General features: G+C 39.5%; 3 protein-coding genes and 1 long non-coding RNA gene across 7 annotated transcripts; 3 read left to right on the top strand and 1 right to left on the bottom strand.

Moving 5' to 3' along the window:
• Positions 1–533: 533 nt before the first annotated feature.
• PRPF38B (pre-mRNA processing factor 38B) lies at positions 534–10,435 on the top strand. The gene is made up of 6 exons (XM_025996328.2): positions 534–1,603; positions 4,396–4,464; positions 4,750–4,901; positions 4,982–5,042; positions 7,242–7,465; positions 7,738–10,435. Exons 1-6 carry the CDS (start codon positions 1,322–1,324, stop codon positions 8,597–8,599), a joined length of 1,650 nt encoding a protein of 549 aa, XP_025852113.1. The 5' UTR covers positions 534–1,321; the 3' UTR covers positions 8,600–10,435.
• A 12,625-nt stretch (positions 10,436–23,060) lies between these two features.
• Positions 23,061–50,208, top strand: FNDC7 (fibronectin type III domain containing 7). The gene is made up of 13 exons (XM_025996329.2): positions 23,061–23,196; positions 23,712–23,730; positions 28,532–28,786; positions 29,528–29,788; positions 33,684–33,941; positions 36,372–36,626; positions 38,354–38,611; positions 39,569–39,823; positions 41,362–41,616; positions 43,720–43,980; positions 47,887–47,916; positions 49,205–49,266; positions 49,347–50,208. The coding sequence occupies exons 1-12, from the start codon at positions 23,122–23,124 to the stop codon at positions 49,234–49,236; spliced, it is 2,214 nt and encodes a 737-aa protein (XP_025852114.2). The 5' UTR covers positions 23,061–23,121; the 3' UTR covers positions 49,237–49,266; positions 49,347–50,208.
• On the bottom strand, positions 48,205–53,921 carry LOC140598356 (uncharacterized). 2 transcript variants are annotated; one of them, XR_012000734.1, is made up of 3 exons: positions 53,785–53,921; positions 49,914–50,115; positions 48,205–49,832 (listed from the first exon to the last, which is right to left on the bottom strand). It is a non-coding gene; the product is annotated as an uncharacterized lncRNA (long non-coding RNA). The 2 variants fall into 2 exon arrangements; XR_012000735.1 differs by having other exon boundaries at positions 53,104–53,834.
• Positions 53,922–54,029: 108 nt separating this feature from the next.
• Positions 54,030–103,695, top strand: STXBP3 (syntaxin binding protein 3). 3 transcript variants are annotated; one of them, XM_072754455.1, is made up of 20 exons: positions 54,119–54,193; positions 63,586–63,635; positions 64,237–64,318; positions 65,296–65,485; positions 68,219–68,295; positions 70,922–71,000; positions 72,292–72,392; positions 76,858–77,012; positions 79,633–79,723; positions 82,398–82,522; positions 85,680–85,775; positions 85,909–85,966; positions 92,350–92,415; positions 93,118–93,198; positions 95,342–95,480; positions 95,887–95,993; positions 96,971–97,063; positions 98,715–98,800; positions 102,077–102,225; positions 103,178–103,695. In XM_072754455.1, exons 5-20 carry the CDS (start codon positions 68,260–68,262, stop codon positions 103,270–103,272), a joined length of 1,557 nt encoding a protein of 518 aa, XP_072610556.1. In that variant the 5' UTR covers positions 54,119–54,193; positions 63,586–63,635; positions 64,237–64,318; positions 65,296–65,485; positions 68,219–68,259; the 3' UTR covers positions 103,273–103,695. The 3 variants fall into 3 exon arrangements, with proteins under 3 accessions (XP_025852118.1, XP_072610556.1, XP_072610555.1); XM_025996333.2 differs by lacking the exon at positions 65,296–65,485 and having other exon boundaries at positions 54,030–54,193; XM_072754454.1 differs by lacking the exons at positions 54,119–54,193; positions 64,237–64,318; positions 65,296–65,485.
• Positions 103,696–104,207: the final 512 nt, after the last annotated feature.

Here is a 104,207-nt window from a genome sequence, read left to right as displayed (position 1 = left end):
TCTGGGTTAACAACAGCTTTTGAGCGACAAGAGCTACGCGTCCTCCCGCCCGCCTCTCCTCCCCGCGCCCAGAACGGGCCGCAGAGCCGACGGACTCGAGCGGGGACGAGCGGCGAGGACAGACAGCCCTAGCCCACGCCCCCACGAGCCCGCGACGCTCCACACGGCAGCTGCACGAAGCTTCCCAATCTTTTTTTTTTTAATTTTTTTTAAATTTTTATTTATTTATGATAGTCAGAGAGAGAGAGAGAGAGAGGCAGAGACACAGGCGGAGGGAGAAGCAGGCTCCATGCACCGGGAGCCCGATGTGGGATTCGATCCCAGGTCTCCAGGATCGCGCCCTGGGCCAAAGGCAGGCGCCAAACCGCTGCGCCACCCAGGGATCCCCCCAATCTTTTTTTTTAAGATTTTATTTACCCATGATGGACACACACAGAGACAGAGGCAGAGACACAGGCAGAGGGAGCAGCAGGCTCCACGCAGGAGCCCGACGCGGGCCTCGATCCCCGGTCCCCAGGGTCACGCCCCGGGCCGAAGGCGGCGCTAAGCCGCTGGGCCGCCCGGGCTGCCCAAGGTTTCCCAATCTTACAACCGAATAAATCTGAGGACGCAAACAAGTGTCAGTGCCGCCGGCGGACAGAAGGCTGTAACCACTGCGTCGGAACCACACGGCGGCACGAAGTCCGGGTCACCCTCCCTTTCAGGGAATCCAGAATCGGTAACTCGAGAGCCTGGAGCGCTCGGTAGGCGTCGAGTCACGCATTCGCGAGCATCTATCCCTGCGGCTCGCTTCCTGCCCGGCTTTCGAGAGGAGGAGGCGGGCCCCTAATCCAGACACTAAGACACACGAGGTGGGCGCCCGAGCTCCCAGGGGAACCCTCCTAGGAGCCGCGCGCGGGAGACCCTGCAGGGACCGCGGCGCGCACGGAACGCGCGGAACCAGGAAGAGGAAGGGCCCGCCCAGCCGGGCGTCCCTGATTGGCTGCCGGCCCGCTTGGAACTCTGGGGCGGGCGGCGTCACATCCGCCGGGCCCGCCATCTTGTTCCCAGGGGCAGTTGGCGGAAGAGATCGCGCTCCGTGGCCGCCGGCTCGCCTTCTGCCGGGAGTTCTCGCGGCCCGCGCTTCGGCGTCTGCGTTCGGCTCAGGGTCCTTCTGTTGGCGTCCCCGTTGCCCTCCCTCACCCAGCTGGGGGACAGCGAGGCGGCCCCCTCTCCCGACGGCGTTCCATGGAGTAGGGTCCCGGACCGTTGTCCCGAAGAGCGAGATCGAGCTTGGCCCCCTCCCCCTCCCTCCTCCCTCCCTCCTTCCTTCCGCCGCAACATGGCTAACAACAGCCCCGCGCTGACAGGCAACTCGCAGCCGCAGCACCAGGCGGCGGCGGCCGCGGCCCAGCAGCAGCAGCAGCAGTGCGGCGGCGGCGGCGGCGCCACCAAGCCGGCGGTCTCGGGCAAGCAGGGGAATGTGCTGCCGCTGTGGGGCAACGAGAAGACGATGAACCTCAACCCCATGATCTTGACCAATATCCTGTCGTCGCCTTACTTCAAAGTGCAGCTCTACGAGCTCAAGACCTACCACGAGGTGGTGGACGAGATCTACTTTAAGGTACGAAGCGTCTAGGCCTGGGGGGCCGGGGCGGGCGGGTCAGTTCCGTGGAGGGGTGTGGAGGAGCCGGGCGGAGGCGGCCCTTGAGGTCTGAGCGTCCGTAGGCTCGGGGGGTTGGGTGGGGGAGCGGTGCTCCATAGTCGGCCAGGGAGGGGTCAGACGGGCCGCCCGCCCTCTCATTTCTTTTTCAGATTTTTAGGGCTGGGAGAGCCCGCCACCATTGAAGTCTCTCCTCCCCCAACCTCCTGCCCACCCCTGGGGGGAGTTGGGCGGGAGGGGTGGGGGAGGGGAGAAGAGGGTGACTGAATCCTCTCCAGTTCACAGCTTTAAAATTATTCCTTTTGATGTGGATCTACTCAGCGCCAACTTGTTGGTGCTTCTCCCGCTCACCCCGGGCCAGGGCGTGTATTGACTTCGATGTTGGCCTCGTGTTGTTGATATTCTTTATCCGATCCAGACAGGGAAGTGGTCAGTGCGAGTGTCGGGTGGGGGTGGGAGGGTTGAGGGTGGAGAGGTGCCAGGGCAGGAGGTGTACAGAAGGCCTGGAAAATTTCCCAGCAGGAAGTCAGGAGTAAGTGGTCTCAGTTACTTGTGCATTGGGCTTGTTTAGAATTATCTGGGCCCTGGGCTTCTGCGGCAGGGTCGGTGCTGGCTTGGCTGTGCTGGGGAGCTCACCTGGCGCCTCCTCACTGCACTCTTGTCTCAGTTCTTGTTTCGTTAGCAGGATTGACTCAGTCTTGCAGCGAGGCTCGGAGCAGCCCAGGGTCGCAGGTAGAGGTATGCACTATTAATCATGCTCAATCGCCATAAATGCATTTCCCTGGTTAAATGAACGGCTAATTAGGTACTTTTTGGCCATTGGTTTTGGGCTTTTCTTCACCAACTAGATAGGTTTTCTCCACTTCCCTGCAAATTCTGTAGTTTTAAAAATATCTTCCAGGCCTCGTAAGGTTAATTCATATTTTAAGGAATGTTAATAGTCTTAATGATCTTTAAATATTTTAGCTAGAACATGTAACAAAACATCATCCATTTTGAGTATTTAATTCTTGGAACATTTGACAGACCACAAAGTATTTTCTGTGATCTGAACATACCTGTAGAAGTGTTAGCAGAAGGAAATTATCTTTATTTGCTTTTAGGTTATATTTTGTCCACAATCCTCCCCCCACCCCACCTCTTTAAGCGATTAGGGTATTAAAGGATTTTTTTTTTTTTTTGAGATACTAGTTTTTGATAGAAAATGATACTTTGAGAGTACAGTTCAACTTTGGGTATGTAAACTACACTGAAATTTTGTTATCCTTTTATAAGAGTATATTGTAAGTAATTGTAGTACTTTGAACTAGCTTTATTAGCTTTTAAAAGGTAAGACCTTTTTCAGCATGAATACAGTATGGTGGATATTCTTAGTTTTGTGTAGTAAACTTAAAAAAAATATGGAAAATTGGGTTCCTGCTCTTTCTGTAGCAGGTTCTGTTTAGTAACACAGGCAGATGTTAATGTGATAGAGGAAAAGCTTGTTTTCAAATTTCAAATACTGTGTTTTGAAACCATTTAAGATTGTACTAGAAATTATTTAAATATAGTTAAAAAATTAAAGATGGAGGCTTTGTTATCAGGATGTCCAGATTAAATAATCATTGAAATATGTAGGCTTCTAATTTTAAGTCAGTTTTGTGTTGCATCCCCCCTTTGGCTGGCCTTTAAGGAATTGAAACATCTTTCATAGGAAACTGGGGGAAGGAAATGAAACCTTAAAGCAGTGCTGAGCCTAACAGTGTAATGCTTACATTCAAATGCATGCTTTTCTGTCTGAAGCCACTGAAAAAGGCTATAAAAATGTAACCATGGGTGGGGGAAGCTACACTTTTAGGAATGCGTAGTGAAAGAACAGGATTTTACTTTGATTTTGTTTTAAATTAAGAAAAAAACATCTTTCTAAAAGACCTTGAGTTCTGTGTTACCAAATAAATATTCTTTCTTTGCTATTTGTAGGTAAAGTATGTGGTTTTTATAGGGTATTCATCTCAACAAAGATACTGTATCAATTATACTTAATATAATGACTAGTCACACTCAGTTTTTAACAGTTTATATTCTGGGGAAAAACTGAATTGGTTTACATAATTAGGCTGAAAATAAACCAACAAGAATGATCTTTGTAGGTGTGGCCCTTGTAATTTCATCTTTAATCAGGAACGAACATAATGCCTATTCATGGTAAAAAAAAATGTACAGTTTCATAATTTTGCATTAGAAGTAACTTGTTGCTGTCTAACATACTTAAGTCATTTTTCTTTATTTGATGTAGAATTTTAAATCATAAAATTAAGAGCATTTTTTTGAAATTACTAAAACTTCATTGATGCTTCAAGTTGAAGACTTAAATCCATTTTAAAATGAGAATCTTTATTTTTTTTAAACAACTCATAGTAAGATATAAAATTTTAATATATTATCACGTTTTTTACAATTATATGAGATTCCTAGAAATCTCTTGGCTCAACAAGAATCAGCTCTCTACAGAGCTGTTTTAATGGAATTTCTGCTCATGAAACTGTTGAGGTTTTTGCCAAACTCTGGCAGTTTTATTGGTGCTTTTAAAAAAACTAAGCAGTTTTTCAAAGATGGTTTATATAATGTATGTAAGCAAAATATATAATGTCAATACGCCCAGCTTCCAAACTTTTGGAAGAATCTGCTCTATTATGGACTTGGGTTTACTTTAATCATAGCTTTAAAAAAATTCAAAGTATGAATGTTTGTTGTGTTCCTCTTTTCTATTTCAGGTCACGCATGTTGAGCCGTGGGAGAAAGGAAGCAGGAAAACAGCAGGCCAAACGGGGATGTGCGGAGGGGTAAGTAGAAGTACGTGCATTTTTCAGTTTTTCTGTGTCTGATAACTAAGTTTATATTTGGGAAACTAAAAGTGACAGTTACTCAAATGACAGTTGGCAAAGCTTAGAAGTTTTGCTTTTATCTAAATCCAGGTGGCTCGTGAATGGGGTTAAAACATGCTGTTTAATAATGCTCTAATCTTAGTTTTTGATCATATCTTGTTATTACTACCTAATGGAATTAATCAATTGGTGTTAAATATCTCTGTTATTTTACTACCTTTTTTTTTTAACTTTCCCTTAAAGGTTCGAGGTGTTGGAACAGGAGGAATTGTTTCTACAGCTTTCTGCCTGTTATACAAATTATTTACTCTGAAGCTAACTCGTAAGCAAGTAATGGGTCTCATAACGCACACAGACTCTCCATATATTAGAGCCCTTGGATTTATGTATATAAGGTAAGCATGCATTTATCTACGTTTCTATTAGGTATATCATTTTAATTCATATAAACCTAATCAATCTTTTGTAATTCTAGGTACACACAGCCCCCTACAGATTTATGGGACTGGTTTGAATCCTTCCTTGATGATGAAGAGGTATGTCAACAAGGGTAATAATTAGTTTTCTTCTCATTACTCTCATGTTTTTAGTATCTTTTATTGGAGGCTTAATGTTTTTCACAATCTCCTGTAGTTAGGTTTACTTCACTCTTTTGGAATTGCTGTCCTTTTACTAAGACATAGTGGATTTTATATATCATAGATTAAGTTTTTTAAATTTTCTTATTTCTTAATTGTTTAAATGGTTTTGGTAGCTATTAAATTTTTTCTTCCTGATTACATTTTGTGTATTGCATTGATCTTGACTTGTACAGTTGATAGTGATTTTTTTAAGTGGGCCATTCTCAGGATTGAGGTGTTAAGACATGCCCATACAATACTAATTATAGTGCTTTATTCTTTTGGAACTTTTCAGCTCTCTACACTCTAACTTCTTCCATGTATCTTAATACTCCCACTTGCATGGAAGTGCAGAATTGAAGAGCTGGGTGGGATTTCAATAGGGTGAGAGTTTAGATGATATATCCAAAATGATCAAAGTATTTCAATTCTAGCTTTCTGACTCATAATGTACTGTACATATTTTTAAGCCAGAAGAAAACCTTAAAATTAGTACTTTAGTTCTTGCTTTTTTAATTGATTTGTTTTTTTTAAAGTAAGCTCTATACCCAGTGTGGGGTTTGAACTCAGGACCAGGAGATCAACAGTCAGATGCTCTAAGACTGAGCCAGCCAGGTGCCCCTTTTTGTTTTTTAATTATAAATATAGTTTGCTGCTGAGCTTTAATAAGGTTGAGCTTGTTACATATGTTTAGGAGACAAAAGTTACTTTTGGAAACATTGCTGTGTCATATTTAAATCGCAGTTATGTATTAATATGCTTACACAGTGATGTCCAAGATCTCAAAAAGGTACTTAATACATACCTGTATTATCCATACATATGCCCCCCACCACTTTGTATTTTAAGGTTCATAGCGTAAACTTTGAGTCCCATGCTTCAATAGTACTATTTAAAACATTTGTCCAAAGAATTTGTTGAATTAAAGGATAGTTCTAATAGGTCTTCCTAGTGTGTTTTTATATTATTATGTGCACATCTAAAACTCTCTTGTAGACATGGAGAATTTTAGTCTGCTTTTTTTTTTTTTTTTTTTTTTTGGCAGGGGATATTTACTGAATTACTCATTTTCCCGAAGAAGCAAAAAATGTATTAGGTGATAAATCACAATCTTTAAAGTAGTTTTTCTTTTTAGATGAGATTTTTCAGGCCAAAACACTTCTCCCTTCTATATTTAAAAAGCATGTCCCTCTTCGTAATTGGTATTGTATTAGGTTTGTTTCTGAATGCTTCTATTTAATCTGTTTTTTATTGTATTTACAAACCTTAGGATCTCTATTTAAGCTAACTTATTGTTTTCTTCCTTAGATATCTGCAGCGATTATATTTGGAAATACTGTATATCTGAACACTTAAATGTGTGTGAGTGCAAGCAGTTTTACCTTTAGCTCTTGTTTTCCTGTTTAGATAACAAATCTCACTTTCCTTGTGTGCTTGCACTATAGGTTTGGGACTGACAATAGCTGACTAACATGTCCTGAGCTGTGAGAGGGCATAGCAAGAAGGCCTTCATGCGGTAATGACCCTTTTCAGAGACAATGGTCATCATGGATTATGCGTTTCCAATTATTTGTTCATTTATTTATTTTCTACATAACTCTAAATTAGAAACCTCACTGCTTCATGGCAGTTGGTTTGCTATTGCTTCCAGTTTTATGAGGGCTTCATTTTATATTAGAGCTGTTAAAAGATAATCTTTAGAGAGGATTGTCTGAAGTAGTTCATATGCAGTTAGGCTACAGTGCTAGGAATGTGTGCAAATGTGTCCACAGAAAGAAATACATACTTAGTAGGTATGTGGAATATTAATTTAAGTTTATGTTCCACAGAGTTTAGTAATGTAAGGGGCTGTTTCATGTTCCTGTTAACTGAGTGAGATCAATGCTCTTTATGCCCACGAGGCTGCAGGATTTGTTCGCACCTGCATGCACACACTTAAGCCCAAGTATTTCTCTGTATCATTCATTACCAGATTAGTAGGGTACACAAATTAAAATTTTCGTTAGAATTTTTTTGTATTTGAGATTCCAAAGATGGTAATATTTTTATAGTATTCACATATATATTGAAATTACTATTTTTTTGACGGCTAGGGTATCTTTTGTGTTTTTGTAGGACCTAGATGTGAAGGCTGGTGGAGGCTGTGTAATGACCATTGGAGAAATGCTGCGGTCTTTTCTCACAAAATTGGAGTGGTTTTCTACCCTGTTTCCAAGAATTCCAGTTCCAGTTCAGAAGAATATTGATCAACAGATTAAAACCCGCCCCAGAAAAATCAAGAAGGATGGGAAGGAAGGTCCTGAGGAAATAGACAGACATGTTGAACGCAGGCGTTCCAGGTAATGTACCTCTTGGAATTACTTGAAAGATAGGCTTTATAAAAGGTCCTTGGAGATCAGCAGCAAATTCTTAGAAAATTCTCTGTATGCTGTTCATTTTATGAGTTTGTCGCTTTTAACCCTGAAAGGTCATTTTCTGCCTTTTGGGGCCTTTAATCGTTCCTAACATGTCTATGTAAGTTGGGGGCCTAAATAACACTCTCAAAAGTTAAATTTTTAGGATATGTTTTATTTGTTGAAATTTTCTTTTTCCTTCCTTTATTAAATATTAGGTCTCCGAGGAGATCACTGAGTCCACGGAGGTCCCCAAGAAGATCAAGAAGTAGAAGCCATCATCGGGAGGGCCATGGGTCTTCTAGTTTTGATCGAGAATTAGAAAGAGAGAAAGAACGCCAGCGACTAGAGCGTGAAGCCAAAGAAAGGGAGAAAGAAAGGCGAAGATCCCGAAGTATTGATCGGGGGTTGGAACGCAGGCGGAGTAGCAGGAGTAGGGAAAGGCATAGAAGTCGTAGTCGAAGTCGGGATAGGAAAGGGGACCGAAGAGACAGGGATCGGGAAAGAGAAAAAGAAAATGAGAGAGGTAGAAGACGAGATCGTGACTATGATAAGGAAAGAGGTAATGACCGAGAAAAGGAGCGAGAGCGATCAAGAGAACGGTCCAAGGAACGGAGAAGTAGGGGTGAGGTAGAAGAGAAGAAACACAAAGAAGATAAAGATGATAGGCGGCATAGAGATGACAAAAAAGATTCCAAGAAGGAGAAAAAACACAGTAGGAGTAGAAGCAGAGAAAGGAAACACAGAAGTAGGAGTAGAAGTAGAAATGCGGGGAAACGAAGCAGAAGCAGGAGCAAAGAGAAATCAAGTAAACATAAAAATGAAAGTAAAGAAAAATCAAATAAACGAAGTAGAAGTGGCAGTCAAGGAAGAACTGACAGTGTTGAAAAATCAAGAAAACGGGAGCATAGCCCCAGCAAAGAAAAATCTAGAAAGCGTAGCAGAAGCAAAGAACGTTCCCACAAACGAGATCACAGTGATAGTAAGGACCAGTCTGACAAACATGATCGTCGAAGGAGCCAAAGTATAGAACCAGAGAGCCAAGAAAGGCAACATAAAAACAAAGATGAGACTGTGTGAAGTTTTTTTTTTTTGTAAAAGTGGATCACATTGAATCCTATAAATGTTTGATTAAATCTGCTTTCTTTTTCTTCCTCCCAAGTTGAGATTGTGCCGTAGTTAAGCACTCTTCAAGCTCCCTGTAGGCTGCATTTTCATTTCCTCTTTTGTGTAGGGAAGTGCCTTTGTAATCCCATTTATTGCATTGATGTTTTCACCCAATTGTTGAGTTTGATACATGATGCACAGATTGTTCTTGCATTTTTATTGTTTAATTGTTTTTGAGATGTACAGTCTGTACATATGTCCTGAAAATGTTTTAATTCCTTTGGCATGGTTGCCATGTTGGTTAAATTTGTATAAGGCAATAAACTGCCGCTAATTCTATTTTTGTTTTGTAGGTGTGGGATTATGGTTTGTGTACTGAAGTTAGCATGGCTGTGCTTTTCATAATAGAATGCTAAAGACTTTGAGAATGGATCTTGGATGTCTATTCTGGGAGAATTGTGTGCTTTCAGTGTACACGAGGGCAGCAGTTGTAGGATTAACATTGTCCACTGTATATTCTCTTGGAAGGCTCTTGTTTAATATGTTACACTTAATATTCTCCACAGTTAACTTTTAGATTCATGACAAGGTAGTTTCTGAGGCAGAAGTTTCATTTAGGCTGTGATTTGATCAAAAGTCCTTTTAGCATTCTACCTCAAAGGGACACTTACTATGCCTAAAATATATTCACTTAGTTTTCCTTTTTTATTTGAAAAAATACATGTCATGTAATCTTTTTTTCTCGAATTTCTCAGATTTTAAAGTACTATATTAAAGGAAAAAATTAATGTCTAAAGCCTAGCATTCTTGCAGCAACCCTATACTAACGTGAAATTGGGAGAGGGTGGGGCAGATGAGTAGAGAAATAGATTCAAGCCTCAAGCTTCCAAAGGATTTTTATAAATGGAAAAAACTTAAATTATGAAACAGCTTGGTAATAGTCTCCTTTTTTTAAAATTCAAAACTTTTTTTATTGATAATGAAGATTGCTGTTTTGAGTTTTTAAACTTAATCTAGGACAGAGAAATATTAAAAGTAATGCTATGCTGCATTATTTAAGATTATCAGCAGATTATTTGAAAGATTGTTCTTATGACTTGTATTCTGATTACAGAGAACGATCATGAGTGTGGAATAAATACTGGATTAAATCCTTTATTCTGGGTGTTGGCTTCCCCTCCCCCCTTTGTCAACATTTTAAATATTTTTATTGTGGAAATTTATACAGTGTTAGAGTCACACTTTGTGTAGAGGGTTGGATATCTCAGTGCCCAGATGACCAGTGAATTTTAAATGGGTAGACTAGAATTGAATTGGATATGTGATAGTCAATAATATTTACTAGAGTTCTTAATATCAGCAATTCCTTTTGTCAGTGGGTATTCTGTGTGTCACTAGGTTCTTTTCAATTGGGTGATTACTTAATTTTCACATCAAAGGTGCTTAATGAGATACTTTTCACTTGGATTACATACTAGAATCATTTAAAATTTGGACCTGAGGTGACTTTTATATAAGACCACTCCTCCAGTTTTTTTAGAACAAGAAATTGAGGTCCGAGGTGATTTGTTCAGTCAACAGCAAGACTAAAAGGGAGTGTTCCAGACAGTGTATGTAGACCATCTATCTTAACATGTCTGATCTCACTTTATATTGGCCAACTCTATGGGCACTTGGAAACCACCTTGCAAAGTGTTATATGGGGCAAACAAGTACATTTGGAAGAGTCCTTCATATGTGGGCTTAACATTTGTACCTACCTAACTCCAGAAAAATCTCATTAAATGAAGGAATTCCTCACTGAAAAAATGCTACGCTTTTTTTTTTAATAAGTAGAAGATTCAGTCATCTTGCCTTTTAAATTGAGCATCAAGTAAATTGACAAATTAGAAAAGCATTATTTTTTTTTTTTTTAGAAAAGCATTTTAAAGTAACGAAAGATTAATCTTAAATATTTTTAGCCTACCTGAATTATGGTGCTATTCCTAAATATAGTTCCACCTGAAATGTTCATTTCACAGTGTATTTTACGTAAAATGTGGAAAGAATTTCAGATAGAGATGAAAATATTATAAGCTGTATTTGATTTCCTCTGGTTTTTAATGTTTAAGTTTACCCTTGAACATTTTGATAAGTAGAATATGTTAATAATACTAATTGTTGCCAAATACATATGCATGGTTTAATTTGAAGAGCAGCTTCCTGAAAGACCAGGAAAACAAGTGGCTGCAAAAGACCTCAGAATTATTTCTTACAACATGAGCAAACTTGAAAAGCTTTTGACAGAACGTTATAAATAGCCTCTTTCGGTGTGTTCTCGGCTTACTGAAATGACTTCGCCTTTTTGTGTACTAATATCTTTCATCTGTTTTCTAATGTTCCATTTGCAATTAAATACTATACATGGGCTAGTTTATTATTAATCTTGAAATTTTAATATAAAAGTTTCGTTTTAATGCCCAATTTATAATCAGTTGAGGTTTAGTGCTGCTTAACCTTTGAGTTACAGGCTCCTTTTTAGGAATCTAATGAAAGCTACAAATCATGTCTAGAAAAATAAAAAGTACTCTAAAACTTGAATGCAATTTCAAAAGCACTAAACTGCCCTAGGGCTTTTGTACTGTTTACGTTTTTTTAAAGCTATGATTAGATGAACAGTAGGGAATGAATAGGAAGTTTGTTTCTGAGAGTACTAAAGGTAATATAGCTTTTAGGGTTTTTTTTGTTTTTTAGTTAAAAGGGGAAGATGGGGGGGGGGCGTGAAGCTTAATGATACTAAGATCTTCCCCAAAAGAGTTGTCCTTTATGAATAGAAAGGGTTTTTTTTAACTTAATCAGATATGAGGCCCAGACAGGCAGTTTATACATCTTTCCACTGATTTCCAATGCACAACCTGGATTATAGGACTGGTTGATCAGTTCTCTCTGGTTATATTGGCCAACTAACAGACTTTAAATTGGTTCTGGTCCTAATCTGATTATATCACATCCTTGAGCAATTCATCCAATTACAGGGAGACTTATTTTTATGGAAAGGAAACCCTTCTGATTGTCTTTGAATTCCTTTGTTCTGTCCCGTGGGATCTCTTAGCACTTGGCAAATACTACTGAAGTGGCATTTTTCATTTTAGGATCACTGGCTATCAACATTTGTTACTGTAGGAAACATGACAGTGAATAAAAACAATGTTACTCTCAGCCGATTTAAAATCCATTCTGTTTCTCCGACCATTAATAGTCAAATTTCTATTACATAATCTTGGCCCATAATGTATCACACAGGTAGGGTGTCGGGGAGGTTGTCTTCAGCATGTTACAAAAACGAGTTCCAGTTGTTCAAATTGATCAGTTGGCCTTACAGTGTTTCATAGAATACCCAAGCCATGAGGTTTTTGGTTTTGTTCTTTATCAGAAGGATCAGGAAAAGAAAAGCCATCATAAGTCACTTAAACTTCCCTGACGTGCGAAGTGCACTCATCTACAGCTAGCTCTCTGGTCAGTACTGCTCTGGCCATTCTGAAGCTGAATTCTTTCTCCATCGGGTCCTTGGATTTTGTCACTCCCTGCAAGTCCTGCCAGGCCTCACCTCCTAACATCCTCAGTAAATGTACAATCTCCGAGAGAAAAGTGCTTGCTGAGCAAACACAAGAGCAGTCCTTTTGCCTGCCCAACTTCCCTCTTACTTAGAAATTCTGAAGTTACCAGTGTCCTTCATAGTATCAATAAGGTGAAGTTTCTCAAGTGCTGGGCTCAGGCAGCCAGTCCAGGTATTGGTTCAGTGACGTTCCTCCCCGGATAAAATGCGCTCCTCTCTGGTTTCCATTCTGGGAAGTTATGATGACCTTGTGCCGGGACTGCCACTGATTGTGGATGTGCCATTTATTGGGGGATTTCTTCTCAGTTCCCAAATCCCTCTTTGTGAGCCTGAGCCCTCCAAGCCTTTGCCTGCTAGCACGTATTCAACTTGTCAGTAGAGGATACTGGAGGGATGCTGAAGAAAGCTGCTCATCCTGGTTCTAGTGGGTTTTTTTCCTTCTGTAGTGTGTAGGGGCTGGTGGCTCCTGGGAGAGTGCTTTCCAGCAAGTGCACCGGTCCCCCTGCCAGCTTCCCAGCAGGGTTCTTTGGCAGCCCTTGGGCGGGGAGGGGGGGGGGGGGTGGGGGGGGGGTGCTTCCAAGCTAGTTCTGTTGACACCCTCTCCTCCAGCCCTGGGCTTCAGTAGCAAACCTCACAACCATGCCCTCGCCAACAGTCTGACTCAGTCTTGCAAAGGAACCTCTTCCAATTGGTTTCCTACGTGGGTCACTTGGCTTAGCTGTAGGCACAGTGGCTGCTCCTGTAGCCACTACTGCTGTGTTCTTGAGTTCTCTCCACCCTTAGTAACTAATCCCGTTCCTGGGTACTAGTTCTCTACATCACTCTTCCCCTGTTCAAGTTGCCGTGTCTCCGGTTTGGACTGGACCCTGCCTGGTACAGTGGATTGAGATACCGGCCGCAAGGGTGCCCACCGCGGCAAGCTGGGTGATAGCCCCCAGTGGAGTGGAGTATACAGGGCTCAGCCCGTTAAGATTGCTGAGAAGCATCTAAGTGAATCACTGGCTCCCTAGCAGAATTTTGGCTGAGAGCTAGAAGTGGTCGAGCCCCTAGAAGAGTGGATAAGGCTTGTGTCGTCTTAGGATGCCCACGTGAAAGCAATGGCACAATGAATAACCTGAAGCTGCCTTGCTTCCTGCTTTCTCATTTCTGTTTTGTTTGTTTGTTTGTTTGTTTGTTTGTTTGTCTGGTCCCTGAATGTGCTTGGGGCTTCTGTCTTCCTTCAAATGGCCTGACTTTCTCCTCCTGGGAACCCACAAGCCTCATTGGTTTCTCTAATCCTAACCATCAGAGATCTCTGATGAGTGGTCTGTCTTCCTGACATTTCCTTGACATTTAATCTTATCTGTGCTCGACACCAGTGAGAAAATGTCATCTGCTTGATTGGACCTGGCAAAGAAGTCCACGAAGAAGCCCCAAATGCAGTTGCTTTTCCTTGACAGAAATTGCCCAGGGGCAGAAGGGGGATATACAGGTATGGAAGAAAAATGGAGTAGGGATTAGGGCAACTGTAAATCTCAGTGTCTGCTTCTTCCCTGGACGATCAGGCTTTCTCCCATGTTCCTTCTCTGTCACTAAAGAACTTGCTTATTTCCTATTTCAACCCTCGCTAGTTTCTTACGTCCCTCCTGCACCTCCATACTCATTCTCCCGTCACAGACACTATCCCTCAACTTGCTGTCCCCTCTCCCCCAAACGACACTAGCTGCAGTCACATCTGTCCTGTTTTCCTCCTTAGCTCTGTCACTTTTGATCCGTTGTTACATGTTGTCAACTCTGCCCTACACTTAATTCTACGTTCATGTGGCCAAGGCTGCCAACTGTCCACTATCCATCCTTCCCTCCTTCTATAACAATAGCATTTTTTGACTGTGTGTGCCTTATTTTCTTTCAGCTTGGCATAGCCATGAGACCAACTTCTGCCTACTGGGATGGAACTGGCAGCAGGAACCTCCCTTAAGAGCCTCTTGGCATAAAGTTCAGCTCCCCCCCCCCCCCCCCCCCGCACTGCCTTCCTGAACTCTGCTGCTTAGAACCTTCATAGGGTAACTGGCACTTTATTTTGGACTAGAAGAAGAGAGCTTCGCTTACACACTGGCAGACTTAAATATTGAAGGGAGCCTAGGTCTCTGCAGACTCCCATGGAACAGAACTGCTCTCCCAGCCCTAGACGCTCTGCCTCCACTATTTTACACCCGAAAGACTCTTCTGTTTAAGCCACCACGTTTTTTTTGTCAGTCTCAGAAAAGCATAATCCTAACATTATAGTTTTTTTTAAGCTAAGTTTTAATTTATTTTTTTCTTAAGATTTTATTTATTTATTCATGAGAGACAGAGAGAGGCAGAGACACAGGCAGATGGAGAAGCAGGCTCCCCACGGGAACCCCGAAGCAGGACTTGATCCCTAACCGGGATCACGCCCTGGGCCTAAGGCAGACGCTCAACCACTGAGCCAGCCAGGTGCCCCCTAACATTATAGTTATATCTGTAATTCTATACCAGGTAACAAAGCCTAAAATGTTTAATGTTAGCTTAGTAAAGGACGTTGGATGTCAGGAAGCACAGACACAGGTATCGTGAACTAGAAAGCTCATGCCTCTTGACAGGCAGCAGCCTAACATTTTTCTCTCTCTCATTCTAGACTTTTGTCTTTATCTTTTCAGCTCCTCTCCAGGCCTTTGGGTTCTTTTTTTTCGGGGGGGGGGGTTCTTGACTAATTTAATTTCCCTGGCATTACCCTATTAGCACACTAAGAATGTTTAAACAGACTCGCTCTTGCAGCCACTTCCCCTTCTAGTTGCCTTAGCTCCACGCTCCTCAGGACCTAAACTCTGGCACTTACTGCTCTGCAGAATTCTAGTCCCGAGAGAATTACAGACAGCTGGCAAATTTAGAAACGCAAAGTTTTAAAGTAAATTTATGTTATGAAACAACTGCTTTATTTGCATCATTTACCATTGGAACTGCTCAGCAGTAACACTTTTTTTTTTTTTTTTTTTAAGCAGTAACACTCACTCAGAACCTATTTGACAACAACCAAGGAGTTGATGCTGGCCCAACCCCGTTGGTCGCATAAAATCACTGTACCTCCAGACACAGCTTCTCCCTCTCCTCTGAACCTCCCAGCTCCTCTAAATTTTTTTTTAAATTATTTATTTATGATAGTCATACAGAGAGAGAGAGAGGCAGAGACACAGGCAGAGGGAGAAGCAGGCTCCATGCAGGGAACCTGATGCCGGACTCTATCCTGGGTCTCCAGGGTCACACCCTGGGCTGAAGGTGGCGCTAAACCACTGAGCCACCCAGGGATCCCCAACTTTCACATTTTCTGTTTGCTTTCCTCTAATATCCTTTCCACCACTTTTTTAAATTTTATTTTTATTTTTTAATTTTTATTTATTTATTTTTACCACTTTTTTTAAAATAAAGATTTTATTTATTCATGAGAGACCCAGCAAGAGAGGCAGAGACACAGCAGAGGGAGAAGCAATCTCCCTGTGGGGAGCCCGATGCGGTACTCGATCCCAGGACCTCGGGATCATGACCTGAGCCAAAGGTCAGGCTCAACCACTGAGCCCCCCAGGGGCCCCTCCCGGGTCCTCACTGAACACTCCACATGGCCTCCTCTGTGCCTGAGCACGAGTGGCCAAACATGCCTGGAGACCATTCACAGTCTTGCTAACTAGCAGTCTCTTAAACTCATGACCATAAACCTCCGGGACTCTGGGCTCCTATGAACCTGAGAGTGAACCAACCTCTCTGTGAACCAACCTCTCCCTCCTCACTGTCACCCAGCCCTGGTGGATGCCCAAGTGCCCCATTCCCCTCGCCCCTCCAGAGTTGTCCTGGATTCAGGCCATGGGCACTTCCTTCACCTCCCAGCGCATCAGGTGGAAGAGGCATCACCTGGAAGAGGGTGTGACTTAGGCCAGGTGGCTTTGAGCTGAGGGCAAGCGTGAGGGGCTCCCTGGGGCTGTCCACCAGGGCATTCCCCCACTTAGGAAGCGCTCACCTGGCTCTCGCCAAGCCCTCCTGCTCCTCAGGGCCTGCCTCTTCCCTCGGCCTGCCAAGCTCTTTTCTGAGGGCTCTTCCTCACTTCCCTGGAGCCTTTGCTCAAGCACCTCATTGCTAGAGAAATCTCCCCTGACCACAGTAAATAAACTCCGTCCCTCAATATTCTTTCCTTCTGCTCTGCTTTATTTTTCTTCACCACAGTTAGCAATGCCTGAAATATTAGATATTTATTACTTTAGCTGCTTATTTTGTCCTTTTATTTAAAGATTATTTATTTTTATTTATTTATTCATGAGATAGAGAGAAAGAGAGGCCGAGACATAGACAGAGGGAGAAACAGGCTCCATGCAGGGAGCCCGACGTGGGACCTGATCCCAGGTCTCCGGGATCACGCCCTGGGCTGAAGGTGGCGCTAAACCGCTGAGCACCCCCCCCCCCCCCCCCCCCCCCCCCCCCCCCGGGCTGCCCATTTTGTCCTTTTTCTACTAGAGTGCATGCTCCATCAGTGCAGGGCTTTGGTTTGTTTCTGTTTATGTCCCCAGTGCCCAGAATAGATCTTGGTATACAGTAAGTGCTCAACATATACTTGTTGAGGGCACAAACAAAAATGCCTTGAATGCACAGTAGTTCACTGGCAGAAAGCAGAGTTGTTTTTGTTTTCTTTTGTTTTGTTTTTAAGATTTTATTTAAGGTGGGATGCCTGGGTGGCTCAGTGGTTGAGCATCTACCTGCTTTCGGCTCAGGTCGTGACCCCAGGGTCCTGGGATCGAGTCCTACATCAGGCTCCCCGCAGGGAGTCTGGTTCTCCCTCTGCCTGGGTCTCTGCCTCTCTCTCTGTGTCTCTCATGAATAAATAATTTTTAAAAATATTTTATTTGATAGAGAGAGCACATGAGCAGGACAGAGAGAAGGAGAAGTAGACTCACCACTGAGCAGGGAGCCCAATGTGTGGCTCAATCCTGGGACTCTGGAATCATGATCTGAACCCAAGGCAGATACCTAACTGACTAAGCCCCTCAGGTGCCACCCTTGAATGGTTTAGGGGAAGGATCTCAGAGTGTTGGAATTAGACTGATTTTTTAAAGCAACCTTTTTTAAAAGATTTTATTATTTATTTATTTATTTATTTATTTATTTATTTATTTATTTATTTATTTATTTGACAGAGAAAGCACACAAGCAGGGGGAGCGGCTGGCAGAGGCAGAGGGAGAGGAAGAAGCAGCCTTCTCACCAGCAGGGTGTCCGATGTGGGGCTCCATCGCAGGACCCTGGGATCATGACCTGAGCCGAAGGCAGACACTTACCCAACTGAGCCACTGAGGCGCCCTTCAACCAACTTTATTGAGATATAACTGAAGTACATATATATTTGTGGTTCATCAATGGGCTTGTAGACTTCTATATAAAAAAGGAGCACTCTAATCTCACCAGCACACACACACTTCTCTACATGTATTTCTTAGCAGTAAAACATGGAAAAGAATCTTATATTTAGGTATTTAGTTTTCACTCTTCCTAGTCAGAGAAGTTTCTGTTTGATCCACTTCTCATTTATAAATGATATAAAGCAAAGTCCTCTCCTCTCCCACGTTATTGAACTTGACCCTATTTTATTACTCGTATGGGGAAATGGAGTTTGAATGTAAGTCTCAACATAGCTCAACCCAGAATTCTGTTAGAAATATGCTAAATACCTCCATCCCCTGTTATAACCAAGAACTCATTTTGTAGCTACTTTGTAGCTTACTTTTAAAAGTTATTCATGGGAAAAAAAAAAAAAGTTATTCATGGGGAGGCACCCGGGTAGCTCAGTCGGTTAAGCATCCAACTCTTGATTTCGGCTCAGATCATGACCTCAGGGTTTTGAGATTGAACCCCACGGTCAGACTCTACTAGGCATGGAACCTGCTCAGGATTCTCTCTCTCCCTTACCCTCTGCATACCCCCCTCCTTTCTTCCTCTCAAAAAAATTTTTTTATTTTAATAGGAATTGCCATATGGTTAGAGAAACACTTGGCTTCTAGTTCTAATGGTACCTTTCTTTCAGAGACTTCCAATGCTATTCTTTTCTTTTTTCTTCACTCCCTTCTTAGGAATATTGAGCCTGCCTAGATCAGGAGTGCAGTCAAGTAATTTTCTTTCTGAAAAGCTCCCCCTCCACTGTGTAGTCTCTTCTTAGTCCTTAGTCCACTTGGGAAAGGTTTGTTTTTCTTTTTCAAATGTTTTATTTTGAAGTAGTTATATACTCACAGGAGGTTGTAAAGAAAGTACAGAGAAAGAAGTACCATAAACTTCTTCCAGTTTCTGTCAATCGTAGTAACATCTTATACAAGGATGGTACGGCATCATAGCCAAGCAACTGACATTGCTACAGGCTGTAGCTCTTATTCAGATGTCACCAGTTATCCACACACACGCACATCCCCGTGAGTGAGTGACTCTGGGCAATTTTATCACATTCGTAGCCTTGCATAACCACCACCACAAGATGCTCAACTGGGTGTGCCTGAGTGGCTCGGTCAGTTGAGCGTCCCCTCTTGATTTCAGCTTGGTTTGTAGTCTCGGGGTCCTGGGATCCAGGCCCAAGTAGGGCTCTGCACTCAGTGGGGAGACTGCTTGTCTCCCTCTCCCTCTGCCCCTCCCCCTGCCCTCTCTCTCTCTCTCTCTCTCTTTAATAAATACATCTTTTTTTAAAAAGATGCACAATTATACAATCACCATGAGGCTCCATTTATATCCAGACCACCTCCTCCCCCCATCCCTAATTCCTGACAACTGTTAATCTGTTCCCTATCTTTATAATTATGTTATTTCACAAATGTTACACCAGCAGAATCATGAGGTGTGTATCCTTTTGAGATTGGCTCCTCGGCATAATTTTTTTTTCACTCAGCATAATTTTGTTGAGGTTCACCCAAGTTGCTGTGTGTATCAACAGTTTAGTTATTATCCCTTCTTATTGGTGAGTAGTATTCCATGTTTAACCACTCATGGAAAAGGATTTTTTATGTTTCAATATGAAGCAATACCCATGGCCTTTGTCCTATTCAGGGAAAACCTGTATTTTTATAGCTGCTTATGGTATACATCAAATAACTACAAAGGGACATACTTTTCCTAACTAATCTCTGAACATTGGAAACGTTTTCAACTATCAAGTTTTTCTAGTGGCGAAAACATGGGTTTATTTATGCCACAGCCAGATTCATTTTTTTATTTATTAATTTTTTTTCACAGCCAGATTCATTAAAACACACAAACACACACACATACACATACACAACAACTGAAAACTTTCAAAATTAAGATTCCTATTTCCCTTTAATATTTCACTGGCCTCTTTAAGAAAAAAAAATGTTGGTATCTGTGAAATTAAATTTACAAAAAAGAGAAATAAAATTTCTGGTAACTCCAGGAGAACTTATACCTGTTGGAAAATTATGAGCTATCTTGTAATAAAAGCTTTCTGCTTGATATATAAATTCACTGAAATAAAAATTAGAACAATCCCAGGTTTCTGGTAAAATGGGCCACATATACAAAGATCCACTCCCAGGTTAATAGAACTGGATGGCAATTGTCACAAAAAAACAAAAAACACAACAAAGCTTTGCATGCATCATTGTTAGAGGAGCTATTGTTTCGTAAATAAAAAGGAATCATGCTGTTTCCCTCTCATGAAATGTTCTTCCTTTACATTCAAACAAAACAAACCCCAGCTATCTCCTAGGCTCAGCTCCAGACCCTTCTCTACAATTCTTCCAAACACACAGCCCTCTGTTCTTTCTCCAACTCCTGACGTCTGTGAGGTGGCGCGTCTCGTGTACTGCTGTGTGCACATTCTATTTGAGATTCTTATAACTGAGCATCTTACTGGGTTCCAGGCTTCTGTCTGTTGTTTTTTGAGAGCTTACTTATAAGAGCAAAATAAACCTGGAAACATCCTACAGTCCTACAATGTGGTACTGGTTCCATATATGATAATTAGAATTAAAGAATGATAAATATAGGCATGTATTTAGTGTTGTGGAAAGATGTTCACAGAACACACGGATGTCTGTTATTTTACTGTCATCATCAAACTCAAACTACTAGCATTTTCTATATATGTAACCATGACAATGATAAAGTGTACATAAAGAAGGAGAGAGACTAAAACATTAATAATCCAGGGTTACGTATTTTTCCCTTTCATTTTCTGTTTGTTTTTTTTTTTCAAAAGTTTAATGATAAACATGAGCAATAAAAAATATTCAAAAGTTAATGCTACTGGGGATCCCTGGGTGGCTCAGCAGTTTAGCGCCGCCTTCAGCCCAGGGCATGATCCTGGAGACCCCGGGTTGGGTCCCATGTTGGGCTTCCTGCGTGGAGCCTGCTTCTCCCTCTGCCTGTGTCTCTGCCTCTCTCTCTCTCTCTGTGTCTCTCATGAATAAATAAAAAAAAATTTTAAAAAAAGATTTTATGAATAAATAAATAAAATATTTTAAAAAAGATTTTATGAATAAATAAAATATTTTTAAAAAAGATTTTATGAATAAATAAATAAAATATTTAAAAAAGATTTTATTTATTCATGAGAGACACAGAGATAGAGATTGAGAGACAGAGACACAGGCAGAGGGAGAAGCAGGCTCCACGCAGGAAGCCCAACATGGGACCCGACCCCGGGTCTCCAGGATCATACCCTGGGCCGAAGGTGGCTCTAAACCGCTGAGCCACCCGGGCTGCCCGAAATAAATAAAATCTTTAAAAAAAAAAAGTTAATGCTACTATGAATACTTGTATATAAGTTTTTGAGTTTTTTTAATTTAATTTTTTATTTAAATTCAATTGATAAATATATAGTGTATTATTAGTCCTCAGAGGCAGAGTTCAATGATTCATCAGTCTCATATGATACCCAGTGCTCATTACAACCTGTGCCTTCCTTAATGCCCTCACCCAGTTACTCCATCACCCCACCCCCTTCCTTCCAGTAACGTTCAGTTTATTTCCTATCATTAAGAGTCTCTTATGGGGGATGCCTGGGTAGCTCAGCACTTGAACCTCTGCCTTCAGCTCAGGGTGTGATCCTGGAATTCTGGGATCGAGTCCCACATCAGGACCCTGCATGGAGCCTGCTTCTCCCTCTGCCTGTCTCTGCCTCTCTATGTCTCTCATGAATAAATAAATCTTAAAAAAAAAAAAAGAGTCTCTTATGGTTTGTCTCCCTCTCTGATTTCATCTTATTTTTCCCTCCTTTCTCCTATCATCCTCTGTCTTGTTTCTTAAATTCCACATATGAGTGAGACCATATGATAATTGCCTTTCCCTGTGTATATAAATTTTTGTATGGACATATACTTTCATTTCTCTCCGATAAATACCTAGGGGTGAAATGGTTGGGCCATATGCTAGGTGTATGTTGTACACACAAATATGTCCAGGTATATATCTTATATGAAGTGTTTGTTCAAATCTTTTGCTCATTTTTTATTAAGTTTTCTTCTTTTTTTAAAAGATTTTATTTATTTATTCATGAGAGACATAAAGAGAGGCAGAGACATAGGCAGAGGGAGAAGCAGGCTCCATGCAAGGAGCCCAATGCAGGACTCCATCCCAGATCCTGGGATCATGCCCTGAGGTAAAGGCAGACACTCAACCACCGAGCCACCCAGGCATCCCTTAAGTCGTTTTCTTATTAGGTTTTGAGAGAATATACATATTTTTAAAATTCCTAATTAAAAATTAAATATGTGATCTGCAAATATTTCCCCCCAATGTGTGGTTTGTTTTTTCATTCCCTTAATAGTGCAAAAGTTTTTGATTTTGATGAAGTTCAAAGTATCAATTTTTTAAATGGATCATGCTTTCAGTGTGGTATCTAAGAAATCTTTGACTAATCTAACATCACAGCGATTTTTTTCTGGAAGTTTTACAGTTTTAGGTGTTACATTTAGGTCTATAATCCATTTTGAATTAATTTTTTATGTAGGGTAAGATATGGATCAAAGCTCATGTTCTTTGCATCTGATTATTTAATCATTCCAGTACCATTTGTTGAAAAGACTATCCTTTTTCTACTGGATTGCCTTTGTACGTTTGTTGAAAATCAATTGTCTATATATGTTTCGGTCTATTTCTGGACTATCTATGCTGTTCTATTGATCTATTTTATTCCGTTGATTTATCCGTCTTCATGCCAATCCTTATAACCAATTAATCCTGTCTTAATTACTGTAGTTTTATAATAAGTCGAAGTCATAGGTGGTAAATCCATTCCCTTTTGCCCTATTTCGGTTGGAAACAGAAGTCTGATGAATTTTAATCCCAGCTCCACCATGTAATACTTGTGTGATTCCATAAAAGTCAGTTAATACTGTTTATTACTAATTTACATACTTGCTTATTACTAGAATTGTTTATAGTGTTTGGATTAAATGCTTATAAAGAGCTCAAATGGGCACCTGGGTGGCTCAGTGGTTGGGCGTCTGCCTTCAGTTCAGGGTGTGATCCTGGAGACCCGGGATGGAGTCCCATGTCGGGCCCCCACAGGGAGACTGCTTCTCCCTCTGGTTGTGTCTCTGCCTCTCTCTCTGTGTCTCTCATGAATAAATAAAATCTTTGAAAAAAAATTTTTTAAAGAAGAGAGCATTCTACATATTACCTTGAAACCCAGGTTACAGTACCTTTATGGCCAATTTGGGGTGGTTTTCTTCAACTCTTCTTTTTTTCAGCCTTGGCAATATCTGTCCCTGCCAATCTCCGAGTGCCCCCAGGAACAGGTCAGTTCCACACTGAAGAGGAGGAGCTACTTCCCAGGATCGCAGCCCTAGCAATCCACAGTGCTGCCCTCCTGGGGACCGAAGAGGACCCGGATCACTCTGTTGCGTGTGCCATGTGAGTGCTATGTCCAACAGGATGGCTGGTGGGCACAAGAAATGTTTGCCTTTGATTGGATTCACTCTTATCTGTCTTAAATTGGTGAGTTCACCATTCCGACCAACCTGCAACTAGTTAGAAAAAAAGAGAGAGAGAGACATTTGTTACCTTTTTATTTTTTTTGAGAGAGACTAGGGGGTAGGGAGATAGAAAACAAATACTTTTGGACCATACCAAGATTGCATATGTTTGCATGTTTGAAATTTAATGCAATTTACTAGAGAAAGAAAACAAGATTATCATTATGTTTTAAGAACAAAGATTTTTGAGAAATCTGTCAGCAGCTGCTGACTTAGTTCAATAGGCAGACTCAGGGAGAAAAATGAAATAGTAATGTGATCTGCCTCCAGCCTCTAAATTCTATTTGGATTTCTTTGTGGCAGATTTGAGTTTGGGAAATGATTTGTGCAAATAACTACTCTGTATGGATTCAAATATTGCTCACATAACATATTAAAATGTTGTAATAAATTTATTGCTGCTCTGACTTATGTTTTATGTTTCCCCAAATGGTATTTTTCTCCATGGTTCTAATTTTTGTAAACTTTCCTTTTCAGGTTGCTTCAGCAAAAACAGGTAAAATTTTTTGAAATGCAAGTTTTTCCTCACCATGTTTTATGTTAATTTCCATTGTTAATTCTTGAGCTGTCCTGAAATAGAAAAGCTCTACCAGGAAAAATATTCAGCATCTCCTGAGCACTCACACTGTGAGTGTAACTGATAAGACAGATACATGGATCAAACTTATGAGTCCTCATAAGATACTCCTATCAAAAAAAAAAAAAAAAGATACTCCTATCAAGTGCTGAGATATATAGAAAGTCATGTAGTCATGGATTTTCTCAAATACATTTAGCCATTAGTAAAATACTATGATTATCGTTCTAGTTAAAGAAATAAAGTTTTAAGCATAAATAGCAGAGTCTAATTTATATAATTTTTCTTTAAGATTTTATTTATTGGGATCCCTGGGTGGCGCAGCGGTTTGGCGCCTGCCTTTGGCCCAGGGCGCGATCCTGGAGACCGGGGATCAAATCCCACATCGGGCTCCCGGTGCATGGAGCCTGCTTCTCCCTCTGCCTGTGTCTCTGCCTCTCTCTCTCTCTCTCTGTGTGACTATCATAAATAAATAAATAAAAATTAAAAAAAAAAGATTGTATTTATTTATTCATGATAGAGAGAGAAAGGCAGAGACACAGGCAGAGGGAGAAGCAGGCTCCCTGCAGGGGGCTGGACTCTATCCCTGGACCCCTGGGACCTTGACCTGAGCTGAAGGCAGACACTTAACCACTGAGCCACCCAGGCGTCTCAAGACTCTTTAATAGGAAAGGATTTTATACTTCTAATAGTGCATCCCTAAAATACAGGAAATGATACCTCAGAGCTAGAAAAAGTCTTTCTTTTAAAAAGATTTTATCATCATTTTTCCTGAATAATGACTGAAGGCAAAAATAATATCTCTAGAGACCTCACCTAGCTCCTTCATTCTAGAAATCTATGTCCTCAGAAAGGAAGTGTATATTCAATGAGATTTTGATTATCTGGAGGACTCATGTAGTATTGATTATATCTCTAATAAAGTCTCACATAAATGAGAACAATTTTTATTTATTATTTTGTTTGTACCACAGAAACAGGAAGTGTAAATAAGGCAATTTTAAAAAATATCTTATTTATTCATGAGAGACACAAAGAGAGAGGCAGAGGACCAGGCAGAGGGAGAAGCAGGCTCCCTGCAGGGAGCCTGATGTGGGGCTCGATGTGGGGCTCGATCCCAGGACCCAGGATCATGCCCTGAGCCACAGGCAGAGGTTCAACCGCTAAGCCACTCGTGCCCCAACCTTTCCCACCTTTCAAAGTGCCCTTGAACACACTATTTTACTTAATCATTACAACAATCCCAAGATGTAGATATTTCTCATTTCTTTTTTTTTTTTAATATTTTACATTTCAAAGTAAATCCTAAAATGCAGACAAGATCAATATTCTGGATGCTCAGGGGAGAAAACAGAGGCTGGAAGAGGCTGAATGACTTGGACACAATCACATGCAAAAGTAAATGTCAGAGCCAGGCCTCCAACCCGGAGCCGCTGGATCCAAACGCTATGCTGTTTCCACTGGGCAACCCTTGTTCCACCCCGCGGACACTGGGGTCACACGCTACTCCTCTGACCTTGCTCACTTCACAGCGGTCGATGTGGTGGCGCTGTCAGGCCCCTTGGCAGGCCTGGGAGGAGACAGTCTAGACTTTCCGGTGCCTCTCCAACCACTCCATGAACGCACTGCCAGGCCTTGTCTGCCGATGGCTAGTTTGGGTGTCATTTTTCCAGGAAGCTGGTCCACTCCAACGAGAATGAGTAGCTAACCCAGGAGATAAGATACACTGCGGGGACAAAGGAAGACAGAGTTGAGAGACGTCACAAAGTTTGTTAGAGGAAAGAAGGCAAATAACTGAGAGCACAGGCCCCTGGGTGGCTCAGTGGTTCAGCGTCTGCCTCCAGCTCAGGGAGTGATCCCAGGGTCCTGGGATCGAGCCCCGCATCAGGTTCCCCGCAGGGAGCCTGCCTCTCCCTCTGCCTGGGTCTCTGCCTCTCTCTCTGTGTCTCTCATGAATAAATAAAATCTTAAAAGAAAAAAAAAAAACTGGGAGTAGAAAAGTGATGAGTGTGTGGGAGGGATAAAAGTGGAGGCCCTTGCTGGGGCTTTCTTTTAAAATATATATATATATGTATACACACACATATATATATCTTAAGATTTTATTTATTTATTCATGAAAGGCAGAGAGAGAGAAAGAGAGAGAGAGAGGCAGAGACACAGGCAGAGGGAGAAGCAGGCTCCATGCAGGGAGCCTGATGTGGGACTTGATCCCAGGACTCCAGGATCACACCCTGGGGCTGAAGGCAGGCGCTAAACCGCTGAGCCACCCAGGGATCCCCTTAACATATATATTTTAAAGATTCATTATTTATTATTTGAGAGAGAGAGCTTGAGTAGCAGGGAGGGGGAAGGGAGAGGGAAAGATCACTTTGAGCAGACTCTGCACTGAGCAAGGAGCTGGACACAGGGCTTGATCTCACGACCCTGAGACTGTGACCTGAGCCAAAACCAAGAGTCAGATGCCTAACTAGCTGCGCCAGCCAGGTGCCCCTTGCCGGACCTTTCTGTCCTGCCGTGGGTGGGAGGGGACATGGATGCTTCCCGTGGAGTCACCTTCTGCAGGCCAACGGCTATGATGAGCAGGTCTGTAACATCTCCCCAGCAGATATAAGTCTCAGTTTTCTTTTGATGGCAAAGGAGACAGTCCTGGGTGATGTTCAAGGAATGTCTGGCCAGAGCACAGTGGCGACTTTGTTCCGTCTTGCAGCATGGTCGTTTCGGAGCTAGTGCCAGAGCCAAGTCTCTAGGCTGTTGGTACAGAAGGAGGTTGTCTGTGTCACGCACGCAGGGATTTGGCTGGCAGGGGACTGCTGGGGGCCTGCTGGGGGCGGGGCGTTGATACTGCTAAGCCACACATGGGTCTGTATTTACTTTCTCCTCTTTGCCCTAGAGTTTAGTTTGGAATTTGGTATAAGGGGATTTTACCTAGCAAATGCAATATATTGAACATAAAAGTCCAAGTGCCAGTCGCAGACTTAAGCCCAGCTGTTTTTGTTTGACCTTTTCTTCTGCATGGACCTCCTACACCGAGGGCATTTTAGGTGTCTGTGGATTTTTGCAATGTAGTAAATCTTGTCACCATGCTGTATCTCCTGCCCCTTACACGAAGTGTGGGAATGCCTTATATACACTCCTGACGTCGGCATTCAGGTCCCCGAGACAAACCACAGCCTGGCCCGGGTGAGGAGGGACCACAGCATCTCATTCTCATGCTGGGGCCGACGTTTTGATGGAGAAGGGGAGAAAAAAGTTTATTTTTATTTTATATAGCAAAATCTAAAAAATGGTTCTACTCTGATAATATGGAAGTATGATAGAACAATCCCCAAACAACTCATTTCTTCCTCTTCTTCCATTTAGATTAAAAACCACGTGGGAAATGTGCAAGTGCATGAGGTGGAGACACAGGCTTGGCAGAGGTGGGCCCCTCTCTGTCAGGCAGAGGCAGCGGAACAGGAGTCAGGGGCAGGGTGGGTGGGAGTTCACAGGTGCCGAACCAGAGGAGAAGCTTCCAGAATGAAGCTCTCAGAGTTTTTCCCCACAATCACACCCCACTCTTTTTTTTTTTTTTTTAAGATTGTATTTATTTATTCATGAGAGACACAGAGAGAGAGGCAGAGACACAGGCAGAGGGAGAAGCAGGCTCCCTACGGGGGGCCCGATGTGGGGCTCGATCCCGGGACCCCAGGATTACGCTCTGGGCCAAAGGCAGGCGCCTGACCACTGAGCCACCCAGGCATCCCCCCACCCTTTTTTTTTTTTTTTTTTTGAGTAGGCTCTGTGCATAATGTGGGGCTTAAGCTCACAATCCTAAGATCAAGGGTTGCATGCTCCACGGACTGAGCCAGGCAGGGCCTGCCCTCCCCATTCTGATTTAACTCTTTGAAAAGTACAAAAAACGTAAATTATCCCAGAGGCAACTGGGAAAAATGTCTCTGAAATCCTGTTACTGAATGAGAGGCTTGAGCTTTCTGGCTCTCTTCTGGAGAGTAGCTTTGCCTTTCTTTTTCTCTATTTCTGTCTTATTCCTGAAAACGAGGGCAGGGGCGCCTGGCTGGCTCAGTCAGTAGAGAATGTGACTCTTGATCTTGAGGTTATGAGTTCGAGCTCCATGTTGTGTGTGGAGATTACTTATACATAAAATCTTAGAAGACAAAAGAAAAGAAAGGGCACTTGGGTGGTTCCGTCGGTTAAGCGTCTGCCTTTGGTTTGGCTCATGATCCCAGGATCCTGGTAACAAGCCCGGGTCCCCTGCTCTGCAGGAGTCTGCTTCTCCCTTTCCCTCTGCCTGCCACTCCCCCTGCTCTCTCTCTCCATCAAATAAATGAATAAATAAGAAAAGAAAATAAGGGCAAAGTTTATGTCTAAAGGATGGCAGGAAAATGATTTCGTTTGAAAAGTAAAATGATGAAAGAAATAATCTTCATAGGTATCCAAGCTAATGTAACCTCAAAATCTCTCCCAAGGGGCCTGGGTGGCTCAGCTGGTTATGCATCTAACTCTTGATTTCAACTCAGGTCATGATCTCAGGGTGGTGGGATCAAGGCCCTTGCAGGGCTCACGCTCAGCATGGAGTCTGCTTGGGATTCTTTCCCTCCCTCTGTGCCACCGCCTCCGGCTTGTGCACTCTCTCTCTCCATCCCCCACCCCACCCCCGCTCTAAAACAAACAAACAAACAAACAAATAAATAAATAAAATCTTTAAAATCTCTTTCAGCTCCTGACATACCCACTATTGATCAGGCATACTCAAAAATCAGCAACAGCATCACTGTGGAGTGGGCCACCGTGCCAGGGGCCACCAGTTATCTCCTTACGGCTGAAGATGGAGACACTGTCATTGAAACCACAGTGGCCAATTCCCCGGGCACTGTGACAGGCCTGAAGGCTGCGACCTTGTACCAAATCACCGTCAGATCCATCAGTGCCACCGGGAGAAGCCAAGCATCACCTCCGAAGCAAGCAAAGACAGGTAGCTGGATGCTCGGCCTCTGTTGAGCTAGTGTTTATGACCTAGGTCGGTCATACTGAGGCTTCAAGTACATGATATAATTGTGAAAGTGTCGTGTGAGTGCCTACAATTCAGGGCCCAGGGGTAATAGCCACCAAATGATGTTTTTGGCTGATTCAGATATCTGGGGAGCAGGTGGTATTTAAATTTCAGATGCTTTGGAAAACAAAACCCATTTCTGGCCATCTTTGAGAACATTCTTGCTTTTAAATCTCTGAAAAAGAGAATTTCTGTTTTAACCTCAGTTATCCATAAAGACCATGCTAAATCAAGAACAGGTAGAAAGGATTTTGCTACATTTTGACTTGCTTAAAATAAAAGTACTTAGCTTGTCATCAACATGACTTAAATGGAGTTGATAAAGTTGTACTGAGGCTATTTCCAAAAGGTTGTTACACATTAAAATATTATAAACCACCGTTTCCCCCACTGAGTTATAATTATAGGGATGTTTTATATAATTTCTTACAAACATCCAGTTGAAAGTAATGCCTAATATTAGACCTTTTCTGTTCCTCATTCCTCTGCCAAGTCATTTATGATTAATACACACTTAGTCACTAATTATTTCATGAAACTCTGCTGTAAATCCTTTCACAAAGCAAATAATTGTCTCATAATATGAATGATCAACTTCAAATTACTTGTTCCTAAATTTGAATTATCCTCTATTTGCAAACACATGTGTTTTTGTCCTTCTAGTATTGGCTGCACCAATTCTAGAAGTGAGCTCTCCGAGTCCAGATTCTATTCTTGTGCAGTGGGAAGCCGTATATATGGCGATTGGATTCTCCGTTTCCATTATGCGAGCTAATGGTTTGGGTAGAGTATGGAAAGAGAATACCACAAACAACTCGTTGACATTCACCAGTTTAGATGCTGGGACTCTCTACACCATAAAGGCCTACGCGTGGAATGCCAATGGAACCCCTGGGGATGACTCCACCTGTAATCAGAGAACAAGTAAGGACTTCCCAGCTCAGCCCCAAGCAATCTCCATCTTGATTAATGAGAGGGGCGATGCATTGTAGCCATCAGGCGGTGTGTTAACTGATAAGTACAGAACAGCTGGCAGCAGATATTTAGATTTATTAGTTTATTTATAGTGCCTTGGCTCTTCATTCTTGGTAATTTAGATGCTTACTACATGTATAAAGAAACGCTGCTCGGAATACACAGAGTATGGCTTCCCCCTCACTGACACCAATTTATTTTCAAGCACACACATTCAATATCACACAGCAGGACATGATTTATGTTAGGTTTACCAGCCTCCCATACCCTGCCTAGGTTCAGACCAATGGCATAAACAAAAAAAAAAATGGGACAAACAGGAATTCATTTACTCAGTAGACATTTAGTGAGTGTATGCCAACTCTGGGCATTGTTCTAGAGGTCCAGCCGCCAACAAAACAAAGTTCCTGTTGTTACAGTACTTTATGCTGTGGTGGGAATCAGAGTTTCAGATATATTTTCTTTCTTTTTGTTTAAATATTTTATTTATTTATTTATTTGATAGAGAGAGAGCACAAGCAGGGGGAGTGGCAGGCAGAAGGAGAGGGAGAAGCAGGCTCTCTGCATAGCAGGATGCCTGATGTGGGGCTTGACGGTAGGACCTTGGGATTATGACCTGGGCCAAAGGTAGACACTCAATTGACTGAGCCACCCAGGCACCCCTCAATTATATTTTCTAAAACTTCAGTTTAGGCCTGAGGTCAACATGGGGCTTCCTATCACCTCTTCTCCAGTTATAGGCTGAGAAGCTAGAGCATGGCGTGTGTCTCACCAACCCCATTGCAGGGGTACCCTGACCACAGGGTCAGGTGCATGATAAATGAAAGCCCAAACTGAGTTGCTGGAGCAAGCCAGAAGAATGAGAAGGAGAGAGAGGGAAGGAGAGAGATTTTTTTCTTCTCTTGAGCCAAAGTAAGCCATCCACTGATAATATGGCCTAACAGACACCAGATTCTCACCAAGCAAATGAGCTATTTCATCCCTTGGAGAAGACCAAGGAAAGGATGCAAAGAAACCAGAAATGTTCTCCCCAACATTCCCTAAGTTTGGAGGGGAGTGGAAGCCCTGTTGTCTATGTGTCAAGACAGAAATTCAGGGAGAAAAGGATTTGTCTTTTATAATTCTTCTCTCAGGTGAAATCAAGTTGGCACAAAGATAATTCATGACGGGCTTGGTGCGTCAGGATGTCTGTGATAAACTAGTGTCCCCGGGGTTTTTTCCTAGATATTCATTCATTCTTTCTTTCCACAAACATTGACAATGCCCCATTATGTGCTGAACATAGTTTACCTGATGGGGATAGAAAATCAATTAAGGCATAATCCCTACACACTCAGAGAAATGACTGTGTCTTGGGAGAGACCAAAGTGTCAATCAGTGGTTATAGTTCTATGTGACAAGTGCTTTGAGAGAAGGTTTTGCAGGCATGGAGTTGTGGGGGAGGAATCTTCTACATTAGGCTGGGGACAGCAATCTCCTACAAGTGACTGTTTTCTTAAAGCCTTCCTCTTCTTTTGTTTCCCGTATTTTAAAATTTTGTAGAGTTTAGATTTAGCCTCTCTATAGTTTGCTAAGGCTGTCATAACAAACTACCACAAACTAACTCAAACAACAAAAAATTATCATCTCCCAGTTTTGGAAGCTGGAAGTCTGAAATCAAAATGTCAGCATAGTTGGTTTCTTCTCCGGGCTGTGACAGAAGGATCTGTTCCAGGACTTTCTCCTTGGCTTGTATAGGGCACCTTCTATAGTCCATGGCATTCTCCCTGGAAGCATATGCCTGTGTCCAGATTTCCTCTCTTTATTATTTTATTTTTATTTATTTTTAAATGAAATTTGCATGTTACCCCTGTGACATGCAAATTAGTATGGCCCATGCCATACTAATTTCAATTTTAGTATATGTGCTACTGAAGCCAGTACAAAATTGACTGTCTTTATAAGGACACCCATAGTATCGGATTAGGGCCTATACTAATGATCTCATCTTAACTGATTGCATCTCTTATGACCCTGTTTTCAAATAAGATGACATTTTGAGGTACTAGAGGTTAGGACTTCAACATATGAAATTTGAGAGGACCGACTACTCATTTTTCCAGGTTTTCTCACCCCCCATGAGGGAAGGACAGGTTGTCCTAAAATACTGCAGGCTACCCTTACTAGCTTTGAGCCTAGAATTACCCCAGAGTAGATCTGCCTCTGCAGATGAGCTGACCATGAAACAGGGGAGGGGTCCTGTGAAGATGGCCTATAGGAGAAACATGGCAGGTGCCTGCCTTGCAGAGGATGAGTTGAGTACCTGTTTCCTCAGCCTTCCTTGTACAACCATCTGTGCCCAGAAGGTGGTTTCTGCTCACATGCTGTGCAACAGGTCTCTAATGCTTACCATATGGGCTTCATCACAGCACAGATTCTGGAGTATGAGGCCAATTTCTCCTCTCTCAGCACAAGAGGATACTCCTCAAGCTTTTTCAAGAGGATAACCCTGAAAAAAAGGAAGGCATAGTTCTAAGAATGTAGACGGAAGTGTTTTTGGAGACACCAAAATGTGTGCCTTAATGTGTGATCATCATACTTGATATTTTCCTTCCTTCCCTTTGATTTGGAATGGAATGAAAGTCTGCTTTTTTTGTCCCCTAGAAACAGCTATGACCCAAAAGCTCTTACATAAAAAAGGTGTCAAAAGTAAAGAAGGGAGGGATGTCTGGCTGGCTCAGTTGGTAGAGCACATGATTCTTGATCATGTACATTTGAGCCCCAATTTGGGTATAGAGACTGCTTGACAATTGGTTAAGCATCTGACTCTTGACCCCAGGGCCATGGGATCGAGCCCCACATCAGGCTCCGCACTCAGCAGGGAATCTGTTTGAGATTCTCTCCTTCTCTTTCTGCCCCTTTCCCCACTCAAGCTCTTTCTCTCTCTAAAATACATAAATAGGGATGCCTGGGTGGCTCAGCGGTTGAGTGTCTGCCTTCGGCTCAGGGCGTGGTCCTGGGGTTCTGGGATCAAGTCCCACATTGGGCTCCCTGCACAGAGCCTGCTTCTCCCTCTGCCTGTGTCTCTGCCTCTCTCTCTCTCTCTCTCTCTCTCTCTCTGTGTCTCTCATGAGTGAATGAATGAACAAATAAAATAAATTTAAAAACATAAATCTTTTAAAAAATAAGTAAAAAATAAAAGGTAAAGAAGGGATATTGTTGAAGCCTAATCTATTCAGCTTCATCAATCAATAATAGAATATTTGACCTCCCACTTAATAGTAACATACCCACATGGTCCTTTTAGCCCTTCATGTATACAATTTCATTTAATTATTCGATCACTTATTGTGTTGTGCATTCACTGATTCATTCATTCAAAATATGCTTATTACCAACTATGTATGTTAGGGACTCGATCTTATTAGATACATTTTAATTTTTATTTATGATAGTCACACACAGAGAGAGAGGGAGAGAGGCAGAGACACAGGCAGAGGGAGAAGCAGGCTCCATGCACCGAGAGCCCGACGTGGGATTCGATCCCGGGTCTCCAGGATCACGCCCTGGGCCAAAGGCAGGCGCCAAACCGCTGCACCACCCAGGGATCCCTAGATCCATTTTACAGTTGATAAAAAAAATTAAATAACAGACTAAATAACATGGCCAAAGTCACATAGCTAGCTAGAGTTTTCATAGTCAATGGCAGATGTGTTATCCTAAATTCCAATGTTATGCTCTAAATACTAGCAATTATCCTACTATGGTGGCACCCCATCCCCCAAGCTTTAGGATATCGTTAGGTCAAATCTTACTTGGGTTCTTAAAGCTACTGCAAAATCTTAATTGTTTCTCAAAAATCTAGGTCCTCAAGCTCCTGCCAACATTCAAGTCTCTTTTGACAGTGGGGCTCTGAAGGCCTCTGTTTCATGGGCCCCAACGGAAGGAGCTTTCAACTATACTGTGATGGCTTCGAGTGATTCTTCAAAGCTGAGCTGTAGTACAACTCTCAGTACCTGTACCATCTCCTCCCTCCAGTGTGGGACTGAGTACCTCATTTCAGTTTTAGCGAGTAATGATGCTGGTTCTAGCCAATCAACTTCAGCAGAGGCCCTAAAAACTGGTATGTAAACAAGAGTGAGATCACTCTGGGGCCTGTGAACCAGAGTGACTGCCAGAAGGGAAACATAATCACCTGATAATGTTCCAGAACATTCTGGAAGCGGTGAAAATGAAAGCCTGACTAGGCTTTCCAATGAAAGCGTGGAATTGGACAATCTAATGAGTTTTAATAATGTGATACTGAAACCAGATATCATACACTGGAAAAAGCACTTCTTTGAAAATTGATTGAAGTCCTGGCTCCTATTCTAGTCTACCATTAATTAATCTTCTTTATCCTTTGTAAAGTTGTACAAATTCTAAGATCCAGTTGGAGTGGGCAGCCCCGGTGGCGCAGCGGTTTAGCGCCGCCTGCAGCCCAGGGTGTGATCCTGGGGACCCGGGATGGAGTCCCACGTCAGGCCTCCTGCACGGAGCCTGCTTCTCCCTCTGCATGGAGCCTGCTTCTCCCTCTGCCTGTGTCTCTGCCTCTCTCTCGTTCTCACTGAATAAATAAATAAATTAAAAAAAAAAAAAGGTTAAAAAAAAATCCAGTTGGAGTGATACACAGCTCTAACCATGCGGTACAGATAGCAGCCTCTTCCTTACATCATGCTTCACAGACCTAGACCTGGTGGGAGCTATTTTTTAAAGATAAAGATGGGCAGTCTATAATTCTTAGTATGTGTCTGTGTTTGTTTGTTTTTTATTTTAAAGATTTTATTTATTCATGAGAGAGAGAGAGAGGCAGAGGGAGAAGCAGGCTCCACGCAGGGAGCCCGACGTGGGACTCGATCCTGGGTCTCCAGGATCACGCCCTAGGCTGAAGGCGGCGCTAAACCACTAGGCCATCCAGGCTGCCCGTGTGTGTGTGTGTGTGTGTGTGTGTGTGTAAAGATTTTATTTATTTATTTATTTATTTATTTATTTATTTATTTATTTATTTATTTGAGAGGGAGAGAGAGAACAGGGAGAGAGAGAGAGAGCATGAGCAGAGAGAGCAGATTCCCCAGTGATCAGGGACTCAGATATGGAGATTGATCCCAGGACCCCAGGATCATGACCTGAGCTAAAGGCAGTTGCTTCACCAATTGAGCCACCCAGGCATCCCAGTATGTGTTTAAATATCTTCATTTTCATCTTATCAAGAAATAATGACTCACAAATATGGAGTTTTACTCCTCTAGAAATATTTGTACATTTTGGTGATGGGAACTAAAATTTAGTGAAGACCTGCTATGTACCAGGCACTATAAATACATGATTTTATTTAATTTTCATGACCACTCAACGAGGTAGGCTCTATTACCTCCTTTTTCAGACAGGAAAGTTTTAGGTCTGAGAAGTGAAATAATTTTTCCAAAGGCACACCAACAGTGAGTGCTAGAGCTAGATTCAAGCCTAGGATTGCCTGATTTTAGTCCTCTAAGCCAAAGAAAATGTAGATAATCACAATAATGTCCACTTTACCCAACAGTCAGAACTACATCACTCGAAGTATAAAAGGCTTCTGAACAGGGAGGAAAAGAGCTATCACCAAGTTGATGCACTGTTATTTCACAGGGAAACAGTACAGCCAAGCCCTCAGCTCCACAGTTTCTTATAGTTGTGTTAAATTAAGGTCACTGATAGCAAACCTGGTGATTTGGTTTCCCTTCTGACAGTTGTAATTTACTCTGGTTGGCACATTAGGAAGGGTCATGAGGTCGGGATAGCTGAGAGTGAAGGAAGAGATAAGAATACACTTTCAAAAGCACAGCAGATCCAAGTTAGTCATTTAATGCAGAAGAGAACCTTCCAGTGTTTCCCAGTCTTGGATGCACATTAAGAGAATCTGGGGAGCTTTTCACAAATCCACCTAAGACCAATTAAATCAGAGTTGCTGGGCATGGAGTCTGGGTATGACTGGTTTATAAAAGCTCCTCCGTGAATTCTAATGTGCAGCCAGGGTAAAGTGGCAGGGAAGCAATCCTGCACATTTACAGTAGGGAGGCACCACTGCACTTTGGGCATAAAACAGTTAGTCATGATCATGGGAACGGCCCACAGTTATCAATAAAAGAACTATGTTTAGAAGATGCTATGTGTTTCCCAGGTTCCAGAATTGTGAAATATATTTTAGAAAGATTCCCACTAGAGATGGCTAAAATTTTAAAAGCTTAGAGTTTTAAAGAATAAACTTCATTTGAATTCTGTGCTGATCCTGGCGTTGCCTTAACACAGAAATGCAGGCAGTAGCAACAAAGGGGATCCATGCCTCTTTGACATGGTCTAACTAGCAGGTATTGTGTAAGATAAATTTTACGACATGTGAGAATGTCTTGTTGGCCTGCACATACTATCTGATGCATTCCTTGTCCATGGCGTGTGAACAATCCTGGACAATTGCAAAGATGCAAAGAAAAATCTCTTGCAAGACACTCATAGCTGTTCATTATTTACTGTTTCCTAGTTGCTTGTGCACCTGGCAGAGTGACCATCCGAGAAGATCCTCCTGGCCACCTATCTGTGGCTTGGTCCAGTGTAGATCTGGGCGATTACTATGTGGCCTTTGTGAAGAGTGACGATGGCTTGGAAGTCCACTGCAACACATCCCTCACCCAGTGCAATTTCTTATCTGAATGTGGCTTCACTTACTTTATCAGTGTTTTTGCCTATAACAAGGCAGGCCAGAGTCCTCTGGGCGATGTGGTCAATTATACCACAGGTAAGTTGCACTTGATGCTTATAAAGGGAGTCTGGAGTTCACTTAACAGCAGCGTAGATCACCCAGTTGATTTACCTAGAATACCTGAGAGTCATGCTATGGCCTAGAACAGAAAGAGAAGCTCTCCTCTCACATTCTTTCCAGATCAGGAAATTTTGGCTTCATGGACTCAAGCTTGAGGATAACACAAGGCTTAGGAAGAAAGCAAAGAATATGGTCGTTCACACCTGCTCTGAAAAGCCAACCCCCCCCACCAAGATCTACTCAGTGCTCAGCACCCTATGTAAGGTGCCGAAGGGGTTGCAGTCCTCCTGTCTCAGGAGTTCACTCTTTCCCCAAGACCCAAAACCAGAGATGCAATTGTAGAGTTGTGGCATCGCGCAAAAGGCTCTGCAGCAGGACACCTGTGTTTAAGTCCTGTTGTGACCACTAACCCATTACAGAATAAGGATAGATAATGATGTTTGCCTTTCTAGTTCCTTAGTATCCTCCACAGCAAAATCGGACAAATAATGAGAGCATGAGTATGAAAGGTATTTGTATGTGGTAAAGCACAATGCAAAGTATTTTTATTAGCATCATTACTACTATTATTCTCCACCCCTAGGCTTGGATCTTCCACAGACAGAGCAGGGATTGTTTTATTTACCTCTTCATCCTCAATGCTTATCATAGTGTGATCAGCCTATAGGAGAGGCTTGATTTCTGAAGAATGAATGGAGTGACTTGAAATTAGTGAACCATGCTTACAAATAAGAACATTAGAATATCATTACATAATAACACTACTAGCTGGATTACAATAAATTTTACCAAGATGAAAGAATCAAATAATTGGTGCCTTTAGAATATGGAATTAAGGGGCTACCAATCAAGTCTCAAAAGCATAGGAGGGCTTTCCAGAAGGAGTGGCCTTGACTTGGATGTTTAAGGGTGGATGGAATGTAGGTGGGACAAGGGCATCCCAGAGAAAGTCAAGCTGAGCTAGACATTTGTCAGAATTGTCAGAATTCATCCACGACATGATATAGGGTCTCTTCTAAGATCTACTAATACAATGATATTTGCCCCTCCTGCAGCCCTCAGTTTTATCTGGTGTTTGTAAAGACTGATGGGATCTAGCTGTTAGACAAGGTATGATTTTTCTCAGGCAGAAGAGGGGAATAGCATTCCAGTAGAGGGTTAACAGTCCTTGAGGCATAGAGAAATGAGAACATATGTGGGCTGGGGAATTGAGAAGACTGGTGTGGCTGGTGATGGGGGAGGCACAACTGAACATGTAGACTGGATGCAGCTTTTAATGACCTTTAGACGTCATGCGTCGAGGAATTATCCTCTATGTAGTGGGTGTTAGGCCAAGATTGGAGCTGGAGAGAATTGTAGGAGAATTTATTTATTTATTTATTTATTTATTTATTTATTTATTTACTTATTTGGGAGAGGGAGGGGAGGGATAGAAGGAGAGGGAAAGGGAAAGAGAAACTCAAGCAGGCTCCACACCCAGCACGGAGCACAATGCCAGGCTCAATCTAGAGACCCTGAGATCATGACCTGAATGGAAATCAAGTCAGACACTTAACCGACTCGGCCACTCAGGCTCCCCATGGAGATTCTTGCAGCAATTTAGGAGACCAGTGGCAGAGGCTCTGGGCACCAGAAAGTCAGGTCCCTCTGATATCACTGCTCCTTCACTGACCTCCATTCTCTCTCTCTGCTCCTGCTTTCAGCTCCCTGTTGTCCTACTGACATTAACCCGGTGTTAGTGTCCAGTGATAGAGTAGAGATCGTCTGGTCTCCTGTCCGTGGTGCCGAACTTTATGAAACCAAGGCTGTAGATGGGTTCAATGTGGTTGAGTGCAATGACACGGCTCCTGCTTGCACCCTCTCAGCTCTAGAGTGTGACACCAAGTACAACATCACAGTGTATTCCTTTAGTGAAGTCCGGGGCAGCAACATGTCGTGTACTTCCCGATTCATAACCACAGGTATGATACAACATGGTTTCCTTCACTGACTTTGAACAATTCACCCCAGCTATGTCCCTCGGAATGGACGTTTAGCAAGAACTATAAAACAGCTCTTTGTGGGGACCATTAGAGCCCCTGTCTTTCTACGGAGAGGCCGAAGGGAAGGTAGAACAGGGGAAGTGGGAAGACAAGAAAACAAAAAAAGGAGGTAATGGAAGAGTGGAAGGTTTCCCCAGGGATTACTTCAGCCATTCGGTTCCTCTGACTTTTGGGGGCTTGTCTATATTCACACCATGAAAGTCAAGCCCACATCTTTTGTCTTTCTTTCTTTTTTTTTTGGAGGGGGAGAGAGAGAGAGAGAGAGAGAGAGAGAGAGAGAGAGAGAGAGAGTGTTATAGTAGGGAGGCAGAGGGAGAGGGAGAGAGTCTTAAGTGGGCTCCACACCCAGCTTAGAGCCTGACGTGGGGCTTGATCTCAGGACCCTGAGATCCTGACATGAGCCAAAATCAAGAGTTGGATGATGGGTGCCTGGGTGGCTCAGTCAGTTAAGCATCTCCAGGGTGCTGGGATTGAGCCCCTGCATCAGGTTCCTTGCTCAGCAGGGAGCCTGCTTCTCCCTCTCTCCTGCCCTGCCCCCAGCTTGTGCTTTCTTTCTCTCTCAAATAAATAAAATCATAAAAAAAAAGATTGGATGCTTAGCTCACAGAGCCACCCAGGCACCCCAAGTCCCTAAATGTTTGTCTTAATTGCTTTTGCTTTTGGAGTTCAAAATGCCTCAATGTTTTCCAGTGAGTCTGATGCTATAGGAATCTAACACCATGTTTCCACCCAAAAGCTCTGTGAATCTGGCCTATGTGCTTTGTCAGGTTGAAAGTAGTGATGATCTCATTTGGGAAAAAAATCGGTTTAAAACAAATGGCACACCTGATATTTTTTGACTCAGCCGTTCCCATTAATAACCTAAAAATCTCTTAGCTCCTTGCAGGCCTGAAATAAAAAATGTTTCAAAGGATGATTTCTCCACAATTAACGTGCACTGGCGATCCACTAATGATGATGCCACTTACACAGTGACTGCCCAGGGGGAGAAAGGGCGGTATCTGTGTAGCAGCAGAGGAGAGTCCTGCACCATGGGGGGCTTGCCCTGTGGCTCCATGTTCTCCATCACTGCAGTGGCCGAAACACAGGCAGGACGGAGCCTGCCCAGCTACATTGTGCCCCTAGAAACAGGTAGGTAGGGGATCCCTGGGTGGCGCAGTGGTTTGGCGCCTGCCTTTGGCCCAGGGCGCGATCCTGGAGACCCGGGATCGAATCCCACATCGGGCTCCCGGTGCATGGAGCCTGCTCCTCCCTCTGCCTGTGTCTCTGCCTCTCTCTATCTCTCTGTGACTATCATAAATAAATAAAAATTAAAAAAAAAAAAAAAAGAAACAGGTAGGTAGCAACCACCAGCCTGAACATTGACTTCAGCTCGTCCTTAGATATTGTTATAAGACATGAACTTTCTCATCTGATCTACCCGAAGTGTGGTAGAAATACATTGAACTCATGAACAGCCCTGGTCTTAGAAAATAAAACTTGCAATATTTGGACACAGTTTCTGTAAAAATATCATCAGAAGACTCTAATATGCTGACATCAAAGGAGGAAAGCATTGACTCTACAAAACATTTATTTGAATTCATATTCCTCTGTGACTTCCTCTCCCAAAACAACTAGCAAGTGACCAAATGATCTGGCTCATTTTTTATTTCTTGGGCTCAGCCCTTTCAAATCTTTCTGTATAAAATGCTTTCGGAATTTCAGTTTTCTAATTGGTGAGAGGGGGATCGTAGATTCCTTGGGTGGTTGTGAATGTTAATGCTGCAAGCACTTGGCATGGTGCCTCACACATAGTGAGAGCTGCATAAGAGAACGCTGCTCCTGCTTCATAGCGCCAGGTGTGAGGGGAATTTAGCAAATTACTTAAAGCCTTTGGACATTATTTTCTCTTATATACAATATATGGAGCTTTGAACTATGAGTTGAAACATGAAAAGCAACAGATCAGGGGATCCTTGGGTGGCGCAGCGGTTTGGCGCCTGCCTTTGGCCCAGGGCGCGATCCTGGAGACCCGGGATCGAATCCCACGTCGGGCTCCCAGTGCATGGAGCCTGCTTCTCCCTCTGCCTGTGTCTCTGCCTCTCTCTCTCTCTCTGTGACTATCATTAAAAAAAAAAAAAAAAGAAAAAAAAAAAGAAAAGCAACAGATCAGAGACAATGCCCAATATTCAGGAAGATTCTAGATATCCTATATCCTGAATAATGGGCCCCTGAAAAACTGAGAATTGTCTGTGGAATTCTTAAGTGGCTAAAAATATTGTGAGCTTTTATATCAATTATGTACTATGAAATACATGAAAAAGGCAAAACACATTGAATTGTAAAGGCTATGAAATGTTATTTTGAGAGAAGAGGTGAATGCAGCCATTGCTTTGAAATTTGCAACTGGAATGGTTAAAGTTGGGAAACAACCAAGGATTTCTTTCTTAATCTGAAAAAAAAAAACCTAGAACTCACATTACCCACAGCTAGTTAGTACACCGTTCTTGGGGGAAAGCACCCCCTATGTACACTTGATGTTAAATAATGTATCAGAGGGAATGAGATTTTGCTTAACAATTGAAGGTTTGAGAACTTTAGGATATTGAATGAAATATAGACAAAATACCATTCTTGGTTATTGTCCACAATAAATCCCCAATTCTTTCTCTTTTTCTCCATCTAAGTGCCATGCTGTCCAGCTGGTCTGACAGTAACTCAGGTCACCCAGTCAGTAATCAATGTGAGCTGGACTGCTGGGACCGGGGCCCAAACTTATGTGACGGTTCTGGAGTCACACACTGGACAGTCTAAGTGTCTCACCCATCAAAACCAGTGCCTCCTGGGATGCATCGCATGTGGCATCAATTATACAGTGGCATTAAAAGCGATTAGTGCCACTGGGTTGACGGCAGACTGCACCTACCAAGCTTATTCCTCTAGTAAGTGAATTCTAAACTCCAGCTATGGCGTACCAATAAGGATTTTGGCTATTATAAATCCAGACACAAGCCCCTCCTTCTCATTTAAAAAGATGCTGCATCTCCATCAGGTTAGCATTATACATTCATAGTACTTTCTAAAATGTTTACAGTTTTCCTCTTAATTTAGAACCTCAAAGCTTCAGGGATGCCTGGGTGGCTCAGCGGTTGAACGTCTGCCTTCATCTCAGGATGTGATCCCAGGTCTGGGGATCGAGCCCTGCATCAGGCTCCTGCGTGGAACCTGCTTCTCCCTCTGTCCGTGTCTCTGCCTCTCTCTGTGTCTCTCATGAATAGATAAATAAAATCTTAGAAAAAAAAAAAAAAAAAGAACCTCAAAGCTTCAGAGGCTCCTCTTGGTGGTTGCTGAATTAGTTCCCTGGGTGACATGGCTCAGATGTACTTTTTTTGAAGGGAGGACAGATTTTTCTATGACACAGCTACCTGCAGCACAGAGTAAATCAGTCTGTAAGAGTTCTCGGAAAGCATTGAGGTCACACATTCTATTTGGCTTGAATTCTTTTCTTCTCATTATATTACACTATTACCTCTCTCGTCTAAACCACTCCAGCTCCTTCTATGGTTTCTTATTTCAACAGGCTAAAAAGGAGCACTGTCTACTGACAGTTTTGTATCTTGTTCTTCACAAAGACCAAATCAATAGGAATAGCAGGGGAGGGTAGAAGTGGTACAGGGTTAGCAAAGAAGATTCTCTTGATGATTCTAGTCCACTGAAGTGGCTGCTTTGGAGCACTGTTTTGAAAAAGGAAAGGAAGGAAGAAAAAAGAAACAAAACTCCTTAAAACACCTTTTGTTTTTAATAAATTAATTTTTATTGGTCTTCAATTTACCAACATAAGAGTACAATGATCAGTTTATTGTGTCTACCCCAGGACATGGGATGGGAGAGCTGAAATTTTGCCACCCCAGGGACAATAGAATCTTCAGCCAGGAGCCTAAGGACATGGCGTTTTTGCTGTGCGTGTGTGTGTTTTAAGATTTTATTTATTGATTGATGAGAGACACAAAGAGAGAGGCAGAGACACAGACAGAGGGAGAAGCAGGCTCCCTGCAATGTGGGGCTTGATCCCAGGACCCCAGGATCATGACCTGAGCCAAAGGCAGGCGCTAAATCGCTGATCCACCCAGGCGTCCTGAGACGTGGCTTCTTATAAGCTGTGTTGCCTTATCTTCCCTGATTTTGCTTCCTCATTGGTAAGAGAAATAGTAATAACTATAATGTGAAAGCATTTATAACATGCTATACATATGTAAGGGGTTTCATATTTTCTTTGGGCCCATTGTTTTCCATCAGATTTGCTGCCTAAATTCTAACCCTGATATCCAGTTCTGGGAATATGGCCTGCTGCTTATCTTCCCATGTAAAAAGCTGCTTTTTTTTTTTTTTTTTTTTTTTAAAGGAAAGAACGAATCAAAAGAACCTAATTATCTGTAACTGGATTTTAATTTAAATTGTTGTACAACAACATTTTTATCTTAGTTACTGAGTAGTCCACCATCTGGTGCCCTGCTTGACACAGAGTGTGTGGCCTGCTCAAGGCATTTAGAGAAGAGAAAAAGAAGGATCTAGTGAGCTAGCATGGACACAGTGGGGTGAGCAAAGCCTGGTCACTTGACTGCTATGTAAGTCACTGTTCCCCAGGCATCATGCTACTCAGCTAGCAAAATAGGTCTTTTCAATTAAAGCTGAATGCAGTTAATTTAAATTCAATCCCACTAAAATCATATGGAACTAGGACATTATGAAATCTCTTGACAAGAATGTTGTGCATTTGACTCACATAGTTTGAGATACTGTAGCTGCCAAGTGGGGACTTTTGGCCTCACCATTGTTCTCTATTAAAAATTCATGGCCCACCTCACCATCATATAGGGATTTCTTTTTTTTTTTTTCATATAGGGATTTCTAATCATGGAAAGAACTTGCGTACCCCTTCAAATAATGCTCTAATTATGCATTATTTAGGTTTTTAGGGGAAACTTACTTTGCTTCCATGCTTATCTGATGATGAAATGTGATTTGTGTCTGTTTTTCCCCTGCAGGTGCCTGCTGCCCATTGGGAGTGAAATTGTATAGACTGGGCCCTAATGGCATTCGAATCTACTGGCAAGCCTCCAGGGGCTCTGCCAATTACAGCACTGACCTCTATGGTTCCAAAGGCATTTTCACGTGTGCCCCAAGTGCTGGCCTCAGTTTTTGTGATGTCACCGAGATACCCTGTGGGGATGTATATACCGTGATGGTCTCACCAGTCTCTGAGACAGGACTGAAGCTTACTTTCTGTCCAAAAAAAATATATTCAGGTAGAGCAATAGAGCCCTTAAACCCTCTATTTAAAACCCTGAACTCCATCTGTGAATCAAGACTCAGAGCAATTACACTTATTTGCTATGTAGAAGGTCAGGGAGGTGTGAAATTTTCTACACCCTGCATGTGGATTCTGGCTACAGGGACCTCAAGCTTCTTTGGAATTGTGATGCTTTCTTATCATATGATTTGGAGACACTCCTTTCTTCACTTTGCTGACCCTTTCTTTTTCAGAAAAAGGACCAGATGCTTGCTGTTTAAATAGTAAAGCGGATTTAAAATGATTTTCTGCTTTGAGGTTTGGGAATAGATTTTTAACATAGTCTCAGAGATAATGAGACACACCCTGAAATGTTGGAAATTAAGAGACTTGAATCTCTGCACAAGTTCAGACTTATGACTGAGCAGAAGTTGGAGGATCAGGGGAAAAAATGAATTTATAAATCATAAGCTAGGTTTGGAAATATGAGTGGGCAGGCAGTCTGTGATCACAAAACAAGACTGTCAGCAGCTGCCATCTCACCAGAACTAGCAGAAGAATGTTAGCAATTCTCCTGCTCTGTATTCCAGCACCTTCTGCTACCTTGCCCAGGGGATAGTCATATATTTTTCATATATTTCTAAAAAAATTTTATAAAGAAACGAGATGATAAGGTCCTAGAACTTTATAGGTGATCACAGAAAGAGTAAATATTAGCTCAGAAACCTTTACTGAAAACCAGAATCTAAAATTCCCAATTACATATAGGTGGCACGAGGGCTCAAATGGTCCCTGGACAGAACCAGGCCAGTTCCTCATATTGGTGTTCTTGCTGTGCATGGCTGTCATGCTCTGATTCCTCATTTTTTCATTATCTTGTCCATAGGACAAGCTGGCTTAGAGTAGTGCCCTATGGGAAAGGACAGGAATAGGTTCTTGGGGTGAGGGTCAGCTCTTAGGAAAAAAAGAGACTTTCTTTCAATAACAGTGCTTCATCATATTTGCATTACATTTTACGATTTATCAAGTGTTTTCACATTCAGTCTCTTATTAAATGCTCAAAATAACTCTGAATTAGATTTAACAAATCTTATTATCTCCAATTCATAAATGAAAAAACTGAAGCTTCGGCTCCCACATCTCTATCTATAACCTTTCTCTTCTTCTCACCCCTAAATTCATATTCAAATTCATATTTGACTCTTCTAACCCCTAAATTCATATTTTTATACCTCTACCTGGAGGTGCCCCAGGGCTTCCAACTCCTCAGGGCCCAAGAGAACTCCTGATCTTCTCCTGCAGTTTCTAATTTTCCTCCTGGCATCCTTGTTTCAGGTATGAGAGCTGATCACCTGGGAGTCAGCTTCCCTCTCTCTCACCCTCCTGATCTCAGGGGTCTCCAAGTCCTGTCCTGTTCACTTCATGATGTATTTTCTTTTTAACTATTTTTTTGAAGATTTTATTTATTTGAGAGAGAGGGCGAGAGAGAGAGAGAGAGAGAGAGAGAGAGAGAGCAGGAGAGGCAGATGGAGAGGGAGAGGCAGACTCCCCGCTCAGCAGGGAGCCCAACATGGGGCTCAATCCTGTGTCCCAGGGATCATGACCTGAGCCAAATGCAGATGCTTACCTGCCTGATCCACCCAGGTGCTCCCCTTTTTAAAACTTTTAAAGTAATCTCTGTACCTCGCATGGGGTTTGAACTCACAACCCCACACTCAAGGGTTGCATGTTCTACCAACTAAGCCAGCCAAGCACTTCTCGAGACAGTTTTTATTTTTTTTTTAAGATTTTATTTATTCATTCATGAGAGATAGAGAGAGGCAGAAGGAGAAGCAGGCTCCCCACAGGGAGCCTGATGTGGGACTTGATCCCAGGACCCCGGGATCTCGACCTGAACCAAAGGTAGACAATCACTGAGCCACCCAGGGGCCCCTCATGATGGTTTTTAAATCCAAATTCTTCTCTCTCCTACACCTACTGCTATATAATAGGCCCTCACCACTTCTCACCTAGAATATTGTACCAGGCTTGTCTTCCTGAACTCATGCCAGCCTCCATACTATTACCAGAGTTGTCATTCCAGGACACTGAATTTGTGTTTCTTTTACGCTTCAAAATCCTCAAAAATGGGCAGCCCAGGTGGCTCAGTGGTTTAGTGCTGCCTTCAGCCCAGTGCCTGACCCTGGAGACCCAGGATCAAGTCCGATGTCAGGCTCCCTGCATGGAGCCTGCTTCGTCTTCTGCCTGTGTCTCTGCTTCTCTGTGTGTGTGTGTCTCTCATGAATAAATAAAATCTTTTAAAAAAAAATCCTCAAAAGTGTTCCATTTCCCAATAGGAAAAAAGCCAATACTTTGAGCGTGGCATTCAAGGCTCCTCATAGTCTGTCTGTTAGTTGGTCTTCCTACACCTGCATTGTCCAAAAGATATTTAGTACAAGCCATGTATGAAAAAAATTTAAATTTTCTAGTAGCTACATTAAAAATTAAAAAGGTAAAATTAATAATACATTTTAGTTAATCCAATATATCCAAAATATTATAATTTCCACATGAAATCAGTATAAAAATTTCACATTATTTTTTTCATACTGAGAATCTGGTGTGGATTTTATGCTCCACAGCACACTTCAGTTCAGACTAGCCACATTTGGAGTTTTCAGCAGCTACATGTGACAAATGCCTGCTGGTTAAGCAATATTAATTCTAGGCTCATTCCACAACATCTGTCCTGAGAAGACTCTATTCTCCAGTGTAGCCACACACACCTGCCCTCACCACACACATATACCATGCCCAGCTTGCCTCTGAGCTGATGCAGTACTCTTCTCTTTGCCTGGAATTCCACCTCCATCAAAGGAACTCCACCAGCACAAATTTCTTCTCCTCTGTAAAATTTCCAAATCCTAGAAGTTGATTTATTCTTCTTGCTACCTCCTTTATGACCCCATATCACCTGTGTCTTTATGACATCATATGACTTGAATTGAAAACGTGTTATTTCCCCTAATAAATGATAATCTCTGGATTCTCAACACAAAGCACACAACTATCACCCAATATATTTTAAATTAAAAAATGAATAAATTAATGAGTTTCTCTGGTTGCCTGGGATCCTACAGCCAGTATGTTAATCACCAGAAGTCCTTGTTAGTTAGAACTCTAATACCTGGGGAGCCTGAGTGGCTCAGTTGGTTGAGCATCTGCTTTCCACTCAGGTCATGATCTCCAGGCCCTGGGATCTAGCCACACAGCAGGTTCCCTGCTCAGCAGGGAGCCTGCTTCTCCCTCTCCCTCTGTTTCTCCCCCTGCTTGTGCTCTCTCTATCAAATAAATTAATAAAATCTTTAAAAAAAAAAAAAAAAGAACTCTAATACCCACTGCTGGGATGCCATCTCAAGCCTGCAGTCATTCCACATTAGCAAGGATTAGGTGTCTAGACTCCAGTTAGGGAATCCACTTTTGCTCCATCTCTCTGCTAAAAAAACAGGTGTCTAGGGAAATATTTTTGGTTTTGTTTCTTGGGTTTCTTTTTTTTCGATATCAGTGGTGCCTTCCTTTGATAATTAAGACAATATTATAAATGATAATAATGACTGTTTATTGAGTGTATGTGTCCAGCACTATTTTGAGGGCTTTACATATGCTAACTTAGTTGATCCCTATAACAACCTTATGAGGTTGGCATTCTGATTCTTACCACTTTACAGATAAACTAAAGCACAGAAAAGTGAAGTGACTTGTCCAAGGTCATACTGCTAGTAGTTATATCCTTTTATCACTCAAGCTGGGTCTTAATCAGTCTTTGGTTCACTATCCCATTATTCTTTAAGTTATATCTTCACTATCTTTTTTTTTAATATCTTCACCATCTTAAATATGTTCATTAATATATTTTAAATGCTTTTGTTTTTATTCATTACAGTAACCTGCTCTGGAAGTACACTTGGAATGGGTAAGTCACTTTTCTCATGGATAAAATAGAATTTTTGTTGTTGCTCTTTCGGGTGATGTAATATAGTAGGGATTAAAGCTGATTCTTTCTTGCTCTCGCCTCCCACAACCTTTTCTCCCCTATTGCAATGTCTCCCCTCAGATTTCACCAGTTAGGATGAATTCCTTTGCATTCGGAAGTCTCTTCAGTTTCCAGGGTCCCACAGGAAAATGTAAATATGGTTCAGTAGAGGCAGCCGCTTCATCCTTCACTTCAGAGACTAAGCCAGCCAAGCACTTCTCAAGACAGTTTTTATTTTTTTAAGATTTTATTTATTCATTCATGAGAGATACAAAGAGAGAGGCAGAAGGAGAAGCAGGCTCCCTGCGGGGAGCCTGATCTGGGACTCGATCCCAGAACCCGGGGATCACAACCTGAGCGCAAGACAGATGCTCAACCGCTGAGCCACACAGGCACCCCCATGTGTCAGTTATTAACATTTTAGCATGCTACTTCCAGGATATGTGCATTGTAAAGTCAGTCTTCATAATACCCTAATTCATTGGCTCTCAAGGTGTGGCCCCAGGGCCAACAGCATGAGCAACATCTGGGAACTTCTTAGAAACGCAATTTGTGAGGCTTCACCATAGACCTAATGAGTGATGAGTCAGGGGCCCAGCAATCTTTGTTTTAATAAACCCTCTGAGTGATTTTGATGCACGCTAAAGTTTGAGAACCACAGCTCCAATTCAAAGAAGCTACTTTGGTACTGGGAATTTGATTCACGTTGGAAGGGAAAGGAAAACAGTCTACCTGAGGCAATGGGGCTCTAACAGCAGGTAGCCTGACATCACTCTGTGGAGGCATTCTTAGTCCTCAGCATCTAGCCTCACCTGCACTTTCAGGAGGATTTTCCTCCCCGAAACTTCCTCAGTAATTAAATGGGTTTAGTATGTTGTCCCTACACAGCTCCCTGAATCAATAAAATTTGAAAGCTGTCTGAGAACAGAGCAAATTGGCCTGGGGGTAGAGAGGAAAGTTCTTTGTCCTGAGTCAAGGCAGTCTGAACTGGTAGAGGTTGTGGGCGGGGTCATTTCCTGAAGCACCTGGATTAGTTGGAACCTACTGGTTAGTTTCTTCTTGCCCTTTCAGCAGTTCAGATTGTCTTAATTTCTTGTTTTCTTGCTGTGAAGTGCTACGAAAACAGCATTTTGAATCAAAATACTAAGCTAATTTTCAGAGACATTTGAGGGCTTTTTAAAAAAAATGTCTGCATATGTAATGTATCTTGTGGCTTCTTCCCTTCCAGTGATTTACAGGGGGAAAAGAAATGCAGAATGACACAGGGAACCCTGGCTAAAAACAGACTTAGTGAGTAACTTACATTGAAATGAGTCAAAGGCAAAGTGTTTTGGCTTTGTTTTAAAAATTTTTTCCCATATCTTTTGCAGGGTTGACTCAATTGTTAGTGTGATTAGAGGTGGAAAAGCTCTATTAGAATACAAAAATGCCTGTAGGGTAGGATAAGCTCTTTTGGCCTCTGTAAGGACAACTCTGACTCCACTTCCTGAAGGCAAGCAAGGTCAGGCATGTCCTCATCTGCACAGGAGTTCAAGCTCTGCTATGGAGAAGACTCAGAGAAATTAATCCAGAAAGTGCTCTGGAAGACTGCCAGAGTGTGCTCGCACACTGGGAAAATTCTGGAAGTGTGAAAGGTCTGTTTAGCAGAAACTGTCTCTGGGATTTCATATCCAAACACCACACAGACTTCAATACATTCACTTATAGGTATTTCATGGACACCAGGACTTGCCGTTCAAGGACTGCAAATGTTCACTCCTGGAGAGCTTGATATCCACCACGCAGAGACACTGCTCATCTCAAGACCTCCAGCAGGACTTTGGCATAGATTGGAGAGCCACAGCTGCCAGGGCAACCTGTAGTAACAAATCATCTCAAGTAAGAAGAAAGCAAGTTGCAGATATTGTTTGCCAAGTCAAAGCATTCTGTGATGTTACCTCTGCGTGAACATCTGGGCAAGTATAGCTGCTGGCCTGTTGCTGGAAGGATTATACTCATGGTTGTAAGTGAGCAAAGACTTCAATGGACGGACAGCCAAGGCAAAGCTGACAGACTGTGGCAGACTGACAGGCACACATCTTTTGTGGGATCATCAATCTTGTTGGTCGTATCCCCATGCTCCCACTGCAATATTTTCATCTCGGAAGAAGACAATGATATATAATATAAATCTGTTGTACCTAGAAAATGTCCTTTGAAAGCTTATTAAAAAAGTAATGTGAGTAGGAAAAATGGAGTTTGTTGCATCAGAGAGCACCACAGAGTAGGGCTGAGTTTAATTCAGTTTTTTTTTTTTTTTAAGATTTTATTTATTTATGAGAGACAGAAGGGGAGAGAGAGAGAAAGAGGCAGAGGGAGAAGCAGGCTCCATTCAGGGAGCCCGACATGGGACTCAATCCCAGGTCTCCAGGATCAGGCCCTGGGCTAAAGACAGCGCTAAACCGCTGCGCCACCAGGGCTGCCCTAGTTTTGTTCTTAAACAACAGTATATAAACAGGAGCTGAACTAGGTGTTATCTATATCATTTGAAGAACTCATTGCTTAATAAAGATTTCCAGACATTACCTCTGGAGATTTTAATTCAGTACATCTGGGTCCAGGCTTGGGCATCTATATTTTTAACAAACTTGCCAAGTGACATGTGGCCGGGTTTGAGAAACTTAAAAGGTTTTACATTGGCGAGTTCTTCCCTGAAGCAAAATTTCAGTGACAGGAGGCTAGGAAGTGTTAAAAGATGAATTGAGGCATATTAAACATTTTACGAGTTTGAGCAGAACTTGATTCTAATTTAGTAGCACCAAACCAGAAGTGGTTACGGGCACTCCACTGACAGGATCTCAAGGAAACACTTTCATAGAGAAGAGAGAAGCAAAGCAAGGATATTATTTGATTGGTTGTAACTTAAGTGGTTTCCACATTTGGGAAAGCCCAACTGGCTGATTGGTTGTCCTTAGATTTTGATTTTTTAAAAAAGATTTTATTTATTTATTAGAGTGAGCAAGAGAGAAAGAAGAGAGGGAGAGACAGAGAGCATGAGTGGGGGTGGAGAGGGATTAGGGAGAGGGAGAAGCAGACTCTCCTGTTAAGTAGGGACCCTGAGATGGTGACCTGAGCTGAAGGCAGACACTTAGCCAACTGAGCCACCCAGATGCCCCACATTTTGATTTCTTAACCTTGAGACACTTACAGGTGTAGGTTTTGGTTTGCTTACACAGACTGCTAAGGCATTAGAACCACCTCAGTTTAATGGCCTCTTTGTTTAATTTAACAGAAGGTAGATGGCTGTGGCATATAAAGAAAGATTGGTGAGAACATCTGGGGGTGCCCATGAGGTTCAGAGTGGGTCCATGCCCTGTGAGACAGACATGAACTGGGGCAGTGTTCTGGGCTGTGGTGCAGGGTCCATGCAAGACTGTGTGCTGAGCCCAGTTGCCAGCAGGGTGTTCTTCCAAATAGAGCTGTGTTCATTGCTGATTGGAATGGTCAAAGGCTAAGGCCAAATGTAGGTCAGAATCCCTGGTTCTAGGATGCTAGGGAGCTGGGACCAGTACACCTATACCTTATGAATACCAGGGCCACAAAATGAAACGGCCATCTACTTTAGGCATCTGAGCTGGGCTGTTTTGGTCAGAATTCCACAGAAGACAAGGTGGTCCACACTAAAACTAAAATATGGATGTAGCACATAAAATGTGCTTCTATTCTAGGTGCTTCCCACATACTCAGTTATTCTCAGAACAACTCTATGAGCTAGACAATATTACTCTTTTATACTGATAAAGAAAATGAGACTCAGAAAGGTCAAGTACCCCACTCATGTTTGCATAGCCAAGTCAACGTGTAGCACTGATGAGAACTACTAATCCATGATACTTTTATGGAGGATATTTATCTGGATTATCATGATTAAGTCATCATTACTAATGAAGAAGGCCTGGGAATAAGATGGTGAGTGATTTGCCCTAACTCAAGAGCTTTTACATTCAGCTCTTAGTTATTTTGATTATTTTTTTTTATTCCCCCCCCCCGCCCCCCCCCCCCCCCCCCCCAGCAAAGCAGGTGTTTTGCCTCTGACCAGTGTTGTTGGATTTGACCTTTTATTCTGTCCTGTCATGTTCAGGGGACTCAAATTCCTTGTCCAATTTGCCCAGGCAAACAGACTAGAAGAGGCGGAGAGACAGCTCAGGGAGGTTATACGAAACTAAGGGAGCAAGGGAGATACGGTATGCAGTATGGTACAACAGAAAGGGCAATGGTCTTGGGGTCATTCTGAGGTCTTAAGTGGTTTATTTAGCTTCTGAGTCTCAGTTTTCACATCTGTAAAATGGCAATAAGGATTTTCATCTTGGGCTATGTGAGGTTTTATCATATTTAACACACAAATGCAATGAAACAGGTGTTTGAAGTCACATGCTTCTAAAAGGCAGAGACAGCATCTTGTGCTGTGGACCTGTTATCTTTGTGCAGCTAAGGCACACATTTGTTCCATTAGAACACACTGCTCCCTGGTAACCCAGCCTTCAGGAGCGTGAGCCACAGCTGCACCCGACATGATCCAAGTCAGACTTTCAGCCCCAGAGGGAGTTTCTGTGTCATTCCTGGGCACCTGGTCATTCTCCTCAAGGTAGGAGATGGAGGCACTTCACCCACCTCCCTCTTCTGCCTTGGTTTGCCTCTCTAGGGCAAGGAGCTCCATTTTAGAAGGGTGAGTGCACTGTCATGCCTTTTTCTTAGGGCTTGGGGCTCCACCTCCTCTACTAAGCAGAATCTGATTTTAAATTGAAAAGGGAGAGGGAAATAATGTGTTCATTTATGATCCTGAACAGCTAAGTCCATTTAAAGCAAGTTTAAAAGAGGCCAGGGCTCCAGCTTCCATTCCCATACAAGCCATGAATGGGAAAGCCATTAATGCCACGGGTTGTGCTCAAACCCATTTTATGGCTGCTTTTATTCTTCATTCTCCTTTTCTCTCCTACAGAGCATATATTGTAAATTATCCCATAGACAGGATACTCTATTGCTTTCTGTGTAGCTTAGACACAGTCCGCATTCCACCGCAAGCGCGGCCTCCTGGGCAAGTTTCAGTTTCCTTGTCTTTAAGGAGGATCCGTGAGATAATCCACTCACCTTGAAGCACTCCGTAAATATTAGCCACTATCATTACTAGTATAGTAACTAACCATTTCCACTTATTAAGATCATTGGTTCTTTGCAATCTGCAGGAAAGTCTTTCCTTTTTTAAGATTTTATTTACTCAGGAGAGACACACAGAGGCGGAGTCGCAGGCAGAGGGAGAAGCAGGCTCCCACGCAGGATTTGATCCTAGGTCTCGGGGGTCATGACCTGAGCCGCAGGCAGAGGCTCAACCGCGGAGCCACCCGGCGCCCCTATTTTGTGATTAACTGATTTCGCCTCAAAAGATTCCTCTCAGGAAGTAGTTTTCTGCCCCAAATTTCTAAGTCTGAGCTCAAATCACCTTTGTGAACAGGCTCTTAACAATAATTCCTTCATCTTTCTTTAACAATCCGTCCTTTGGACCCCCAAGGCATTGATAACCCCTCCCACACAATTTCGTACGTCAACTTTTGCTTGTTGAGGACACAGCCGCCGTCCTGCGGGCTCCTGTTCGGCGAGGTCTTCATTAAGGCCTTCGCTTTTCCGACCAACTTCCGACTACCGTCGGCCGGGAAGGGCCTCAAACGAGGCTTAAGGGGCCTCGCAAGCGGGTCTCTCATTCATAGGAGCGCCCTGGAGGGGGCCTCAGAGCCGTACACAATCACTGTGTCCTGAAAACAGAGCGACACCAACCTCCGGGGGACACCTTTCCTAGCGGGTAGCTGAGCGCGCTCCCCGGGCCGCGCGCTGCGAACGGCTTCGCGACAGGGACGTCCTTCTCCAGGACCGCGAGCGTGGACGCCGAGCGTCGGACGTCGCGCTCTCCCACCCGACCCGCACGCGCCGCTGCTGGGTCCCCCAGGTCCGGGGCCTTCCGCGGACAGAGACCCCGCCGGGGGGCGCACGACCGCCCGGCCGACCCGCCCGCACTGCGCAGCCTCCGCCCGGAAGTGGGCGGGAATCCGCGGGCGGCCGCGCGTGACGTCACGCGGCGGGGGCGGGGCCGCCGAGCTTGGCCGGCTCCAGTGGCTGCGCCTCGGCGGTGTTGGGAAGATGGCGCCGCCGGCGACGGAGCGGGGGCTGAAGAGCGTCGTGTGGCAGAGTGAGTGCGGTGGGGCGGGGGCTGAGAGGGAAGGCCTAGCTTTCCTGCCCCGGGCCGCTCGGGCAGCCGCGCGGGCACTTGTTGCTTTGGGGCCCCTGCCAGCCCGGGGACTTGCGGCCTCCTGGCTCTCGCGGGCACCCCTCGCCCCGGCCCGGCTCTGGCCTGGAGGCGGCGCCCGGGTCAGCGGCCCCGTCGGGCCCGGCGGCGATGTCCGTCCCCCGGCGCCGTCTGTGCGGCGTGTGGCCGCGGCTCGCCCGTCGCCGCCTCCCTGGTTTGCAGGCACTGCTTATTGTGCTGCTTCGTTTTGGTACCAAGTAGGGTTTTATCACTGCGCTTTTCAGTGTCCCCTAGAAGAAACAAAACGAGAGGAGCCCACTCTCCAGAGGGTCCTTGAGAAAGACCCACTTGAGCGGTCAGATGTCGGGGCCCGGTCCCCGCCGCGCTGCGGGCCTCCCTGCTGTGGGGACTGAGCTGCTGCTTGGCGGTGCCGGACGTGCCGCCCTCCTCCTCCGCGAGTTCGTGAAACTCGCTGCAAGAGCTCGCTGTGCTGGGTGACAGGGGCAGCAACCACCAAACAGGAAGAACCATCGTTGTTTGGCTCGCTGCGTTCAAATTAATCATGGCCTAGCCGTGGAACAGGGAGTTGACACCTAATTAGTATTTCTGACTCCGACTTGTTGAGCGAAGGGTAGAAATGACGAGTTAACAAAATTCTGGGAGCTCCTTGTGTAAAATTAAAACTCCAAATCAGTAACTGGCCTGTTGCTGAACATAACTAGATACTAAAAACGACTGTATAAATAGAAGGGGGAGAATAAATTACAATAACATCTTTTTAAAACTTGAAAATTATAAGGTTGGCATTCTGTGTTTTCAGGTTTGCATGGGTGACTTTTAAGATTCGGTAGTATTTTTCAATTACAGCGTAAGTACATTTATATGAACATGGGTAGTGAATTGATTTGTATAAATAATTTCCGAGATCTGTGTGATCCTTAACATCAGCATTTATCAGGAAAAAAGGGTAACGATAGTAACTTCAGTTTTGCTAGTGTGGAAACTGGGCAAGATGGAGAGCTTAGAGACAAAAAAATTTCCGGCCCTGCTGTTAACTTGGGGTGGCACCAGGATGTCAGATGGAGTGTAAGATAAGATGGGATACTGAAAGGAAGGAAAGAGATGTCAGGCTTAAAAAATAGGTCTTTGAATCTTTGTATAAATAGAAACATAACTAAAACACAAGATGACATTCATTCATCGTATAGGAAGTAGAGAGAGAAGAGGGACTCAGTTCTGTTCGCAAGAGATACCAGAGTCTGGAGGAAACGATGGAGGAATCTCCTACGGGATAGGAGAATCCTACAGTTGACTGGGGGAAAAGTTTTGCTAGAGTGAGGATAATGCAGTTAAGTCATGGTAGAGAGCTAAATAACTTAACCTTCAATTTACCCAAAATGTAGGAAGAAGGAAACTAATATTTCTTGAATATTTATTCTGTGCCGGGCATTATTCTTTATATCTATTAAAATTTGGTAGAAATTACTACCTTTATTTCATAGATGTTAAAACTGATACAGCTATTATAATAGCTGTATTATTCTTAAGAGCCAAAAAATCAGATAATCCAAATACCCATGGATTGATGAATAGGTAAATAACAGGCAGTATGTCCCTACAGTAGACTATCAAGCAATAAAAAGGAATGAAGTACTGATAAATGCTGCAATATTGATGAACCTTGAAAAAGTTGGGCCAAATGGAAGAAGCCATTCACAACCGCATGTTGTGTGACTCCATTTACATTAAATATCCAGAAGTGACATATATATAGAGACAGTAGATTAACAGTTGTGTACCTCTGGGGGGGGGTGGAGAAAATGGGGAGACTGGGGGATAATGGTTAAGGGGATGGTTTCCTTTTGGAGTAATGAAAATGTTCTAAAATTGATTATGGTGGTGGATGCACAACTCTGAATGTAATCATGTAAGAGCCATGTAATCATGCACTTTGGGTGAATTATATGGTATGCAAATTATATCTCAATAAAGCTTTTTCTAAGAAACCTGATATCAGTATTAAATATAGACTTAGGGACCCTGCGTGCCTCAGCGGTTGGGGGAGCGCTTGCCTTTGGCTTAGGTCGTGATCCTGGGGTCCGAGGATCGAGTCCTACATCAGGCTCCCTGCACAGAGCCTGCTTCTCCCTCTGCCTGTGTCCCATAAATAAAAGAAAGAAAGAGAGAAAGCTAGAAAGAGAGAAGGGGAGAAGGAGAGAAAGAGAGAAAGAAAGAAAGAGAAAGAAAGAAAGAAAGAAGAGAGAGAAGAAAGGAAAGAAAGAAAGAAGAAAGAAAGAACGAAAGATTGATTTAGTATTCATACCCAGCTCTTTCTGGCTGCAGGGTTAATGTGTTATATGTCTGTGATTTTCTGTAATGTTTAATGTAAACCTTAGTTCAGAGCCTTATCTTATGCCCAGTCTGTTGCAGTAGTCTCCTAACTAAGCCTCTAACCTCTAAGTGCTCGTTCTTTCTCACTCCAGTCTGTGACTAATAGTTGCCAGAATAATTTTCTTGTAACAGTGAGGTCCTGTGATCATGTTATCTGCTTGAAGACCTGTAGAGAGAGACCCCTCCAGTTGTCTAGAGATCATTTCAAATAGTCTGCTTATTATCTACCTTTTCCTTGTATAATCTTGATGTTCAACTAGTCTATACTGTTTATTCTTCTTGAAATCTTCTACCTCTACATCTTTATGACAGTTTTTGTGTAGAATGCTCCCCCTATACCTGTTCTTCACCTGTCCAAATTTTAGCTAGCCTTCAAGTCTTGACTCAAATGGGGTTACTATCTCCACAGTGGCTTCTTATTTTAACCCAGCCTCTTACATTTCTGTAGCATTTGGTTTATCCTTCTCAAATGACACTTCTCACTACTCCCTAATGTCTCTTGATAGGCTTCTCAAAGTTGGGTCCACTATTGTTTGTCCGCTATTGTGTCTAGGGAATAATAGAAAACAAATATGTAAACAAAAAATATTATTTCAGTTTGTGATATATATGGGCAGGGGCTGCTTTAACTAGATGGATCAGGAAAAGTTTCTCTGAGCAGGTGACACTTGATCTGAGACCTAAAACATGAGAAGGGATCAGCCTTTAAGGACTGTCTTAAAAACACTTAAAAAAAAAAAAATCTTTAGGGATCCCTGGGTGGCTCAGCTGTTGAGCGGCTGCCTTCAGCTCAGTGCGTGATTCCGGGGGTCTGGAGATTGAGTTCCACGTTGGGCTCCTCGCAGGGAGCCTGCTTCTCCCTCTGCCTGTGTCTCTGCTTCTTCTCTGTCCCTCGTGAATAAATAAATAAAAATCTTTAAAAAGTAAAAATAAAATTTAAAAAAGCTTTAATATTTTGAGTGGAAAGGCTGTATTTATAAAGCTAATTTCCATACTTAAAATCAATGAAAGTTTCTAGTGTTTGGTATTGCTTATTTGCCACTTTCTGCTACAGAAAAGCAGTAGCAAAAATATCATTGATATAAGATTTTAAATTTTTTTTTAAAATTTTTTATTTATTTATGATAGTCACAGAGAGAGAGATAGAGGCAGAGACACAGGCGGAGGGAGAAGCAGGCTCCATGCACCGGGAGCCTGATGTGGGATTCGATCCCGGGTCTCCAGGATCGCGCCCTGGGCCAAAGGCAGGCGCCAAACCGCTGCGCCACCCAGGGATCCCTGATATAAGATTTTAAATAAAAATTTGATGAAGTTGGGACACCTGGGTGGCTCAGCAGTTGAGTGTCTGTCTGCCTGTGGCTCACGGCTTGATCCCAGAGTCTATTGGGCTCTCTGCATGGAGCCTGCTTCTCCTCCCGCTTCCTATGTTTCTGCTTCTCTCTCTCTGTCTGTCTCTCATGAATAAATAAATAAAATCTCTAAAAAAATTTTTTGATGAAATTTATTTAAAAAGTAAAGCAACAAAACAAGAGTAATTAAATCTACCACAAAGCAATCTCAGGCCACCTGTGGCATTTTTTCCTTAACACAGTCTTATTTTGTTGTCTGTAAATAGTAGTCTGATGTCTGTGATTCATAGCATATATTTTATAGGAAATATTAAGAGAAAGTTCGTTTAGAAAAATTACAAATAAAAGTAATCAGACCATATTTTAATTTTCCTTTTAGTCCTTATATAGCTACACATATATTTTTTATTCTTTGTCATTCTATGGCTTCCTTTTTTTTTTTAAACCTAATACTGATGTGGCATTTTCCATACTATTTCATAATCTTTGCTATTCACATTTTCAAGTGTCTTTAAATACCTTGATGTGGCAAAAAATTTTGATATATTCTCCCAGCCTCCTTCTCCAGACACAACCACTCAGGTTTCTCACAAATTCTTCTACACGTTTTCCATGCAAATATAAGCATATGTAAAATATTTTTTTGTTTTAATCAATTATTTTTGTTTTATGTATTTTTTCATTCTGCTTATTTTAAGTTTATCTTGTTGAGCAAAATATTCTTTTAATTTTTGGATATTTGCACAGTTCTGTATTTACTTAAATCAGTATTAATTGGGTACTCTATGCTGCAGATTGATTTGGGTGCATATACCTTGACTTCCTGGAATTCACAGTGTGGTGGGGGGTGATGTTACACAAGTAGCATGTGGTATATTAGCAGTGCAGAAAGGTTTCATGGGAGAAGAGAAGAAAAAGGAATCATTTCCTCTCTGGGATTGGATCAAGGAAGACTTCAAAGAGGAAGTGCAATTGAAATGTGGTAGGATTTCACCAGACGGGGAAATTGAGCCGTGGCCCAAAGATGAAAAAGTACAATTTTTATGGAAGAGGGAATGATTCCTTCTAAGTATAGGGTATTTGTTGCAAGGAATAGGTGACGAAGACTAAAACATAGGTTGGAGCTAAATAGTTTAGGCATTAGGTGGTGGGGAACCATTAAAAAGCATTTTTTTCCCCTCTCTCAATATAATGAGTATTGCATTTGTTCCTTCCCTGGTCTCCTGGGTTTACCTTTATAAAGATTCTTGCCTTGGTGGGCTCAGTCAGTTAAGCATCTGACTCTTGATCTCAGCTCTTGATCTTCATTTCAGGGTCATGAGTTCAAGCCTCACATTGTGCTCCATGCTGGGCCTGGGGCTGACTTTAAAAAAAAAAAAAAAGATTCTTACCCATTCATTAAATAATTTGGGTCACAGGTCAGCAGAATCTGTTGGGTTTCTAATTAGGAATTAAGTAACATGTATAAATTTTCTGAGAATGTAAATTTCTTTATGGCCTACCAATGTGCTTTTGACTTTTGACTTTTTGATTTTTCAAACACCTTGTCATTTGCATTACTTTGAAAGACTGGTTTATTATTTCTTCTCATTGGACTAATAGTTGGAAGATTTGGTGTCTACTCCAGATTATACTTCGCTTTCCCAGCCTAAAGAATGAGGAGTTTAGACTACATGTTTTTCAAGATTTTTTCAGTTTGAATTCATGTTTCCATTTTTTTAGATCTTCATTTTGTATATTTTCTTTACTTCCATTTGCATTCCTAAAAGTTTTCTCTTTTGTTTAAGTTATAAATATTTAAAACTAGGTTTTCATTGTTTAATTACAATTTATTTTATTTTTTTTAAAGATGTAAAGATTTAAAGATTTTATTTATTTATTTATTTATTTTTAATTTTTTTTTATTTATTTATGATAGTCACACAGAGAGAGAGAGAGGCAGAGACACAGGCAGAGGGAGAAGCAGGCTCCATGCACCGGGAGCCCGATGTGGGATTCGATCCCGGGTCTCCAGGATCGCGCCCTGGGCCAAAGACAGGCGCTAAACCACTGCGCCACCCAGGGATCCCAAGATTTTATTTATTCATGAGAGATGCAGAGGGGAGAGAGAGAGAGGCAGAGACACAGACAGAGGGAGAAGCAGGCTCCATGCAGAGAACCCGATGCGGAACTCGATCCCGGGACCCCCAGGATCACGGCCTGAGCCAAAGGCAGACGCTTAACCGTTGAGCCACCCAGATGTCCCATTTACTGACATTTTACAAATCATTTGTGTCTTTAGGCATTTTGCTCTGAAATTTGCTTAGCATGATTCTCTGCTCCTTGTTTATTTACTTAGGCATGATCTTAGTCCAACTTGGCAAGATAATTTGAATTCCATAAGTGTATTAAAGATCTAAAGTAGAAAAAGTAAAACAACAAAACGTGGAGAAAATATAGGATGGCATGAGTTAGACTTTTAAAAAAAACCCGTAACTCAAATCTCATTTAAAAGAAAAAGACTTGGGCAGCCCCGGTGGCTTAGCGGTTTAGCGCCACCTTCAGCCTGGGGTGTGATCCCCGGATCCAGTCCCACGTCAGGCTCCCTGCTTGGAGCCTGCTTCTCCCTCTGCCTGTGTCTCTGCCAGTTTCTCTCTCTCTGTGTGTCTTTCATCAATAAATAAATTTAAAAAACATTAAAAAAAAGAATTTTAAAAGAAAAAGATTTGATAAATAAAAATTGTAAATTCCTATATGGTAGAAGACACCAGCTAAATTATATTCACAGAAAACATTGACCATCCATAGGAGAGAAAGGGTTAATAACCGAGAGTATCTGCAAATTGATAAGGAGAAAATAATGACTCAACAGAATAATAAATAAAGGATGTAAACATGATTTGCAGATTAGGACATTGAATTGATTGTTTTTTTAGTGGAAATGTGAATTAAGACCAGTTCTTTTTCTTTGACCCATCAGATTGACACCATGCTATAATTGGGAAGCTTGCTGGTAGGAATGTGAATGGTTAAAAACTTTTTGAGAAAGCATTTGGAAAAAAAAAAAAAGCATTTGACATACAGTAAAATAAAAGACATAACTTTTGATGCCAGCAGTCTCATTTATGGGAACCTGCGTTTCAGAAATAAAAAGAATGATACATAAAGATACATGGATAGGGGCCCATGGATAGGATGGGTGGCTCAGTTGGTTAAGCATCTGACTGTGGCTCTGGTCATGATTTTGGGGTTTTGGGATTGAGCCTCTCAATGAGCTCTGTGCTCAGTGGGGAGTCTGCTTGTCCCTCTGCCCTTGCCCTTCTCTTACACACACACACTCTCAAAGTCTTAAAAAAAGATATATGTATAAAGATCTTCATTGCCATGTTATAGTGGCAAAAATGGAAACTCCTGGGGGTCCCGGGATCGAGTTCCACATCGGGCTCTCTGCATGGAGCCTGCTTCTCCCTCTGTGTCTCTGTCTCTCTCTCTCTCTCTCTCTCTCTCTGCATCTCTCATGAATAAATAAATAAAGTCTCTATAAGGTAAACCTAGGAGACCAGGGAAGGAACAAATGCAATACTCATTATATTGAGAGAGGGAAAAAAAATGCTTTTTAATGGTTCCCCACCACCTAATGCCTAAACTATTTAGCTCCAACCTACGTTTTAGTTTTCGTCACCTATTCCTTGCAACAAATACCCTATACTTAGAAGGAATCGTTCCCTCTTCCATAAAAATTGTACTTTTTCATCTTTGGGCCACGGCTCAATTTCCCTCTGGTGAAATCCTACCAGTTGAGCTATATAAAAATAAAGCAAGCTTAGAAAGGGAAGTAGTGTAATAGTGTCTAAACTCTGCCTGAGGGCAGCCCTGGTGGCCCAGCGCTGCCTGCAGCCCAGGTTGTGATCCTGAAGACCCTGGGTCCAGTCCCACGTCGGGCTCCCTGCATGGAGCCTGCTTCTCCCTCTGCCTGTGTCTCTGTCCCTTTCTCTCTCTCTCTCTCTCTCTCTGTGTGTGTGTCTCTCATGAATAAATAAAATCTTTTAAAAATATATATAAAAAAAATAAACTCTGCCTGAGAAATCCTTCATCTCTGCCTTTAACGTAGAAGAAACCAGTGCTTTAGGCTTAAATTAGTATTAAACTCTCTAGGCTTTTGCCATAATTCTTATTTAACATTATAATCTCCTTAGCAAACATATATAAGCATCTTAACTAGTATTTCTTAACACTTTCAAGCCTTCCCAAATACAATAAAACCTTCCAGATCATACTTCTATGAACATTGGTAATCCTTATTAAATATACCCTCTGCTTGAACATGTCTTTTTTTTTAACATGTCATTTTTTAATATGCTAAAAATTGATGGTATATTTCTAGAAGCATTAACTTAAATATAAATTAAGTAGGTGAGTTTAAATGAATTATGTAAACACTCATTACCAGGAATTAATGAAATTAGAAGTTACTATAATTTACATTTAAATTATATTTTTATCTATTATATACTACATATTAGTTTTCAAAATTGAAAATTAATGAAAAATTAAATGAGGGATTGTCATTTTATTTATTTTTTAATTTTTAATTTTAAAAAATATTTATTCATGAGAGACAGAGAGAGGCAGAGACATAGGCAGAGGGAGAAGCAGGCTTCCCGCAGGGAGCCTGATGTGGGACTCGATTCCATGACCCCAGGACCATGACCAGAGCCAAAGACAGGTGCTCAACCACTGAGCCCCTCGGGTGCCCTGGGAATTGTCTTTTTATAAATTAGAACAACAGGTATTTGTGTGAATTGCCTATGTGCATTATTTAATACATAAGAAAAAAGTTTTTGTAAATCAGTGAACTAATTAAAAAATAGATGAATTTTGAAAATCATTGCAAGGAACATGTTTGTATTTATTGATTATAAGTCAAGACTGAATTTTTTTTATCTAATACTAAATATAAATTGATGAAAATGGTAATGCAGTAAACCAGAAAGAAAAGTATTTACCTAGTTTTGATTATCAGATATAATTTAGCAATAGACTATTTAGGGATTTTCCTATGAGTTTTTTGTTTTTTTCTTGTTTACTTGCGATTTAAGTAAAATAGGAAAAAGCAAATCAGATAATGGTTTCAGAAATATTTTCCAGATATATTTATATACTTAAATATATTAGTTTTTTATAATACTTTTATTCTCAAAAGTTTAAAAACATACTACAGTTTAAATATAGGTAGGGGGTGTATGGGTGGCTCAGTCAGTTGAGCATCCCACCCTTGATTTCAGCTCAGGTCATGATCCCAGGGTCATGGGATCCAGCCCCCAGTTGGGCTCCTCCTTCAGGGTGGAGGGTTAGGGGAGGGAATCTGCTTGAGATTCTCTCTCCCTCTGCCCTTCCCCCAATTAGATATGCATGTGCTTTCTGTCTCTCTCAAAATCAATAAATGTTAGGTATTAAAGATAACTGGATTTTTACTTTGAGTTTAACAGGTATATATACTTTTTATGTAAGTTAGCAGATTTTCAAATTGGAAACTTTCCCAATGTTTTTGATCTTTTGAGTAGTTATTATATTTGTTCATTAAGATTTGTGAATAATTCTTTTTTTTTTTTGCAGAGATAAAAGCAACAGTGTTTGATGACTGCAAGAAAGAAGGCGAATGGAAGGTAGAATTTGCATATTTTGCCCTTTAATTGAGGACAATGTATTATTATTATACTTGTATAAGAATGTAGAGTCTGGAAGTATACTGATTGCATTCAAATCCCAGCTTCATCACTTGATAGCTGTTGCTTCTTGGGTAAATTACTTGACCTCTCTGGGTTTTTTTCTATAAAATAGGAATAGTATTACCTCATAGTGTGGTTGTAAAGATTAAATTAATTAATCCATGGCAAATGATTAGAACAGCACCTGGAACATTTATTATTCCAGAAATAGAATTTTAGAATTTTAAGAAAATTTGATGTTAAACACAAGATACATTTAAAATGAACAAGTTCTTTTAAAAAATGAATAAGTTCTCTGATTCAAAATGGAAATGTTTTATTTGCTTACTTATATATAATATTATATGTATGTATATTGAGAAAATAAATCTCCAAGTCCTACAAATGAAAAGGTGAGTTGAGATCATTTGCCTACTGTCCTGATATTTTCATTTTACATTATAAAAGGTTTATATTTGAATAGATTTAATGTATTCTGTCTTGTGAATTCTTGACAATCAAGTACTTACACTATTTCTTAATTTATGTTAATTTTAAGATAATGCTTTTAGATGAATTTACCACTAAGCTTTTGGCATCATGTTGCAAAATGACAGATCTTCTAGCAGAGGGTATAACTGGTAAGTGTTACCAATACTCATCATGAAAACTTTTTTTACTATGACTGGGAAAGTTTGAAGATTAATAAATTTTAGTCATTGTGTTTCTGAGGGGGTCGTGTTTTATTATTTTTATAATTCTAGCCATAATAATTATGTTGGACATTCTTTTCTCTGTAAATCTTAAGAATAACTCCTGGAAGTTTTCTACAGCTGAGATTATAATTCATAGCCCCTGACCAAGAGTATAAGTATAAGTCAGTTGCCTTGTTGAATTTGTCATTTAAAAATTTAAATTTTACATATTTGATAAAGGTTTTGTATGTCGACATACTGAGTATACCTCACTGTTTTAATTAATGTTGGTGGTTTTCATGTATTGCTTTTAAATGGATAGAAAGATTTATGTTATAAATCCAACTTTTATACACATTTACAAGTGTATAATATTGACTTTTTAAGTTTCTCTTTATTACCTGGAAATGAGGCAGTTAATTATAAGTTTAAGTCAGCTTTAGAATGGCATTATGAAAAAAATGATGCTGCCAAAAGTTACCTTCCATTAGGCAGGATCGTGTTAATGAGATTAATTGCTCTTACGTTTTAGGAATAATACCCATATTTTATAATATTTATAATCCTATCATCATCCTTAAATTCCTCATCTGTTCACTCATTTATTTAAATTTGATCTTCATGACAACCCTTCAGAGATTTTTAAAATACCCTCACTGGTAACTAGGAAACTGAGACTCAAAGTCGAAAATAATTATTTCTTTTATATTTTGCAACCTAATGTAGAATGTGTACCCTCTGTCACTGCTACTTGTGAGATTCAAACATACACCAGTATTTTTAAGAAAACCTGAGCATTGTGTACAAGGGGAGGATTAACTAAAATTTTTTATAATGTTTATTTTGATATTTATATATAAAATCTTTAATATATAATCTCTTACTATTGATTATATATTCAGTTTGTCTTTATGGCCTTTCAGTGGAAAAAGCTCTCAAATAGAAATCAGAAGATTAAAACCTTGATTTTTCAACTGTTGTACAAATGTAATACCAAGTAAGCCATGAAGTTTTTTAAGTTTCCAGAGGTCATTCTGATTTGCAGTAGAATGAGAACCATTTGCTAATGTGTATGAAAATTCTGTGAAGCTACAGAAAAGATTCTGCTGCCATGTAAGTTTGGGAAGTAACATTAGACAAAGCTAAAGAGGTTTCTTTAGGACTTCCAGAGGTTGTTTTTTTTTTTTTTTTTTTTTTTTTTTTTGTATGCCAACATGTATGTGGATCTACTGGGTTCAAGTGTAGTACTCAGTTTTCTAAATTTATTTAGAAAGAAAGCTTTTTTTTTGAGAACCATTTCATAAGGACTGTTTATCATGGAGTATATTGTTTCTTTATATCCTCTGCTGTCACCTTGGTTTACTTGGTTTAATCATAATCATATCTACCAACTTGAACTTGTCACAGTCCTTTTGAGTCCCACATGTGCTCTTGATTCTTTAATTAAGAATCCCTCAATTAAATTCAGCATTGCAGTTTTGGTAGTCATACCTTCTGTGGTCATTCAGGTCATTTGTGAAACTATTCAGTAGTATTTTCGAAGTTTTAAAAAATAAATGAGAAAAATATGCATGTATGATACTACTTTAGTGAAGAATAAAGTTAAATAGTAAAAAATAGATGGGGGCAAGGGCACCTGGGTGGTTCAGTTGGTTACGTATCAAGCCTTCAGCTCAGGTCATGATCCCAGGGTCCTGGGATTGAGCCCCACATTGGGCTCCCTGGTCTGTGGGGAGCCTGCTCCCTCTCCCTCTGCTGTTTCCCTTGCTTGTGTTCTCTTTCTCTGTGTCAAATAAATAAAAAAAAAAAAAGACTGGGAATTAGATGAATCTTTTGTTACTATTACAGGAATACTCATAAAAATCTTTTTTAAAAAATCTATTAGATACCCATCTTTCAGGAAATTGAAGAAGTGACATTTTCTGCTATTAATAACCAGACATTTAAGAGTATTTTCAAAGTTTGTATTCTAAATCATATCACAGTGTTTTCACATTTTAACATATACATTACTCACCAAGCATAATAGGATATATAGCATAAGATGACTGTAAGGCACTTTTTTTTTTTTTTTTTTTTTTTTTTTATGATAGTCACAGAGAGAGAGAGAGAGGCAGAGACACAGGCGGAGGGAGAAGCAGGCTCCATGTACCGGGAGCCCGGTGTGGGATTCGATCCCGGGTCTCCAGGATCGCGCCCTGGGCCAAAGGCAGGCGCCAAACCGCTGCGCCACCCAGGGATCCCGACTGTAAGGCACTTGATTTGAGTATTAAGCAGTAAAATAAGTTTACAGATTTAACCTTAATTTTTTTTTTTTAAGATTTTATTTATTCATATAGACACAGAGAGAGAGAGAGGCAGAGACACAGGCAGAGGGAGAAGCAGGCTCCACACAGGGTGCCCGACGTGGGACTCGATCTGGGGACTCTGGGATCACACTGAAGGCAGACGTTCAACTAGTGAGCCACCCAGGTGTCCCAACCTTAATCTTTTTTTTAAGGATTTATTTATTTGAGAGAGAGAGCATGAGGGGGAGGGGTAGAGGAAAAGGGAGAGAATCTGAAGCAGACTTAGCATGAAGCCTGTCACAGGGTGGTCTCACAATCCCGAGATCACCACCTGAGCTGAAGCCAAGAGTCAGTTGCTTAACTGACTAAGCCACCCAGGATCCCCTAACCTTATTCTTTTAAGGGTGAAATTACAGGGGTACCTGAGTGGCTGTCATTTAAGCATCTGCCTTCTGCTCAGGTCAAGATTCCAGGGTCCTGGGATGGAGCTTTGTGTCGGGCTCCCTGCTCAGTTAGGAGGCTGTTTCTCTTTCTCCCTCTGCCTGCCTCTCCCCCTGCTGTGCTTTCTTTCTCTCAAATAAATAAATCTTTTTAAAAAGTGGGATTACAATTGTTGGGAATGGGGATAAAAATAAAATTAAGTATCTTCTTGGAAACCTTATCTGATATCCTAATAGAAGCTATGATAAACCTATACTTTACTAGTATAAATGAAGGAATGAGAAGATGAATCATCCTATTTACCAAAGAAGACCAATATAATTATCAAAATAAACATTATAAAAATTTTTAGTTATACTTCCCCTTGTACACAATGCTCAGGTTTTCTTAAAAATGCTGATGTATGTTTGAATCTCACAAGTAGCATTTCTTGCTTTATGGCATGTTGCTTGCTTATGCTTGTAGTCCTAACTGTGAAATAGCTGCTTTATCTTTTTCTTCTCATGATCAGTACTTAGTCCAGAGTTGAATTCTAGGGAAGATACATTTTTGGGGGCTTTTTTTTTTTTTTTTAAGTATTTAGTTATTTAAAAGATTTTATTTATTCATGAGAGACACACAGAGAGAGAGAGAGGCAGAGACACAACACAGGCAGAGGGAGAAGCAGGCTCCATGCAGGGAGCCTGACGTGGGACTTCATCCTGGGTCTCCCAAGATAACACCCTGGGCTGAAGGCAGCGCTAAATCGCTGAGCCACCCGGGCTGCCCAAGATTTTATTTATTTTAGAGAGGGAGAGAGAGAGAGTGCACAAGTGGCAGAGGGGGAGGGAAGGGACAAGCAAACTCCATGCTGAGCATGGAGCACAGTGCGGGGCTTGATCTCAGGACCCTGAGATCATGACCTGAGCCCAAATCCAGAGTTGTTTGCTTAACTGACTGAGCCACTTAGGTGTCCCTACATTTTGGGGATTTTTTGAATTATCAAATGGAGACAAATATTAAACCTAGTTATGTAAATGTGTTTCCCTATTATTATAAATAAGAAGTAAAGCTTATTTTAAAATTGTTTTAAGTGTATAAATACTTGCTTATATAAAATAACTTTTTTTTTAATTAGTTGTGGAGAATATTTATAAGAATCGAGAACCTGTCAGACAAATGAAAGCTCTTTATTTTATCTCTCCAACATCAAAGGTGAGTATTTTGAATCTTTAAAAGATATGTTTTTCATTCACCATTGACATCATTTTCTCATAGAAAATTCAAATATACATTCTTACTTAGAAAATTAATGCTACAACCTAGTTTGCTTAGGAAAGTTTTTCTGTGTTAGAAATTGTTTCATTTGCACTCTTGCAAATAAGAATATATAAGTGAAAGAATTCTTCCCCTTCCTCCATATATGAAAAAGAATTTAATTGTATAAAATGGTAGAGATTCTTTGAGTAATTTGTTAACTCTGCAACCATATTTTTTTTGGAGGACAGCAATGTACATAAAAGAACTAGTCTTGGATTAATTCTTTATCTTAGTGACTTCTCTAGAGCATACATTTATGTATACGTATATACACATGTATGTATGCATGTAAGTGTATATATAAATACATTTTTTCTGTCAAAGATATATCTTAGTTTATGATCTGTGATTGAGCTCATCAAAAGCCAAACTTTTAGAGTGAAGTAAATACCAGATTCCTTTATTCTGTACAATATTTGAGAATGTTTTTTTTAAGATTTTATTTATTTATTCATAAGAGACACAGAGAGAGAGAGAGAGAGTCAGAGACACAGGCAGAGGGAGAAGCAGGCTCCACACAGGGAGCCCAATGTGGGACTCGTTCCCGGGACTCCAGGATCATGCCCTGAGCCAAAGGCCGACACTTAACCACTGAGCTACCCAGGCGTCCCTAGAATGAATTTTCCAATTCATACTTTGACATATTCCCACTCAGAATGTTAAAGTTGAAGATTCCAGTTTCTTTTCTTCTGATTCTAGCAGACAGCAGGGAAAAAAACCCCAATTATTCACTGTTCAGGCTCTGTATATTGACTGCTGGTGTGTGTGTGTTTTAATTTATTTTAGAAAGAGAATGGGAAGGAAGGGCAGAGGCAGAAAAAGAGAAACCCAAGCAGATACTGTGCTGAGCAAAGAGCCTGATAACGTGGCTTGATCTCAGGATCGTGAGATCATGACCTGTCCCAAAACCGAGAGTCAGACACTTAACCCACTGAGCCACCCAGGCGCCCCTGGCTGCTGGTGGGTTTTAATGATATTTTGTATCCTAATGCTAATTCTTAGCATTAACAGATAATGATGTAAAAGTCTATGTGGCCATTGAAAATGAGATTTCTAGGAAATTTTAATGATTTAGGTAATTGTTATTTTTAATGTTAAGTAACAGAAGCAGGATATACAATTGTGTATTCAGTAAAGCAGCAAAGGAGTCAGAGAAAAAGGTACCTGAATGAGACTCCTTTTTTTTGCTACAACCAACTCTAGCTTCTCTTTCTGTCCTGAGTCAGTTACCTATTGGGTTCTACAACTCTGTGAGTATCAGTGAGGGCTTAGGCTCATGCAACACCAGTGGAGAAACCTAGTGAGAGACTTCCTTCCTCAGTGGCTGGGTGAGCATCTGTGGACCAGTGTCAGAGTGTTCCCAGCCAGAGGTTGTAAAATGACAGATTTCTGAAAGAGTTTGGCTGTAAGAGATTCCTGAACCCCAGGGGAAAGGTCTGCTAGTGAAAAAGAGAAGCCCTGTGGTTTGTTTATTTATATACCTATAGCCCTCAGGAGGGGAAATCTTTTTGCCTTCCTCCTTTTGTGAAACTGCCTGTATTTAGGATTCTTCAACAACAAACCTCCAATGAGTTGACAAAGGAAAGCATTGACATATCTAAGTGGATCAAGCTGCCAGAGAGGAAGTTTTCAGTAAGAATGAAGAAAATATACATCTTACAAAATATAGCTACTTGGAGAGAAGGATGACGACCTAAACAGAAAAATAATACACATAAGGAGAGTCTAGTATAGCACATAAAAAATTTCTTGAAGCTCAAAACTGTGATTTCTCACAGTTAATTGCAGAACAGGATAATCACCATCAAAATTTGAATTAATACCCTAGAAGATCAAAATGGAGTATCTCAAAGCAAAAAACCAAAGTAATGGAGACTTGCTAGATAGATCCATGTGATCTAACATGCGATTCTAGGAGTTCCAGAAGTAGAAAAAGGAACAGATGGAGGAGAAATCATTAAAATCTATGTTCTTCTGTTTTTCATTTTTGCTTCCAGATCATTGTGTCTTTAAAACTATTGGCATAATAAGTAAACAAACAACTACTAGATTGTATTACCTGCTGTTCCTCCTCCTTGAAGTCATTTCCCAGCCTCTGGGTCTTTCATTATCCCTTGATAACTTTACTCCTAGCTGACTGTTCCTCTCTTTAGCACCTCTTCTAGTCTCAATGGCTTCATTATCCAGGTTGATAACATTTCCAGTATGTTCGTTGGCTTCTCAGTTCCTTGATTTGTTACCTTCTAACAGGGTCTTCTGTGGGGCTTTAGCTTCCCAGTCACTGAATCATTCCTGGATCTTCTCATTGCTGAAACAATACTCTGTTCATACATATTACCTTACTGCTTCTTAGGTCTTTAGCTATTACTGTCTAGACAACATAGCATTTTTAAAAAATCAGTTTATAAAGTAAACTGTTAAGGTTTTATTTTATTTATCAAAAAAGAATAATCTTAGATATTTATAGCATATTTAAATTAGTATTTGGTTAAATGTGTATTAACAGCTAACCTTCTTTAAGTCTGTAGACTGTTTTTTACGTGATTTTGCAAGTAAGTCCGAGAACAAATACAAAGCAGCGTATATATACTTCACTGACTGTAAGTAGCTTTGTAGTATTGCTTCATTGTTTAAATCCTATTGAGTATTTCTTACAATACTATTATGATATTATGATTTTTTATTTATTGCTTGTTCTAATTGGTTAAAAAGAATCTAAAGCTATCATAATCTATCCTAATTTGCGTTAAGGTGATAGAAAATTAAATTCCGAACTGGTCATTTTTGCTGGTATACAATGGTGGGGGGTTGGTGGTCCATCAAATCCATCAAATTTTATGCTGCTGACAGGAGGAATTTTTTTTAAATAAAAGTTTTAATTGAGGATTTGATCATATAATCAAAAATAAGACCCTTTGGGAGAGTACTGAAGAAATTGCCATCTGTTTGGCAAATATTAATGGAGAGAATCTATCACATTTCTCTTCCTGTACCGTATGTTCAAATAGAAAGCAGCTAAACTAAATCACGGAGAAGTCCACAAACACATGCTTCTGCTTTATGTTATACCTTACATAATTATACTGCAAAATAAAAATGCCATTCATCTAAGTGCAGTCTTGGTCTGTGCTATTAGATATTCATCATTTTAACTAGTATATTTTTCCTGTAAGTTATTATTTATCTCATACCTGTAGTACTTTGCATTTTAAATGCCATGCTATAACTTTTTATCCTTTAAATAGCCTTACTGTACAGAAATTCATGTTTATGGAATTGATAAAATTTAATGAGTGTGAAGCATCTTAAGGAATCTTGAGACTAAAGAACATCATGTTAAATGACACTAGGACCCAATGATTGATGTTCCAACCTAGATTAAAGGTGAGGTTGAGGTGGAACAGGCTCTAAGATCCGGAATTTATCAGTCTCAGGATTTCCCATCTTCAGAGAAGTTCTTGTAATACATAGAAGGAAAAACTAATACTTTGGTTAGTTTTGGTATGGTTGCACTTAATGTTAAAATTTAGAGAACTAGTATAAATTCCTAAGAAGTTCTGAACGTCTTATAAAAGTTTATTAAGTCCTGGATTTGGATCTGATTTTACTTCCTGCCAATTTTAGTTTGCTATAAGCAGCTCTCTAAGGAAATAATCTTAGATATGGTTCCTATGAATTGGGAAAATGGAATTTCTGTTACAGTCCTCTTCGCTAGAATATATTTGCTCTGTAAAGAGAAGAATACTTACATATTATCTCTGTACTCATAGTAAATTACTTTGTGAAAGTCATGAATTATATGTAAAAAAAATCTTGAATGTTGAAATGATTAATTCAAAAGAATAAAAATTTAGATGGAGTTAATACTCTAATTTTTTTTTTCCATCTCAGTTTGCCCTGATAGTCTCTTTAACAAAATTAAGGCTTCTTGCTCCAAATCAATAAGAAGATGTAAAGAAATAAATATTTCCTTCATTCCACTTGAATCTCAGGTACTTTTTTTTTTTTTTTAAATTTTAGCTCACAATGGATTTTAAAATTTGATTTTATGACCTTTTATGACCTTACTTGTTAATAAGGTATATCCTAAAGATATTTTATATACTGTGTATTTAGTGAATCTTGAACAATTCACAAGTAGACATTTCTCATGATGAAAGAAAGGAGAAGAGCATAAATTGAAATGGAACATCATGAAAGTGGAGTTTAAATTTTACGGCTGCCACTAAGTCCTGTATATGTCAGGTTTTACAGCACTATCAGATTATGAAATCCAAAGATTCTGAGCACAGTCTACGTTAGATGACTCCAAAGAAATACTTTCAGCTTCTGTGACCATTTATAATAACAAAACAAATGTTCTTCAATAAATTTTTTATAAAACATTATTAGATTATTTTAACATAAAAAATTTTGAATTTTTAAAATTCATTTTGACTTTGGAATAGTTATTAGCCTCCAATTAATAATAGTAAAAGTGATAGGAAACACCTATATAGTACTCTCTATGCCAGACACTTTGCTAAATGTTTTCCGTAAATATATTCATGTAATCCTCATAATAATTCTATTAATAGACAGTAATCCCATCTTCATTTTAAAAATGGCAAAATCAGAGAAGTTAAGTAACTTGCCCCAAATCACACAGCGAGTGCAGTGCATTGCTCAGCTTTGTTGTGCTCTGTTGTCTATGTTTGGATTCTAATATTTCATAGAATTAGAATAATTCACTGTTGTTTGGAACCATAAGGTCAGTATTTTAAGAGATGGAAAGGCTCTAGAAAAGAGATTTTTCTTCTAAGCTGTTACAGTTTGGGGAAAAAAAAATTAAATCCAAATTGTAAAATTTTAAGATAACCATTTAACATTAGATTGTTTCCAAAGGTTACCTTAAGACCTATTTCTTTTAATATGATATGTAAGTTTAGTGTAGGATGAAATGGGCTTCCTAAATGATGTGGGATATAAACAGTAGTGTGAGAAATATTACAAGCATATCCAGAGCATCTGCTGTACAGATGGTAAATATAGTTTTAGTCTCAGAATTCATTAAAATTCTGCAGTTGCTCTTTTTGAAAGAGAGATTTGTGTAGCTATCTGACCAATTTGGTGATGGAAATAACTTGTCTATATAGAGGACTCTCATGAGAATCATCTTGCTGGTCTTTGCAAAATGTTGTGATTATTTAAGGTCCTGTCTGTCTGCTTTGTTTTTCCCCTACGAAGTTTTTGCCTTTATTTCCTTGATATCTTAACAAGGTTTATGTAGTAAACTTAACTGCTATGGAGGAATTATAGTGAAAGTACTTTGAACTTTTGTTCATTTGTGAGTGAAGACAATAAATACAACTAAGCTGTTTGGGTTATGAACAGAGGCCTATATGATTATTCATCAAGATCATGTGCAGTGGATGCTGTCTGCTAGATGCAAAGTGATTTGTTGTGCTGAGTATGATATATGCCCTACATGTACCTGAATGCTGTAAAAGAAGTCCAAACAATTAAACATTTTCAAAATGATATCAATTAGGATTAGGTTTAATTGCGTAGAACAGAAAAGTTTACTTGCAGTAGCTTAAACAAAATGGAAATTTATTTCTTACTAATATAAAAGAAGTCAGGAAATGGGTTATGTATGGCAGTATGCTGACTCTACAATGTTGTCAAGGGCCTATTCTAGGGATGACCCTCATGATCCAAGGTAACTATAGAATAATTTCATCCTCATTTGGGGAAGCAGGATGAAGGAGAGAAAGAAGAAAGTATATAGATTTCCTTTATATCTTGTTGGCTAAAATTTAGTCACATGGGTATACATAAATGTATGAGGAAAAAAATGTAGTCTTTTAGATATGCATATGTAGATATGTGGCTGCTTCCCCCAGAGAATTGGTGTGGTTACTGAAAAGGACAGGAAGAATGGTTTTGGGGGAGGCAAGGAAAAGAGATTAATTTGTACTAGGAGAATGGGAAAATATTTGAAGAATGGATAGAATTTCATAAGGTAGTAATGAAGAGAGAAAGAAGAGGAAAGCGAGAATAGCCTGAATGCAGAGATACAGAAGCAGAAAAGTACAGGGGAGCAGCAGAAGTGTGCATTATAAAGGCTGAAGATATGTTAGATAGATCTGTCTCTATAGGTAGGTTGGGACTGTTGTAAGAGGCTCCAGGTCCCACCAAGAATAATGGCAGAAAATGCACTGATGCAGAAGACCATGGGACTGGTCCTAATGTTTTTAAGGAAAAGTAGAAGTCAGGAGACCATTGGGGAGAGATTATCAAAATCAGATATGATAGTGCTCCAAAGAAAAGTTGGACATTCAGCACATTTAGAGGTTGCACGGAGAGGAAGGAGGTTGACTCACTCCTGAATTTGAGTCAAAGAGATTAAAGAAATCTCTCAGAGAGTTTAAGATAATTACTGCTGTCACATATACATTAAAGCAATTAGATGTCAGACATTCAAGAATATATGAGAAACTGATGATGGTGGACCTTAGGTAGTACAGAGTCTGGTGGAGTTTAGTAGAGAGGGTGCTAGATGATATCTAGGTAGAAATAGAGCTAAGCCAGCTATAGTTTAGCAAGAAAAGTAGATGGAAGTGGTAGGGGTGGGGAGAGTCTTTAAGGAGCTGATTGTGGATCATGACGTTGAAGAAAGTATTTGGTAATAGTCTAAAGGAACATGTAATAGTGGACATGAAAAGTAGAGAAGGGGAGGAAGGAAATGGAAGAAATGGGAGTGTAGAATGAAAACCAGCTCTGAAATTCTCTTTGGTTTATTGGACTATTAGTTTAGATTAATTTAAACTGTGGTAACAACTTCCTAAATCTCAGTATATTACAATAACCAAGTTTATTTCTCATTTGTGTTTTTGTCCATTGTGGTTTGCCTAGGGCTATGCTCTGTATTCTCTTCATTCCAGGTCTTAAGCTCAAGGAGCAGCCCTTGTCTGGGACGTAGCAGAGGTAAAAGAGAAATGGTAGAGCCACACAATGGCTCCTTCCACTTACCCACCCCTCCCCACCAATGGCTTTAAAGCTTTTGTGGGGAAGTAGAATGGGTCACTTCTACTCATTCCCATTGATGATAGCTAACGCTAACTTCAGTGAGTGAGAGGCCCTTTAGGGAAGGACTGTAAGTTTTATTTTATTTTATTTTATTTTATTTTATTTTATTTTATTTTATTTTATTTTATATTTTATTTTATTTATCTTATTTTATTTTATTTTATTTTTTATTTTATTAAGAAAGAGAGAGAAAGAGCAGAGAGGTTGGGGGTGGGAGAGGGAGAGAGAATCTGAAGGAGGTGCAGAGCCCAGTGCAGAGCCCAACTCAGGGATTGATCCCACAACCCTGAGTTCATGACCTGAGCTAAATCAAGAGTCAGACTCTTAACTGATTGACCCACCCAGTTGCCCCAGGGCAGTAAGTATTTTTGAACAGATAATATTATCTACTGTTATGTGATAATGTACTATGAGAAGTGCTTTTTTGGCAGTTAATACAACAGCCAACACTTTGAGCAACACAGACATAAGTGGATTAGCTATGGCTAAATCTCCGTCCATCTTTGGGCTGCTGCTCTTGGTTATGTGTTACGTTCAAAGAAATGAATGCCTTACAGTGAAAGGAAACTTTCACGAGGAAGCTTATTCATAGTTTAGTAGTTAACCTATAATAATTGTTACATACCTACTTTTACACTCAATACGTTATCCTAGGCTAAGAGGGATTAATATCATTATTTTTTAAAAAATAAAAATTAGTTTAATGGAGAACTCCCAACCCCAGTTAGAGAGCTGCTGCTTCCTTTGTACTCTTCACATAACACAATAATAGTAAATCTCTAATCCAGTTCTTTGTACATAAGTAAATGCTTTTGTTAGTTGAATAAATGTGTCTTTGAGGTTTCAGTGTATCTATGATTAGACCAATTACTAGGTCTGGCACAATAGGTGTTTTTGGGAAATATGTTTCTATTTTAAGGAAATGAAGACTACCTGAGGAATTGAAGAAACATCTTAACTATGGAAAATTTCTGGGTTATTCTCTAATGGATTAAGTTGCTTAATGTAGGTCAAATATATAGACCAATTTTGGCTTTGTTGTATTTGTGCCAGGTATTAGATTTTTTAGTTTGACTACCTCAGAATTGTTCATCTGTTGCACAGGTAGTGAAAAACAAACAGTACAATCTGTATATGAAACAAGAATTGAAGGAGAGAGGTAGACTAAGCAGGAAAGGAGAATGAGAAAAGAAATAGGGATGAAATCAAGAGGACAGAGAAAAAATGAGACTTGATTAAGGTAAAGACACAGTGGCCTCAGGAAACAACATGGTTAGTGCAAGTAATTTTTTTAATGTCCCAAATAATAGCTGTGTTTTTTATTTTTATTTTTTTTAAATTAAGTCACCAAATTGACAGTGTGACCTCTTTTTCGGCCTAACTTAGGTTTATACTCTTGATGTACCAGATGCATTCTATTACTGTTACAGTCCAGACCCTAGTAATGCAAATGGAAAAGATGCCATTATGGAAGCAATGGCTGAGCAGATAGTTACAGTGTGTGCTACCCTGGACGAAAATCCTGGAGTAAGATATAAAAGGTAAGATACTCAGTAGTGTCTGTATATTACGATTTCTATTTGATCTCTAGTGTAAAGGTAAGTAATGTCTCTGTGCTTGTGTTCATTGGTTTGCAGTTTATTTTCCATGTAGAATTATGCTGTACATATAGAAGATTTAATGTTTAAGGTTAAAATTTCAGAGCAACTAACAGCCTTTATTACTAAATTTCAGAGCTTAAATTTGGTGTGATTTGCAAGCACTTTTTCATGAGTTTAAGAAATGCTTAGAGGAAATGTCTTTGTTGTGATATAGAGAATACAGTCTTAAAATTAATGTTTTATTAAATTTTCACCGAATTTGAATTGCTATATTGTCTGAATAGTGGTTTTAGTGTTGAAGTGTTCATAGTGTCTAATTCCAGTGGCCATTTTAAATAGATTATTGGGGTTTTTTAAAAATATAAAGTTTGACTTTGATACTATGTACTTTTATTTATTTGCTTCTTTTTAAAAATAAAATTTACTGTGAAGTATATAAATTACGTATGTATGGCCTGATAAATTATTCCAAAGTGAACATATCCTCTAACCCCACCAAGGTCAAGAAATATAATGTAGATGGCATCTCAGAGGTTCTGCTCATGATCCCCCTTGATCATCACACCATCTCTCCTCCCCAGAGGTGACTGCTATCCTGACTTCTAACACATTTTTAGTTTTGCCTGATGTTGAACTTGGTAAAATGAAATTATATAATATTTTTTGTTTCTGGCTTGTTTATTCCACATTATGTTCTGAGAGTCATTTATGTTGTTGTATGTAACCAGACAACTTGGATTTTAATCCCTGCTAATTACTAGCTGTGTGACCCTTATGCGTTCAGTTTCTTTATCTATGAAATGGGAATGATAATAATACCCATCTTATAAAGTTGTTAGGACTCTGTAAAGCTTTCAGGATAGTGCATGGCACTAGTAAAATGGTAGTAGTATAAATATACTGTGGTACTTCTAATAAGTATTATCACTCACTTCTCTTTTAGAAGTTTCTTTAATTTAAACATTGGCATTGGTCAAGTTTGTTGGCCCAACTGTTTAATTTCAAATTCATGTGATACCTTAAGCTATATTACTCTCAATCACTTAAAAAATCTATTAATTACTTAGAAAAGTATAGCAAATCCCATTAATTCAGATGTTACCTAATAAGCTCTACTCATACATACATCAGGTCTTGAAAATATTCTTTTTCTTATAGGTAATGTACTAATTCCATTTCAACCTAGGAGAACAGAGCTAAGTGGTTTATCTTCTGGTAGAGTTCACTGTTCAAGTTTCTGCTCTTGGTATTAGCTCTGTTGAGGGAAATGAGTAAATATAACCATTAATAATTTAAAAAGCTCACCTATGGACGTGTTTTGAGTTCTTAAAATAGTTAAAGAATAATTTAGGCTTTTAAAGTTCTACATGTATTTTCTCAAAGCATTCCTTTTTTTTTTTTTTTTAATTTTTATTTATTTATGATAGTCACACAGAGAGAGAGAGAGGCAGAGACATAGGCAGAGGGAGAAGCAGGCTCCATGCACCGGGAGCCCGGCGTGGGATTCGATCCCGGGTCTCCAGGATCGTGCCCTGGGCCAAAGGCAGGCACTAAACTGCTGCGCCACCCAGGGATCCCTCAAAGCATTCCTTTATATCTTCTGGACTGTTACAGTGTAATTCTAACATAAAATTACTTCCTTTTGAAATATTTTAAAGCAAAATGGGTAATAAATTATTCTTTATAGTTGCTGCTTTATTTAACTCTCCAAAGTCCTCACAATGAGATCCTCTGTTTTTGAGGTTGGTATGCTAGTTGAGGAGCCTTTTCCAGCATTTTTCTTATAGACTCAAAAGTACCATAATAACACGTCACTGATCATGAAGTTTTAAGTAAGACTATGATTTTATCATTTTAGAAGAGAGTGATATACAAGATTTTATGCAAAAGATTATGTTGGAAAGATGATCAGCTGTTAGAGAACATGTTGGGATATCTCACACTGCTAGTGGGAAGGATAATTGGTCGACTTATTTGGAGAGTAATATGCTAATATCTAGAAAAGTAAAAATAATATACTTTGTGACTTGGCAGTTATACTTTTAGGCAAACATACTGACTTAAATGTCTATTCTTAAGGTAATGAATACATAGAATCCAGTAGAATCATATGATGGAATACTATTTAGAACTAAAATGATAAATTTGATATATATGTGTCAACATAAATAGATCTCAAACATATATAAAACATATATAAAATAGTAACTATATATAACAGCATTGACAGGAAGACTGCACACCAAATTCATGATCGTGGTTGCTACTGAGGGTTAGATAGAGTAGTGGAGAAGCCTAGGAATTGGGAAGGAAATAAAAGGAACTGCAATTTTACTTATATGTATTATTTTCTTTACATTAAGAAAATTGAAGCACATAAAAGGTTTACATTTGTAAAATCCAGACAAATTGGTATAATATTATATTTGATATTATCTGCATTTTTCTGTTGATAAACTTTTAATAAACTAGCATGGTTTAATTTTAGAATTCAGCTTTAGATATTATAACATGTGTTTTGAAAGAAAGATAATTGTTTGAACATTTTTTCCACTTTTAGTAAACCTCTAGATAATGCCAGTAAGCTTGCCCAGCTCGTTGAAAAAAAACTTGAAAACTACTACAAAATTGATGAAAAGAGCCAAATAAAGGTAATGTATAAAAGGCAAATAGTGATTATGCACAAAGTCTGTTATTTCTTCATAAAGCAAAAAAACTATTGTTCATTTTCCACTACTTATTTGGGAATCATTAACGTAGATGGTAGCTGAAACCTTAATAGTGTGGTTTTTGTGGGGAAGATACATGTTTGAAGTAAACACTATGTCCAAATCTGGGCTCTGCCATTTAATTTATAGATATGTCAATTTGGGCAACTTATGTAACTTTTCTGTGCCTGAGTTTTTTTTATCTATAAAATGGGGATAATAAGAATACCTATTTTATAAAGTAGAGAGAGGGTTTTTATAACAATGCTTGCTACTGAGTAAACAGTATATTCTAGTTATTGCTAGCTCTGTGACTTTGTACAAATTATCTACTTGAGTTTTTTCATTTATAAAATGGATGAGGTAAACATATTAGCTTGGTTGATTAGTATGAAGATGAGGCAAATTAACGTGTCTGGCACATATAGGAGTTTAATAAATGGCAGCTATTATTATCTTATGAAAATAGTATAAAGTAATCGGAGACTAAGGTTGAGACCTGGAGAATACAGCTTGGGTTGGAGAATGAAGTGAGTAGACTGAAGGAGGTGGGGCCAGAGGCTAGGGAGCCATATGAAGTGAACGGAAGAAACTGTTGATAATTTAGAACTAAGAGGAGATGAGAGAGGAAACCACTGATAAAGTGTTTTTTAGTATGTGGAATGAAAAGAATAATACATACAATGTAAAGGGAACGAAAGCAGGGCTTTAATCTTTTTCTATTTGGAATCTTGGAAGGCATCCCAGTGGAAGGAGCTCTTGAGCTTAAAGAATTAGTACATTATAGAAGAGGGACTTCTTGCTTTAATAACCTGATACTTTGGCAGAGGCATAATGAAAAAGGGAAGTTCACAAACAGCTGCACTGAAATGGGAGGGTGTAAGCTTAGATGTAGTGTTAGTCTAGAACTTTAAAAGTTACTAGAGGTCTGGTGAAAGCTGTTCTGGTTGTAGTTAGGAGGATAGTGGCTCAGTGGGTAGCATAGTAATAATAAATGTTGAATGAGGGAAGAGACATACAATCAGTATGTTAGTAAATACCCTTTTGTCCTTCATAATTTCAATGAAAAAAAAAGAAAATCCGCAAAAAACAAACTTGTCCTTTCCGTTTTTCTGCCTGGGAAATTATACATCCTTCAAATGCTGGATAATTTTCCTTCATTTAAGGGCATGATGAAGTGTCACCTCCTTTCTGAAGCGTTTGCTGACTCTTTAGGTCAAATGATACTTCCTTCCACATATTATCATAACCCCAATCCTTGATATCAGCTTACATTGCACTTTTTCTATTTGTGTTTTTGAGGACTTAAAACTTACATGAATTGAAGGCTAAGTGCTAGGCACTAAATGTTTTATGGTGTTATTACATTAAATCTTTACAGTAATCTCTTCTACAGAACAGCAGAGGTTGTGGTTGTATTTTGTTTTACAAATGAGAATACTGAGATACTAACAAGTTAAACAGTTTGTCCAAAGTCTTATGGCAAAATAGTGGTCAAAATTGGACTCCAACCTGGATCTCTGTGATTCCAGAGGCCATGCTCTTAACCATGTATTTGTCTCAAGGTTTATTTTACAGCAAAGCAAGAGTTTTTGAGTGAGATAGTAAAGTGGTAGTACAAAGCTCCCAAAGTAGGAGGGGACCCAAGAGGGTTGTCCCTGTCTCAAGGTTTAAATTAATAAATGGTTAATTAAAAAATTTTAAAGGTCTATTTCATGTAATTTAACTAAGTCTCATATATGTAAATAAATAGGAAATATCTGTCTAATGAGTTGTAGTTACTTATTTTTTTCTTTGAAGGTTTTATTTAAAGTCAAGTTTACGTATAGTGTTAGTTTCAGGGGCAGAATTTGGTGATTCATCACGTGCATGGATTTGTAGTTATTTCTTACTGCTTTAGTGATTCAAAAAATTTATTAATTTCTAAAACGAAGTATGGAAGATACTGATATTAACAATACTTTTCCCGCCACTGTTATTCACTGTTTCATGATTAGTGCTATTTGTGAATTAATAACAAGGCTTTCGTTTTGATTTGCCATCCTAGCTGGCATCAGTATAATCTTTTTAAATAGCATAACAGTTAAGAGCACAGGCATGGAGTGAAACTGACCTGGGATGGAATATCTGTTCTGCCACTGACTAGCTATGTGATTTGGGCAGGTTACAAATTTTAAGCTTTAATGCCCTTGTCAAATGGAGATAATAATACCTGCCCCACACGGTTGCTATAAGAATTAAATTATATATTTTTTGCTTAGCACTTGTGCTTAGAGCTTTAGTAAATACTGTTCATAATTTATATCAGTTTTAGTGTCTATGGAGCTGAATTCCTCAGAAAATGGATTTTAGTGCAAGGCAGATGTTACTTTTTTACAGTGAATTTTCACAATATTGTAATATTGAATATAACCCCTTAATCTAATTATGAAAGCTTTTGGTTTTATAGTCTTGTTTTTCTCTTTGTTGTGCCACTCTGAATTTCTATTTTAATAGAACTTCATGTTCTTAAGAATGAGACAGAACTTAGGAGAAGTCTGCTTTTGTTTTCTGAGATATTAACAAGGTGTTCACACGAATTCAAATTTCTGAAGATAATTTTATCTTGTTATTCCAGGGTAAAACTCATTCCCAGCTCATAATAATTGATCGTGGCTTTGATCCTGTGTCCACTGTCCTGCATGAACTGACCTTTCAGGCAATGGCATATGATCTACTGCCAATTGAGAATGATACATACAAGCAAGTATAACTTGAAGGGCATATAAAGGGCATATACAAACAGAATATATAGGATATGAGCATTCATGTAGGCACCAGAAATCTAAAGCCCCTGTAACTTTGATATTCAGAAACCTGATCATTCTCTTATCGCTATAATCATAACTTGTTAAAAATATCTTGACCTTGTAAGTTAATGGATAATTTGCTTTGGAAAAGCTTTTTTGGTATAGTTACGTCCTTAACTAACGTGTACAACAAAGGTACATTTAAACAGGTAGAATTTGGACTTTTTGCTTATGTTAAGAGTAAATACCAGGCTCACTACTATATTTGTTGAAGTGGAAACCATATTCAAACTTGTTAGGCTATAATTATTCTGACTCACACATGCAAAAGTATCTGTGTGTATATCTTGTTAATATAATGTATTTAAGAAGATTAGAAGACTGGAAAACTGAATAGGATAACTATTAAGAATGGGCATAGTGTTACTAATTTGATACCTATTGACTTATCTCTAATATAAGCATATGTAGTTTAAAAGTAATGCCAAATAGAAAGCTAAATGAAAAGTGAAATAACTTTTCTATCAAGGAACTATTTTACTGTATTATTATGAATCATTTTGAGCATATATAGATGTACATACATGTATATATTACGTGTTAATATCATAATCTCTAAGTCCAAATTGGCATTTTTCAGCTATGATTTACTGCTTAAGCATAGTAGAAAAAGGAAAATGAGTTAGTTTTCTGAAATTTTATATTTAAATTAATTTAGTAATTCTAATAGACGAAAAGATCTATTTTCTATTGTATGTATTGTAATTTATGTGTTTTTTGTTGTGTGTTTATTTGTATTCTGGTCAAATCCTGGCTCCTAAATTTTTCTCTGTGTAATTTATATTACTGTCTGGTGACATATAGAAATCAGTATTGCTATTTTTCTAATACAAAAGTAGTTTTAAACAGTTTATTCAGAATTTTCAGAAGAGATACTGTTTATCTCTTGTCGTTTAGTCTCTAAACCTTCATTGCCCAAGAGATTTAAAAAAGAATTAAAATTTATTTATTTATTTATTTATTTATTTATTTATTTATTTTTAAGGATTTATTTATTTATTTATGATAGACACACACAGAGAGAGAGAGAGGCAGAGACACAGGCAGAGGGAGAAGCAGGCTCCATGCCAGGAGCCCGACGCGGGACTCGATCCCGGGACTCCAGGATCGCGCCCTGGGCCAAAGGCAGGCGCCAAACCGCTGAGCCACCCTGGGATCCCCCAAGAATTTTTAAAAAGGAAAAAAAGGAATTAAAGGACTTGGTTTCAGACTATAAACATACGTGTCAGATTTTTTTTTAAAGATTTTATTTATTTTTATTCATGAGAGACAAGAGAGAGAGGCAGAGACACAGGCAGAGGGAGAAGCAGACTCCATGCGGGAGCCCGATGTGGGACTCCATCCAGGGTCTCCTAGATCAGGCCCTGGGCTGAAGGCAGAACTAAACCACTGACCCACCTGGGCTGCCCCATGTAAATAACCTAGTATTTACAATATTTGTCAGCCACAGGGCACCTGTGGCTTAGTTGTCTAAAGCATCCCAACTCTTGATTTCAGCTCAGGTCAGATCAAGCCCCATGTCAGGCCCTGAGCTGGGTGGGTATCGAGCCTGCTTAAGATTCTCTCTCCCTGTCTTTTTGCCCCTCCCCCTCCATCCATCAATCAGTCAATCTCCCTTCAACCCCTTATTTGGCTCTGTGCTGGGTGTAGCGCCTACTTTAAAAAAAAAAAAAAAATTCTCTCCCTAGGTTTGTTGGCAAAGAAAGCCAGGTTTAATCTTTTTAAGAGTAAAGAAGAGGCTTAAAAAAAAAAAAAGCCAGCAATACTCTATTATGAATCAGAAAAGTCCAGAGATAAGACTAAGATGGAAGCTTGAACTACTTATGTTTTGTAGTCCATTACAATTGTTAATGGAACCAATACAAAGCAGAAAATTCTCAGTATCCATATTCTACTTTTTATTTTGGTGATTGATTGATTGATTTTTGGTGATCTCTTTAAATGTACTCTTAAAATAGGGTTGTCATCTTCTTTTAGTATTGTTAGGCTTACTGCCGTAATCTTTGTTTATAAATCAAAGGTTAAAGATATTATATGAGTACAAAGTGGCATTTTAAATTGCAAATGGGCGGCTTCTGTTCTTAGTGTATTCTGAGTAAGCAGTCCCTCTACCTTTGGATATCTGCAATTAAGACCACATAGGTAAATGGTTTTATAGGTGGGGCCTATAATTTGGGGAATTCTGGAAGTGAGTGCACTCACACAGTAGAAATCTACATTTATTGTCTGCAGTTTAGGGCTGGGAAAGTTCAAATCTGCCTTTCCTAGTCTTGGCTCAGGAAACTGACAGTTTCAAGGGTGATTGAATCTCCCTAGCTCCACAGATGGAAGGAGGCTATCTGCATAAAAAAGAGAAGGGAGAAATTACATTTGGGGAGGCATTCAGGAAGCCCATTTTGAGTAATTTCATGAACTCCTTGAATTGCTTCTTGCTTCAGTAGGACTCATTAAAGCAATCACAATTTTTTATGACTACATTAGTAGTTCTTCAAAGGAGATGTGGTTTATAGGATTAGGGAAGAATATAGAAACAAATAATACGTGTTTATGAATTTATTTACTTGGATACATGTTTATGAAAGTGTGAACTCTGACATCAGTATTTAATAGGCTACATTAGGGGTGAATTTCTGTTCTTCACTTAATGAGTCTTTGATAGTTATGTTGATGGTTATGATGAGCACATCAAAATAGTATTTTAAGCGATTAGGAGATGTTAATATAAATTCAGTCTTGTTCTTAGAGTTGATTGTAGGACATTGAATTTTTGTTTCATAAAAACCATTTTGCTGACCCTAAAACTGTAATATAGCTAAATCCTAACATTTGAAAACAAAAATATCTTGGTAGATAGCACTTTGAATTTTAATGTAAGGATAGCAATATGCCATAGTTTTGATTAGGTATTCTTTATCCTCCTAAAATATTGATTGAATAGTGTGTATTGTTCAATTTCTTGATCTGAGTGTTAAAATTAGTATTTGTAAAACTGTTTCTTCCACTTTTGGTGGGGGGTAATCCAAAAAATTTATATTTCTGTCTACTTGCAGATACAAAACAGATGGGAAAGAGAAGGAGGCAATCCTTGAAGAAGATGATGACCTCTGGGTCAGAATTCGACATCGGCACATTGCAGTTGTATTAGAGTATGTGAACCCACTTTAATTTTTATTACATATTTTTCAGGCACTATGTACATGAAAGTGTATTTTATAATCTAAAATATTTCTCTAAAGAGTTACACCTTGGAAATCTAAAGAATTTCCTCAAATTTGACAGGGAAATTCCCAAACTAATGAAGGAAATTTCATCAACAAAGAAGGCAACAGAAGGAAAGGTAAGACTTTTATTTAACATTCAAAATAATATGGTGAGTTTTAAAATGTGTTTAAAGTTTTTATTTTATCTTTTTAATTTTCCATTTGGCAAAATTTCTGACATACACAAAAGTAGAGAAAATGAACTCCCTAATCTCAATAGTTAGCAACATTTTGTCTATCTTGTTTCATTTGAATTTATTTTTAAATTTTTATTATTTTATTTTTAATTTTTAAAAAAAGATTTATTTATTCATGAGAGACACACAGAGACAGAGACATATATCGGCAGAGGGAGAAGCAGGCTCCCTGCAGAAAGCCTGATGTGGAACTCGATCCCGGATCCCGAGATCACATACTGAGCTGAAGGCAGACAACCACTGAGCCACCCAGGTGTCCCTGAGTTTATTTTTATTTATTTTTATTTTTTATTTTTATTATTATTATTTTTTAATTTATTTATGATAGTCACACACAGAGAGAGAGAGAGAGAGGCAGAGACATAGGCAGAGGGAGAAGCAGGCTCCATGCACCAGGAGCCCGACGTGGGATTCGATCCTGGGTCTCCAGGATCGTGCCCTGGGCGAAAGGCAGGCGCCAAACCGCTGCGCCACCCAGGGATCCCTGAGTTTATTTGTAAAAGGCCATTTTAGCTGATTTCATCAGTGCATTTTTGTTAGATATTTTTTTTATATTGAGGTGTAATTTACCTAAGTGCACAAATCTTAAGTATATACTGAGTAAATTTTTACTTTTATATATATATATTTGGAACCACCACCTAAATCAAGATAGAAAACCTTTCCATCATTCCAGAAGATTATACAATAATATCATCTGTGAATAAAGAAAATTTAACCCAATCCTTTCCAATCTTTATACATTTTAAAATAGTTTTCTTTGTAGTTAATATCTCTTAGCTTTATAATGTAGAATAGAATTGATGATAGAGGTTATCATTGTTTCATTCCCAGCCTTAGGAGAAACATGTTTGAAATTTCACCTTTGAGTGTTGTATTTTAGATACATCCTTTTGTTGTTGTTGTTGTTTTTGAGAGAAAGCACAAGATCGGGAGGGGTGGGCTGAGGGCAAGGAAGAGAGAGAATCCCAAGCAGTCTACACATACTGCATGCGGTCCAGCGTGGGCTCCATCCCAGGACACTTGAAGTCATTATGTGAGCCAAAATCAAGATTTGGATGCTCAATTTACTGAGCCACTCAGGTGCCCCTTTAGATTTATCCAGGATTATCCTATTATTAATTTGCAAGTAGGATGTTCAGGTTTTTGTAATCAGAATGGGTGTTGGATTTCATCAAATGCTTTCTTAGCATCTATTGAAATTATTTTTCTCCTTTTTTCCGTTAATATGATAAATTACATTGATTCTCTAACAAACCAACCATGTATTCCCAGAATAAGTTGCACTAGTCTTGATGCATTATCCTTTTCCTATAACACTGAATGTATTTGCTAAAATTTTGCTTGGGATATTTAATTCCAGGTTTATGAGAAATATTTCCCTGTCATATTCCTTTTTTATTTTTTTAAAAGATTTTATTTATTTATTTAGAGAGAGCCACTTGTAAATAGGGGGAGGGAGAGAGAGAATCTCACACAGACTCTGTATGGAGCACAAGATGTCCAGTACAGGGCTAGATGTCACAGTCTTGAGATCATGACTTGAGCCAAGATCAGGAGTCGGACACTCCCCAACTGAGCTGTCCTGGCACCCCAGAATGTATCCTTATATTATCATAGTCTACCTTAAAGTATACTTTTGCCATGTCCTGAATAATTCAAGAATCTTACAACAGTTTAACTACATTTACCCTTTCCTCTTTTGTGCTATTGTTTTCATATATTTTACTACAACATGTGTTTTATAGACTAAAGATATCATTTCGGGGGGGGTGGGCTGCCTGGGTGGCTCGGTTGAGCATCTGACTCTTGATTTCTGCTCAGGTCATGATCTTAGGGACCAAGCCCTATGTGAGGTTCCATGCTCAGCAGGGAGTCTGATTAAAATGATCTCCCTCTGCCCCTTGCCACCCCCACCCTATGCTCACACTCTCTTGTTCTCTCTCTAAAAATAAATAAATCTTTTAAAAAGATGTTATTTTTGTTTTAAATTCTCAATAGACTTCTGTTTTTTGTTGTTGTTGTTTGTTTTTAGAGAGAGAGAGAGAGTGTGTGGAAGGGGTGGGGAGGGGGAGAATTTTAAGCAGGCTCCATGGCCTGCATGGAGCCCAACATGGGGCTCTGTCCCACAGCCCTGAGATCATGACCTGAGCTGAAACCAAGAGTTGGACATTTAACCGATGGAGCCACCAAGGAGCCCCAATTCTCAGTAGACTTTTATATTACCCACATGTGTGTGAAATTTATTGTTACTTACTCCTTATTACTCTTCAGTGTTTTTCCATGAAGGCTGGATGAATTTTCAACTTTTGTTTTATCTGAGGATATCTTTGCTTTGCAAACTTTTCAGGTACATTTTTGCAAGATTTAAAATTCAAGGTTGGCAGTTTTCCTTTTAGCAGTGTGAAGATTTCAATGCATCACCTTCTGGCTACCATAGTTTATATTAAGGAAGCCAGCTTTCATGTTGTTTTCCTGAAGATAAAGTGTCTTTTAGGACGCCTGGGTAGATCAGCAGTTGAGTGTCTGCCTTTGGCTCAGAGCGTGATCCCAGGTCCTGGGATCAAGTCCCGCATTGGGCCCCCTGTGAGGAGCCTGCTTCTCCCTCTGCCTATGTCTCTGCCTCTCTCTGTGTGTCTCATGAATAAATAAATAAAAAAAATTTTAAGTGTCTTTTTAAAGATTTTCCCTTTATTTTTGATTTTTAGCAATTTAGCCATCATGTTTCTTACTGTAATATATTTTTCTTGGTATGTCTCTTCCTTGGGTTTGTTGAGCTGTTTGAATCACTGGATTAGTAACTTTCATCATATTTGTAAAATTCTTGGCCAGTATTTCCTCGTGTCTTGATTTCATCCTACTATTTCTCCTTTCCTCCTAGGACTCCCTCTACTTGAGTTAGATTTCTTTTTTTTCTACTATGTTCTACATCTTTTACATTCTGTTCCTTTTTTTTTCCATACTTTTTTCCTCTTTGTTTTAATTGAATGTTTTCTATTAACCTGAGTCTCCTATTTCTGTCTCTGTTGATGTCCATTCTCCTGTTAAAGTCATTCTATATATTGTTCTTTTTACATTGATTTATAAAAGTTCTCGCTGTATAATATAAAATTCTGTGTGTTTTGCAAATTCCTACAATCATATAATCACAGTCAATATATAGAATATTTCCATTACCTTCCCAAAATTCCTTTTTGTCCCTTGTAGACAACCCCTCTGTTCAGCTCTGATCTCCTGGCAACCACTACTCTGTTCTCTGTCTCTATAGTGTAGCCTTTATAATACAGTAGGACTTCTCATTTATTGTAATACACTTAATATTCATGTTGCATGTAACAGTGGCTTCACCAACTAATTACTGAGTAGTGTTCCAGTTTATGTGTATACCACAGTTTATCTACTCAAATTGTTGAACTTTTTTTTTTTTCAGGTTGTTGGTAATTATGAATAAAGCCACTATAAAACATTCAGGTCTCGTATAAACAGGTGTTTTCATTCACTTGGGTAAATGAGTGAAATTGCTGGGTCATATGGTAAATGCTTTTTTAACTTTATAAGAAAATTCCAAACTGTTGTGGCTGTACCATTTTATACTCCCACCACCATTATAGGAAGTCACTTTGGTTTTATTTTTATTTATTTTAAGATTTTATTTATTTGAAAGAGAGACAGAGAGTGATAGTACGAATAGGGAGGAGATGGAGAAGCAGCTCCCCACTGAGCAAGGAGGCTGATGGAGGGCTTAATCCCAGGACCCTGGGATCATAATCTGAGGAGAGGATAGACTCTTAACTGACTCAGCCACCCAGACATATTTGACAGTGGTTTTAATTTCTAATACTGCATTTAGTTTTAAGATAGCTGTTGAATTTTTAAAATAAATTCTAATTTTCTGATGAAATACTGTACCTTTTTCATCCATTTAGTCCATCTTTTCCTGTTTTCTTTAACATAAATATGTAATTTTTGAATTTCTTGTTTGCTAACTCCCCAACATCTGGATCGTCTTAGGTCAGCCTTTTTTTTTTTTTTTTTTTTAATAAATTCCAGTATAGTTAACATACAGTGTTATATTAGTTTCAGGTGTACAATATAGTGATTTAACAATTCCATACATTACTCAGATGTTTATCATAAAGTGTGCTTTTAATCTCTATCACCTATTGCACCCATTCCCCCTGCAACTCCTCCTCTGGTACCATCAGTTTGTTCTCTGTAGTTAGAGTCTGCTTTTTGGTTTGTTTCTTTTTTTCTTTGTTCATTTGTTTTGTTTCTTAGATTCCACATGAGTGAAATCGTATGGTATTTCTTTTTCTGACTGGCTTATTTCATTAGCATTAGACTCTCTAGATCCATCCATGTTGTTGCAAATGGCAAGATGTCATTCTTTTTTATTTCTGAATAATATTCTATTGTGTATATATACCACATCTTCTTTGAGATCTACGTTTATTGACTATTTTATCGCTTCACTATTGATCACTTTTTTTAAGATTTTATTTATTTATTCATAGACACAGAGAAAGAGGCAGAGACACAGGTAGAGGGAGAGGGAGACGCAAGCTCCATGCAGGGAGTCCGATATGGGACTCGATCCTGGGTCTCCAGGATCACACCTCAGGCTGCAGGCGGCGCCAAACCGCTGCGCTACCGGGGCTGCCCTTGATCACTTTTTTTTTACATGTCCAGTAGTATTTCGGTGTATGGTAGACATCTCAGATAACATATTTCAGAGGTTCTAAATGATGTGGTTTTTTTTTTTTTTTTTTTTTTTTTTTTTTTTTTTTTTGCCAAGAGTATTAAGTTCTTTTCTGATGGCTGGGTAGCTCAGCAGTTGAGTGTCTGCCTTTAATCTGCTGATAAGTAACTTTAATTCTGTTGAGACTTAATACAAGGTGCTGTTATGGTGAGTGTATTTCCTTTTGTACTTAGTTCAAAGACATAGTCCTAGTACTGAATGTCTGGTATGTTCACTTAGCTCTTTCTTCTTTGTTTTTTTTTTTTTTTTTTTTTTTTTAAGATTTTATTTATTTATTCATGATAGTCACAGAGAGAGAGAGAGGCAGAGACATAGGCAGAGGGAGAAGCAGGCTCCATGCAGGAAGCCCGACGTGGGATTCGATCCCAGGTCTCCAGGATCACGCCCTGGGCCAAAGGCCAGCGCTAAACCGCTGTGCCACCCAGGGATCCCACTCTTTCTTCTTTGGATCAGAGAATACCAGTATTTTCTTAGCACTAAGATCCCTCTGAAATCTTTGTTTAGCATTTAGCCACCCAGCAGTTGTTCTGTGGTAGTCCTTTAAGAGTTTTTCTGTTTACGTGTGCACCTTAGCTTTTGGCTAGGGATCTCAAGCAACCTTTCTTTGAGTTATTTCTTTGAGTTATGTTGTGACTAGCTCTTTCTCTGTAGCACCAAACCCCCCCCCCCTCCGACCCTACCTCACGAGCCCCAGCTCTAATCTCTTTCTTCTATTCAGAGAGACTAGAGCTTTTTACATGAATTCTGCTTTCTTTCCTATGTTTGGGAAAGTGTCCCAGTGAAACGTCAGAGTCAGTACAAGGATCACCTATGCTTTTCTTTTGCTCAAGTATCTTAGCTGTGAGCTCTTTTTCTCATACATTGGCTGAGAGCTCTTATGTATTTTGTCCAATTCTGTTGTTTATGGAGGGAGACTAATTCTGATACCAACTACTTTGTTGTAACTTAAAGCCTTTTGAACTTTTTTTTTAAATTTGCCACATATTTAGAAAATTAACAATAGGGGGATCCCTAGGTGGCTCAGCAGTTTGGCACCTGCCTTCAGCCCAGGGCGTGATCCTGGAGTCCCAGGATCGAGTCCCACATTGGGCTCCCTGCATGGAGCCTGCTTCTCCCTCTGCCTGTGTCTCTGCCTCTCTCTCTCTCTGTCTCTCATGAATAAATAAATAAAATATTTTTTAAAAATTAACAATAAAACTACAAGATTTAAAAATTATTATATAGAGGGTACCAAGGTGGAGCAGTCAGTTAAGCATCTGACTCTTGGTTTCAGCTCAGGGTATGATCTCAGGATCATGAGATTGAACCCCTCCTTGGGCTCTGGGCTCAGCAGAGAGTCTGCTTAAGATTCTCTCTCTCCTTCTGCCTCTCCCCTCTGTGCGTGCACTCTCTCTCTCTCAAATAAATAAAAATAAATCATAAAAAATTAAGAAACTGCAAAAATTATTATACAGGATATCTGCATTATAAGTTTGCTTTAAAAATGTTTGACTTTTTTTTCTAGACATCACTTAGTGCACTTGCCCAGCTCATGAAAAAGATGCCCCATTTTCGTAAACAGATTACTAAGGTAAGCAGTATTGTATATGAGATTACTTTATAATTTTTAGTGTATTAGTCCATCCAGTTCTATAGTCAGATTTAGTAGTGGGTGTCTTGGGATACTTGGTATTAGTTACCCTCTAAAATTCATCCAAATCCAGCTTCAACTTTTTGTATCTTTGTCTTCATCAGCTAGAGAATTTTGTATTTATCAACTTAAAAAGAAAATTCAGCATTGGATTAACCAGTGGTGGTTCTGCTTGGTTCTTTAATAATTATATATTAGTAGTTAAGAGCAGCTAAGCTGTGTTAGCATTTAAACTGTTCATTTTGCTGTATCAATCCTTCTTATGAGTCATTGTCAGAATAATCTTAACACATTTTTTTTTTTATCATATGTCACCCTGTTCAAGAACCAGTAATATAAATCCAAAAACTTTTTCTGTTGGACTTTTAGGGCTTAGCTTTTTTTTTCCCTGACCACCTTTATCATTACTCTTAAACACATAGTCAACCCTTCCATTTTATTTTTTACTGTCTCTTGATTGTCCCCTGTGGACCATGTTAATTCTCACTTCTCTTTTTCTTGAACTATTTTCCTTTTTTACGTGGTACCTCCTTTCCACCTCAGCCCATAATTTCCTTCATGCCCATCTCACAAGTTTAATATTATCAATTGTACAAAAAGAAGTTAAAATGTATTCAATAATTGATTTCTTTTGTTTTTCAGCAAGTTGTTCATCTTAACTTAGCAGAAGATTGCATGAATAAATTCAAGCCTAATATAGAAAAACTCTGTAAAAGTGAACAGGTATGTGCAGAGTGAGAAATACCTATGTCATCATAAACTTCTAGATTGAACTTTGTAAGATGCACTAAATCACAGAATCTCTTTTAGAAGGGGGCTCAACTTGGCAGTATTTAAATACATCACTCCCTGGTTACCTGGGTGGCTTAGTCGGTTTAAGCATCTGACTTGATTTCAGCTCAGGTGTAGATCTCTGCAAGGTGGAATTCAGGCACCGTGTTGGGCTCCACACTTGGGCATGGACCCTACTTAAAAAATAAAAATAAATAAATAGGGATCCCTGGGTGGTGCAGGGGTTTAGCACTCGCCTTTGGCCCAGGGCGCGATCCTGGAGACCCGGGATCGAATCCCACATCGGGCTCCCGGTGCATGGAGTCTGCTTCTCCCTCTCCCTATGTCTCTGCCTCTCTCTCTCTCTCTCTCTCTCTCTCTCTCTGTGGCTATCATAAATAAATAAAAATAAAATAAATAAAAATAAAAATAAATTAATAAATACATCATTCCTCTCCAACATTATCAGGTAGCTATAGGTATCATAATAAGCAGTCTTTCCTAATCTATAATTGTGTGTTTTGGGTTAAATGTGATAATTTTAGTGTTTGGAACATTATTTCAGAGTAATGCTATTGGCAGGCCTTTCTTAATAGATGCAACATTTAATGCAGCACCCTGCAGCATACTACATTGGCACATTTAACTTGTTTTAAGAGTCCCTCCTGCCCCCCTCCCCCACCGCCGCCATAATGCCAAAACTGTTTAGACCGGTGCTAAGAGAAATGGAATGCAAGCCCTATTGAATTTTGTTTAATTTTTTTGAGACACTGAGAGAGCAAGAGAGAGCATGAACAGGGAAAGGGCATGGGGGAGGGAGAGAGAATCTTAAGCAGGGGTTCAATCTCATGACCTTGTGATTATGTATTACCTCAGCTGAAATCAAGAGTCAGACATTTAACCAACTGAGCCACCCAGGCACCCCAAGCCATATGTAATTTTAAATATTACAGTATAGCTGACTCTTGGATGGGGATCAGGGGTGCTGATTCCCCCCCCCCACACACACACACACAGTAAAAAAGTCCATGTATAACTTTTGACTCCTGCAAAACTTGACTCCCCCACGCTAATAACCTTCTATTGACCAGAAGCCTTACTGATAACATAAGCAGTTGGTTAACACATATTTTGTATGCTATATGTATTATATACTGTATTCTTACAGTAATGCAAGCTAGAGGAAATGTTTCTAAGAAAAGCATAAGGAAGAGAAAAATACATGTAAAGCACTTTGTTATATTTATTGAAAAAAATCCATGGATAAGTGGATCAGCACACTTCAAACCTGTGCTATTCAAAGGTCAACTGTAGTCACGTTAAAAAGGTAAAAAGAAAGGTAGTTAATTTAAACAATGTATTTTAAAAAAATAAAAATAAACAATGTATTTGACTTGATCTAATGTTTTCCAAACATTATTTCAACATACAATCAATATAAAAAATATTAGTGACATATTTTACATTCCTTTTTATGCACCAAGTCTTCAAAATCTAGTGTTTTCATTTATAAATACATCTTAATTCAGGCTAGCCACATTTCAAGTGCTCATTGACCACATGTGGCTCAGGATTACCCTAGAAGCATAGGTTTAATCATTTTTTTCTCTGAATTATTTTTTTGACTTTTTATATTTTGTACAATCAGTAGTTTACAAGTAATGCCTATATTTGAAGTATCATCAGTGTTACATTAAAATTTAGCAAGATTTGGGCAGCCCCAGTGGCGCAGCGGTTTGGCGCCTCCTGCAGCCCGGGGCGTGATCCTGGAGACCCTGGATCGAGTCCCGCGTCGGGCTCTCTGCATGGAGCCTGCTTCTCCCTCTGCCTGTGTCTCTGTCTCTCACTTTCTCTCTGTCTCTATGAATAAATAAAATTAAAACTTTAAAAAAAAATTTAGCAAGATTTAAGATCTTTTAAAAAATATTTTATTTTTAATCTCTACCCAGTGTGGGGCTTTGAACTTAACAATCCTGAAATCAGGAGTCACATACTCTACTAACTGAGCCAGCCAGGTACCCCTGGATTTAAGAGATTTTTAATTGAGAAGTGAACTTGGATTATAGGCCACTGACTATATTTAATTTTCATTAAGGACCTGGCACTTGGAACTGATGCAGAAGGACAGAAAGTGAAAGATTCTATGAGAGTACTCCTTCCAGTTCTACTCAACAAAAGTCATGATAATTACGATAAAATAAGAGCAATTCTACTTTACATCTTCAGTATTAATGGTAATAGAGACTTTATTTTTATGAATATATTAAAATACTCAGATCTAAAATCACGTTATAATAAGTAATTACTATTGATCATAGGAGAGTCTTAGAAAATTCAAAGGTAGTAGCTTATGTTGGGTAAAGGAAAAATTGGAAATTGGGAGAAGATTGAAGGATATATAATTAAATATTTGCTTTTATTTAAAAAGCTTTATTCATGGGTACTACCTGAAACTAGACATGATTGTGGTAGCAATTATGTGATTTTTCCATAAGGAAAAATTGGAAATTGGGAGAAGATTGAAGGATATATAATTAAATATTTGCTTTTATTTAAAAAGCTTTATTCATGGGTACTACCTGAAACTAGACATGATTGTGGTAGCAATTATGTGATTGTGCACTCATATTTTTATCTAAGGAACTACGGAAGAAAATTTGGACAGGTTGATCCAGAACGTAAAGATAGAAAATGAGAGTGACATGATCCGTAACTGGAGTTACCTTGGTGTTCCTATTGTCCCCCCAGTAAGAAATCTTTCGTTCAATATATATTCCTATCTGTACGTATATGGTTGTTTGCATTAAATATGTTTTCTTATGTGGGAATCCAAGTAAATAATCTTCTTAATTTTACTCTATAGATTTGGTAAGTAAAAATTTTTAAATTTTGTTTTCTGTATATGAGTAATTTGGACAAATACATTTTTCTAGTGAATTTATATCTTAGGTCTTCTGTTATAATTTACTCTTTATGCTTTTCTCTATGATTCCTTTTATAGCAAATCTTGAAAGAACTCTGTTTAGAATCTCTTTCCCATCAAGCTTTGCACTTTTTTTTTTTTTTTTTTAATTTTTATTTATTTATGATAGTCACAGAGAGACAGAGAGAGAGGCAGAGACATAGGCAGAGGGAGAAACAGGCTCCATGCACCGGGAGCCTGATGTGGGATTCGATCCCGGATCTCCAGGATCGCACCCTGGGCCAAAGGCAAGCGCCAAACCACTGCGCCACCCAGGGATCCCGCTTTGCACTTTTGAGTAAATATATTTTCTGGTACTGATACATATTTTATCAGAGTACAGAATATTGTGAAATTGCGTGACTCCACCTACTTAGATTTTTTGAGTAGGCATTTCTACTCTTAGTTGTTTTTTTTTGTTGTTGTTGTTTTATAAGAATATATTAATTTGAGAGAGAGTGAGCAAGAGAGAATGCTCACAGCAGAAGGTAAGGGGCAGAGGGAAAGGGAGAAGTAGACCCACCACTGAGCAGAGAGCCTGACATGGGGCACAGGGATCTATCCCAGGACCCTGAGATCCTGATGTGAGCCGAAGGTAGATGCTTAACCGACTGAGCCATCCAGGTGCCCCTGCACTCTTAGTTTTACTGAGTCAAACAGTCAACATAGTATTTGCTGTACTTACCTTTTTAAGAAATGTAATAATGTAATGTTACTATATAAGATTACAGGTTTTAAATTTTTTTCTTCTATTTGTATTAGTCTCAACAAAGTAAACCATTAAGAAAGGATAGGTCTACAGAAGAAACTTTTCAACTCTCTCGATGGACACCTTTTATCAAAGATATTTTGGAGGTAAAATTCATTAAATTTTACTTATACCCTAAGTGCCTTTGTGTAGAATATTCTTTTTCCTTTTTTATGTTTATCTGTCAGTCTGAGCATATCTGTTGGTCAGAAATTTCTGCTGTACTGGGAGGGTTCACAAAATAAGGCTGTATCTGGGGTCAAGGGTGGAAAGGAAATGTGAAGATTCTTTAAAGATCTCAAACAAACATACAAACTGCCTCAAAATAAATAAAAGTAAGCATGCATACTGCATTATTGGGAAAAAAAACCCTATTGTTTTAAATAACTATATGTAGCAGAAGGTTAAATAATTTATTTGAATGAAAGTTCTACAAAATAACGTTTGCATACAACCAGTTAGACTCTGGTATTCTTGGAAAAGTATTTGTGTTATTAAACTGTAAATTGTAAATTATAGTTTGCTGTTCCGTCCAACAGATGGCTTATGCCTTTAGTACTGTTTGCTTTTAGAAACTAATATTCAATTATGGAAAATTAGAAAATGAACTAATAAAAGTTGTATTATGAGCAGTAAAATCATGACATTGATTGTTCAGTTATAATATAGTTTCATTTATTCCAATTTTCCTTTGACTTAAACCTGTTTCAACTTTGCTTTGGGAACTAAATGTGTATAATTTATGACTATAATTTTCCTGTTTTGTTTGGCTGATTTTGTCATTCACACATTCTTAACCATAGGTGAAAAGTTTAAAGAATTTAGACTTTGTTTTCTACAACATAACCTACCCAACATAACCTACCCATAACAAGGATCTAGCTAAGTAGTTCTTCTTGGCTGGTACATTTAAAATAAGAATTGACTTCCTGAATCCTGTAACAAGTATTTGCATGTTAATTTAAAAAGTTTAGTTTTGGCTCAGTGGCATTCTAAGACCTTCAGGATTTCTCCTGAAACTTGATTTCTTTGCTTCTTATAGTTTTAATGAAATATTCTTGGATTACTAAATACCTTTTGCTCATTCTTTATGCCTATGTACTAATAATACCTTTTATATTACTGTGCTGTAATGTAGTGGTCTCCAGATTGTTATAATCATGCATAACTTAACCATAAAAATTGTGAACATAAGCTTATAGTATATGACTATTTATAAACTATGTATTACTGTTCTGGTGAGAAACATAATCTATATACCTAGCAAATCCTATATCATAAACCCTAAAAAAAATTTTTTAACAAAAGGAAAAGTTCTCTCATCCCTTTGGATTGTTTTGATTACCCTTAGGTCAGGGATGCACATCCTATTTTAGAGCCACTGCAATGAAGGACAAGGCCTGGGCTCTCCAGTAGCCTAAGAGGTATGTCAGGACTAGGATGTTATTTAGCACTCTAGAGATAAATGTTTTGATAAGGTCTCTGCAATCCTTCTACCAGTATTGGAGACCCTCCACGTGAAGAAATGTAAACATTCAGTAAATATTGGTTTAATAAGTAAGTAAAGGATTGCATTAGTTTTTGAAGCAAGTAAGATTTGTAAGTTTCAGAGAGTAAGCTAACCTTATTTCATTAAATATTTACATACCTTTAGGTCCCTGACTTGTAAACACAAGTTTTGAGTTTTATGTAAAATGCACAAATAAAAAATCCTGGAACTTACATTTTTTTGTTGGTGTTAATTCTTTTCTTCCGTAGGATGCCATTGATAATAGATTAGATTCAAAAGAATGGCCATATTGTTCCCAGTGTCCAGCAGTATGGAATGGCTCAGGAGCTGTAAGGTAAAACCTATCAATGAAAGGCGGTGAAACTGTCGATATGATATTGCAGACTAATAATTGAAATGGTACAGAAGTAACTCTAATATTGGCAGCTTTCCTGGAGGCATAGTCACTTAAGAGACAGGTTTTCTGTAACTTCAACCTGTTTTAAGTGATTGCAGGTAAGCAGTATGAAAATGTACTGTATCATTAAAAAAAAAAAAAAAAGTTTCCTATCTTATACTGAAGTGTCAACTCCCAGTCCCATCCTACTTTACATAATACCAAACCGTTGTCTCTTTTGTTCATTAAATGGGTAAACACCCAAGTCTCTTGTTTGCTAAGATTAGACTAACACTCCACTAGGCAGACAAGCCTCAACTTAGTTTACCACTCCAGTGTTTAGCTTCCTCTTTACTGCTAGCCTTTGGAGATTTCTCTTATTTGTTTACTTTCAGCTGTGCTTTTAAAAAGGAGTTAGTTCACTCTTATTTTAACCAAAGCTTCTAGGTGCTTCCTAGAGATTTTCAGGATCTAGGGATTTTATTATTATTATTTTTTATCTATCAGAATGTAAAACACCAGCACAACACCTTATACATGTATGCGAAACAAATTACTTGTTTTATTTTGTTTGATTATATTTATAATCCCATTGTCCTAAAATTGCTATTCAGAAATTTAAAAATTAATAGGATCACATAATTGTTTTGGGCATTATTATTTCCTTTTTTCTCTTTTCTTTCTTTCTTTTCTTTTTTTTTCTTTTTTTTGCTCTTTCTTTTGAAAATTTTTTTTAAAATTTATTTTAGAGTGTGTGTGTGTGTGTGTGTGTGCGCGCGTGCACATCCGCGCGCAAGAGTGAGGCAGAGGGAAAGAATCTCAAGCAGACCTCCCCACTGAGCATGAGCAACACAGGGCTTGATCTCAAAACCCTGAGATCATGACCTGAGCCAAAATCAAGAGTTGGATGCTTAACTAACTCAGTCACCCAGGCACTTTTTGAAATAGTCTTCTTTTTTATAAAAAATTTTTTTCTTTAAGCTTTTGTTTTTTATTCATGAGAGACACAGAGAGAGAGGCTGAGACATAGGCAGAGGGGGAAGCAGTCTCACTGTGGGGAGTCCAGTGCGTAACTCGATCCCAGGACCCCAGGACAGGATCACAACCTGAGTGGAAGGCAGACACTCAACTACTGAGCCACCCAGCCGCCCCTTGAAATAGTTTTTATTGGGCAGCCTGGGTGGCTCAGCAGTTGAGCACGGCCTTCCGCCCAGGACGTGATCCTGGGGACCTGGGATCAAGTCCCACATCGGGCTCCCTGCATGGAGCCTGCTTCTCCCTCTGCCTATGTCTCGGCCTCTCTCTCTCTCTATCTCATGAATAAATAAAATCTTAAAAAAAAAAAAAAATTATTTATTTATTTATTTATTTATTTATTTATTTATTTATTTATTTATTTATTTATTTTTAAAGATTGTATTTATTTATTCCTGAGAGACACAGAGAGAGAGAGAGAGGCAGAGGGAGAAGCAGGGTCCCTGCAGGGAGCCTGATGTGGGACTCGATGTAGGACTCAATCCCAGGATCCAGGATCATGCCTTGAGCCGAGGGCAGACGCTTTCAACAGCTGCTCCACTCAGGCGTCCCTTGAAATAGTTTTTTTTTTTTTTTTAAAGATTTTATTTATTTATTCATGAGAGACACAGAGAGAGGCAGAGACACAGGCAGAGGGAGAAGCAGGCTCCATGCAGGGGGCCTGATGTGGGAATTGATCCTGGGACTTGGGGTCACGCCCTGAGCCAAAGGCAGATGCTCAGCTGCTGAGCCACCCAGGTGTCCCTGTTTTATGAATTTAATTGTTTCAGATTCCACATAGAAGTGAGATCATGCAGTAGTTGTCTTTTTGAGCCCAACATAATTTCACTTAGCATAATATCTTGCAGGTTCATCCATGTAGTTAAAGTTGGCAGGATTTCATTCTTTTTTTTAAGTTTTTATTTTATTTTAATTTTTTTAAAGATTTTATTTATTTATTTGAGAGTGAGAAAGTGAGCACAAGCAGGGAGGTGGGGAGGGAGAGAGGGAAGGGGAGAAAGAAGGCCGAGCATGGAGCCTGACATGAGTGAGATTCAATCCTAGGACCCTGAGATCATGATCTGAGCTGAGGGCAGATGCTTACCTGGTTCATTGAGCCACCAGGTGCCCCTTTCCTTCTTTTTTTTTTTTTTAAGCTGAATAATATTCCACTGCATATATATATATATGTATATACACTACATTTTCTTAATCCATTTCTCCATCAACAGATATTTAAGTGTTCTGTGTCTTGGCTATTACAAATAATGCTGCAGTAAACACAGAAGTGCAGATATGTCCTTGATAAACTCCTACCATCATACCTTACTGAGTTCAGCATGGGATTTCCCTGTACCACATCAGCTCCAGATCTGTACCTATGCTTCCCTCCCTGTGCCTATAAAATAGAGCTGACACTCTCTGATTTGTTTCATATGAGAAGTCTATGACTTCCTAAAGTTTAAAAAAAATGAAGGGAGTGGCACTGAAACAAGAGGATTTTAAAGACTTCAGAAAGTCATAGATTTTGGGACACCTGGGTGGTTCAGTGGTTGAGCACCTGCCTTTGGCCCAGGGTGTGATCCTAGACTCCCAGGACAGAGTTCCACATTGGGCTCCCTGCATGAAGCCTACCTCTTTCTGCCTGTGTCTCTGCCTCTCTCTCTGTGTGTGTCTCATGAATAAATAAATACAATCTTAAAAAAAGAAAGAAAGAAAGAAAGTCATGTATTTTCAGGTGTCTGAGTGACTCAGTTAAGCATCTGACTCTTGGTTTCAGCTTGGGTGATCTCAGGGTCCTGGGATCGAGCCCCATGTCAGGCTCTGTGCTCAGCGTGGAGTCTGCTTGAGTTTCTTTCTCCTCCTCCCTCTGCTCCTTTCCCCTGCACTTGCTTGCTCACTCTCTCTCTCAAATAAATCTTAAAAAAAAAAAGTCCTAGACTTTTCAGGTATATAGTGTCAGCTCTATTTTATGTGTAAAAATGCTGAACTAGGTTATGAGCAATTTGTCCAAACTCTCTGTTAGATCAAAATTAAACTTAAAATGGGGCTGTCCTACCTAACCTGTCTTGGTTCTCCATTCATACCATTGTTAAGTCATTTCCATAAAATAAGTGTAATTGGTGTCAAATTTGAGTTTGTTTGAGTTAGGCTTTTTAAAAACTCTGCAAGTGCTATGGCTTTGGAAATATTTTTAACGTATGGGTATTTATTTTTTAGTGCTCGCCAGAAACCTAGAACTAATTATTTAGAGGACCGAAAAAATGGGTCAAAGCTGATTATTTTTGTAATTGGAGGAATTACATACTCTGAAATGCGTTGTGCTTATGAAGTTTCTCAGGCCCATAAATCCTGTGAGGTTATTATTGGTAAGACATTTTCCTCTTTTCAGTTTTGTTTTAAACAATGCAAACCGTTATGTTCTAAGTTACATAGAGGACTAAATTGTTGAATACAAAAAAACTTACTAATCATAGTGTTTTATCTAATGTGCCACAGTTCTTTCCTGATTGACCTTTTTGATAATTTGATTTTTAAATATTCTATTTTCAGAGGAATAAGCTTCAAAATATTATATTACTTAGATATTATTAAATATGTCTTTTAAAATACTATGTTCTCTACTTGCCCTTAATATTAAATAAGTTTTAAGACATAAATACATTTCTACTACAGAAATACTTTTGAATGTTTTTGTGCGTGTGGACTTGACATTGGCAAGTCCTGAATGGAATTTAGGTGTTTTGTTTTTAAGATTTTATTTATTTATTTGACGGAGAGCACACTCAGGGGGAGAGGGAGAAACAAGCAGGTTCCCCTCTGAGCAGGAGTCAGACCCTTCCAGGGATTGATCCCTTTGCCTGTCCCCCTGCTCCTGCTCCCTCACGTGCTCTCTCTCTGAAATAAATCTTAAAAAAAAAATTTTTTTTTCAGTCAAAGCCACTGATACAGAAGCTCTCCTCATGCAACAGTTGTGTACCAGGTCTAAATCTACAGCTCTGCTTAATGATCCTGTGATTGAACAGTGACTATTCTGTTCTGCCACAAGGATACAATAACCTCCAGTTTGATCTTCAGCATATCAATGCATAGCACAAAGTAGACAAAGTACTAGGAGTGGTTTACTGAGCATGCTGTTCAATGAAGGGGAAGGACTGAAATATTGAGGTATAGGCAGATTTCAGGAATCTGTCTTATAGAAATTTTGTTAAATTGCCCCCAAGCTATGACACTTTGCAAATTTGAGGAAGAGGGCAATATAATTAGTCAAGAAGAATATGTAACTGCTGGACTCTGAAAATTTATCTTCTATCCTACCAGGTTCTACGCATATTTTAACACCCAGGAAACTTTTGGATGATATAAAGATGCTGAATAAACCCAAGGATAAAGTCTCCTTTACTAAGGATGAATAATGATTTTCATTTCTTTTGGAGATTCTTACTAACATGTTCAACTAAAATCAAGACAAAGTTGTTATGTCATTTAAACAATGTAAATATTTTATGGAATAATGACTTTTCAAATATATTTCATAAGGGACTTTGAGATTACATATCATAAATTTGCCATTTTTAATAATTTAAATAGTGTTGCTGCTTTGTAGATGAGAAGAAATGTTAAAATGCTTTCTAAGAGGGAATTTTTCACTTTTGCAACTGAATATATTAGAATTATGGGTAATTTTTCACAACTACCTATGTACATACTAATTACTTACCAGATTACCTGTCAAATATAGTTTTTTGGGAAAGAATGATTTTAAATGAAAAGGTTGTAAAAGTAAAACTGTATGATAGAATGATTTTCTATAAATAGTTTTTTTCATTTGAAATTCATTTATGTGTAAATTAATTCTGTCATTAATAGAATAATTTCACAGTGTATACTGTCTACCCAAATACTTCTAAAGAACACAATTTTATATAATTTCAAAATCATATATGTTTAAAGTAGACCAAAAATAAGTGTGATATTCTAAGAGAAAGTAAATGTAAAAAAATAATAATAATAAAATAAATAAATAAATAAATAAATAAATAAATAAATAAATAAATAGAAAGTAAATGTATAGTTACAAAAATTTATCTTTTGGGGGGCAAGGGAAGAAGGAGAAGTTGGGAAGTTTAAAAGTTCTAAATCAGAAAGTTACAAAAAAGAAAGAATGCACCATAATCTTCCCACCATGATAGATCCTGTTGACTTTTTATAAAAATAATGTAATATTTGTATAAGGTTGGATAATATAAAGATACGTATACACATGTGTTAAGCAAAGGGTGTGTCTTTATTTCAAATCTCTCTTTACCCGACCTCATAGTGGCCTCATAGTTTTTTTTTTTTAATTTTT

Source organism: Vulpes vulpes, chromosome 3, assembly GCF_048418805.1.
Source record: "Vulpes vulpes isolate BD-2025 chromosome 3, VulVul3, whole genome shotgun sequence".
Lineage (NCBI taxonomy): Eukaryota > Metazoa > Chordata > Mammalia > Carnivora > Canidae > Vulpes > Vulpes vulpes.
This window is presented reverse-complemented; position numbering and strand designations above follow the sequence as displayed.

Excerpts from the sequence above, each read along its gene's own strand:
- FNDC7 (XM_025996329.2), top strand. The coding sequence starts at position 23,122 with ATGTCCAACAGGATGGCTGGTGGGCACAAGAAATGTTTGCCTTTGATT. Across the intron at positions 36,627-38,353 it reads TGTGGTCAATTATACCACAG|CTCCCTGTTGTCCTACTGAC; the intron begins GTAAGTTGCACT and ends TCCTGCTTTCAG. Across the intron at positions 43,981-47,886 it reads TCCAAAAAAAATATATTCAG|TAACCTGCTCTGGAAGTACA; the intron begins GTAGAGCAATAG and ends TATTCATTACAG.
- STXBP3 (XM_025996333.2), top strand. The coding sequence starts at position 54,145 with ATGGCGCCGCCGGCGACGGAGCGGGGGCTGAAGAGCGTCGTGTGGCAG. Across the intron at positions 72,393-76,857 it reads TCATTCCACTTGAATCTCAG|GTTTATACTCTTGATGTACC; the intron begins GTACTTTTTTTT and ends GGCCTAACTTAG. Across the intron at positions 93,199-95,341 it reads AACTCTGTAAAAGTGAACAG|GACCTGGCACTTGGAACTGA; the intron begins GTATGTGCAGAG and ends ATTTTCATTAAG.
- PRPF38B (XM_025996328.2), top strand. The coding sequence starts at position 1,322 with ATGGCTAACAACAGCCCCGCGCTGACAGGCAACTCGCAGCCGCAGCAC. Across the intron at positions 1,604-4,395 it reads TGGACGAGATCTACTTTAAG|GTCACGCATGTTGAGCCGTG; the intron begins GTACGAAGCGTC and ends TTTCTATTTCAG. Across the intron at positions 4,902-4,981 it reads CTTGGATTTATGTATATAAG|GTACACACAGCCCCCTACAG; the intron begins GTAAGCATGCAT and ends TTGTAATTCTAG.